At 42.9% G+C, this 123796-nt stretch overlaps 7 protein-coding genes across 11 annotated transcripts; 1 reads left to right on the top strand and 6 right to left on the bottom strand.

Annotated features, from left to right (window-relative positions):
* The first annotated feature begins 2596 nt into the window (after positions 1–2596).
* Positions 2597–8717, top strand: hmox1a (heme oxygenase 1a). Of its 2 annotated transcripts, none has more exons than XM_078268882.1 (6): positions 2597–2703; positions 2898–2956; positions 4212–4323; positions 5337–5552; positions 6211–6483; positions 8204–8717. In XM_078268882.1, exons 2-6 carry the CDS (start codon positions 2907–2909, stop codon positions 8369–8371), a joined length of 819 nt encoding a protein of 272 aa, XP_078125008.1. In that variant the 5' UTR covers positions 2597–2703; positions 2898–2906; the 3' UTR covers positions 8372–8717. The 2 variants fall into 2 exon arrangements, with proteins under 2 accessions (XP_078125008.1, XP_078125009.1); XM_078268883.1 differs by having other exon boundaries at positions 2617–2707.
* mcm5 (minichromosome maintenance complex component 5) lies at positions 8712–25506 on the bottom strand. The gene is made up of 16 exons (XM_078268880.1): positions 25176–25506; positions 23058–23184; positions 22028–22156; positions 21102–21274; positions 20379–20531; positions 20105–20274; positions 19807–19978; positions 18331–18442; positions 18092–18235; positions 17819–17884; positions 16342–16518; positions 15243–15355; positions 14995–15123; positions 13073–13215; positions 11064–11191; positions 8712–10039 (listed from the first exon to the last, which is right to left on the bottom strand). The coding sequence occupies exons 1-16, from the start codon at positions 25346–25348 to the stop codon at positions 9938–9940; spliced, it is 2211 nt and encodes a 736-aa protein (XP_078125006.1). The 5' UTR covers positions 25349–25506; the 3' UTR covers positions 8712–9937.
* A 1363-nt stretch (positions 25507–26869) lies between these two features.
* gcat (glycine C-acetyltransferase) lies at positions 26870–38120 on the bottom strand. Its single transcript, XM_078269987.1, has 9 exons — positions 37823–38120; positions 36419–36549; positions 35937–36038; positions 35676–35822; positions 34417–34571; positions 33901–33983; positions 32391–32562; positions 27952–28073; positions 26870–27228 (listed from the first exon to the last, which is right to left on the bottom strand). The coding sequence occupies exons 1-9, from the start codon at positions 38046–38048 to the stop codon at positions 27077–27079; spliced, it is 1290 nt and encodes a 429-aa protein (XP_078126113.1). The 5' UTR covers positions 38049–38120; the 3' UTR covers positions 26870–27076.
* A 2219-nt stretch (positions 38121–40339) lies between these two features.
* tom1 (target of myb1 membrane trafficking protein) lies at positions 40340–56764 on the bottom strand. Of its 2 annotated transcripts, XM_078269481.1 has the most exons (15): positions 56602–56764; positions 55497–55581; positions 55248–55326; positions 53904–54053; positions 53638–53772; positions 53064–53198; positions 52813–52929; positions 51527–51660; positions 49443–49485; positions 49196–49334; positions 49033–49090; positions 45354–45423; positions 42189–42251; positions 41194–41233; positions 40340–41059 (listed from the first exon to the last, which is right to left on the bottom strand). In XM_078269481.1, the coding sequence occupies exons 1-15, from the start codon at positions 56651–56653 to the stop codon at positions 40965–40967; spliced, it is 1395 nt and encodes a 464-aa protein (XP_078125607.1). In that variant the 5' UTR covers positions 56654–56764; the 3' UTR covers positions 40340–40964. The 2 variants fall into 2 exon arrangements, with proteins under 2 accessions (XP_078125607.1, XP_078125606.1); XM_078269480.1 differs by lacking the exon at positions 53064–53198 and having other exon boundaries at positions 56602–56737.
* An 8680-nt stretch (positions 56765–65444) lies between these two features.
* LOC144529978 (bMERB domain-containing protein 1) lies at positions 65445–78130 on the bottom strand. The gene is made up of 6 exons (XM_078269369.1): positions 77898–78130; positions 73512–73632; positions 71601–71674; positions 71336–71450; positions 70096–70157; positions 65445–68832 (listed from the first exon to the last, which is right to left on the bottom strand). The coding sequence occupies exons 1-6, from the start codon at positions 77965–77967 to the stop codon at positions 68714–68716; spliced, it is 561 nt and encodes a 186-aa protein (XP_078125495.1). The 5' UTR covers positions 77968–78130; the 3' UTR covers positions 65445–68713.
* Positions 78131–81340: 3210 nt separating this feature from the next.
* mfsd6l (major facilitator superfamily domain containing 6-like) lies at positions 81341–88419 on the bottom strand. 2 transcript variants are annotated; one of them, XM_078269748.1, is made up of 2 exons: positions 88313–88419; positions 81341–85293 (listed from the first exon to the last, which is right to left on the bottom strand). In XM_078269748.1, exon 2 carries the CDS (start codon positions 85262–85264, stop codon positions 83447–83449), a length of 1818 nt encoding a protein of 605 aa, XP_078125874.1. In that variant the 5' UTR covers positions 85265–85293; positions 88313–88419; the 3' UTR covers positions 81341–83446. The 2 variants fall into 2 exon arrangements, with proteins under 2 accessions (XP_078125874.1, XP_078125873.1); XM_078269747.1 differs by having other exon boundaries at positions 88232–88418.
* A 2257-nt stretch (positions 88420–90676) lies between these two features.
* On the bottom strand, positions 90677–108621 carry pik3r6b (phosphoinositide-3-kinase, regulatory subunit 6b). Of its 2 annotated transcripts, XM_078268851.1 has the most exons (19): positions 108441–108621; positions 107712–107804; positions 106306–106418; positions 105879–105947; positions 103796–103931; positions 103635–103704; positions 102728–102914; positions 101457–101601; positions 101272–101361; positions 99826–100192; positions 99586–99682; positions 98760–98879; positions 98162–98272; positions 96846–96942; positions 96582–96652; positions 95850–95940; positions 95707–95759; positions 93120–93220; positions 90677–92578 (listed from the first exon to the last, which is right to left on the bottom strand). In XM_078268851.1, the coding sequence occupies exons 1-19, from the start codon at positions 108454–108456 to the stop codon at positions 92440–92442; spliced, it is 2166 nt and encodes a 721-aa protein (XP_078124977.1). In that variant the 5' UTR covers positions 108457–108621; the 3' UTR covers positions 90677–92439. The 2 variants fall into 2 exon arrangements, with proteins under 2 accessions (XP_078124977.1, XP_078124976.1); XM_078268850.1 differs by lacking the exon at positions 95707–95759.
* Positions 108622–123796: the final 15175 nt, after the last annotated feature.

Below are 123796 nucleotides of genomic sequence, written 5' to 3'. Positions count from 1 at the left end.
CCTCTCCTCCTCTTCTCTCCCACTCCTCCTCCTCTCTCCCTCTCCTCCTCTTCTCTCCCTCTCCTCCTCCTCTCTCCCTCTCCTCCTCCTCTCTCCCTCTCTCTCCTCCTCTTCTTTCCCTCTCCTTCTCCTCTCTCCCTCTCCTCCTCCTCTCTCCTCATCCTCTCTTTCCTCCTCCTCCTCTCTCCTCTCTCCTCCTCTTCTCTCCCTCTCCTCCTCCTCTCTCCCTCTCCTCCTCCTCTCTCCTCCTCTTCTCTCTCTCTCCTCCTCTTCTCTCCCTCTCCTCCTCCTCTCTCCCTCTCCTCCTCCTCTCTCCTCCTCCTCTCTCCTCCTCTTCTCTCTCTCCTCCTCTTCTCTCCCTCTCCTCCTCCTCTCTCCCTCTCCTCCTCCTCTCTCCCTCTCTCTCCTCCTCTCTCCTCATCCTCTCTTTCCTCCTCCTCCTCTCTCCTCTCTCCTCCTCTTCTCTCCCTCTCCTCCTCCTCTCTCCCTCTCCTCCTCCTCTCTCCTCCTCTTCTCTCTCTCTCCTCCTCTTCTCTCCCTCTCCTCCTCCTCTCTCTCTCTCCTCTCCCTAGCAGCGCGAAGCGAACAACAAAAGCTGACAATTTTGTCGGGACAGACGAGGTGGAGTTATTGCTCCAAACAATGCACACACACAGACACACACAGACACACACACACACACACACACACACAGACACACTCTGGAAGGTGTTTTTTGTGTTTTTAAGCCCCAAAAACGCCATCGCCGTCTAAACAAAAGGCACATCTGACCAAATATTTTGTCGTTTTCACCCGCGAGCGTGTTCGTGTAAACAGGGCCTAAAACTCTTGTGTGGACGGAGATCGTGGAGATTACTTTAATAATAATAATAATAATAATAATAATTAATAAAGTATAAATTATTATTATTATTATTATTATTAACGAAGATGCTTAGGGGAAACTTAGTGAAGTAAAAGTATAGATTTGATTTAGGAAAAGTAGTGGAGTAAAAGTGAAAGTTTCCAGAAGTATAAATAAGTAAAGTACAGATATGTGAAAATTCTACTTATGTACAGTAACATAGTATTTGTACCTTGTTACATTGTGCTTAATATACTATATATATATATACACATATATATATATATATATATATATATATATATATATATATATATATATATATATATATATATATATATATATATATGGTACCTAGGGATGGGGATCGTTTCATTGAGACTGCCTAACGATCAGAGTCTTTATCGAGGTCACAGAAGGCTTGTATCATGTGGACGCGCTGACAGTGTTGTTGTCATTACTTATAATTCCTCATGAAACTACGCACTATAGCTTTAAGCTTTTTGAGTGTTATTTATTTATTATCTGCTCTAGCTTTTTCAACGTTTTAGAGACAGATATGGTAATAATAATGCTCCAAATTGATGTCAAACTGGTTCTTTTTCTTGTTCATTGAAAAACCTTTTACCCAAACACGTGCACTTAGGTCTTTTATAAAGCAAGGGGAAACAGTGAAAAAGCGTAATTTGGTGGCAGTAGCTCAGTCAGTAGGGTGTTGGGTTGGGAACCAGAAAGTTGCTGGTTCAAATCCCCATATGGTCCAAAGTATGGTGGTAGACTGCTAGCTGGAGCACTGCTGAGGTGCTCCTGAACAAGGCACATAACCCCCAACCGCTCAAGGTGCCTTTCCATGAGCAGCCCCCTCACTCTGACATCTCTCCATTAGTGCATGTGTAGGTACTGAGCATGTGTGTGTAATAACAACAGAGTGAAAACATAATATCCCCTTGTGGGATTTATAAATTATTATTATTATTATTATTATAATTAATATAGAACAGGGGTGTCAAACTCAAACTCACTAAGGGCCACACTGGAAAGTGAGACTCACATCAAGGGCCAGACATGTGTAGTTTATTCACATGCTTTAATTAATTAAACAAGTGTTTTATTGCTACTGTTTCACATATATACTTTCACATTTGGCCCTAAAAAAGCAAAAAAGTTCCTTTGCCGTCATAGAATTAAGAAAATCAAGCAAAGCAATGCATTCTGAGTCCATTTTTTAAAGTAGGGTAGCCTACGTGCATGTGGGGGGGTCTCAAAGTAGGCAAAATCGCGTCATTACAGTTTGAAAACAGTTCCCGTCTTTTTGGTTTGGCACAACTAGGCGGGCCAAAATGTATTGCGAACCTAAACTGTTATGCGGGCCGGATGAAAATGGCCTTGAGTTATAACACACACCGCTGTCGTGAGGTGCTGGTCACTGGAAGTAGAGGTGAAAGTGTCACACACTCTGGCTCCATGTGCATTTCTCCATTTATTTATTCTGACAACGGTTAAATCAACAATCCACAAAACAACTGTTGTACGTCAGAAGTGTATCTGAATTTCCCCTTTTGAGAACGAGCACAACATCTGGCTGTAAAGCACCTTGAGCTTTTGATTTCTGCCTTATCATGTTATTCAGATTTCCCCCATCATGTTCAAACATCTGCTCAGTCATGTTTAAGCCTCGGCAGCAGTGTGTTATATAACGTGAGTCAGCAGTCACACTTCCCCTTTGACTCAGCAGCTAAAGCACATGTCAGGGCTGTATAAAAGAGGCAGGAGCGAGCTGTGAGAACACAGAGCAGCGTTTACTCAGCGGACGGGGCAACTCTCACAGGAACAACCGCCGTGACTTCAGCTTACCACAGGTGTGTAAGTTATAGACATTTTATTTGCCCTCCTTCCCTTCCCCTGAGTGGCTTTGTCGCTGGTCAGGCTGCCATTGTAAATAAGAACTTGTTCTTAATGACTTGTCTGTAAAATATAAAAGGTGAAAAATTGTTAAATGCATTGTTATTCATATTGAAAGTGTTTCATTTAACCATTAAAACATTCATTACAGTCTGCGTAGATGGAGACCATGAAGAGTGCAAGGAAAAATGACACGGGGGACGTTGGCAGGTGTGACTTTTATTTAAAAAGAACATTTTAATGATACTGAACTGATTTTAAAGTGAAATGTTTGTTTTTTTAAGATGTGATTTTTATGCTTTTATACAGTAGTTCCTTCTGATATTGTGTCCTTTTTGTGTTCCATTTAAAAAAGAAAAGAAAAGAAAACTCCTGCACACACTTAGGGGAGCGTGTGGGGTGGCTTGTGGCTCGGAGGTAGCGTGGTACCCACAACCACAAGGTTGTGGGTTCAATCCCAGGCTTCTCCGGGCCAAATGTCAAAGTGTCCCTGAGCAAGACACAGAACCTTAAGTTGCTCCCCGGATGCTGTATAAAATAGCTGTCCACTGCTTTTAATACTCAGGATGGGTTAAGAATGCAGAAATAAAATGTCACTACATTGTACTGTATGTACATATGTGATTATTAAGAATTTTGTGTTGTCCTCGCGTCCAATTTGACCCGTTTTCAAAGTTTTTTATATCAGAAATATGGGTTTCTTTCATCCAAATGTTCATCATGCATATGTGCGTTGTATGGAAGCCATACAACTTTCTTCGCAGGTAAAATTAATAATTACTTCCATTGTATTTTGGGTGTTTTATTCAGTTTTATAGCATTTCAAAAAAATGTGTAAAGGGTTTTAAAATAGTATCCTAACAGAACTTTAACATAAACCAGTCTGTGATTCACTCAACACCCTCTGACTTTAACTATTAGTCAAAATAATTCATAATTTCTGCTGTTTTTTGGGGGCATTTCAACCTTTTTGGATAGGAAAGCTGAGATGTGAAAGGGGAGAGAGAGGGGGGGAAGACATGCTGGAAAACTGTCACAGTCAGATTCAAACCCTGGACCTTCTGCGTCGAGGAATAACCCTCTGCACATACCAACTGAGCTAACCAGCCACGTCATTTCTGCCTTTTTAACTAAACAATTAGGTATAATGTCATTTAAATTAGGTTTGTTGACCATAAATTAAAAAAAAGCATTGAAAAAAGTGACAACATGTTTTAAAACAGCATCAAAACATACTAAAACGTTGGAAAAAGCACCAAATAAAAATAATTTTCAATTTAGACCCGGACGGACAAAAAGTTAATGGTCGACGGGAAGACAACAGGAGGGTTAAGAATTGTGTGTGTGTGCCGGAATTTCATTCCCTTTCTTTTTGAGCTGGATCTTCTGAGGTTTTAATTCCCTGCAGTGATGTGCGTGTTGCCGTCTACTCATCTTGTCCTTTTTTTTATGTTGTGGCGCTCAGGGATCTGTCAGAGCAGCTGAAAGCCGCCACTCAGCAAATTCACGTCCGCGCTGAGAACACCCAGCTGATGCTGAGTTACCAGAGGGGACAGATCACCCTGCCACAGTACAAGGTAAACTCGTACACGTACAGGTCGCTATAACTAACTCATTATTTAACACATGTATGGGCTCTGACTTCTCTGGATATGCTTATGCTTGCTTTTTTTAAAAATTAAAGTGCTCATATTATGCTCATTTTCAGGTTCATAATTGTATTTAGAGGTTGTACCAGAATATGTTTTCATGGTTTAATTTTTAAAAAACACCATATTTTTGTTGTTCATGGCGTAGCAGGGCACTGCAGGGGTTACAGGGCGTAGCAGGACGTAGCAGGGCACTGCAAGGGTTACAGGGTGTAGCAGGACATAGCAGGGCACTGCAGGGCACTGCAGGATGTTACAGGGCGTAGCAGGGCGTTACAGGGCGTAGCAGGATGTAACAGAGCACTGCAGAGGTTACAGGGCAGAGCAGGATGTAGCAGGGCACTGCAGGGCATAGCAGGGCGTAGCAGGACGTAGCAGGGCACTGCACGGCATAGCAGGACGTTACAGGGCGTAGCAGGGCGTTACAGGGCGTAGCAGGGCATTGCAGGACGTTACAGGGCATAGCAGGACGTTACAGGGCATAGCAGGGCGTTACACGGCGTAGCAGGGCACTGCAGGGCGCAGCAGGGCGTAGCAGGACGTAGCAGGGCACTGCAGGACATAGCAGGACATTACAGGGCGTAGCAGGGCGTTACAGGGCATAGCTGGGCGTAGCAGGGTGTAGCAGAACGTAGCAGGGCACTGCAGGGCGCAGCAGGGCGTAGCAGGACGTAGCAGGGCACTGCAGGACATAGCAGGACATTACAGGGCGTAGCAGGGCGTTACAGGGCATAGCTGGGCGTAGCAGGGCATAGCAGGGCACATATGGTTTTCTTATTGTTTTATTTATCATTTCTGTTATTCTCTATATTTTATTTCTAGGGTGCTTGGGATTTTTTGTAAAATTTGAGAGAATTAAGAGATATAAAGTTGCCTGTTTAGTTTTTGAAAGCATTCAATAAACAATGAAATAATACTAATAATCTTTATGCTTCCGTCAGGCCCTGTTGTGTTCCCTCTACATGATCTACAAAGCGCTAGAAGAGGAGATGGACAGGAATTCCTCCCATCCAGCTGTTGCACCGATATACTTCCCGCAGGAACTCGCCCGTCTGGAAACGTTAGAAAAAGATCTGGAGCATTTCTTGGGTTTTGACTGGAGGAAGAAGGTCGTTGTTCCCGCAGCCACACTCCGATATGAACAGAGACTACGAAAGGTGAGTGGAGAGAGGTCTTGTATAAAGTCTTTGAAAGCAATACTTGAGTAAAAGTACAAGTATCTTACTAGAAAGTGACTTTGAGAAAGAGAAAAACAGAAACAAAATTTCATTTTTTTTTGTGAGAAAGAGTCTTTCACTCCGACGTACAACATTTCTTGCAAGTAACGAGTAAAGGAGACGTTTGGGGGAAATGTAGTGGAGTAAAAGTAAAAGTTTCCAGAAATATAAATAAAGTAAAGTAATGATGTATGTGTACAGTAAAGAAGTATTTGTACTTTGTTACATTACCACACTGGTGGTAATATTCAGGGTAGGGCTGCACGAAATGAGGAAAACATGCGACAACGTTGTTGAATGTCGCGATAATGATATAACTTGCGATAAAACTTTTATTATTATTAAACAAATTGAACATTGAATTGAATATAAAAGGCACCGCTAAAAAAAAAAAGAATTACAGCTATTTTTTCTACTGATATTTTTCAACTAACACGAGAAATCTCGGAGTGTCTTTCGCGAGTTTGCAGCCTTTCGCGATGCGTTTACTGCGCCTGTTGGTATCACGATGACGAAGGAAAAAACCCTGATGTACTGTGCGGCCCTGACTCAGGGGAAATGTTGTGAAATAACAGCCGGACATGTGTCTATTTTTCAGATTGGCGAGGAGAGCCCAGAGCTGCTGTTGCCCCACGCCTACACTCGCTACCTTGGCGACCTATCGGGCGGTCAAGTGCTAGGGAAGATTACCCAGAAATCTCTGGGGCTGAGCACCCCCGACGGGCTTTCGTTCTTCTCCTTCCCCGGAGTGAGCAGCCCCAACCGCTTCAAGCAGCTGTACAGGAGCCGCATGAACAGCGTGGAGCTGACGGAGGAGGAGCGGGCGGCGCTGCTGGAGGAGGCCGTCGCCGCCTTCGAGTTCAACATCCAGGTGAGGAGAGGGGGAGCACCGGGGCTGCGCAGTCTATCGGAGTTTGACCGCGATTTGCGGTGGAAGAAGTATTCAGATCGTTATCTTAATTGTGTTGTCTTCCTGTCAACCATGAAAACAAACCCTTTTGTTGTCCCTATCTCAAGATTTTAGCCGCTTTTTTCAAAGTTTTTTTTTTTCCAACGTTTGGGTCACTTTTTTCAAAAATCTCTTTATCTGACGTTTTGTCGCCTTTTTTTTTTACAACGTTTTGGGAGCTTTTTTGACGTTTTTTTCCCCAACTTTTTGTCCAGTTTTTCTATTTTTTTTTTTTTTTACATTTTCGGTGCTTATTTCGACATCCCATATTTTCTAATATTAAAAAACTTTGAAAACGGGTCAGATTTGACCCAAGGACAACATGAGGGTTAAGTAAAAGTACTAATACCACACTATAAAAATACTCTGTTAAGTAAAAGTCTTGCATTATAAATGTTGCTTAAGTTAAAGTATGTAAGTATCATCAGGGACATGTAGGCCTACTTGAAGTATTCAAAGTAAAAGTACTCAATGCAGAACAATCCTCCCATTGTAGAAAGTGTAAAGGATCCGACCAGCTGTGTGTTTAACGGTCTGATCATCTCAGCTGGACTAGTAGCCGTTATATTGTTGGGTAACACTTTACTTGAAGGTATCTACATAAGAGTACATGAACTCTAACCATAACCATAACCATAACTTGTCATGACAAAACCGAATGACACTCACTAAAGTGACATAATGTCATAAACGTTTATGACTTGTTTATGTTTTATGACACGTTCATGACAGTGTCATGTCACTCTTATCGAGATACCTTCAAGTAAAGTGTAACCTATTGTTGGCTAGTTTTGATTTATAATAAAACATCAGATTTTATAAACTACATGTGTTCTGTGAGCAGTAATCTTAATGTGTAAAGTAACTAGTAACTAAAGCTGGAACAGATGAATGTAGCGCAGTAACTAAAGTAACTAGTAACTAAAGCTGGAACAGATGAATGTAGAGGAGTAACTAAAGTAACTAGTAACTAAAGCTGGAACAGATGAATGTAACGGAGTAACTAAAGTAACTAAAGCTGTAACAGATGAATGTAGCGGAGTAACTAAAGTAACTAAAGCTGTAACAGATGAATGTAGTGGAGTAACTAAAGTTACTAGTTACTTTAGTTACTCCACTACATTCATCTGTTCCAGCTTTAGTTACTAGTTACTTTAGTTACTCTGCTACATTCATCTGTTACAGCTTTAGTTACTAGTTACTTTAGTTACTCGACGCAGAAAGTCCAGCGTTCAAGTCTGACCTGTGACGGTTTTCCAGCATGTCTTCCCCCCTCTCTCTCAGCTTTCCTATCCAATAACGGCAGAAATACCCCCCAAAAAAAAATGTTTTTAACAGATGGGTTAAGGGGGAATACAACCAGAAAGTATGAAGGGAAATGTCACAGTTCGAGGGGTTTTAACTAGCGATTGGTTGAACGGTTCAATAAGTGCAACATCTTTCCAAAAGTCAATGAGTACTCGTGTTAAATAAAAAGATACTAACCCTTATTAAATGATCAAGTTTAGTAACTCCTGACTGTGTACGTGTGGTGTCAGCGACCAATGAGTCCAGAATTACTGTGAAAGTGATATTAGGGAATAAAAAAAAGAGGAACCGAATCTGTCAACATGCTGATACATGCGTATGTCTTTTCCTTCAGGTTTTCGATGACTTGCAGAAAATGTTGAGCGTCGCAACAGAAACAGCGGACCAATCAGAGGGCAACGTGGTCAAAACGGGCTTGTTTCCATCAACACCCATCATGCAGTTCACCGTGGGATTATGTGTGGCACTGACCACGATTGGAATGGGCATCTACAACTTTTAGACGTTACTTTAGTCATTTATATGCACATATAGCATTTGACTTATCACTTCTCACAGTTTACGGAGATCCGTAACCTCCCTCTTTGGTGAAATGGGATAGATGTGTTGGGAGTATTTCTCTGGTTTTGTTTCTCTTTTCTTTCACAACATGCCGTCGATTGTTCGAGATCAAATCAAAACACAACACTGACATTCGTGACTCGTCTATAAACTATCAAATCACAGCTGGAACGGGATTCTCCACTGGTCGTTTTTATGAACTTCATTAAACAATCTGTAAACAGTAAAAAAAAACAAAAAAAAAACTTGACTTCTGTTGAATAAAAAGATCTGAAAACAAGTCCTAATCCAAGTGATTTCACATACTTTTATTCTTTACACATCATGCGGAAACTCAACATCTTTATGGGACAGTTTTTCATCGTTTTAGTATACATTCTGCCATAAAATCCAGATCCTACTGAGGCTACATTTACATTACCATGTTTCGTATTTCAGCAGTTTGGAGCCCAATCTCAAGTGTTTGTATCTCCTGCAGAAGAACTAATTTCTGTTTAAACTAACACACCCAAACCAAAATATCTCCTCAACATCCTGGTACACTGGGACAGGTGGCAGCATGTATACTCCGCCCAGTGCTGGTAGTTGCCACAGTAATGTTAGTAGTTCAGTCTCAGAGAACGAGACGTCGTGACCCAATCAGGAGGAGAAACGTTGGCGTCTGTGTGTCCAGGGGTCTCCGTCGGCGGCCGTCGAGACTGCAACCCGACCCCGCAGATTCCAAACCAAAACGGGTCAGAAGAGTCTCCAAAAGTCTCCGGTTGAGGGTCGGGCATCGGGAACCGATTCCTACTTTGAATCGGTTCAAAAATGACCAGTCCAGTGGAACCGTTTCTTTATTGGAATCGTTTGGAGGATCTGGTTTCAAACATGATCATGGGTTCCATAATTTAACTTGCGCAAGTTTTGGTTTCCGTAGCGGCCAGGCGCTCGTTGTGTTGCAGCCCTGGAGCTCAGTAAGCAGCGCTCTAGTCTGGCTTTATTTTACGTTGAAAAATCAGTAGAACTACAAACCACCGTTGACTAACCCGAACCCTCAAAGAACCAGAATTGTTAAAATCAAAACGATGCCCGACACTAGATGAAGGGCTCTGAAACGCCAGAGCAGGGGGAATGAGAGGGGGAAACGCCAGAGCAGGGGGAATGAGAGGGGGGAACGCCAGAGCAGGGGGAACGAGAGGGGGAACGCCAGAGCAGGGGGAACGAGAGGGGGACACGCCGGAGCAGGGGGAACGAGAGGGGGACACGCCAGAGCAGGGGGAATGAGAGGGGGACACACCAGAGCAGGGGGAATGAGAGGGGGACACCGGAGCAGGGGGAATGAGAGGGGGAACGTAGCAGAAGATATTGGTTTTTAAACCAAACCGTAGCAGTGTACTGTAAATGTAGCCTGAGTCAATCCCAACAGTTGAATGACTGAGGGACAAAACAGCCAGGACAGGCAGACCAAAACTATTTACATCAACAACAACAACAACAAGGAAAGGTATTCAGAGCGCGGTTTGCTCTACTTGACTCTGTAGAGCACTTTCCTCTGCATACGGTGCTGCAGCTCGCCGCGCCTCAACATCAGCTGGAGGACTTTGTAGATGGCGTGCTCTGGGTACTTCTGCAAAACATGGGAAAATACAGAGATTACTGGCTGTGGCTTGGGCTGGCTTTATAAAATGGCTCTCTGTTTAACCAGAAACAGCTCTGAAGTCGCTATCGCTAAACTCACCAGACTCCATTTAAAAAAACAACACTTTTAGCGTGTATAGAGCCAACATATTTTCACATGTAAATCTGTAAACTATGTGTTTATTTCAACCAAAACTAGAGTTGTGATGGTTGGAAAAGTGGAAAGACGACCCAAAACGGATTTTCATAGTGTTATTTTGTTTCTGTCGACTATGAATGAAGTGTATTTTACGATGCTAAAATTACTGTGTATTCACATGGAGTCTGGTGGGTTTAGTGAACGCAATTTCGGGGATGGTTTTTATGTTGAAAAACAGGATCTTACTCTTTAACAAAAAGGTCGACCTCCTTAGAAATCCTTTCCATAATGTTGGAAGACACTTGGAATATTAATCTGAGCCTGTCAGCGGCAAAACGAGCACTTTTGTGAAGGTAAATACAAGCTGAACAATTGCCCTATTAACTTAGATTGTAGCTCGTTTCGCCGCTGCCGAGCCGAGCCGGTACTAGCAGTGGGTAAGCGCCATTAATGTACTTCTGTGATTGTTGCTGTTCTGAGTTTGTACCATTGGAAGTCGCTTTGGATAAAAGCGTCCGCTATATTAAACGTAACGTAAAAAGCACTCCTGATTCTGTCGTCATTGAAAATAAATGTATTGTCGTCTCTGCTGCTTTGTCTTGTTTCAATACACTATGCAAATTGCCTTTGAGTGCTGTACAAATAACCCCCTTTCCTCTCGCCTGAGGCGATACACAAGACCTCGATACAAATCTACATATTTCTATGTAACACGAGTGGGAAATAGTGCCGTTTCCCCCCCCCCTTCATTCTCTGGTTGAATGACCAGACGGGTCACAAATAAACAGCAACAAAGTGACTTGCATAAAGACTAAATAAACAAGCACAGGGCTGGTTTCATCGTGAAACCCTGCTTTGACCTGATCAGACTCACCTGTTTGGTGAAGTCTTGGACGATGCTGTGCTCCGACACCTGCGAGCCGATAGCGAAGCGTCTCTTCAGCTGCTTCTCAACGCGCGAGATCATTTCCTGGTCCTCCTGGGAGGTGAAGCCCTCCACTCCTACACACAAAACGGGTTTGAAAAAGGTGTTCAAAAAAAAAAAACTTGCTCTGTGTCCCGTCAGTGTGGCCCGCATCAACACCGCCAGGTTCCAAATGTGTTCATTTTCAACTGGATGTTTTATTTAAACACAATCAACGGATATTGTTACAGTATTTCTTTGTAGTACAATTGACCCCTCGCAACGTTTAGACTCAGAAAGGGTTTTACTGCCATGTACGTTTTTTTTAACACATGCAAGGAATACGTTTTGGTGTTGTTGGTGCATGTCACACATTCTCTAGGATAGTTTGGTCAGGTTTTCATTCATACAACCACGAGGAGATGAAGCTGGAGGTTTCAACCATGTATCCACTTCCTTTAGCTAACCGTTTCAACCACTAACGTTACTTTTAGCTAACCACCATGTCAGCCATTACATGGTACCTGCTCGCCTCGACTCTACTTTTTTAGTTTTCCATTCTGATAAAAAGTCCCTGGTACCTGCTAACAGGTACTTCTTTTAGTACCACCTCAGTCGAGGTTCCCAGCGAGCTGAGGCGATACCAAAAAGGTGACGTGAAAGCGACAGACGTGTGTTTTTTATTGCTGCCTCCAGCTTCATTTGAAACTAAATATAAGCTATATAAGACAACCAGCCACGCTGAGGAGGTACTAAAATCTGCAATGGAAAACGGACGCACAGTGAGGCGAGTCGAGCAGGTATGTACCATGTAATGGAAAAACACCATGAGCCACTGACGCTACTTTTAAATGTACATGACTGTTCTTATACGGCGCTTTTCTAGTCTTAACGACTACTCAAAGCGCTTTAAAATAGTACAGGAACCATTCACACACACATTTACACTCCGATGGTGCAGCATCGGGGGCATCTTGGGGTTCAGAGTCTTGCCCAAGGACACTTCGACATGGGACTGCAGGGCCAGGGATCGAACCACCGCTCCACCACTGAGCCACAGCCGCCCTTTTAGCTAACTATTTGCATAATAATTATGCATTTTGTGAAGACATTTTTTTTTTGACACAGATGGTTTATGTGTGATAAGATTAAGATATCAGGGCGCTGCAAATTTGGCGCCTTAAACGGCGCTAAACATGCCTGTATGTTGCATAAAAAGTGGTTTCAGGACTTGCCAAGGGGCCTAACTGAACGCTAACGGAGCAGTTTCTGCCAGTATGTAAAATAACGAGTTCTGTTGCATAAGTTTTATTGCTTATTTACAGTTATTAGTACACTACATGTATGTACATATACTATGTAATCCTGACGTTTATCCAGCGTTATCTCTATCAATTGTAGCCTACTGCTAATGAAGTTTGTAAGTGACCATGCTATTTTACGTGGTTTTCACGTTTCTTTTTCCAAGTTAAAAAGCTTTTAAAAAGCGCCCTTAAAAATATAAAGAGGGAAAAACATGTCTGTAGTCTTCTGACATTAGATCTAATCTGCTTAAACACACCTTGGCAATCATCCAGAGTCATAAAATCTGTTTTATGCAACATTCAGGCATATTAAGCACCTCTTTGGCAGCCCCTTGGGCAAATGTGCAGCTCCTTGACATCTGATCTTTTCCTCACATTTAAACCTGCAGTACCAGTCAAACTGTCGGACACACTTTCTCATTGATTCCAGTGAGAAAGTGTGTCCAAACTTTTGACTGGTACTGTACATCTGCATCAAATTTCTAAGAAATGTGTTGCTTTTATCACAAAATGGTGGTGATGGTGTAGTGGATATGACTGATGCCTTTGGTGTGGGAGATCTGGGTTCAATTCCCACTGCGATACATCAACCAACGTGTCCCTGAGCAAGACACTTAACCCATAGTTGCTGGATCACTCCAGTCACAGATACTACACACCGAGACACACACACACCTGACAGGCTGCCCGACAGCGCGGCGTCCAGCGTGGAAACCTGGAAGAGTCGGAGGGACTCGTCCACCTCTTCCTCTCCTGCCACGGCCTGCAGCTTCATCTTGGCCAGGGACTCGGCGATACGCACAACGGCCTCCAGCTGCCTGGAGGAGCAGACATCAAACCAGAGAAGTTACCAGAGAAGAGCACTCCAATATCAAAAAGGTAACGTCACTGACAAGGATCTTATGGTTTTGAATTATCAATTAGTTTTCCACAAGCTTTGAGCTTTTTTAGTCTTACAAATAAACTAAAACTCAAACTGTTGAGAAAAAAAATATTCTTACACTTATTTTCCCTGTTGTCAGATACTTATTTTTTATATTTTCCCTATAAAAACAGAAATAAAAACTGTTCACCTTCTGACTTAATTTAAGTTTAAGTGACATGGTTGTATTTCAGTTAGTCTAATAGCTGTTTGATTTACATTCAGAGGTGATCTTATGGAAAGTACCCCATGCCAATCTCTAGGTATGGTGAAGGGTATGTGATGATGTGGGGGGGGTATGGTGAAGGGTATGTGATGATGTGGGGGGTATGGTGAAGGGTATGTGATGATGTGGGGGGGGGGTATGGTGAAGGGTATGTGATGATGTGGGGGGGGTATGGTGAAGGGGATGTGATGATGTGGGGGGTATGGTGAAGGGTATGTGATGATGTGGGGGGTATGGTGAAGGGTATGTGATGATGTCGGGGTATGGTGAAGGGGATGTGATGATGTGGGGGGTATGGTGAAGGGTATGTGATGATGTGGGGGGTATGGTGAAGGGTATGTGATGATGGGGGGATATGGTGAAGGGGTATGTGATGATGGGGGGGTATGGTGAAGGGGAGGTGATGATGTGGGGGTATGGTGAAGGGTATGTGATGATGTGGGGGGTATGGTGAAGGGTATGTGATGATGTGGGGGGGGGGTATGGTGAAGGGTATGTGATGATGTGGGGGGTATGGTGAAGGGTATGTGATGATGTGGGGGGTATGGTGAAGGGTATGTGATGATGTGGGGGGTATGGTGAAGGGTATGTGATGATGGGGGGGTATGGTGAAGGGTATGTGATGATGTGGGGGGGGGGTATGGTGAAGGGTATGTGATGATGTGGGGGGGGGGTATGGTGAAGGGTATGTGATGATGGGGGGGGTATGGTGAAGGGTATGAGATGATGTGGGGGTATGGTGAAGGGTATGTGATGATGGGGGGGCCAAGGGATCTTTATCAGGATCATAGTATCCTGGATCCATGAAATAACTGGCCTTTCAAAATAAAAGTCTGCCTGCCTCTATGGGGATTTAACATAGGGGTGTACTGACTTATGCCCCCTGTATTTTAAGGAAGAACATTTATTTATTTACGATACATTATTCATTCACAAAGATAATTGGTGTCCTTAAAGGCTGGATTTTTTCCTATTTTTTTTAATTAAGGCATTAAGATCAATTTCCAAAAGATGATTTTTTTTTTTATTCCTCTTTTTAGTCAACTTTAGCATGGGGGTATTCACTTATGTTGAGCACTGTACATTGTTGGAGAATAGCTGTGATGTTTAATGTTTAATCTTTGGGCTACTTCAGCGTCCGATGTGAAGAAGTTACGGCACAGCGCCATCTCATGTCAAGTCTGTCCAGTTTCTGTGGTTCACATCACAATGAGAGTCGACGGAAACTCATGCCGTCTCCTTTTTGACAGTAGTGACAAATTACAGCTAAAAAAAAAAAAAAAAACTAAAACTGAAATGATTTAGGTACATTTTTATAAAGGTGTTTTTCACCTGACAATATAGTTTCAGTTTAGTTTTTCTTGAAGGTCTTCGTTTTTTTAATTTTCCGTTTAGTGAACATATTTTTCACTGCTCGTGTAGATGTGAAATCCAGCATATAAAAGGTACCTGACAGTGATGGGGATGGAGGGCCTTTTGTCGCTCTCTCTTTCGTGCTCCCTTGCGCCGCTCCTCATCACCACGTATCTGTTCTTCAGCTTCTCCGCAGCCGCCGCAGACAGCCGCGGGCCGCACTTACTGCAGGCAAACATCCAGAACGTTAAACATTAATGAGCCCAATAAAAGTGAGAATAACTTAACCGTGAGAATGTCTAGCTTTTTGTGTAGTCAGGAATACAAGTTCAGACGAGACTCACGTTCTGGCGTAGGCAATGTATTTCTTGAAGGTGGCCAGAGGAATCTCGCCCTCGACTCCTTCGGTCTGCGTCCGAGCGCTCAGGTGAACATTCATCACGTGACGAGCCAGCGTCTGCAAACAGACCGGAGTGTTAAAGAGCATTCATGTTGCTGCAGACTATCTCTGCAGGGTAAATCCAGACAGCTAGCTAGACTATCTGTCCAATCAGAGTTTTCTGTTGCACGACTAAAACTACTTTTGAACGTCCACATGTTCCACCAAAACAAGTTCCTTTTAAAGTGCTCATATTATGCTCATTTTCAGGTTCATAATTGTATTTAGAGGTTATATCAGAATAGGTTTACATGGTTTAATTTTCAAAAAACATTTTTGTTGTACTGCTCATTGCTGCAGCTCCTCTTTTCACCCTGTGTGTTGAGCTCTCTGTTTTAGCTACAGAGTGAGACCTCTCACTTCTGTTCCATCTTTGTTGGGAGTCGCACATGCTCAGTAGCTAGGTAAGGACTACTAGCCAGTCAGAAGCAGAGTATGAGGGCGTGCCCTGACAGTACCTAGGTAAGGACTACTAGCCAGTCAGAAGCAGAGTATGAGGGCGTGCCCTGACAGTACCTAGGTAAGGACTACTAGCCAGTCAGAAGCAGAGTATGAGGGCGTGCCATGCTAGCAGCTAGGCGAGCATTATAACGTGTGTTCCAAAGTGACCACGTTTGTCTCTGAAGTAAAGGCTGGACTACACTAGAGCTGTTTGGAGCAGTTTGTGAACAGTGTTTTCTGTTGGAGATGGTAAGTCCCTTTGGGGGGGGACTTTGGGCTTTTTCACTTTGTAAACCCATAACATGCACAAAAAAGATATATAACACTATAAAGGAAAGGGGGAAAAAGCCAAAAAGCATAATATGAGCACTTGAAAGAAATGCCAATAAACCAGAGCACCTTTTTCTCCCATCCCAGAGTGCTGCGTGGACTAGCCAGACCCTCCTCCGCAGCGCTGTGGAGGAAGGTCTGGCAATGAGAGACTAACGTTGCTGCAGCTTGCAAGGATTTAAAGTAGCAAACGTTCAGCCATAACACGCCGGTCACATGTTCCAGCTTCTCACCATGTCTCTCTCATGGTCGTGGTGGTCTTTGATGATGAAGATCATGTCGAAACGGGACAAGATGGTGGGCATGAAGTCGATGTTGTCCTCCCCCTTGGTGTCGTCCCAGCGGCCAAACACGGAGTTAGCCGCGGCCAGCACCGAGCAGCGAGAGTTCAGGGTGGTGGTGATGCCGGCCTGCGGGGAGTCAAGGTGTTAGTTCGCTCCGTTTACTTCTCGGTACAGTAAAGGTCCCATGGCATAACATCGGTTTTATTATTAAGCACCTCTTTGGCAGCCCCTTGGGCAAATGTGCAGCTCCTTGACATCTGATCTTTTCCTCACATTTAAACCTGCAGTACCAGTCAAACACATTTTCCCATTGATTCCAGTGAGAAAGTGTGTCCAAACTTTTGACTGGTACTGTACATCTGCATCAAATGTAATATTAATACATTTGTAAAGCAAAACAGGAGCATAAAAAAATACCAAGTTTACAAAAACACTTTCTTAAAAAGAAAAGCTTTAGGACTTTCTAAAAATGTGTTGCTTTTATCACAACATGCACAATTGTTATGAATATTTCAACCCAGCAGTCCGACAACACCGCCACTACGCGCTTATGTAGTTTCACCTTACAGTGGACAACTTGACTCGTGGTGGCGAGGACCCTAAACACTACACAACATCACCGCTGTTACAACATCTGGTATGAAACATCTGGAAGAATACGAGCTGAGCATGAAGGAATCTACAGACAGCAGCCAGAATGCAGCAACTTCAGGTACGGCAAAGGAAGGACAGTCACTGTTTACTTCATTAATGTGTTGACTGTGTTCATGGACTGAGGACAGGGACGAGGACTCAGCAGAACCTCAACCAGGGGGTTCGGTATTCGGCCGAACCCCAAAAATCCCTATCCAGTGTTGCGCCGATGCTCTGACAAGCAGAAGCCCGGCTGTCTGTGTCCTGATAACTGTCTAGAAAACGGTTTTATATTTTAGTGAACTCACAAACCGCAAGAATCCGTCTCTTGTTCATTGCTTTGCGCTGCGCGTCACTGGCGTAGGGAAAGGTTCAACACAATTCAACTCTTGCAGCGGGCGTGTGGCGAGCACAAGCGCGACAGCGTCACAGGACGGCGCTCTCTCGTTGCTCCCCGTGTGAAAAGGCCTTGAAGCTCTGAAAATATTCTGAATATAGCATACACTTAAACTGGTATTGATGTTTTTAGATGTCTGAAATATGTTTAGCTCCCGTGTTGGTATGCCTGCCTGCTTCTCCAAACCGGGGGGCGTGCCGACCGCCACCTACTGGAGCCTCAGACAACCACACTCCAAAAGATTCCCTAACTCTCCTTAGATTAGATTCCACTTTGTCATTGTGCAGAGTACAAGTACTACAAGAATAAATATGGCTATGTAATATGAACAACATGTACAGATATGGGCAATGTAGTAGCAGTGACATAATCTTCACAAGGACATTGGGTTGTTACCTTGGCGATGGAGATGGTCTGCTGCTCCATGGCTTCATGAATGGCCACTCTGTCGTCCTCTCTCATCTGAATAACAAAGGTTTGATCTTTAATCCTGGGACACAAGTTAACCAACCAACCAAAATTGAAAAGAAATGACAAAATGTCAAAAAAACAACAACAACAACAAAAACATCGGAAAAAGTGACAAAGTGTCGACGTTGCAGGTCGACAGGAAGACAACACGAGGGTCAAGTTAAACGTCCTCCTGCTGATCTTTATTCTTTTTTTTACCTTGTCAAACTCATCGATGCATACGACCCCGCCGTCGGCCAGCACCATGGCTCCCCCCTCCATGATGAAGCCGCGGGTGTTGGGGTCCCTCAGCACGGAGGCGGTGAGACCGGCCGCACTGCTGCCTTTACCCGACGTGTAAACCTGACAGGACACGGAAACAAAAAGGGGTCAGCGGGCGAATTCGAACGCTGGCAGAACACTGTAGGATGACGTGGCGCGGGAGAACGGGTAAGTACCCCGATGGGCGAGCATCGCTCCACAAACTTGAGCAGCTGAGACTTGGCTGTGCCGGGGTCTCCCAGCATCAGCAGGTTGATGTCGCCTCTCCGAGTGAGACCGTCGGGCAGCCTGAAAGGACAGGACACAAAAGCATTACTTTTTGGGGGCATTTTTTCCCCGTTTATTAAATAGTAGCCTCTTTCCGACCAAGAAGTTACAGGAACGTAGTTCTAGGAACAGTCCACTTCTAAACAGTTCTACTACTACTCCCCCAAAACCAGTTTTCCATTTGCATTCGCACTGGCCAAGTGGCCATAGGAACTGACCTTTTTTAACCACCACTATGTGGAAAGGGGAAGAGACCCCGCCCTGAAGTAAAAGCTGAAAGAGTTACAGGAACTGTGGTCAGAGGAACTTCATAATCCCCAAATTGGTCCAGAAAAAAAGGCTTCTAGGAATGTTATGTTCTAGGAACTGCAGAAATCCCTCCGGTCGGAAAGAGGCTAGTGACAGTGGGTAGACAGGAAAGGTGGGAGAGAGATGGGGGACAACACGCAGCAAAGGGCCGCAGGTTGGACTCGAACCGGGGCCGCTGTAAAGGACTCAGCCTACATGGGGCGCACGCTCTACTGGGTGAGAGGTCGCCCCGAAACAAAAGCATTACTGAACATGTAAAGTCCAGTCAAGAACGAAGATAAGCGACAAGACGAGAGGAACCTTGCGACTACTTGCAACGCGCCAGTCTGCAGCGCTCTGAAACCTGCCAGTTCACGCCAACGCCACGAGACGATGCATCACCTCCATAGCAACGACTTTGTGTACCTCCGTTCTAACTTTGGGCTTCTCTGGCTTTTTTTTGTAGCTGGATATCATTTGTAGTGTCTTAAAACATGAATGAGGGTAGTGATAGTGAGATACTTGCTACAGCTGCATTTCTAGTAGAGATGAAGCTGTCCCGACGGCGCTCTTCAGTCACTCTCTAGCTCGCTCGACCACATACCACACTCGGGGGCCCAAAACTCTGCCATTTTGACCAGCTGACAGTTTGTAACATAGAAATAAAATGGGTTATGGATCAATTTATTTCTATAGTTTGTAGCTGACTTTACAAGCTGACATCGCTATGAGCTGATTGTATTGTTATACTGTATACTTAACAGTATTTTTTTTTATATTTCTTACCGTCCTGTTTTTATTCTGTATATGTTAAGCGAGTGTTGTACTTTGAGAGCTAAGATTAACTGGAGTCAAATTCCTTGTTTGTTCACACAAACCTGGCCAAAAAAGCTGATTCTGATTGGCTGTTGAAACAGGAAACGGGAGATGTCTTATGTTGTAAATCCAGCCTCTGGGAGACCGGACCAGCTGAGAAGAGACGAGCCGGTTCAGACCGCGAAAACTCTGCCTCGCAACGTTCTAAAACGGTTTAGTTTCATCACAAATCTTTGGTCTGAACTGGGCTTAAAAGAAGCCGATATGAACGGCAGCCCCACCTCTTCCTCGAACCCCCAAACAGCAGACAGGTGATGGCCTTTTTCAGGTCTTCGCTGCCGTAGATGGAGGGAGCGACGGAGCGTGCCAGAGAGGCGTAGACGTTGGGAGAAGCAGCCAGCGCTCGCAGTTCCTCCTCTTCCAGCGGAGAGACCGATCCAGTGGCACCGCGACCTGGAAGACCAAAAGGCTTTCATTTCTTTTCAAAGACACAGGGAGCTTCGCCGTTCTAATATCCAGAGACGGCGAGTTCCACAGTTTAGGAGCGTAAAAACTGAGTCCTGAGGAATCCCTCTTTACCTGCCCCTTCGGTGTCCACCTGGATGCCAACCACTCGCAGGTAGGATGCACGAATGCCCACGCCGGCACTTTTCTCATTGCCTTTGGCCTTCATGGACGCCATCTTTTTGATGGAGTAGATGCCCATGATGGTCACTCGGTTGCCCGGGACAACACGGTCACACAGATACCTGAAGGAGGAGGAGGAAGAGGAGGAGGAGAGGGAATCGGTTTGAGCAGACAATCCTGTAAAATAGATGAATTCAAAGCGGTGGCTTGAGCGTGTGCTCCTTACCGATCGCAGTAGAGCTGCAGGTGACGGGGCATCTCTCCGTGAGGAACGGCGTCTGGAGATTCCTGCAGGCGGAGGGTCTGGAAGTCGACGCAAACGCAGCGGTCTGGGATGATAAAGTAGGGGTCCACGGGACACTTTGCGCCGGCATTCTCACTGAGAAAATAAATAAAGATGTTGGACGGATGGTGGGAATAAAAAATGAAACCAGGAAACCAGAAATGCAAAACTACCAAGCCACGGCCGAGCGACGTTTAGTTCCATTTTTTGAGAGGCGCACGCCAGGCTACGGCGTACGTCCGTGTCTTCAAGTTCTACTTTATTTATCCTTAGAAAAGGAAGTTTAGTATGCAGCAGGATGTCTAAAAACGTCTTCACGTACCTACGCACGTAGCAACAGCGGAGAAGTATAAAACAGCCTTAAGGCTCCCGTCTTTCGTGTCATTGCTTGTGCACGCTCGAGAAGACGCCATTCTACTGCAGAGGAAAGTGAATAAAAAACGCTTTTACACTCTGCTCATAAATATATGTTTATATGTATACTGACTTGCATAACCTGTCAGCCTAGGTTGTACAGATTTTAAGAAGGAAGCATTTGAAGATGCTCAAAGAAATCTCAACAGGCGAAAACACCAAAGTAGGCCCCGAAAAGTAGGCCTGGAAAGGAGTAACGGAGGCGCGGCAGTCCTTCCCGTTGACGTCCCGGATCCCGGCGGTCGTACTCACGCGTTGCACTTGCGTGGCAGAGCGTAGCCCTGCAGGCCCGGAGGCAGAGGGATGTTGTTGATGACCCCGCGACAGCCGCGACACTGTAGACACACCTTGGTGGCCTTGGCCCTCACCGCCGTGGCCGAGATGATAATGCCGTTCACCTTCACCATCCGAGACACCTGCTCGGACTACAAATGGACAGAAGACGACAACAACAAAAAAGTGATCAGACAATGATAAAACTATGGAGAATATTGGATTAGGGTGGCACCTAAATCAAGGTTGCAGCTATCGCCGTGGTCCTGCTCCACGCTCTGCAGTGCCCTGCTACGTCTTGCAGCGCCCTGCTACGTCCTGCAGTGCCCTGCTACGTGCAATGTTCTGCTATGCCCTGCTACGTCTTGCTACGTCCTGCTACGTGCAACGTTCTGCTATGCCCTGCTACGTCCTGCTATGCCCTGCTACGTCCTGCAGTGCCCTGCTACGTGCAACGTTCTGCTATGCCCTGCTACGTCTTGCTATGCCCTGCTACGTCTTGCTACGCCCCGCTACGTGCAACGTTCTGCTATGCCCTGCTACGTCCTGCAGTGCCCTGCTACGTCCTGCAGTGCCCTGCTACGTGCAACGTTCTGCTATGCCCTGCTACGTCTTGCTATGCCCCGCTACGTCTTGCTATGTCCTGCTACGTGCAACGTTCTGCTATGCCCTGCGACGTCTTGCTGTGCCCTGCTACGTCCTGCAGTGCCCTGCTACGTCCTGCTATGTGCCACTACTGCTACGTCCTGCAACGCCCTGCTACGTCCTGCTACGCCCCGCTACGTCTTGCTACGCCCCGCTACGTCTTGCTACATCTTGCTATGCCCTGCTACGTCTTGCTATGCCCTGCTACGCCCTGCTACGTCCTGCTATGCCCTGCTACGTCGTAAGGGGTGTGTAGGTACCTTGAGGCCACGGATGGAAGCGTGATGGGCGTCGCTCTTCAGCATGACCTGGACGTCCTGGACCGTCTCCTCCCCTGCAGGCCGGGGGCGGGTCACCTCGTCGGCTACCTCCTTGGCCGCTTCCTCCAGCTGTGAATCAGACCAAATTGTCAGAGGGGAGGGGGGGGCCGTCATGGCAACTCAGGCTGCGTGAAACTGGCTCAACCGCAGGGCCCCAAAACGGGAGATTTCACAACAGGTCTGGTTAACCCTCCTGTTGTCCTCGGGTCACATTTGACCCATTTTCAAAATGTTTCTATATCAGAAAGTTCTCTTTCAACCACATTGCCACAAACCGTCGAAAAAGGCGCCCCAGGACATTGAAAAAAAAAGTTTTCATTTTACATTTTTGACCCAGAAAAACACAAAGCTGCATGGTCAACTGGGGTCGTGCAATATGTTAGTTGTGCAATATGTAGGTTATTTGGGTTGTGCATGATGTCATTTTGTGCAATACGTACAGGGTTGTTCAATTAAAAACTGCCACTAAAAGGAGGAGTGTTTTTTTTTTTCTTTTTTCGGGCATTTTAGGCCTTTATTTCCATAGGACAGATGAAGACATGAAAGGGGAGAAGGGGGGGGGGGGAATGACAAGCAGCAAAGGGCCGCAGGTCGGAGTTGGAGTTAATGTGCTTACTATATAGGGACCTGTCTAATGTATATGAGAGCATTACTATATAGGGACCTGTCTAATGTATATGAGAGTATTACTATATAGGTATGTGTCTAATGTATATGAGAGTATTACTATATAGGGTCCTGTCTAATGTATATGAGAGCATGTTTTGTGTTGCATGAGAGTATGTGTTGAGAGATGCTTATTTTCTGTATTTTGTGTCGTCTTTGTAAAGCTGCAGAACGAGTCCAAAACTAATTTCCCTTTGGGAACGATAACGTCCATCTTATCTTATCTCTGGAAGACAACACAAGTGTTCAAAGGGTTTGGTGAAGGATTGGGATCTACGGCGCGGCGTTTCCGTTTCAGACTCACCAGCGGCAGGTTCTCAGACGGCACCTTGTAGAGACAGTCGGACAGATCCTCGTCAAAGCTGGCCAGGTCCTCCATCTCCACCTCCACCCAGTACTCCCCCAGGGTGTAGTGTCTCTTCAGATCATCCCTGGTTAAAAAAAAAAAAAGAAAAAACATGAATAACGTGGTAATAAAAGGTAGCCTGACGTCACCATACTGCGAATCTAGTCAGAATATGAGTCCGATACTGCTCCACTGGGCTGTGATTATGCCATTAATATGTGACGTATGCTAGCCAACGTCAACGGTAGGTAGCTGCTAGCTAACTCTAGCTAGAAGGGTTTGTCGTGACTTTGTCTGGAACGCTACCAAGGCGTGAGCCGTGACTTGAAGTCGTAACTTACGGGCTAAAGATTGGGCCTGGAAGCAGCATCAACTGTTGTGGGCGTGGCTAAGTTCGGCTGGCGTCCAGGCTAAATAAAAGGAACTCGTGCTCTCAGAACAAATAGGCTACGTTAACACCGCAAGTCTTAATGCTTAATTCACATTTTTTTGCTCAGATTCCAGTGTGAACCGTTTGTGGTTTTGAACTGACCCGCATGACCAAAAGACCAATACCAATGACATCAGACGCAGCTGCACTAACGTTAGGGAGGTGATGGAGGAAGTCAGCATTTCTCACTTTTATTTCAAAGTGTTTGTGTAATGGCAGCCGTAACATTAATGAGCAGGTGTTGAGGAGGAGGAGAATGAAGAGAAAGAGAGCCAAGTTGGCCATTTTTGGTGTGGATGCAGAGACGAAGCCAGGAGTGGTGGGACCGCGTTGTGAATAGCTTCACAGAGACGCAGTTTATTCAAAACTTTCGGACGTCGGAGGGCAACTTTTGATCATCTCGGTCAGCGCCTCTCCTCAACACTCCTACAGCAGGACACTCAATTTAGGCTAACTCCCGCCGGCGCATAATTGTGACAAATGTCGACGTAAAAGTTGCATCAAACCCGCCTTGGTTGTTCACACCGCGGCCTAAAATTCAGGACCACATGTGGAAGTCCACATGTGGTCCTGACCTGGTCACTTGACCCCAAAAAAATACAGATTTGGGCCACTTTTGCCTGCAGTCTGAACGTAGCCATAGACAGCAGACAAGGAATCAGATCAAATACAGAAGCTGCAGAAGTTCATTGAATGTTAAACAATAAAACAAAAGATTTTGGAAGGAATAGTTAATATAAGTCAAAACAAGCCACCTTTCCGAATAAAGAAACAAACCTGCCAATGCCGTTATATAGAAGTAGCTACTTTGATTGAGCGGCTATTGTTAGTAACAGGTACACTGATTTACTGCTGCACTTACGTAAAATGGAAGACTCGTAAGACATGGAGTGAAAATATTATGACTCTTTGAGCTCCAGAAATGCCTGAATGCAACATTTTCCACATTTAAAAGTGCAACGATTAGTCGACTAATCGATTAGCCGATCGACAGAAAAATCACGGCCAATTATTTTGAATAACCCATTAATCGTTGACGTAATTTTTCACGCAAGAAAGGCAGAACATATATATTTCAGCCTCTGAATCTCTGAGTTTGGGACAAAAAAAAAACAGACATTTAAAGCCATTTTCCTACCCACAATGCAACTCAATAACTTCTCTCCTCAGATCCCTGCACTGCTTTGATACTCCACACTGTATAGCAGATGTTCTTGGGACAGGCCCAGGCTGAGAGGACTTTCAGGACATTTTTTTTCAGCTTTAAAACCGTTTTCACAGGCTGAGTAGTTACATCTCATGATGAATAACCTTCACATGTACACTTGGTTGAATGTTCCTTTAATATTGGTGTCTGCTTTATGACATTTATACACCAGTATTTCTTAGTTATCAGTGTAACGTCAGCTAACAGGATTCATCCCCCTCACAGCACTATGTTCCCACATTTCCTTTTTCATATATTTGTATCAGATTTTATCCCCCTTTCTCCCAATTTGGTAGCCAATTACACCCAACCCATTACCCAGTAGCAATGGACTACAGATGGATTGTAACCCTAACCTTAAATGTGGGAACATAGGGCTGACCCCCCTAACAACTTCAATCATTTTAACCCAGTCGCTGTCCTTTCGTTATTAACTCACCTGTATTTATATGTGAAGCCGGTTCGGTCGGTCCCCACTCGGAACTGCCGGAGGAACTCGCGGAACCGTTTCTTGATCTGGATCCTCTTATGTCCGCCTTCATCCACGCCATGTCCCTCTCCGCCTCCGAAGCTGTCGCTGTAATACACTCCCGGGTCGTCGAAGCCAGACATGCTGAATCAACCAGGTCGCTGAACAACACGGCACGAAGAAAAGATGAAACCGTGGGCTAGTTCTTTCTTAATTTCAAAGAAAAACACGCTGGACGTAAAGTGCCAGAGACAAAGCTGCTCAGAGAGTCTGTTCCGCGGCAAAAACTGAACTGCTTCCTGTCTGTTTCCCGCGACTCGCGTCTCGCAACGCCCCTCTTCTGTGCTCTGATTGGCTGGAAGCCGGTCCCGCCTGTTGCTGTTGGTCAAAGCGGCTTTGCGGAGGTGTGTCTTTAGGATGAAGGTGGAGTTTGTGAGGACTGGTGGCGCGAAAAAGACAACAGCGGGAGGAGGAGGAGGAAGCATGTGGACTATCAGCAACAATGTGCCACAAAGAAGCATGAATAAGCCATAAAAAACATGTTTAACACATAAAACTACTGCAAAAACTTTGAAAATCACCTTTTGTTTTAACTAATAGGCATTGCTTTTCAAATGTGAAATTATGTTTCATAGCATGCTTCATAGTATTATGGTGTATTTACTGTCAAAAAAATTAAAGCAATGACAGTTGAACAAATAAACACGGTTACCCCTTTTAACGCAGTTTCGTAAGAGAGCTTTCTTTCTTGTCAACATCTGTATTTACAATGGGCATAGTTTCAGTAAAAATGATATTCAACTAGGTCAGTTTTTGATGCTTGTTTGTTGTCATGTAATCTCGCATACCAGATCTATCTCCACAGCGCTGTGGAGTACCATGAAACAGCCCTGAAATCGCTGTCGCCAAACACACCAGACTCCATATAAATAAACAGTCATTTTTATCATCGTAAAACACACTTCACTCAAAGTGGACAGAAACAAAATAAAACTATCAAAAGCCGTCTTGGTTCATCTGTCCACTGTTCCAACAATCACCACTCTGGATTGGTTGAAATAAACCCTTAATTCACCCATTTACATGAGGAGATATGCTGGCTCTATACACGCTAAAAGTACTGATTATTTACATGGAGTCTGGTGGGTTTGGTGATGGTGATTTCTGGGCTGTTTCATGTTAAACAAAAAGGATCTTACTCTTTAACTAAAAGGTCTATCTCTGTAGGGATCCTTTCATAATGTTGTCAGACACTTAGAATAATAATCTGAGTCTGTCAGCGGCAACAACAGAACTTTTAGTGGACGGAAACTGACGATGACTATCTGTCCTGTAGGGTTACATTGCAACCTGGTTCACGGGTGCCGGTTACAGCGTTCCCGCTCAATACTGGACCAATATTAAAGATTTTTGTTCCCATTAGTCACTTAAGACAGCAATGCATGGAAAGTAGAGGTTTCCAGGTTGAAAAATACCATAATTACTCTTAAATATTTTTATGATTGAGATGGTTCAGATTCATTTTGCAGGTTGAAAAATACCAAAATTAACCTTAAATAAACACGTCTGTCAACAGATACAGATTCAATAGAATCTCATTCATATAATTTTTTTGTGGGATAAATGAAATGAACCCTTTTTCTTAAAATGCAAACACCTTCACATGTTGGCCAACGTGCTTTATTCAGCTAAGCAAACACAAAAACAACATTAAGCTCTGTTGACCTACAAATGTAACTAATATTTCCATCATCGATATTCATAGGTCTTGAGTAACAGGCGGCCCAATCTGTAAGAGCAAGCGCTTCATCGTCGTTCAGTAACTCGTACTGGTTGCTGGATCTTTCTGACTCCTGCTTATTTGTCCTTTTTCAGGAGACGACTCCGTGCTTTCTGCCCGTCTGGATGAAAGCGTCAACGCAGTGGTCGATGTCTTCGTTTGTGTGGGCGGCGGAAATCTGAACGCGGATCCTGGCTTTGCCCTTTGGTACGACTGGGAAGGAGAATCCAATCACATACACTCCTGTGGAGGGAAGAGACGAGAAGAGAGAAAGAACAGAGTCTGAGAAATGCTCTGTGGAAGTCAAGAAGGTTTATTCACATCTATCTATAAATCGGGATGTCTGTGCGTGTGTCCCCATGGCGCGCAGTACAGGGAGTTCTCTTAATACATCCATGGGAGTTGCTGAATCCCTACAAGGCTCATTGATTGGGGTTTCACAAGCTGCAGGTGTCTGGCCAAAAACTGATCATCCGCCAAAACTCACTGCTGTCTACCCTACATGCAAATAATTAAATAAGGGAATCGCTGAATCTCTAGATGAGCTGCAGCCGAGCCGCGACTGATTGAGCCGCGCTGCAACACGTGTTCACAGGTTGGGGCTCTCCAGCACGTTGTTTTGTTGCGCACATTTCTCCGGCCGTTCTGTGCACTGCTTTATGGAAAGAAACAGTTTAAATACCAGGGCGAATGTGAATGGGTGAATATTCCCATTATACCAGCCACTCAATAGTTTAACATTACTTTTTTGGCTGGTGACTGAAGGAAATCTACTAGCCATTTGCGTATTTTAGCATTTGGCTGGTGTTCATTTTGAGCCCCGATTACCTTCATCAGTACACAATGTAGAGTACAGCTGAATGAAAGGGCTAGGCGCAAATAATCCCCCATTTTACAACGTATTCCCAGAAGAAGCTGGTTCAGAAGTTCCCAGCCCAGTGGGTCAGGTTTCCACGGTGGTCTCACCTAGCTTCAGCATATCGTCGGCCATCAGGGAGGCCAGCCGCGCGTCGCCCAGCATCACAGGACAGATTGGGTGAGCTGAGCCTGCGATGGTGAAGCCAGCCTGCGTCATCTTGTTCCTGAACCTTAATGGATAGCAGAGAAAGAAAAATGTTTACAGTAAAAATTACAGTAATCACCACAGAAGGATAGCAATGTAAGGGCCCATTCAGACCAGAGAAAGTGACCCGGCGGCCCATTTGTGTGACGTCCTGTTGTGTTATTAAATCCCCTAACGTAGCACAAGTGCACTTTATAATTCAAAATGAATTATATTCTGTTATATCGTTTATCGATCTTGACATTTCTGACCATACTTGAAGGCAGCTTCATTTCACGGAGATAGAAAAGAGACTTTGTTGTTGCAGGAAGCCGCTTCACAAACTCCTGGGAAGTTCAGTGCTTGTGTTTGGGGTTTTAAAACTTTCTAGCGGCAGAGATAGAGGCAGTGATGTTTCCCGTTTTCTGTACGGGACTCTCACCCCCAATTTCCACTGACTGACTGCGGAACGACGTCGTTCCGCAGTCAGTCAGTGGAAATACACACATTGACTTTAATGGAAACTTAATGACTCCGCCGGCTGGACGCCGGAGAGCTCCGCAGCAATTCAGCACAGGGCAGATAATGCGGGACAGGAAGTCGAGCACAGAAACAAAAAAAACATCCGGTTAATTTTCAAAATAAAATACACCGTGCTCACGGCGGATCATGTTTCTCTGCACTACACCTTGAAAACACAGCACAGAGTTGTTCCCCCTCTACTCCTCTGGATGGAAACTAACTGGTGTTGGTTTTGTGGTTCTATTCTACGTGAATTCGTGAGATCTCGTGGGTCCTCGTGACTTCAGCTGTCAGTCATGGCCGGAGCCGTGCCGCAACAAATCCGGACCTGGTGGGTATTGACGGACGGCGGAGCACGCAGCCGTTCCGCAGCGGAGCCGGTCCGCAGACGTTCTGCATTCAGTGGAAATCCGGAGTCACACCTCCTCAAAACCGGCTGACAAGTCTGACCGCCGGTTGTGATTGGCCACCGCAGGGTGACTGGGGAGCTCACCTGGTAGAGCACACGCCCATGTACAGAGGCTCAGTCCTTGACGCAGTGGCCACAGGTTCGGTTCCGACCTGCGGCCCTTTACTGCATGTCACCCCTCCCCCCCCTTCATGACTAAGCTGTCCTGTCCAATAAAGGCCTAAAATGCTAATAAAAATGGTTGAATCGGTCTCAACTTTCCACCGCAGGGTTGTTTTTTTTGGCTCCCATCTGCGGCCCCCACCTGAACACACTACCCCCATTGATAATGAATGGACAGACGTGTGTTTTCGCCAGACCTTCCTGGGACCGCCACAGAGTGTGTGAAGGCGATCTGGCGCTGCACTGCTTTTCTCGTTCGAGCCAGCTGCATCTCTTTGTTGTTCTCGCTAGGCAACCATCGAATCCGTCCCGTCCTCAGATAATATTTTGCTGTGTTATATGGCATTATATGTTTTTTTTCCCCACTCAAAGTTACGAGTCAAGTTTTTTCAGCCTGAGCTGTTCAGGGCGCTCCTGCAAAAAATACCACAAGGCGCTCAGAGATGCAAAACTAAGATGGCGCTGTGCTAAACTGTTGCAGCAGCTCCCGATGTGTACGTGGATTTTGTGTGTTCTTTAGTCACTTTTTGGTCTTTAATGGTTGTTCTTGTATTCTATCCTATTTATTGTGTATTCTGTATGCGTGCTGCGCATGTCGTATAATACTTTGTTGCGGCAGCACTGAAATTTCCAGAGTTTGGGATCAATAAAGTCTAATCTAGTAAGGAAAACGCTTCACTTTCATTAAAACACAATTACAAGAAGCCGCCCCAGGCTGCAACAACTCGCTCTGTCTGATCGTGGCCTTAAAGGAACACACCAACTTATTGGGACTTATTCACCGTATTCCCCAGAGTTAGGTAAGTCCATACATACCCCATAGTCACAGCGTGTACAAGTAACAAGGTCACATGAGACACAGCCGTCTTCTAACCGTATATAAACTGGGAACTATATTCTCAGAAAGGTGAAGCACTGCTACTTCTGCTACTTGGGCGGAGTGATATGCTTTGCAGCACCTGAGAAGCCCTGAGCAGATCAGCAGTGCTTCGCCTTTCTGAGAATATAGTTCCCAGTTTGTATACGGTTAGAAGATGGCTGTGTCTCATGTGACCTTGTTATTTGTACACGCTGTGACTATACAAATCACAACATGGAAATAGGAACATGTTGGCGTTATTTTGTCACTTATTCGGAGCAGTAGGATAGTTGGAGTCAGTTACCTCCAGGATCTGTGCTAAGCTAGGCTAGCGGTGGGGGCGTCAGACAGAGTCACAACACGCACGGAGATGAGAAGGGTATGTATGGACTTATCTAACTCTGGGGGATACGGGGAATAAGACACGTCATATTGTTACTTTTGTGTGACAGAAAAATGTAATAGTGAACGTTTTGGAACAGTGAAAAAGGAACATCTCTAATGCATTTGTAATATTTTGGAAGATAATGTGACCTTATTCAGGAAGACTCACAACATCCTATCTAAGTCTAAGTCTATCTTCAATAACATTTGTTTAGTATAAATGTTTCGTCTAGAGTGTAGCTCACACTTGCATAATGTGGCCTGAAGGCAGCATGTGTGTGTGAACAAGGTTATGAAACAAAATGCCAGACATCTTTATTTCCCTTCACACCTGGCCTAACCGTGCCGACAGTGCAAATAATAGCTCAGTTAATAACTGAACAGACATTTCTACAGTTACTCCTCTTGGGTGTTTGCCGTGTCATTTCCATAAGCAGAATACGTTGTACATTATATTACCTAAAAAATAAAACCTAAAAAATAAAAGATAAAGGCCCATCTGTTTTGCCAGAGGGCATTAGTGCTAGTTCTGGTGCACCGATATAACAGCTGTAATGTGCAACCCTTTTACACCTCAGTTTTCCCCAAACTACTTCCAAATACGGGAGGTTCTGGCTCAGAATTATGAGCTGAATGAGCTTAAAATATCGATTCGATATGCATACAAAATGTAACTGCAGGACTCAGTCCGATATCTTTATGGCGTGTTCAAACTCAGGCGTTTTTCACATGGATTCGGTGGCAAGAACACATACAAAGTCAACGCAAAAGACGTGGATTTGCAGCGGGTGGGGCGAAATTTGCGTATTTGGTTGCGTTAAAGTACGCCTGGAAGTCTGCCGGTTTACCAGGGGCTTCAACCAAAATACTTCAACTATTTCAACTCAACCGATTTTGGGAAGGCGCACGTCATGTTTGTTTAGGAGAGAAAGTTGATGTGTTGTATGAGATGAGAGACAAACACTGCACTGTCTTAGAGGTGCACTACCACCACTGAGTTATAATCTCATTATAATGTCTCTCATCAGTCTCCATCGGGAGCGGCTGAGTCAAGTGCGACATCTAGGGGTAACATTCGGTATACCGGTTCAGTATCAAACTGGTTGGGGATGTTTACACCGGCCCAAGCTTAGTAGTTCAAACAGGAAGAGGAGTAGGGCCACATGTGGAAAAATGGATTGAGTTCTGAGTGTAAAGTCAGAATTTTAAGAAGCAAAGTCCAAATTTTGGGGTGCCTGGATAGCTCACCTGGTAGAGCGTGCGCCCCATGTACAAAGGCTCAGTCCTTCTCGCAGCAGCCGCAGGATCGAGTCCAACCTGCGGCCCTTTGCTGCATGTCATTCCCCCTCTTTCACATCTTTAGCTGTCCTATATAATAAAGGCCTAAAATGCCCCAAAAATAATCTAAAAAATATGTTTTTTTGACTTTAATCTCAGAATTCTGACTTTTTTTTCTTCCAAACTTACATTTTTTATTTTTTTTATTCTAGCTATGTCCCAATTCAGGGGCTACAGCCTTCAGAGGCCACGAAGACTGAACCAAGTGGTCTCCGAAATGAGACGGTCTGGTCTCCTGTCGCCCAGCAACCTTGACAGCTGTAGCTGATACGTGATCAAAACGTTAATTACAGCACCGAAATACAGCCAGAAGTAGTTTTTTTTGTATTTTACCATTTGGTTAAGTGTCTCAAAGAGAGAAGAAAAAACATTTGCCATACATTTTCATAACACTGCCTATATATTAGACATCAAAACAGTTAATTTCTCACCTAAAATATTCTGAGACGTGAATTTAATAATGAAATAGCAGACGGAAATTGGAAGAATCAGAATTGTTCAAATCAAAACAAACCCAACCCTAGTAATAAAATACACTGACTTTCAGAAAAGTAAGTCAGCTTTAGGTGAAAAAACAAACCGTGACGTGTTTTCTCCCTGAGAAGCTAAGTAAGCTAGTACCTGGGCTATCTTGACTCACACAAATACATGAACGCAGATAACCCCGCCCCACTTTAGATCAAACGCACCTCATGGTTTTGGCCGTCATGCTCTGTGAAATCTCATTGGAGGCGAGCAGCAGGTCCACCGCCCGCGTGGCACAGCCCACCACCGGGGGGGGGAGGGAGTTGGAGAACAGGTACGGCCGCGAGCGCTGCCTCAGCAGGTCGATGAGAGGTTTAGGGCCAACCGTGTAGCCACCTGAAAGAGAGAGTGGACCAGACGTCTGGAGGATTGGTGACATAATGGCTCTTTGTTGAAGGAAAAATACAACAGATTGGGACATTTTAGGGCGTTCCATTTGTACTCGGAAGTTGGATTTTTTTCCGAGGTCGGAACTAGGACAACCACAGAGTACCCCGAGCTAAAAATCCAACATGGCTGTCCCGGGCATCAACAGTAGTGAAAGCTGTAGTAACATACAGTTATTAGCACTTCTGTCTCGTGTCTCATTAAATCAGTCGTACACACACTGCTGTCCATCTTTTGTGGACATGTTGTTATGCTGTTTTTTGTGAAAACCAACAGCATAATGCGTTGTTATAAACTGGCATTGCTAACAATGGCTAACCTGGCTAGAGCTAATGAAAACAATGAAAATCTGACTTGTGAATGGAACGCGTTCAACTCGGGTGTGACGTCATTCTCAGCTTCGGCTTCCGAACGACTATTTGCTCGTTTGTTTTATGGCAGGAAGTTGGATGTTTTCTTCTCATCTGACGTTCTACCAGAAAACAAATATAGCATACAGTATATCTCTTAAGCTCCACTCTTTAACATTTTTATATTATCAATAAATTAACTGTTTGCAACACATTCCCCATAACAACTAGAGCTGCAACGATTAGTCGATCAACATAAAAGTTGGACGTTGGAAAAGCTAGAGCAGATTATGAATAAATAAAACGCAAAAAGTTTAAAGACAAAACTTGCTAAAGAAGTCCACAGGGGAACGATTACAACCATTAGATTGTTTGCTTTGACTGAGAAAAGTCATTTAGTTAGTTTTAGCTAAAAACTAACCCCCCCCCCCCACCCCACGCAGTTGCTAGTAGCCGAGGAGGACACGGAGGATTAAAAAAACAGGATGGACTCTTCAGAAGAGGTCATTATCTTCACTCGAGCTTCTGCGCGGGAAAGTCACCGGACGCCACAATCTTCTGAACATAGTCACACTGAGAGATCCAGAGAGAGTCGTGTGGAGCTGATAGTCTTAATTAGCTTTGTAGCAACTCATTTGGCAACGGCTTGAATGTAACGGACGTTCATTAATGTCAAAAAGTTACACACTAAAGCTTTAAGGTTTTTATAGACCGGTCGATTCATTGAGAAACTAATCGGCAGATTAATAATAAAATGAATTGTTAGTTGCAGCCCTAATAACAATGTTATAAGACAATAATATGCCAGGTGGTGTGTTTTCATCTTGTAGGACCTTGTATCTCTGGAGTTTCTCACCCCCAAGTGGCCAAAAAACATCAGTGCAGCTTTAAAGCTCAGTTTGAGGAGCAGCAACAAACAGGCCAGACGGGGACATACCAGCGGCTCCTCCCAGAGCTTTCCCCAGGGTGGAGTTTACAATGTGAACTCTGTTCATCACTCCCAGGAGCTCGTCCGTTCCTCTGAAAATCACAGCGAGAAGCACCATTAGTTACTCCCCTCATAATACAATCAAACTAAATTGCCTGTTATTACAATACGTTGACAGTTGTAATTACCAGCGTTGTAGTCAAGACCACCTAAAACGAGAACGCGTCAAGACCAGACCAGTGTGAATCCCACACTGCATTACACGATATAAGGTGGAAATGATAACCAAAGGCACTCCTCAAATTGACCTGAAAGATCCACGTTCCCATAAAAAACACCCACAGGTTTCTCCCTAAAAAGGGAGTTCTTCCTCGCCACTGTCGCACTAAATGTTTGCTCTTGGGGGAATTACTGGAATTGTTGGGTCTTTGTAAATTATACTTACTCCATCTGTAAAGTGTCTTCTTATGATTTCATACTATGAATACAATTGAATTGAATTGCGTTAATCGGGATCTTACCCACCTGCCCCGGGGCCCCAGGAAACCGGTGGCGTGGCATTCGTCTATAAACACCATGGCTCCGTACTGTTCCGCCAGGTCACAGATCCCCGTTAGGGGAGCCACGTCTCCGTCCATCGAGAAGACTCCATCTGTCACCACCAGGCGCATACGAGACGACTGAGGAGGACCAAACAGAGTCCTGAAGGTCAGTGGAGCGCACGCAGTCTGATCAATACGGTCACCCTAATCTGACCGCGTCACCACGGCGATAAGGGTTTAATGAACAGTGAAACGGAAACGAACATGCTGCGAGACTGCCAAGGCACGTTGTTTTTCATTGCTGTGGTACTCTGAAGGGCACACACCACAGACTGTAAAAAGAATGGACGTAGCATCCGTGACATTTGGGGTTTGTGGACTGCTGTCCCTTTGCGTCGAAAGGAGCCAGTTGAGGTGGTTCGGGCATCTGGTAAGGATGCCCCCTGGGCGCCTCCCTAGGGAGGTGTTCCAGGCACGTCCAGCTGGGAGGAGGCCTCTGGGGAGACCCAGGACTAGGTGGAGGGATTATATCTCTAACCTGGCCTGGGAACGCCTCGGGATCCCCCAGTTGGAGCTGGTTAATGTGGCCTGGGAAAGGGAAGTTTGGGGTCCCCGCGACCCGACCCCGGATAAGCGGATGAAGATGGATGGATGGATGGATGGATGGACTGCTGTTTTGAAGTATCGCGTTTGGCGAGACGGGGGTCGCCGTCTTGGTTTTTTGCAACCGTGCGTGGCGATTTTTGACGAGAGGGTGGAGCTGGGGTGGGTGAGGCGGCCAAGCCAGCGTTGTTTATGGTTGCAATGGCACTGGGCTAAGCTAAACGCTACAGAGGGAAAGTTGTGATTTTCAACCCCTTCTGAAGCGAGTCATCGAGTGGAAATTGACCGAAGGGTAAACGCGGACCTCCGGGTACCGGCAACATTCACTGGCATTATAAAAGGGTCCTAAATATGAACTTGATGGCTACATACATGATGTAATGCTAAAAGACTGAGGCTAAAGCTAACACTTACCAGGCAAAAGTCAGTCGAGGTTACGCAAAGAACCCACTGTCAACAGTTTTATGAAGGAAATAGTCAATGCAAACTGTACATTTGAATATTTGATCATCACTCATTTATCATATGTTCAACTATTAAGACATTTTATCCGTGGCATAAATATTAATTCAATGTATTAATTAAATGCACAGACATAACGTTTGTTTCCATGCTGTCCTGGAAAACGTCCCCACACACCTGAGACTCTTTGAGCTTGTTCTCCAGATCACTGAGGTCCATGTGTTTGTAGCGAAGCCTCTTAGCTCGACACAGTCGGATCCCGTCGATGATGGAGGCGTGGTTTAGCTCATCAGACAGCACCGCATCATCCGGGCCCAACAGAACCTGTGTGTAAGAGTAATAGGATACTTCACTGCTCCCAGCAGGGGGGGATCTTTCTGTTCTGGTCCCAGGCTTTCCCCGGCTGGAGATTGTAGATTGTAAAACGTGACGACGTACCTCAAACAGTCCAGCGTTAGCATCAAAACAGCTAGCATAGAGGATGCAGTCCTCCCTCTCATGGAACTCTGCTAGCTTCTGCTCCAGATTTTTGTGTAGATCCTATGTACACAGAGTGAGATTTAGCTGCAATTCAGCATTTATTATGTTGTTTTCAAAATTAGCCTCAACACCAGAACTAAACAGAGCTGAATTAGCACAACTTTTATGCCTTTCTGTCACATCTCCTGCAGTCAGATTCACTGTGTTCACTCAGAAGGAATCACTGCACATGGGGAGGCACTTGTAATGACATTTTGAACATGTTAAGAGGCTAGAAGCACGTTTAAAACCCTGCCCTGTTTCAGCCTCCTGGGTGCTAACGCTAGCAGGAGGATAACACGGTGTAGGCAGCACCGATTGTTTTTCATTTTTCTCGCTACTGACAGCACTCCAAATGTACAGACAACAGAGCTACCGAAGTGCTGATATAGCCGTCATACCTGTGTGCCACAGATGAATCTGACAGAGCTCAACCCAGCACCATATGACTTCAGGGCGTCTATCCCCGCCTGCACCACCTCTGGGTGGCTGGACAGTCCCAGGTAGTTGTTGGCACAGAAATTCAAAATGCCTGAGAGAGACAAAGACAGCGTTTAGATGGAAAGCTGGAAACAAAAAGGTAAAAAAAAAGGTCATAGTACAATTCAAATCAGTAGGGCTGGGCGATATGGAGAAAATCAAATATCACGATATTCTTGACCAAATACCTTGATGTTGATATTGCGACGACAATTGGTGCTTTCACAAAATATTATTTACACAATGAGATTTTTGATAAATAATCATCAGAAATGTCGATTTAATGACAAAGTGTGTAAAGGCAAATAATAGAACAGCTAGAACGGTCTGTTGAGTTCAGAAAACCACATCACCTTACTTACACTTAAACCAGGAAAAGACCACACTTAATGTATTATGATTTTACGATATCCAGAATTTAAGACGATAGCCAGTCTCATACCACGATATCGATATAATATTGGTTTGCCCAGTCCTACAAATAAAAAAAACAAAAACAATAACCTCTGTGACCAACTCAAATTGTGTCCGTCTTTTTGTTTTTTTTGTCAAAAAGGCGAGTGACAATAAAGCCAACATATCAGGACAAAAGAGTCAGAGAAAACAAAGCATGGGACTGAGGCGTTGCCATTCAGATGGATTGAACAGAGCTAGTTTCACACATGAGGGGCCACTGCCTAAAGTCAATGGACCATTCATAAATCAGCAGAGTCCATTTTTGGGAAAGGTTTACCCTGAACAGATTAGCTGCTGCAATTTGACAATTTATGATTACTTTTGCTAATGAAAGCTTCTGAAGTACATTCAGCTCACTGTTGATGTTATAAACCATTTTAAGACCTTTTAAGACCAACATTGTTCTGACCTATTTGAGATTAGCTTGAATCATACGTTTAAAAAAAAGGTTGTGTTGTATTTCTGTACAGGTTTGTAAGAGTGAGCCCTGTAAATCAACTCAGTGGTGTGAAACATGAAATGAGCAGGTGTGTCCATCAGTCATTTAAACCGTTACATGACTAAAGTTAACTATAGTTGGACTCAAGTTCATCAAGATAACACTGGGGCAGCGTGCCAACTGCAACAGTCAAGAACATTAACATAAAATAGAAATATTGCAGTAAAAATACGTAAAAGACCCTATAAAACATATCTACAATATAACAGTTTTGGAAAAGAAAAGAAGGCTTTGGTTTTGTGCAGGTTGTGAAAAACCTACTAGCAAGTAGAAACTATATTTCTATCCAGAATTTGTACCCCATGGTGCGTTTAAGGGCAATTGGGTCTTATGGAAGCCACTACTGTAAACTACTGACGTTACCACTCACTGCTACGGCTGCCGTCCACGTTGATATGAGGTCCCTGCTTTGACGTAATGATCCTCTCCGCTTTCCACGTCCCCGCTGCTCGGATACCGTCGAGCTCGCTCTCCAGCACCGCTCTGGCTTCCGCGACAGCGGCGTAGCTCCGGTTCAACGCCGAGGCCGAGGCCGAGGACCGCAGGACACCCCGGGCTGGTTTCACCAAACTCCGGGCAACTTTTCCGAGAGACATGACGGTGTGGAGTAGCGTGTGTTTGAGCTGTCAAACCAAACGTGAAAGAAGGCAGACCGAAGGCGTAGCTGCGTCACGTAACAAAGCAGGTAGGCGTATGTGCGGTGAGCCAATCAGAGGCCAGGGCACTTGCGAGGTGGAATGTTTTTATCCAATCAGACTTCAGAGTGTTTACTATAGCTAAATGACTCCGATTTACTGATAGGGTCTTAAAATACAAATGATGTTTGATACATTGATATATTCGGCTGTGTAATAAATAAACCTAATAGAGCACTGCTGTATTATGTACTCTTGTTTTATTTTTATATGTATTTTTAATGTATTATCAATATAGCCTTGCTGTTTTGGATGTTTATATTGTTTTTGAGGAATGAAAAATCAATATACAAGAACTTGTATTGTTCTTAATAAAGTTTCGGAGGAAATATGTTGAATGTGACCTTCTACAATGTTAGGCTTCCTTTCAGTCTCTTTCTTTTATCAAAACAACTTCACCTTCATCTAATAGTATTAAAAAACACATTGTGTTCCAACTAGATTACAAAAGCACATTTCTTGTGCTTGATGTCATAACCTTACCACACACACACACACACACACACTAACCCTGGTTAACCTCTGTGAAATGAACTGCCTTGCTTTGTCTATATATATATATATATATATATATATATATATATATATATATATATATGTGTATATATATATGTGTATATATATATATATATGTATATATATATATATATATATGTATATATATATATATATATATGTGTATATATATATATATATATGTATATATATATATATATATATATGTGAATACAGGTGTTGTGAACATGTTACATTCCATTCTGTAAAAACTCTGAACAAAGCCTCTCTTATCGGTTTTAATTGATCATAAATTGTAACAGAACCTACCTTGAACCAATCCTGCTGTACTCTCTGATCTTTCTACTCTCACGTAGTCTACGTAAACGGAGGGATTGTTTGATAAATATCCTTGTGTGTCTCATTAAACCTTTACAACATTGGGAACGTATCCCTGCTTCGCGTCGCTTTCTTCTCCGAGCTCGCCACTGCTTTCAGAATCAACTAAAAGAGGACAGAGCCAGCAGATAGGACACGAACCGCAAAACAATCAAGTTTGGACTGTTTCCTAACAACAGGATAAAACAAGATGTATACATATGTTTGAACCTTTTTGTCTAGACCTGCAGGTAATGTATTTTACCTAGGCCTGTAGGTAATGTATGTTACCTAGGACTGCCTTTTGTCTTTTATACTGATGGGTGTCTGAATAAAAAAACATGGAACTGTACTCCACATATGGATAATTTGATCTTAAATTGATTGGTAACAACAATTCTTGTGTTTCAGCGCAATAACATACATATATGGGAAAGTAAGGCCTCTTTCACACTGGCTGCGTGGCGTGAGCGTGGCGTTTATGTTGCGTGTCAGCTGTGTGGCATTTTCTGTGTCTTTGCACACCAGAAAGGTGTCTGACGCTGCTGCTGCTGCTGCTAGCCTTGTCTGGACACGTGGATGTTTCCCATTGATAAAATGAAATAATAGTATACTTCATGTGAAACAAATATAAACTGATCTGATTACAGCAAAGACCACGTCGGCAGTATTGACGGCAAAATGGGCTCCAGAATATTTGGTTCTGTATCGACAGGTGGTGCAATATTTGAAAATCGATAATTATTTATTATTATTTCTTTTAAATGACATTTATATCCGCATTTATGTCAAAACCTAGAGACTTTCAAACATGAAAATGTCATTTATTAAATGTATTTGTGTCAAAATGACATTTAACATCTTTTTGTATTCTATGTTGCCTGGAAACGCTTCCAATACGCTTGCGTGTCGCGTGAAAAATAGGCGTCGGTTCTATTTCTAGCATGCACGCGTTTTCGGCGCGGCTCAAGACCTGCCTGAGACGTGCGTGTCACGCAGGCCGTGTGCAAGCTCTAACCTGTTACCATGGGAGCCGAAATGTAAACGGACACGCCACGCAGCGGACACGCTCACGCCACGCAGCCGGTGTGCAGGAGGCCTAAGTATGTACAAAATGTGACTGTATGTCTCCCCGGCTGTCATTAAGTAAACCCTGCACAGCAACATGTTTCCAGTACAGTGACATGTTCAGGACCAAAGCTACAAGTCAACCTTAATCAACAACAGACAGGAAATCAAAAAGATTTGCAGAGGCCCCAAACCTGCAAAGCCATGAATTAGATTATAGAGTAAGAAAGCTTAACACACAACAGCAGGGCTTCCAGTTAATAGTTTCAGTTTATTATATGACAGCGGTCTGTCATGACTTCCTGTTAAACAAACATCTTCACACGGAAATGTTGGATGTAAAAACCATCGTTCAGTGATGTGAGGCATCAAACTATTTTGTTACGTAACAGCCGAGCTTCTCTTACATACAACTAAACAGTGTTTGCTTCTTTGACAGGGACGTTCCTTTTGTAACCCATCGTCATGTTTTACAATATATATTTATATCACAGCAATATAATACATAACCTATGTTGTAAAAGTGTTTTTTCTGTAACAATATCTTCTCTCTTTCTTTTTTTCTAACAGCAGGAATGTAACCATATAAAATGTGCAAATGTTTGCATTCCACACATGGACAAACCCTCATAACAACGGGACGTAAAAACCTCTGCCCTTCATCGAATAGCATTATTATCAGTAAAAAAAAGAAGAAGTTTGCTCCGCAGTAAAGAGCAGTATACACAACTAAGACGTCCTTCCCCAGATGTGGGATGTAATTCCCACGTCAAACGTGCCAATCACCCGTTGGTCTAAAAGAAATCCCTACATTTGTCAGCCGATGGCGCCGGAGCTTCGGGGAGTGCTGTTAGTTTGGCAGGTTTCAGGTGTAGCTTAAGACTCGGAGTGGTTGGCGTCCTGCAGGGAAGCTCTCACCGATGGCAGACGCTCGGCTGCTTTCGCTCTTTCTGCCAAAAACCTGTCAAACTCTGCACAGGGAGAGAAGCAGGATTAGGTGGGATAACACTGTGATTATCTATCTATCACAATAACTCCTCCGATGCCGCAGGTGTACGTGAATGGTTGGTAAATGGGTCTCATTTTGAAGCGTGGAGGGCCTCACCTTCACTGGTCACGCCGTCTGAATCCTCAACGTCATCATACTGTGTCACAGACAGAAGAGACATACATGGACAAACATGCAGGCCGGTGAGTTTGGTGATGGTGATTTCGGGGCTGTTTCTGGTCTGTCTCTGTAGGGATCCTTTCATAATGCTTTCAGACACTTAGAATAATAATCTGAGTCTGTCAGCGGCAACAACACAACTTTTAGTGGACGGAAATTGGCGGCGCACAAATGCCCTATAGCAGGGGTGTCAAACTCAACTCCACTACGGGCCACACTGGAAATGACGATCACAGTAAGGTCCAGACATGTTGACTTTATTGACATTCTTTTATTTAGCAAAAAAGTCAGTTAACTTGGTATTACTGCATGTCTCATATAGCTTTCTCCCATACAGTTTGGTCGACATAAAACCCTAAAAAAGTCGGCAGAAAAGTTTGTTAGCCATCGTAGAATTTAGCAAGTCATGAAAAGCAAACATTACATCTTTAAAAGCATCTCCCACCCAGCCGACTCACCACGGCCCGTTTCACAGCCTGAATATTAAAAAACTCGCTGCTTCTGGGGGGAATTCTGAGTCTCAAAGTCAGCAAATCCGTCAAATCCTGCACGGCAGTGTCGCATAATTACAGTATGAAAAACAGTTGGTTTTTTTGGTGTGGTGCACAACTAGTCGGGCCAACATTTGGCCGGATTTGGCCCCCGGGCCTTGAGTTTGACACGTGACCTATAGGGTTATTTTGCAGCTCGTTTAGCCACTGCCAACTGCAGCGGTCTTGCTTAATACTGGACTAATTTCATAAAACATTGTTCCCATAAGTCACGTAGACTCACAAACATGGGAAAACAGGGTCCAGAAAAATACTGAAGTTACCCTTTAAGTGTTGAAAAGAACCAGAATAGTCGTTCAGGGTAATAGAAATAAACAGGGGGAAATAACTGCAGTAAAACCAAATCAATTTTGAATAAAATGTAGGAATTCAGCCATTTACCTCGTCATCCAACTCCAGCCATTTCTCAATATCATCCATTACAGTGGACTGGTTGATAGGGATCTATGAAAGGAAAAATATGAAGTGCTGGTTAAACTTTATATAACATGAAGATGTAACAGAACTACCAAACCATAAGGAAAAAAAAACACACACACAAACACACACACACACACACACACACACACACACACACAAAGTAACAACCACGTAGGGAAGCATAGCATGACAGGTATGACAACGATGGAGCATATCAGGACAGTGCAACCCAAACATTGTCATGCTCCAAAAACATCATATTGTCCTCACTGCAAATAAAAACATGCAAACCACTGCGTTTTATCTCAATACCTGAAGCCAAAAAGTGACCCAAACACAAGCAATCCAGACCACAGCAAAAGTATATTGCAACCGCACGACAAAAGTGAGAGACAGAGGGTGTGGGGGAGATGATTCAATGTCAAACCAGGACACACTGTGGACACAGACGCACCATTCCCCTTTTAATCATCCAATCTAACTTTGGTGAGGAGCTGCGGGTGGAGGCTGGGCTGTCGTCCTTCACGCACAGACAGAGAGTTCATTTAAGAGGAAAACAGTTGCGGAGACAAAAGCAACAAACACATTTACTCAATCACGATTCTCCAAATCCTCGATTTAAAACATTTGATGCCACAGTCGGAGCCACCAGGTGGCAGAAGGGTACTTTGCAACAACAGTACGAGTTTGAAAAGGTTGAAGGAAACTGAGGCACTCGAGAGGGTAAAGTTTAAGAAGCCTTTGATATCTTCTTGGCTATAAAGTCAATAGAACATGCCCACACGTTTCAGCCAATAAAGGCCTTCATCAAGGCAAGTACAAAATGGTCGCTTTTGGGCTGTCTCTTATAACTCATTGGCAAGTGATCACATGGTCAATATGCACAGGTAAGAAGTCACATGATTAGTATGAACATTGGGCTGCACAAAATATCGTTTTTTTAACGTCATCGCGACATCGACTGGCGCAATAACCACAGACACTGGCGAAAGACACTCAGAGAGTTTTTGTGTTAGTTGAAAGAAAAATATCAGTAGAAAACTGCACTTTAAAATGTAACTGTCATTCTTTTTTTTAATTGTTGCCTTTTATATTCAAATCAATGTTCAATTGTTTCAATACAATCATGTTGGAAAGTATTTCCTTTCATTTAACAAGCCATACGTTGTATTTTAGCAGAATTCTGAAAGCAGCAGAAAGGCAGAACTGAGTACACTTTAATATCTGTGTATTTACCGCAAGTAATATCATTATCGCCATATTCAACGTTATCGCACATTGCATATTTTCCTCAAATCGTGCAGCCCTAATAAACCGGGGCACGTTCAATCTCAATCTCTTGCTACGGTTTCCTGGTTGAATGACATGTTTCCTCGTAACGGTGGGAAACGGCGGCAACGACTTTGAGAATTGGTGGTAATAAAAAGGCAGAGCGCTTTCTCACACAACAGGGTGTTCAACGCATCCCCGTTTCAGTTTAAAAAAAAAAAACGTGCTGCTACGTTTTATCGGGGCTGAACGTGGGCCAGGTAAAGTCACATGACAGACCATGTTACGCAGAGGAAATCTCACGTCAAAAAAGCAGACACAATATAAGGACAACATAGCAATAAACAAGTAGAAAAATACATGCAGAACATCTTTAAAACTTCTTAATCTCTAGGCAAAGCAGCCAGTTTCCAGTTCTGTTGTTTCTCCGTTATCTCAGACTCCTACAGTAACCATGGTGTCTGGAAAACTGCAGCTGCAGGCTACCGCTAAGCTAATGCTATCCTGTGTCTTTAGCTGCATGCTACCAGCCGGTAAGCTACGCTGTGTCTGGTGTTGATGTTTTTCTTCGGACATGCGCAAGTAGGCGGTGGTGGAGAGAGAAAAATACTCTGGGAAATCGCCGATCCCGCTTCTGATTTCGAAATTGAAAGCTTATTTTGATTTAAATCGTGACACCCCTAATATCTACACAGTGAGCTTGTTTGACTTGAGGTTGGTGTGACAAGTGAGCAGTGACGGACTGGGATAAAAAAAAACTGCCCTGGTATTTGCGACACACCGGCCCTATTTTTGTCAATAACCTAGCTTGGAAATTAGGAACTCTGCCTTCCTTTCCACGCACCTCGCCGCAGCACAATCTTGAATATCTGTGGCTGCAAGGGGGGCGGCCCTTCTAGCATTTGCCCAAATAGAGAGGAGAAGTCCCTCCCCTTCCGGTGGACCGCCATGGGAACTTAACTTGGAAAAACATATGAACGGTAGTGAACGGGGGAAAGACCAATTATTTTTTTATCCCGTTTGAATTGAGCCATGAATTACACATATGATGTTCATCAGTTTGATAGATAAACAAATATATAAATCTTTAAAAAAAATAAAGAGAAAGTCTCAGTTTATTGTTAAACTGTTGAAGTATAAGACTGTGAAAATACATAATTAGAAAGACTACACACTTCAAAGTTGCGTGGATGACGTCTCGCTGAAGCTACGACGTCTGTGTGTATCGTACCGGGGATGTAACGTTACTCAGATGAACAGAGGAGCTTGCTCGTTCTTCTGCTGATCTGCTGAAAACACTTCACTGGATAAAACACATCAGGTGAGACAACGTTACATGTGTTGTGGAACAGAGCTAAGCTAGCTAGCTAGCTAGCGAGCAAGTTGAGCATCAAGCTAGGTGACGTAAATAGTGTGAGACGAGAGATGTAATTCACTGAGCGCTTTCACACTAAACTAAGTGGTCATGTGACAAACCTAGGGCTAACTGAGACAAACATCATATTTGTAATTCGTGGCTCAATTCAAACGGGATCAAAAAATAATTTGCCTACCGTTCATATTGTTTCCGAATTAAGGTCCCATGAGGTCCGCCGGAAGGGGAGGGACTTTGCCTCTTTATTCCAGATGGCCAGTCCGTCACCGCATGCGAGGCATACAGCACGATACAAAGCTTTGGGGTTTTCACTGCAAAAGCTAGAACAGTTTCCTGAGCCAAATTGGCAATTTCCACACTGAATTTCTCCAGAGGTCCCGAAGGTCACATCACAGACAAGAAAAAGCTCATCTCAGACGATACATCTTGTGACTAAACCTGCTCCAGTGTGTAAAACCTCATTATACGGAGTCTCTGCTCACCGTTAGAGCGCTGTGTAGCCTGCTGTGCTGAGCCTGAGCCAGGCCGTCCACTGTATCTTCACTCTGCTCGCTGGAACACAACATTTGTACATTGGTTAACTGCCATGTAAGCCAATAATTTCAGTTTAACACAATGAAATACTGGCATGTGTCTTGAAAAGGAATTAGAGGGAATGAGCGATCAAACTTCAAAAACAAAGATCAACGTATTTGCAAATGCCATTCCTGAGAATATGCTCAAGAAAAAGCTGCATAAGTGCTCTGTGTGAGATTGTTTTTGTAACGTTGTGATGCAACAAATCAGCAGAATATGCTCCATTATTCACACAGGCTTCTCTTTAGTTCGGTGGTTCCCAACCTTTTTTATCTGATGTTCCCCCAACACATACACTGGACATTTCAACCATTTATTTATTACTTTTATCCAACTATTTCAACTGTTTATTAATTAACTTTAACCAAAGATTCTCTACAACTAAAGATAGCACATTACGGCGATGATATGAACCGGTCCACACTTCCTGTCTCCTAAAAGGGCGCGGCCTCGTTTGTAAGTGAGTGAACATCGTGTAGATGGATGAAAAGTTCTATTTTGTATAATGTATTTATATTTGAGATATTTACACAGCTAAAAACCATATTTAGCATGACAAAAATGAGTTTTGTTAGGGCGTTCACGAGAGTTAGCTTCTCTGTGTTGCCAGATCTCGCGAGAGTTCGGTCCTGAGACAGAAGCGGGTCTCAAACTAAGTTAATTTTCTCCTGATGTGTCCGTCTAAAAGAAAAATGCCATTTTAGTGTCAGAATGTTCTGGAGATATGTGGCTTGTGAAAAAATGGCTCCAATATTTACTTTGGTGACTATAGGGCGAAAGAATCACTCATAATCTGTGTTCACGTTCACTTCTCCAATTGGACCTGCCGCTAGTCTCCTAAAGTGGCGACACGGGTGACACAGATACAGGAAGTTACTCTAATTTGAGTCTCGCATTGCCAGACCTTCCTCCACAGCGCTGCGGAGGAGGGTCTGGCTAGTCCACACTAGAGCCCTTTATTTAGAGTGTGGCCAACTAGGGAATCGAATGTTCTGAGCTATCCCGTTATGCGATTGTTTCCGAGGGGGTCACGTGTTTCGTGGACTCCATGTTGGATACCAACATTCATCTGATTCCCATTGACACAGTGCAGTGGAAAAATGTAATAAATTATTTTAAAAATGACATAAATCACTGAAGAAATGCCCAACTGTTGCACGTTTGGCTGCAATGAAAGACAGGGAAGCGGAAAAAGATTTCACAAGTCCCCCCATGAACCAAAACGACGAAAAGTATGGGAGCCGTTCATTATTGTGTGAGGTAAATGTCAATTTCTCTCTTTAATATGATAACAAATTACATAGGACAGATATAGTAATACCATTGTTAATGTGTACCATGCTGTCAAAAATGTTGTAACACTGCTTAAGAAAATGAATGAAGTTTGAAGTTAGCCTTATGCTAGCGTTAGCTTTTTCGCTAGCACTCCATGTACCTAAATGCTTGTGATCTTGTCATATGGCTTTTGGTCTCGACTGAGCCCAGTTGTCGTTATTATGTTCATAACAATGTTGGAGGTAAAGTAAAACACAGCTTGAACGGGGATGTTGTTCGGCTTTTCACAAGTTTAGACAGCTAGCTAGCTACGCCGACGTTTGCTAACATTAGCACAACAGCGTTAGCTTAGCCTGCTAGGTAAATATTATGACTGCCTTCGGAGTTTCCACGTTGTCAACATAAGACCTGTGGCGTTAGTGCACCTTTTGTACCATCATAGCTTTGCTCTTCTGAGATGGGTGGGGTTTTGTTACGTTACACACAAAGCTAACTGGCTATAGTTAGCCTGTACGTATGCTAGCAGACATTAGAATGGTAAACACTGCTCAGAGACTGGTCACTCACTACATGGGCCTTTTTTAGAGGCCCATTTATGACATAGAAGGTAAATATATACTGGAATATTTCCGTAAGGGCCTTTTACATATTGACAAACGTTGATAATAACATGTACATGCCCGTTTATGGTGAAAATAAGCGATTTATTTCAAGATAGCATATTCGCCCCATAGGGTTACACTGTAGAGTCATCTGACGTTGGTATCCAATATGGCGCCCATGATTTGAGTTGGCCACACTTAGGCCTGTCGTGATAGTCAATAAATCAATTAATCGCAGATAATAGATAATTGCGCTCTCTCTCTCTCTCTCTCTCTCTCTCTCTACCAAAGAGACTGGAGGACCACTCTCGGTTCCTTAGCGTAATGAGGAGTGAACCCTCTTGTCAGTCGCATGGTTTTTGTGTTGGGAGGCGCGACTCCAGGCGGAGAGAGAGAGACAGAAAACGCTAGTTGAGAGTTGGAGCAGGGTTAAGGCGCTGTCACCGCAGTCTCGCAAACGGTTTCAGGAAAGTGGCTGCATGTGTCCGACAATGCACGGAACATTAACGGTACAAGCCTCCAGCTGTCCGCTGACACACAGTGCTGAAAGTGTGTCAGAGTTGCACCAGTGTTTGTGCGTGTGTGTGTGTGTGTGTGTGTGTGTGTGTGTGTATATGTGTGTGTGTGTGTGTGTGTGTGTGTGTGTGTGTGTGTGTGTGTGTGTGTGTGTGTGTGTGTGTGTGTGTGTGTGTGTGTATATATGTGTGTGTGTGTGTGTGTGTGTGTGTGTGTGTGTGTGTGTGTGTGTGTGTGTGTGTGTGTGTGTGTGTGTATATGTGTGTGTGTGTGTGTGTGTGTGTGTGTATATGTGTGTGTGTGTGTGTGTGTGTGTGTATATGTGTGTGTGTGTGTGTCGGCCCACCCCCGCGAAGCTCCGACCTGCAGACAGCACAATAAAATAGCTGCATCTTCGCCAAAATGAAGACTGACTATTTTGGCACATTTACTCGCCATGTGGCAGATAGCCACATAGATATAGATAGATTTAATTGATTAATTATATATTTATATATTATATATATGTTTAATAAATAATTGTTAGCTGTAATACAGAGTCTGTAGTCTATCGCACAAACACTCGTTTATTGATCTTTGAAAAGGTGTACCTGCATTATTTTACCATTATCATATTATATGAAAATGGTCTCGGAACGACAATATTATCGTTTACCGCAATAATTTCTGGGACAATTTATCGTAAATTTCTTAATGTGACAGGCCTAGCCACACTCTCTAAATAAAGGGCTCTAGTCCACACAGCATCCCAGGATGGGAGAACAACGTGCTCTGGTTTATTGGCATTTCTTTAAACCAATCACGATCGTCTTGGACGGCGCTAAGCGCCCAGAAAAGCTGCGGTGCCGCGGCAAAATAGTCTCAGGAAGGAACTTGTTTTGGTGGAACGTGTGTACGTTTAAAAGAAGTTTTAGTCGTGCAACAGAAAACTCAGATTGGACAGATAGTCTAGCTAGCTGTCTCCCCCGGAGTTTAGAACGCCAACACAAAGAAAGAGGAAGGGGACGCACACTGGGACGAAAAATAGGGACATCCGGCAGCATTTCCAGCGGCACCTGAACAATACCGGAAGTGGAACATCGTCGATATAGACTACTCTAAGTATGAGTACTAATGTAACCTACTCTCTAGTTGATACCAAAAATACAATACAATACTTTTTCAAATGAAAGATCAGAAGGTCTTTCTGTACCTTGGTCTTTGTTGAGTTGAGACGTTTTGTGACAATGGGTCGTCTGATTCACTTGTACCTGCGAGAAGAACAGCGTTAAGCTAACAGTGCATAGGATACGTAGACGCATACGTACACTGAACATGTGCAGTCTGTAGGTATGTATGAAGACTGAGGCACTCACTAAGTCTCGCCATCTGACTGGACAAACTGTCAGCCTTTGAGAGGCTGTACGCGCTGTCGTTGGTAACTGACGCGATCCCTGATTGGCTGACGGACTCTGGTGTCAAGTCGAGGTCTGCTAGGTTGACGTATGTGTGATTCTGAGGGACGAAAAGTCAAAGTCCACGACTCAATTATATCATAGCATTAGGAGTGTTGAGTTACGTAGGAATAACAACCAATTCAAATAATACTGCCATGTTTTTTACCTTCTCTGCGGAGTTTTGACCATTTGGTATTCGTCTTTCAAACCTATAAACACCAGAACAAAATAATATCATCAAACGGCAAAATACAACCGGTTAAAATATTACAATCCTTTTAATTTTCTCATTAATAATAATAATAATACATTGATTTATATAGCACTTTATAAGCATTTAGCAAAAAGTGCTTTCCAGATTAAAAGATTTACGAAATACAATTAAAGAATCAGAAACCCATGTAAGCCCCCCCCCACAGCATGACGTACAAAAATTAGGAACATGAGAGTACATATTTCAACTGAGCCCATACATTAAACGAGGAAATTCAAGATTAAGATGTCAATAAAAAAAACAAATGTATGAAAATGCAACAAAAAATACCAAAATGATGATACTAATCTAGCATAATTTAAATATGTAATGACCATAAAATAGTAATATGAAGAGGAAATGTGAAGTGAGGCGATAATGGAAAAGAAAACCTGGTTAAGCGTAGGCCATCTTGTAAAGGGGGGGTTTTAAGGAGGCACGTTAAAGCGGCAGTGGAGCGGGACGCGGTTCCATAAAACAGGGTTTCTGCAGGTTTCACCAAGTCAAATGTAAGACTTTTTAAGAGCACCATGTAGGGCTGCACAATTAATCACAATTTCATCGACATCGCAATACGGACTAGTGCAATATCCAAATCGCACGGGGGCCCAATATTTGTTAAAGGCAAAATATGTGTCAAACCATTTTGGATGAAATATTGTGGAGCTGTAGAGACGTCCCGGCCTACAAATCCTATCCTACAGACTAAAGAAAACATCTTCTTTTGGTACAGATCCTCGCAAAAATCACCAAAATGATCATTTCCTCCAATATCGTGCATCATATCGCAATATCAGCCAAAATAATCGCAATTAGATATTTTCCTCACATCGTGCAGCCCTACCACTATGAATGAATAATACGAAAGCTGATTGGCTGCAATATAAGTTGCATGTTGGGTCTCATTTGTAGTCGTAATACAGGAAATTATATTTGGACTAGCGACAGAAAGAACTACAAACACCACGTGATAAAAAAACAAACATTCTAAGGCGCTGTGGGAGCATTTCAATGAGCATTAAGGCCGTTACAGACCAACCAGATGGCCGACCATCGGCAGAAAAGCCAGTGTGACTGATCAGTCTCCCCGAGTTGGTCAAAAAAGTTTCTCAGAACACACCGGAGAGATGAGACGTAATACGTCTCCATAACAGCAGGCGGCGCTAATCTGGATTGTCGCCCAAAAAATGAAAACCGGCAGCTGATTGGACAAACGCGTCACGTGGGTCTTCAACCGGCCATTACTGGCGACTCATTCAAAATACGATCTCATATTGGACTAAAATAGTTCACCGAAACATGTTTCTGAAAACATTTGAAGAGAGAAATAGGCCGTGCAGATCGACAAAGGTCAGTTTAAAAGATTTGTCAGATTTTGAGAGGCTCTAGTCACGCTCATCCCGCTCGTCATTTCCGGGTGAGTCCCGACTGCCCCGTCTCCGACTGAGCACGTCAGGTCGGCCAAAGTGAAGGCCGACGGCTCCTCCAACGGACGACGGCAGGGAGCACACCGAACAGACTCGAGTCACCGACCTCGCCAGACTGTCCGACGGCCGATTATCAGCCCGGTGTGTAGCTGCCTTTAGAGGTGGCGTTACATGGACGTAGGAAAATTAAGACCTGTTTAAAATGATTTAAGACCTAGAACATAATACTTTTTAAGACACCCTGACAGACCTTTTTCACGGCAGACATGTTGACATGTCATAGTAGGAAAAGCACAGGTGTGTTCAAAACCATTAATGATGGCTGCGTTCCACTTAGAGGTCCTGGTGTTGTTCATGCTGACTCACTGAACTAGCTCACTGGGACACTTGATGGAACTGAGCCATCGTTAAGGTGATCAATCTCAGATGTGCTTTTCCTACTATGACAAGTCAACATGTCTGCTGTGAAAAAGGTCCATTAAAAAGGTCAGTGGAACAGCTAACAGGTTTTGATTAGCTGATGAAATGAAGATGAAATAAGACAGTATAAGAAGAATAAATATTGTTAACCTGTGGTAGCGCGTAAAGGCGGTGTTCATCTCGTCGTTCGCTGCCAGCAACTCTTCGATCAGCCTCTCCTCACTGAGCCTGGGGACGATCTTCACTATCCTGTCTTGCATTTCCTTACATACTGTGTATAACTGCTAATGACACAATCAGACAAAGAATGCGTGGGCGGGGGATTGAGGGGGCGGATGTAACACAAAATAAATAAAGTACTAGATCAGGTAGGGGCAACGTAAGTGTTACTCAACATGACTGGAAGAGAATGAGATACTTCACATTAATAAAGCTCAACAGTGTGGTTCCAAAAGAGAAGAATCCCATTCATTTTCTCCGTAAGGATTTTGATAATTAACCATAATGTCTAAACCATCTGAGGTAGACTGACCACGAGCTACAAGACTGGGAACAGATGGTGTATGTTCCGGTAGAAGCCACAAGTCCGTATGAAATCAACCTTGTTTTAAAGTGCTCATATTATGCTTTTTGGCTTTTCCCTTTTCCTTTATTGTGTTATATATCGTTTTTGTGTGCATGTTATAGGTTTCCAAAGTGAAAAAGCCCAAAGTCCCCCCCAAAGGGACTTACCATCTCCAACAGAAAACACTGTTCACAAACTGCTCCAAACAGCTCTAATGTAGTCCAGCCTTTTTTGTGATTGTTGCGGGCAAAAATCCTTGATTATGCGGCACGTTTTCTTAAAAAATGCGATGGATATTTATATTTAATATTTAAAAAATGCGATGTTATAACCTCTAAATACAATTATGAACCTGAAATGAGCATAATATGAGCACTTTAACAAAAACAGTGTACTCTTCTGCATGTGTGTGTGCTGCTGTGCGTCCCTGTGTGTGTAACAAGCATAGTGTGCGCGCTGTGCACGAGTCTAGGCACTTTTTACTAATGCTCTGTTAAAATAACAATGAAATGCTGCGTTACTGACTTCAGACCAGGTTTTTGTTGGTCAATGGTGCGATCACTTCCCACTGCCTCAAGATAGCAATACGCCCAGAATGCACCTGAACACACCTCCCTGTAAGACCAGCACGCCCATGGGCCACAGATGGGAGCAGGTGCATTTGCTATTTAAAAGACGCGGGTGCTGGATGGGAAACTGACAACCGTGTCGGTCTTAAACCAGCAAAGACACTTGGGTCGAGCTTTAGGCTGCACCAGGTGCAAGATAGGGCCCATTGAATGAGGAAAATCACTTCCGAAACCAGAGCCGTTCCAAAAGTGGGCGGTCACTGTTGAGCTCTATAAAACCAGTTTCTGTTGTTGTTTTATACCTCCAGCAGCTCCATGTCGGCTTGTTTTACCGTGACGGGATCCAGCTGACTCATCATGTCTGACATCATAGTCAGGTTGGTTCGCACCACTCCCAGCTCTGTCTTCAGCTTTTTTATCTGAAAGAAAAAATCAATGTCCTGAATAAATACAGTCATAGTAACTCCTTGCAAAGGCGAAGGGATGTTGGAGGCAAACAGGAGTTGTGAAACAGCATTTTGCTAAAACATCTGTCTTGTAACAAGGCCATCACCTGGCTGGGAGTGAAGGCATTGTTTCCCTCTAGGGCCAGTTTTAGCTCAGAGGTCTGTGGTGGGATGAGCGGAGGTTTGGAAGAGAGGAGCACAGCAGGGAGAGTAGTGACAGCAGGCCCGTTCCCAGGCAAAGTCTGCCAAGCAAAGGCACAGAAATGACCCGAAAGAAGAATGACCAAAAGATGATAGCACCCACATTAGGGCTGCAACTAACGATTATTTTATTTATATTGTGGATTTATCTGTCCATTATTTTCTCGATTAATCGATTAGTTGTTTGGTCTATAAAATGTGGATGAGTGTTTCCCAAAAAGCCCGAGATGACGTCCTCAAATGTCTCGTTTTGTCCCCAACTCAAAGATATTCAGTTTACTGTCACAGAGGAGAGAAGAAACTAGAAGATAGTCACATTTAACACGCTGACATCAGAGAATGTTTTCTTAAAAAACCACTCAAACGGTTTAATCGATTATCAAAATAGCTGGCGATTAATTTAATAGTTCACAACTAATCGATTAATCTTTGCAGCTCTAACCCAAATATCAGCAGTGAGAGCACCAGCAAAGCTTGTACCTTTTGGGGGGCTTGGACGGGTGAGTAACCGTCCAGCTCTGTCATGGGGAACTCAAGTCCCTTCCTTCGCAGGTCTTCGTACACGGACACCACGCCCGTCAGGTCGGGGGAGCTACGGAATGCATCGGCCCACGCCTTGACGAGAGAAAACCACAAATTACAACCAGACATTTGAGCAACGTGACCACGCCAAGACTGACATGACAACAACTCTATTTTTATCCCATGCTGCCTCTGTGTTGCCAAACATGTAATACGGCTTTCACCTGTACGATGCTGAGCACTCTGTCATGCAGCACTAATGGAGGGTTGTTTCTCGGGATGATCGCCCGGACCAGAACCCCTTCTACAAAATCCCGTGTCGTCACCAGGATGTGAAACCTGTAGCCGCAGTTCTTCACACACGTCTCCAGCACCTAACGTGAGAAGCAGACGTGGAGAATCAGCAGGAAAAAGGCTAAATATACTATATGACAAGAAAGTATACCGTGTCAACAGAATGGTGGCGGAGCATGAAGGTGATGAAGGGTTGTGGCTAGAAGGGATACAGCTACGACCGGAAGTTACGCAAATTGTCGCCAAATCTAATCTAGTAATATCATTTTGATACTTTAACCAATGGAAACATGAATTCAAGTATTTTTAGAGGTTAACTTAGCCTAGAAATCTAGACCACCCTATCTGCAGCAAATGTAATGTGCTGCCAGGGTCGTCTAGCAACTCTCCGTTGGCTTGCGAGCTGGAAAAACCAAACTCTGGTCAGGCCAATCACGTCGTGTATAGAGTCGGTGGGCGGGGCTTAACATAATGACGGAGTTGCGACGGTTCCGCGTGAATTCCCTGCTACTTGAAAACAAAGAAGATGGCTGCTGCTGCTGGTGAACAGCGGTCTTTGGAATCTCTGGAAGACTTGGAGTTCAGCTTTTCTTTGAGAAAAGAACAAAGAACGGCACTGAAGTCATTCTTAAAAAAGGAAGATGTCACCTTCTTCGTTGCTCTGATTGGTTGTAGCGCTATCCTATTGCGTGCAGAGGGAATTTGAAAGACAACCATTTGTCCCGCCCCTCGGATTGAGCCCTGCCAACGGTGAATTCCCAGACCCAACATCTGGATGTGGGTCTGGCTGTCAGGCTAAGGTTAACTGGCAACAAGTAGTCACTGTATATTCCTAATATGAAAATGCTGTATGTAGTAATGCAATGTGTGTTTATGGAGAGATACTCCCACACCTGGGGACTCAGAATGGGAGGGGCAAAATGTATTTAAGCCCAGTTGTGTTTGTTGTTTAAAATACTCTAGATGAATGTCTGGAGGGACCAAAATGTTATACTGTAAAGAAACTGTGATGCTATAGCAAGAGCAAAGTACGGGATCTTTCCCAAGTTGAGTATATTTTCCAACACACCTGCACAGGGGAATTTTTGGATGTGTGAACTGTTTCTTTAAAAAAAGGATCCTTAAACCCAGGAAATGCGTGTTCGTTCCTCGGGAATGTTTTAATCCAAACCACGACCTTTTTCCTAAATTCAACTAGTCGTTTTGGTGCCTAACCCTAACTGTCGTAGCTGTATCCCTTCTAGCCTTAACCGTGACGCGGGAATGAGACTCACAGTGAGCGCCAGCATAACCTCCTTGAAGTTCTTGTTCCCCATAATCCTTTTCTTTAAGGCTCTGACTGCGTCTCTGGGTCTGTAATCAGAGGATTTTCAACAGTCAGAGAGGCATGTAACCTCCAGAGGACTGATTTGTTCCTGATGCTGACAGATAACACACACACACACACACACGCGCACACACACACACACACACACACACACACACACACACACACACACACACACACACACACACACACACACCCTTCCTCTGAGCTGTTGATCATGTCGCAGATCTCCATGTTGAGTGCCCAGTCTTCTGCCGGCAGGCTGGAGCCAGTCGCATTCTCTGTGGAAAATGAATTAATATAATAATTAGTAGTATAATAGTATAAATCTGCAGACTTGAGTAGAATGAATGGTGCAGTAATTACAGTTTACTTTGGTATACATCTTATAGCTTGCCTTTATGATCATTAATAACATGATTGTGTTAATGCTTAGCACATGTACACATGCACATGCCAATATAATAATTTCTTCTTAGCATAACAAACAAAACACTTCACAGTTGCTACAGTAACGTTACGCTGTCTTGTTCAGCATTCTAACAACAAAGCTAGCTAGCTAGCTAGCTAACGCTAGCGTTAGCTGGTAACTAACGTTTATTCAGGGATACATCTTATAGCTTGCTTACAGTACACTTTGTCTGAACTGTGTAATAAGCACATATGTGTATTTATCATCTATGTAAATATGTACAGCTTGTATAATAAGTAGGCTAATGCAGTATCTACTAGCTATATTTTAATGTGCTTATCTATTTATTTTAATGACTAACGTTAGCTCTATTCAAATCAGCCACCGAACACACAGGTGCAGTGAGTCATTAAGCTACAGTTGAACCAACGTGCATCTAATTTGGGTCAGTAGGATCTGGCCCACTTTTCGGTCCCGATTAGCTATTGGTAGGTTTAACAGAACAGACACAATAACAACCAATCAGTTTGAGCTTCACAGCACCTAAACCCCGCCCCTGTCCAGTCATTGTTCAGCGGACGCGTCAATCAAACTATATATATATATATATATATATATATATATATATATATATATATATATATATATATATATCGCTCCTCTGTCAGTCTTAATAAATTCACCTTAGATTTAATATTTTAAGTTATTGACATGGTATACCTATTCGCTCGTGCATTTAAACTATTTATAATAAAAATAGCCTAATAGAAGCAGCTCGACAGAGATGTGAATGTCGGAGGCGTAATTACTCCAGCAAAGGTGACTGAGCCTGACTGAAGCATTTGGTTATTACAATGTATCGATTTGTGGCGGTTGTAAAACAGCTCACCGATACGCTGCCCCACCGGCGTGCTAAACGGATTCCCCATTAAAAACTCCATGTTGAGAGCGGAGAGATGGGCCCAGCGAAGCACCGACGTCCCCGGGCCGAGCCGTAAGCAGCGACAAGCCCCGCTCCCTGCTCCTGAGTGCACACTGCCGCTGCTCACACAACGAAGTGGGGCACTAGTCGAATTGCGTCATGTTTTAAAGTGACAGCAGCCTGCAATTATCAGACTGTCGGTGTGTACTTTTGTCTACGTTCAGACTGCAGGCAAAAGTGGCCCAAATCAGATTTATTTGGGGTCAAGTGACCAAGGTCAGACTTCTTCAGAAGTAGTACTCAAATCTTGCCCAGATCTGATTTTTTCAAATCAGATTTAGACCACTTCCATATGTGGTCCTGAATCAGACCCAGGTCTGATTTTTTTCAATGCTGCCGCAGTGTGAACAACCAAACCCAGATTTGATGTTACTTTTACGTCAATCTATCGACATTTGTCACAGTTATGCGCCAGTGGGAGTCAGCCCTAGACACAGACAGTAACATTAAAAACTTGACTAGGCCTACACAATGGAGAAGAGTGATGGAGCAAGTCAGTGGAGGGAGAGGGAGGTGTTAGACCTCATTAGTGTATACTTCAATTCAATCAAAACTAGAAGGATCATACCGTAACCGTCTCCTCCTCAACACCTGCTCATTAATGTTACGGCTGCCATTACACAAGCACTTTGAAATAAAAGTGAGAAATGCTGACTTCCTCCATCACCTGCCTAACTGTAGTGCAGCAGCGTGCTGCGTCTGATGTCATTGGTATTGGTCTTTTGCGCATGCGGGTCAGTTCAAAACCACAAACAGTTCACACTGGAATCTGATATAGGCCACGTTTTAAAAGGTAACGTGAAACAGCCAAACAAAAAATCAGATCTGAGCAAAAAAATCCCAATTAAGCATTAAGACTTGCGGTGTGAACGTAGCCTATGTAAACGTTGGTATCACATTATAACTGCAACCAACGGTGTAGGTTTTATTTCAACATTGTCGGGGGGGGGGGTATTATAACTTTGGGGGCATTCTGGTGAAACTCTATGCATCAATTTATGGTGCAAATGTCTTTATTTATGTAAAGGAAATAGTTATTTTCCTGTATTGTTCAAAGCTTTCTGCATAGGCTTACTCCAAACATCACGTGTTTTGGGATGTTTTTTTTTGGTATCATGTACATCTCAACAACAAATCTGTTAGAGAATAAGACCTTGTTAAAGCCAGAAGCTCCAACGTTTAAATGTACATGAATCTATCTTTATTTTTCACCCTCCTGTCTCGTTATTTAACCCCTCGATGTACTGAGTCCCCTGAATGTTTCTTTTGACCTCTTTTGGAGAGTGGGTTGTCTTTAATATAGTTGTTGAAGGGGACAAATCTACAGTACCTCTTCTAAATATTGGGGGGGGGGGGGGACAAATCCTCTGCATCGCCCCTGAAATCTATTCCTATGACTGCAAAATAAACTGCCCCTAGGAAGTGATTTCTGTCTTTATGAGACAATAATAATACTGCTACCTTCCTGGAGGAAGGTCTGGCAATGCGAGACTATTAAATAGTGAACTATGTAGGGAACGACCAAACGAGATTTCGGACACTCACTGAAAATATAAGCATCATGTAAACAAACGGAAACAAAAATACTTCTAATACGTCCCTGAAACAAACCGAGCACTCAGGAGGATATTAAAGGTTGTATAGTATATATGTTGCATGTTACATTTCCACTGTTTAGAAACGAAAGCCTGCTCCATTTTTCCTTTTCAGTTGTAGTGGGGGCAGCTGCTTCTTCTTCTCCTCCGGGAAACCACGACCACGTTGCATTGTGGGATAAGGGAGTGAAATGTAGGGTACATCGTATGCACACTCAAATTAGCTGTGCATTGTGGGTATTTTATAGTGGACTATATAGGGAATGAAATTAACAAAATGGCAAACACACCATACAGTGCATTATTTCGTAGATAGGGAACGGTTTCCAACACAGCTTGAGAGGGGGAGTGAGAGTGACTCAGAGTGATCAGATTGCCACCTTGTCCAAAAAAGTCACATTTAATAAAAAGCAGTGTGTGTGCTAAAGGCAGTCAATCTTTGTCATGGTTTTCATTTTTTTGTTTTATAGTCCGTAGCAATCTATAACAAAATGACATGCCTAATCTACAAACAAAAAACCTATTTCATTAAATGCAGGGGTGCATACTCATCAAGGGTGAACAAGGTGACAAAGATGCACCGGGAAGAAATGTTTTTATAGCTTTAAAATGTGGATTTTACAGGCGATTGAGGATATAGGGAAAAAAACAACAACTCACCCTTAAAATCTCCATGCTTGTGTTGTGTTCTGCCACATGGGTGCACTGTTTGACGTCAGGTAATACTGCCCGCTGCTTTCTGTTGACCTCCCGTCAGCTCTCGGCTTTCTTTGTGTCAACTGCTTTGAGCTTTTGTAACTGAAACCTTGCCTTTGAACATGCAAAATGAAATGACAAACGGACACTGATGACCTTAAGGTGGGGCCTGAGCTATTACCTGATCTTGAAGTGGGTTTCTGGGTGTCAAAAATCTTGTTTTCAAACCTTCATTATTTCAGTTTTGTGCCTTTATGTTGCATATTCCTAAATCAATTGGTGTTTAACCGTTGTCTTCCCTTCGACCATGAACTTATTGTCCATCCAGGTCAAAAGTGAAATAGAATTTTTGGTGCTTTTGTTTCAGCATTTTTGGCTCTTTTGTTACGCTTTTAACGTTTTTGTCACTTTTTTCAACGTTTTGTTTTAAATTCATGGTCAATAAACCTAATTTATATGACATTATACCTCATTTTTGAGTTAAAAAGGCAGAAATTATGAATTATTCTGACTAATAGTTAAGATCTGAGGATGTTGAGTGGATCACAGACTGGTTTATGTCAAAGTTTAGTCAGAATAAAACAAATGTTATGACATTTTTTTTTAAAAAACACCCCAAATTCAATGAATGTAATCATTAATATTACCTGCAAAGAACGTTGTATGGGTTCCTACAACGTACATCCATGCATCCATGTTATATGTGCGCATTTTGGTTAAAAAAACAAACAATATGTCTGATATAGAAAGCACAAGGGTTAACCCTCTGAGGTCTAAGGGCATTTTTCTCAATTTTTACATAACTTCTTGAATTCTCCTTTTAAGGGTATTTCCATAAAACCTGATCCCCGTGTGTTTTATATCAAAATGTTTAGAACAAACTCAGCTTTCTGTATAGTGGGAAATAATTTGTATTTCTGGAATTCCTCAAATCTCATGAAGATGAAAACAAACCTTTATTCATGTGGACACATTATTTTGTTACTTGAAATGAGTTAAACCTACATTGTGTAATTTTTGGAGTTGATTCTTAGCAACAACAAAAAAAAACTTATATATAAATATTAAATATGTGCTCATTCATGTGTGATTACTTCCACCAACTAATCAAAGTATTCTCGTAAGCGTAGAATCTGACATTCAGAATCATTCAGAATACATACGGGTGAGTCGCTCGAATGACATCCACCATGTAGCGCCTCCATCTCTAAAATACATTAGCCAAAGAGGGACATACCTCTGCATTTCCCCCCATTACACCTATTGGCACCGTGACGAATGCCAGGGGGAGATTACCCACCAGGGAAGCGAAAAAGAGAATTAAAACGACAACGCGACAGGCAAAGTAAGACCAACGTTAATATTGGAGTGGCTCGATGGTGTTTGTTGCCCCCATCGGCTCCTTCCAGGCAGCGCTGCGACCGCTGCCTCCAAGGCACCTAACCCTAACATTAACCCTAACCCTAACCCTAACCCTAACCATTGCCTAATCCTAGTGCCTTCCAGGCAGCGCTGCCTGGAAGGAGCCATTGGGGGCAAAAAACACCGATAAACATTGGAGTGGCTAGAACAGCTGCGTGTAAACGATGGAGATGCTAAGAGATCATTTCGGGTTCGGCCACCGTAAGAGGAAGGGCTAGAAAGTAATATTCAGCTGGTTGTCATATACAATTTCACCGCTAGATGGGAGAAATTCTTACACAATGTAGCTTTAACCAAAGTCTTAAGTTACTCAAAAGTAGTGTAATATATGAATCACCACACATTAAACTATGGGGTCAGGGAATATGTACAGCATTGAAAAACTGTACACATCGTACAGATAGTGGCAACGGAAGGTTGTTGATAGGGTTTAACCTACTTGCAGTTAGCAAACACTCCCGTGTGCATATGTATGTCCATGTCACACATTAATTGTAACCTTCCAGACTATTTATAACAAAATACAAAGATTGGTGTGCTGATTTCTAAGAAATGTGACACTGGGGAGGCACATCTGTTGTGTTTGATCACGGCCATGCTGAGAATGTGTGACTCAGACACAGTGACTCACAGCCCAGTAAGCGACAGAGATTAAAGTTTTTTTATGCACAACCCACTCCTCTGTTTACACCAGCAGAAATGATCCAGTTCTGCCCATTAAAAAAGAACCACGTGTGGCTTATGTGGGTGATCACAGAGCAGATAACAATCCAGGCGGCTTCTAATCGCAGAAACTTTCCTTCAAGAAAAGTGTACAGATTTCCTCAAGGCCTCATCTAACATCTGATAGAGTTGATTGTTTGATCTTTATGCAGAAACAGCGGTGACAGCATGGCTTTTGCACTGTATGAAACATTCAAATTGATTGAGGTATAACTGCAATTAAATCTCTTCTGAGCGATGGGTTCATACAGTATATGTGTGTGTGTGTGTGTGTGGGTAGATGTACGATACTCTCTGTGCAGTAATGCTGCTGCGTATGAAGACAATCAGGGTACCCGCAGGACAGGGGCGATGCTAGGATCCGACCTTTAGGGGGGCTCAGCCCCTAATGAGAATGTGACACGGCTAAAGTGCCATGCAAAAGTGTTTACCCCCCTGCTAAATCAGTAATTTCACTGGATAACAATGAATATATGTTTATTATTATTATAACAGATATGAACATATGAAAAAAAAACTACAAAAGTCCCTTTATGGACTACCAGAATGAAATGAAATGATAATGAGGTGTAAACAATAAATAAATCAAAAATAACAGGTTACAGGTAGGGTTGGGTACCTGAACGCGGTGCCAATAGCGCACCGAATCCGATGTAAACGGTAGTAACGAGACCAAATAAGAACGAAAATTCCGGCTGTCCTGTCAAATAAAGGCAGAAAAGCCCAAAAAATTATAATAAAAAAAGAAAAAAACCACTTCAGCATCTAAAAGACAGTAATGTAGGCCGAAAAGATTCAGAGCTCGGTCCCAACCGGGAAAGGTCTTGAATTTTTCCTTGTCCTTTTGTAGGATTATATAAATGCCGTAGCGTCATTAATACATATTTTGTGTGGGTAACGTTTACATTTACTTTATTTTGTACTTTTAGTTTCATAGCATAAGAACTCTACATGCGACAAATATTTCACGTTACATGTCATTTAGCTGTCGCTTTTATCCAAAGTGACTTACAATGGCTATATATGACAGAGGCCACACGCCTCTGGAGCAACTAGGTGGTTAAGTGCCTTGCTCAGGGACACGTTGGTTGATGTATCGCAGTGGGAATCAAACCCAGACCTCCCACACCAAAGGCATGTGTCATATCCACTACGCCATCACCACTCACGTCACCCACATCACGATTCATTTGAGTACAAACCCACTTCACAATGTTTTATTAGGTATAAATAAGATTACTCACAGTCATGTTAGACGCTTCTGTCAATACTACCCGACATGCCACACATAAGAAACTGCAAAATGTCGGTGTGGCGTTCATCCAATAGGTTTTAAATGTCATAGACATCGCATCATCACTGTCAGTTTAGTAAATATCAAACGGAAACATTAACTGATTCTGTGCAACTCAGAAGTTGGTCATTGTCTGTCTGCCAAGTCGCATTTCTTCTGCAAAAACTGAGCCGAATGAGCCACAGTCCTTTGCTTTGAGACACATGCTGGATATCTAACTTTAATACCACTCATATATGTTTTCAGTCCTATGTAAAATAAGTTTGGGTTAGAGCAATTTACACAAAGCTTCATGGAAAAAAAAACCTCACTCTTTATTTCTCACTGTTATACCCCAGCAGCTTCCTTTTTTTTTATTGTTGGGGCATTTCAGCCTTTATTGGATAGGAAAGCTGAGACATGAAAGGGGAGAGAGAGGAGTGAAGACATGCAGGAAATCGTCACAGGTTGGACTCAAACCCTGGACTTTCTACGTCGAGGAACAAACCTCCACATATGTGGGCCCTCTCTACCAACTGAGCCAACCGGCCTCCCCCAGCAGCTTTCTAAGTCCTATTTTAGACATCTCCTCAGTGTGAAACACAGGGGCGATTTCAGCCCTTTTTTAGGAACTTGATATCAGCACCACTAAAAATAATAATAAAAAAAAATAAAATGTGTTATTCTATTTTGAGCTAAGGAGTTCTGCTCTGGGACTACCTCAGCATCTTGAAACTAATCCCAGAATGTAGACTATTGATACTGCATTTGGGAAATGTCTGCTTTTCCATGGATAAATATCGCATTATATATATATATTGTAATATCACCTCACCTTTGTAGTAATGGCCCTGTGGCTCAGCATTAAAGTATTTTTTATTTATTAATGTTGGTGTCTTTCCAAGACTTTCTTCTTAAAATGCACATAAGAACAATAGAATAACATTTAAAGCAACCCTAGAAACCCGATCCTAGAATCCCCGGTGGAACGAGTTCACTCATGGTATCAGATGTGTGAACATTTTTGGAGTTTGATATCTTTCTGTGCATTCCTCCCCGCCACCTTTCACCTTCTTTGCTATTTCTCTCCCTTCACCCCTCCATTTCAACCTTGTATCACTCTCTGCTTTTGTTCCCTCTCAAAGCTCTCAGTGGCGCGATATTATGGAGCCCACGCAACTTCTAGGCAAGGCCCACCCTTCAAGCGCATTCACACGCTACTATTGGCCAGGCGTCCCTGTACGCTAGGTAACCTAACCCTATTTGTTCAGGTAAGTATCCCCTGACCAATCGGCTATCCTAACCTTAACCACTCGAGGTCAATGCCTAACCCCAACCAATCGGCCTGCTTCCTAGGGCGGAACTTGCCTAGAAGTTACGTGGGATCCCTAACAACGCCTCAGTGGCTGAAATGTCACACAAAGCTCTCTCATTTACATTCCCTGGTCTTAGAGACAACTGCCAGAGGGACAATACATAAACAGTGGGAGGGCTATGCAGCTCCTAACATACATAAAGTAGCATAAAGTGTATGCCCCAAAGACTGAGTCTGGGATTATGAAATGCTTTCGGAAGAGAGTCAAAGCTGGAAAAAAGAAAGAAAGCAAAAAGTCCCTAATTGGCAGAGCATGATATCGCCTTTCCAGGGACTTGTAAACGTCTAGCCAACACTGCATAAAAGAGCAAGCATCCAATTAGAGTGGGTTGGCAGTAACTTGTCTATATTCACAGTATGGAGCCCTCTGATTAGACTTTTCAACCTGCAAATTAAATACAGCGGAGAGCGTTGCAGGTCTGTTAATCTGCAGCCAGCTGTAGCGGCCGTTGTCGTCACAGCTGGCAACGTGAGGATGGAACCAAAGAGACCACATTACTGCAGGTAAAGAGGCTCAGGAAGAAGCTATGTGAACAATATAATATATTTTGAACGTGAAAGGTAAAAGCAACAACTGCATGCTGGTGGTTGCCATGACAACACGCTGCTGTAGCGCTGTGTTGGAATGGATGCATATATTGTGTACAAACATATATATATATATATATATATATATATATATATATATATATATATATTTGCCTTATGTCCTCTCTGCACCTTATTTACTATTTGCAGTCCCACTGTAGTTGTATTTGTATCCCTCCTTTTTAAGTGCATTGTATCGTGACTGTACTGTATTGTATTTTAATGTATTGTACTGTATTAATAGTAGTGTTTTATGTTGTAACTGTATTTAAGTACCTGGCTGCGAAAACACCTTAATTTCCCCGCGGGGATAAATAAAGTTAACTATCTATCTAAAATATTGGATGTTGAAGAAAGGGAAAACATGCATACCAATCATGTCAACCAGAATATGAAGTGGAAGTCACAATGTATTGTTGTATGTTGTTGTTGTATGACTTGCATTTTTGTACGCAGTGTTTGCATATCTATTTGTTTCTTTGGTAATAATATGATTACTCATTCTTCATTTGTTCTTTGATGAAATCGGATCGATGTATCTATCTTCATCAGATGTTTTTTCTTCTTTTACAGTCTGTTGATTGTTCGAGATAAATACAAAATCAAATCATGTCCATAATTTCTACTAAAACTGAGTATTCTTCGGACAAAATGTTCCATCAGACAAATAAAAGATAGTGGTCTCGCTGCGCTGTATAACTCATCTGTGGCTGCAGTGTGTATTATTGTGTGTGTGTGTGTGTGTGTGTGTGTGTGTGTGTGTGTGTGTGAGAGAGAGAGAGAGGTGAAGGCAGGCAGCTGAGGTAAGGTATGTGGAACTGAAACCATCTGGTTTTCTCCTCACCACAACAATAACCACACACACACACACACACACACACACACACACACACACACACACACACACACACACACACACACACACACACACACACACACACACACACACACACATGGCCTTTCTCTGAAATGCAAATATTTCTTACTCGTCTTTTAAAATGTGTTGAAAAAGGAAGATCCCGCACTCTGCTTTTGCTACAGCAACACCATTTATTGAAGAAACTAACGTTTCGGCCCCTCTGGACCTTCGTTAAGAGTATTCAAATACTCCAGATTTTTAAATACTCTTGATGAAGCTCCAAAGGGGCCGAAACAAAACAGCATTGCAAAAGATGATACATTGTACAGTCACAGAAAATAATATTAGAGTACACATTTTCTCTTTTAAGGCATATTACTTAATGACTAAATACATCCGGATCAGACATCAGACTTTGGTTTAAGTTGTGGCCTGCTGAGTAACTGAGTAGCAAACACAAATGAACAATATTTGCGAGACAGCCTTCTGCATAAATCTCCTCAACTCTTTCTACATCGGATGACCAACAGAAAGTACAAAGGTCTGCATTTTTATTTTCTTCATATTTTCATATACGGCATCTCCCTTCCTCCGCTGCTAATGCTAACTGTAACATTTTCATGGCCCCCAACGATTAACTGAATAAGGAAAAAAAGATGAGACCACTCCCAATAATCAAAAACAAAAGTAATCACAAGCCTAACCATAATACTCAATACAGAACTACAGCAAGTGTAGTTTGTTCCCTCAGTGACTCTTTAACAGCTAATACATCACAAACAGAAGGTCAGAGCAACTATAATAATATCTTATTACATTAATTGGATAGAAAGCATTAGTATTAGCCAGTCAGCTTCCTCTCTGCAAGACTTTAAACACAGTATTTCACAGCAGTAAATCACATAATATATCATCGCTGTCGGGCAAAAACCTTGTAACTGTTGCTTTTCAGAAAATGGAAAAAGGATGGGTTAATCCTCAGTAAAAGGTGCGCACTTAGGGAATTCTTTATCCACGAAACTTAAATCCCAACCAGAACTGAAAGTGTTTAGCACAAAAGCCAAATTATGGCTTAAACACACTGTAAACCCGAATATTAAGCAGTACTCCAAAAAAATGGAGGCTATCAGTTGCCGCACATTTGTTGAGTTTATAAACTTAAAAGTCTGAGGTTGTTAAGCTTAAATATGTGGAGTAACATTTTTTGATTACCGTTAAATTAAAGTACCAATTAAGCCAACTCAAAAATCAGTAAAATGCAACTCGAAAGTATTAAATTAACATAACTGTATTTCAGTTCATGTTCACTAAACTCAATATTTATTAGTTTCTTGTTCAATCGTTTTAATTAAGTGTAACTCAACAATACGTTTTAAGTAAGTAGAACTTCTTAACAAACTGTAAGTTTACAGTACTTCTTCCATTTAATTCATTAGAGCATTCAGGTTTACAGTGCAACAACAGAGATGTGTACGGTGGCCCTGAAGTGCAAATCACAACAGCAAATAGAAAAACACGACGGCAAATATGAAAACACTACGTCATTAACTTCTACAGGAAAAGGTAGGGCCTATCTAGCAGAGGACGGACCCTCCTGATTGGACAGACGGACTGTCTGTCTTTTAACAGGAAGGAGAGGTGAAAAACACGGAAAAGCGCCTACTTTTAACAGAGAGACAGTCCGTCTGTCCAATCAGGAGGGTCCGTCCTCTGCTAGATAGGCCCTACCTTTTCCGGTAGAAGTTAATGCCGTTTTGTTTTCGTATTTGCCGTCGTGTTTTCATATTTGCTGTCGTGTTTTCATATTTGCTGTCGTGTTTTCATATTTGCCGTCGTGTTTTCATATTTGCCGTCGTGTTTTCATATTTGCCGTCGTGTTTTCATATTTGCCGTCGTGTTTTCCTATTTGCCGTCGTGTTTTCATATTTGCTGTCGTGTTTTCCTATTTGCCGTCGTGTTTTCCTATTTGCCGTCGTGTTTTCCTATTTGCCGTCGTGTTTTCATATTTGCCGTCGTGTTTTCCTATTTGCCGTCGCGTTTTTCTATTTGCTGTTGTAATTTGCACTTCAGGGCCACCGTAGATGTGAGCAAAAAATGTAAAAATAAATCTTTTTATTTTTCCTTTCTTTCTGTTTTTTTCTGAGAATTTTGTGGACTGTTGATGTTGTTTTTGTAAAAGCCTGACCAGGGACAAGGACTGCAAATTAGCGGAGGCTAGACGTCCTAACCACCACGCATCTTTCACATCTAGGTTGTGATAATGTTATAGGTATTGTCTCTGATAAATAAACAATAAAATAAAAAATCATTTGAAAACATTTTAGTGAGCTTTTTTTCTCAGACAAAGTCAGACATAATGACCTCGTCCATACTCGTCACTGTTTAAGTATTTGTAAAACCCACAGACAGTCGTAAAGGGTGACCAAAAGCATTGATTTATGGGAAAAAAATGAAATGATGAAATATGGTTTATGCCTGACAGCAACAATATTCTAATACACATCTCTTACATATATGTATGTACATACAAGCATATGTAGATGAATGCAGGTGCTACAGAGAAACAGGGAAAAGAAGAGAGATTTACAAACAGCGAGTGCAGCAATAAGCAGGTACAGAAAATGAGATTCAGTGGAAGTTAAGTAGGGGAGAAGATGAGCTACAGTAGGAGACAGAGACGGTGACTTGGCAGGGGTGGAGGGGGGGGGAGGGGGGGCTTCTGGGGCTCCAGCCCTGAATGTTTTCTCAAAAGCCCTGGTTCTTATAGGGTTTTAAAGCAACACTAGAGAACTTTTTGTAACTTAAAATAATGTTTCCAAAATCGTTTCAGTGGTTCATCAACTCGTAACAGGGTGAACGGCACTTCTGCATTCACTTTGCGGCCCTCTATCGGCCATAACCGCACTGTGCAAGTTTGCCAGATCGGGTAGCGGATCTGTAGTTCCAATGAGACATAATGGGACAATTCTGCTTCCAACCTGTAGGGGGACCGAAGTGGAAACATTTCTCAATAGTGTTGCTTTAAATGTCTTCAACTTTGTGTCATTTCCCCTCAGTCTCTCATACTGGACCGGCAAATCGGAGGAGCAAAAGTTGTGTTACTGGGGAAATATCAAGATCAGTAATGCTGTTTATGCCAAATTCCTACTCTACCTTTGCAACACATTCTCATAAACGGGTTTGTATGATGGAGTATGTACGTAAAATGTATGCACACCAAATGGTATGATATCCTACGAAAACTAGGCGCCCACCGGCTGGTCACGTGATGCCAACTACAGAGCTTTGCTTGCCGGCTACAGAGCTCCGTCGTATTAGCGGCAGTTGGTAGTTGTGTTTAACCGCCAATAGGTGACTGTGAGCCGGTACAGGCAGTGACAGGCCAGATGGCGGCCCATTCCGCCAAAAGGTGACTGCTATTATGGCAGACACACACACACACACACACACACACACACACACACACACACACATACACACACACAGTATTACATGATGGAGCAGGAGAAGCCGCAGCAGTCTTTCAGCAGTGTGAGTCCAGTTTTACTGATAAACGGCGCTGACGTCTGCTGGGATTTGGACGCCATGTTTTGATCTTGCGAAGCACCTGATTAAAAATGAGACTTGAAAGTAAAGTCATGTTCACACTCTCATCCTCTACATCTTCACTTAAACTTATATTCCTTAAAAGAAAAGTGCAATGTTTTCAGGGAAATGCTTCTTCAATTTCTTGCCACTCTCATATCTGTATGCAGCTGTTAGCTTAGCTTAGCCCAAATACTGGAAACAGGGGGAAACGGCTACCCTGGCTCTGTCTGAAGGTAACAAAACGCACTACCAACAGGAGCGTTTCATAAATAAGCGCCCCCTAGTGGTGGCAGGAAATACGACCTCATATCTAAACCACAGAACATAGCCATTGCAGTTGAAAAACATATTAACATTGTGAAATGGTCGCGGTATGGTTAGGTTTAGGCACCAAAACTACTAAGTTAAGTCTAGAAAAAGATCGTGGTTTGGGTTAAAATCAGATGTTACTTTGGCGTCATATTTAGACGCGCTTGGTCTGGACTCTTGGCGTCACTATTTGACGCTCTGGGTCAAGACGTATGTTTAACTGACATGTCGCACAAGAACGGGACAGTTAGGTTAAGGAAAAGATCGCGGGTGGGGTTACAAAATGTACGTTTGGGACACGAACCCTGGTCTCTTGGGTGAAAGCCCTGGCAGATTTTCCATTACTACTTCGCTACCTCTGTCTCACTTAATACTGTTTCCCAAGATGGCGCCTGCATGTACAGTATACGTCTTTATAATCTATCTTTTTAATAAACTGTCTGTACACTTACAAAGTTCTCAATGCTTGGATTAACATTTAGGGACCCTCATTATGCTACCGTTGAAGTGTGGTGATATTTTGAGCCTTGTTAGTGGTGTAGAAATAGAGATGTCTTTTTACTTTACCCTCTGACGACTAGCGTTATAAGCTAATTAGCGGTTTGGGCTAAAACTGGTCACATTCGATTAGCATGAAAACAAATCCCAGAGAACGGTCGGCTCCGTAATCATGTGTTATTAACCCTTAGGTTCATTTTGTGCTGGATTTGTCCTTTAATACTACGTCATCTAACAGCGCCTGAAGGGTGATTTTTGCGTCGGTATCTGACGCTGAGAGCCACTGACCAAGTGTCAGTATTTAACGAGATCGGAGTGAGAACGGATTGCTACTTTCCGTTTTGCTCCCTTCATATTTACTACGGACACTAGTGGGAGCCGCCACTATTAACGTAAATATGAGTTGTAATTGCTGCTCGAACAAACGACTTATGTGGCCGTTTTTCGAGTGAAGAAAAGTCTTGGTTGGACTCACCTTTTGCCTTGGGAAATTTGGACTGTAAGAAGACTGCCATTTCTCTGTCTTCCTCTCTTTCCCTGCGGAGGAGAATATATCCTTGTTTTTAATTTCTCGAGTTTTTCAATCATGTTAAATGTCACTGGGCTGCAAGTAAAGGAGAAACCAAGGCTACAGGCTGGACTGACAAATCCTCAGGAGAGGGTTTTAATCCTCAGTACATGGTGTGAATTCACTGCTGCACCGCACACAATCTCACAAACACGTTGAATAATGAAAGAAGATGGCCTCTCGCATCCCTGCAATCTGTCTGAGGCCCATCATAATGTCACTCAAAGATATTCTACTGCCTGCTTATCAGTCATGACAGCTAATTTAACACCACAAACAAACCATCTGAGCGACAGTGGACTTGCTCTCAATAAATTGTTAAAGTTAAGCTTCAATCAACATAATCAACATAAAAAGATCCAAACCTTTAGAATTGCACATCTTTGTCTTTGCCTGTCTTGTAAAAAGCACTGTAATGGCTGTTTACCGACTCTTGTATGTACAGAAGATGCAGAGGAGACCTGATTGAAGTGTATACGCTTGTACATGGAATATATGAAGTATGTATGAATAACAGTAAAGACATCAACATGCTAAAAGCTATACTTGTAAAGTTAAATTGTTAAAGTTAAGGTTCAAGCAACATAATCTGGAGATCCAGACCTTTATCTTTGCCCGTTATCTTGTAAAAAGCACTGTAATGGCTGCTGTGTGTGTGTGCGTGTGTGTGTGTGAGCGTGTGTGTCCGGGCATGTGTGTGTGTGTGTGTGTGTGTGTGTGTGTGTGTGTGTGTGTGTGTGTGTGTGTGTGCGTGAGTGTGTGTGTTCTTGTTTAACTACATTCGTGGGGACCAAAAACCGGGAGTCCAGTATACTTGTGGGGTCCGGACAGCTTTGTGGGGCCAAAATGCTGGACCCCACAAGTTTAAAGGTCTGTTTGAGGGTTAAGACTTGGTTTTAGGATTAGGGTTAGAATGAGGTTCTGGTTAGGGTGAGGGTAAGGGTTAAAGTTAGGCATTTAGTTGTGATGGTTAAGGTTAGGGTAAGGGGCTAGGGAATGCATTATGTCAATGACGGGTCCCCACAAAGATAGTGAAATGTGGTGTGTGTGTGTGCGCGTGCGTGTGTGCATGCGTGTGTGTGCGTGCGTGTGTGTGTGTGCGTGTGTGCATGTCTGTCTTTTCAGTCGATTGATTTAATAACCCCACCTGAGCCTCTCAAACTCCACGTCATCCACCAGGAAGTCTCTGGTCTCCACCAGCTTGTTGACCTGCTGCAGCAGCTCTTCCTCCCTCTCTCTGTCCGCCTTGGACTTATCATCGTCTGCAATCAACAGTCACATCCCAAGCCCCAGAGGGTTAACGTCATAAACTTTCAAATCTCATTTCTTTCCATTTTCAGACGGCAGAAGACAGGTGAAATAAGAGCGTGACAAACAGCACACAGTTTGACGGTGACTGCTTTTTAATTTACCTGGAGTCGAGACAAGTTTCTGCAGCTCCGTCTTCAGCCTCGTGATTTCTCGGCAGAGCTGGATGTCATCCATCCTGAGTGTAAAACAAACACATCGGGAATAGATGTTTTGCAGGAAATCAGCTAATGCCAGTGTAAAAAAAAAAAAAAAAAAGTATAATTAAACGAATCAAAGATCGGTTGGTTAAATAAGCTCCACTCTCAATATAAAATATAAAGAGAAATTCTAAGAACCAATAGAAATAAGAACTAATATAAGAAGCAATTCATATCATGGCAGCAAAGCAATCCACCTCCTAACGTTACATGCAAACTGTCATGGCCGTGGTTTTTCCTGTTTATTGTTGTTATGTCATTCCCTGTTTGTATGTTCACCCTGTTGTCTGTTTTGTTTTTTTACTTGTTCTATCTGTGTGTATGTTTTACACTTCAGTTTCACTTTTCTGCAATTTGGGTCCAAATCTGCACACCCCTGACACAAACATCCATGTGAAATTGTCGGAGCTTATCAAAAAAAGAAACTAAACACCGATGGTGTGGAGGTGTGAGTTTATTATCTGGAATAACACGGCCACGCTGCCCTCTGTGAATGACTCACAGCTGAAAGTATCAGATCTCATTTCACTGTCTGACTCTGATGCAGATTTGAAAACATCAGGGGCCGTGTGTGCATGCGTGAGTGTGTTTGTAAGTGCTATTACGGTGTAAAGAGGGAAATGGCTCTAACAGAAATGTGTACTCTGAGCTGTTGGTTTAAAGGAACACTCAAGCTTATTGGGACTTTATCTTATTCCCCGTATCTTAGAGTTAGATAAGTCCAGACATACCCTTCTCATCTCCGTGCGTGTTGTAACTCTGTCTGACGCACCCACCGCTAGCCTAGCTTAGCACAGATCCTGGAGGTAACCGGCTCCATCTAGCCTAGCTTAGCACAGATCCTGGAGGTAACCGGCTCCATCTAGCCTAGCTTAGCACAGATCCTGGAGGTAACCGGCTCCATCTAGCCTAGCTTAGCACAGATCCTGGAGGTAACCGGCTCCATCTAGCCTAGCTTAGCACAGATCCTGGAGGTAACCGGCTCCATCTAGCCTAGCTTAGCACAGATCCTTTGTATAGTCACAGCGTATAGTCACACGTGTACAAATAACAAGGTCACATGACACACAGCCGTCTTCTAACCGTATACATACTGGGAACTATATTCTCAGAAGGCGAAGCACTGCTACTTCTGCTACTTGGGCGGAGTGATTAGCGCAACACCTGAGAAGCACCGTTGTTACTCTCTGCTCCTCACCACGGGACTTCTCAGGTGCTGCGAGCAAATCACTCCGCCCAAGTAGCAGAAGTAGGCTCGCATAGTCAAAAACAAACAAGTCAAAGTCGCTATTCTCTGTTTTCTCTGATTCATCATATGGCCACATTATGCAGTGCTGGTCTGCACACTGGTTTTTCAAGGACGATACTGATTATTAGTAGTTAATGAAACCGATAACTGATATTTGGGACTGAGAACAGAGACCAGCACTGCATAATGTGGCCATATGATGAATCAGAGAAAACAGAGAATAACGACTTTGACTTGTTTGTGCTGTGCGAGCCTTCGAAATAAAATCAGATAAGTGTTGGTGGTTCATGATGTCACATATCACACGTTGTTCTCATTTCCATCCGCGTTCATCCGCATCCACAGGATGAATAGTGATGCACATTCCCATTTTCAACCCCGCAAAAGAAATATAATATATATTAAGTTAACTGTTCCAAAACTGTGGGACATAACGTGAAAGAAGAAAAGTGTTATCATCTTGGCTCTAATGTCATTATGCCATTACTGTCCGTCAGTGTCCTTTTTGTGTCTATGTCATTTTAAATACTGAACACGAGAGCTGGTGTTGAAGAAGCAGATCTTACATGTATCTCAGCTCCGATTCCCTCCGTACAAGGATGTCTCTTATGCGGTCTATTTTGCACAGCTCTCCTTCAATGTCCTCGATGGTAATCGTGGAGTCAGCCATTGAAATGACATCCTCTGCTGAAAGACAGGCGAGACCAAAACACATTTGTTTGATTCTGATCATGGCAACAGGAGTTAGATGCTTTCTTCTTTTAGATAAAAATACTGTTCGACTGCTATAACTATTGTGATTTTTTAAAGAAATACATGATGGACAGCAGACCCTATAACAAGACATCTTTCAGTTGATTTCCGGTGAAATTGAGGCTGGCAATTCCTTGCACATTTAAGTGCAAAATTGCTTAATTGGAGTAATGTATTGCACTCATTATATCTAATAAACCACCTGTCTTGGTTATAGAATAGAATAAAATAGAACTTTTTTGTCATTGTCACTTGCACAACGACATTTTCAAAAGTACTGACCCTGCAGTGCGTCATTAAAAAAAGAATAAAAAGATACATAGTATCCAAAAACAGCATGAACAGACATTAATACACAGCATCCTTACATACACACTCACACTTGTTGCGCAATCCCTCAATGGACTATTAGTTCAGTTCAATTCAGCAGCATTGATTTCAGTTATTGCAGTCGGGTGAAAACTGGTTTTGAATCTGTTTGTATTTGCTCTGATGGATTTGTACCGTCTGCTAGGCAAGGCAAGGCAGCTTTATTTGTAGAGCACATTTCAGCAACAGGGCAATAATGCTTTACATGAAAACAGATAAAATACGAGAAAAAAAGTTACAGTGCAGTATAAGAAATTAAACATTACAGAGCAGTTAAAACAGTTAAATATATAAAAGCAGATAAAATAGGAATTTCTCTTTATATACTTATATAGATTGTTATACAGTGTCAACAATGCAGCGTCGGTATAAGAAATGAACTGTTATTTAAAGAAAGGCAACATCAAAAAGATAGGTCTTCAGCCTTGATTTAAAAGAACTGAGAGTTGTGGCAGACGTGCTGGTTTCTGGGAGTTTGTTCCAGATTTAGTTCTGACTCTGGGGACAGAGAGCAGGCCTGTCCCAGACGACCTGAGAGGTCTGGGTGGGTCATAGTGTAGCAGGCCTGTCCCAGACGACCTGAGAGGTCTGGGTGGGTCATAGTGTAGCAGGCCTGTCCCAGACGACCTGAGAGGTCTGGGTGGGTCATAGTGTAGCAGGCCTGTCCCAGACGACCTGAGAGGTCTGGGTGGTTCATAGTGTAGCAGACCTGTCCCAGACGACCTGAGAGGTCTTGGTGGGTCATAGTGTAGTAGCAGATCAGAAATGTATTTTGGCCCTAAACCATTTAGTGATTTATAAACCAGCAAAAGTATTTTGAAATCTATTCTTTGTGGTACAGGAAGCCAGTGTAGAGACTTCAGAACTGGAGTGATGTGATCCACTCTCTTGGTCTTAGTGAGGACTCGAGCAGCAGCGTTCTGAATCAGCTGCAGCTGTCTGATTGATTTTTTAGGGAGACCTGTAAAGACACCGTTACAGTAGTCAAGTCTACTGAAGATAAAAGCATGGACAAGTTTTTCCAAATCCTGCTGAGACATAAGTCCTTTAACCCTTGATATATTTTAAGGTGGGGTTAGGACTAGGGTCGGGCATCGTTTGGATTTGAACAATTCTGATTCCAATTCCGATTCTTCCTTCCGATTCCGGTTCTCATCGATTCTTGATTCTGACTCTTTGAGGGGTGGAGTTGAAACGGGTCAGATGCCTGTTTTCACAAATAAGAGGAGAGTTTTATTTTGATTCAATGGTGGTTTGTAGTTCTACAGGGATTTTTCTATGTAAAATAAAGCCACACTAGAGCGCTGCTTACTGAGCTCCAAGGCTGCAACACAACAAGAGCCTGGCCGCTTCGGAAACCAAAAGTTGCGCATGTTAAACTGGGAAGTGATGATCAGATTTGAAACCAAAGAAACGATTCTACTGGTATCGTAATATTTGACACGATTCCAAGTAGGAATCGGTTCTCGATGCCCAATCCTACCGTCTGCCTGACGGTAACAGTTCGAGCAGGGGGTGGCCTGGGTGGGACGTGTCCTTTAGACTGTTCTGGAGGACACCTCCCATCCAGGCGAACTGTCAAGGTTATCAAGCTCAGGGGACTCTCGAGACTCATGATGAAAAACCTAATGTGGGACTATTTAAATATCCAGGCACAAACAACACAACAAGCACACACATTTATGAATGAGTTTAGTGAAACCTGTTCAGCTGTAAACATTAAAAACTTCCCTGGATCAAATTCTGCCGTCCTGCTATGATCTGATCAGAGCTCTGTGAATACTTCCCTCACCCCCAGTCATTCTTCAAGCATCACTGAATATCTGCACTGCCTGCCTCCTGCAGCCTCCTACTCCTCTCCAGGGGCAACGATGAGTCATCCAGCAGAGCTCGGATCCGCTCTTAATTACCTGGCCTTGTGTGAAAAGACATTACAGTCATACTCGCAGTTACTGTGTGATCTTACTTCTTACTACAACTAAAGTAATACCGTCACACCCTTAAGACACATTTAAAGTCAACCATGTGGACAATAGAAAGCAATCAAATAAAAATGAATGTGTGCCATTTATAGTAAAATGTTGCACACGTGGTATTGCAGAGGAGATAGTTGTATAAAATGGGAAAAACCAAGAAGTGAGCCTTGAGGAACGCCAAAATTAAAATCGTACTCAAGCTTAAATGGGCGCTATGCAGTTTTGGCCATTTCTTTGCTGTTTTTTCGCTTTTTGCTGGCAGGTTTCTCTATAGAGCTCCCCCTTCAGGTTTCTCTATAGAGCCCCCCTACAGGTTTCTCTATAGAGCCCCCCCTACAGGTTTCTCTATAGAGCCCCCCCTACAGCTCCTATGTTTCCTCGTGTCTGACCCCTCTCTCGGTCAGTCTGCTGTTTCCTCTTTCTCTGTTCCTCCTCCAGTGCTTTTCTAGCTTTCTGCTTCTTTTTTCCCGGCTCAGCCATGACGATAGTGTGAAAAACTCCATCTCTACCTTGTTAGCCGGTTCCTGGATGTGTGTATGTGTGCAATGCCGTGAAGCAATTCATTACATGGCGAGACCTGATATCACGCCATACTTCCTGACGCTGAGGCCGGGCGGCAAGGGTGGTTTTTCAGGTCACAGGTGCTAGCGGGGAGCGAGACGATCACCACTCAACCCGAAAAAAGTCATATAACCATTCCAATGACTCCGAAGCTGTTTAGTTAAGAAAAACTGCAAGCTAAAAAAAACTGCAGTTCCCCTTTAAGATATAAGGGTTTCTCCATTAAAGGGACATTTTCAATGCAGGACTTTACAGCGTGCTACTACTACTTGCTACTTTTACTTAGGTAAATGATACTGTATGAATACTATTTTTAAAGACTCAAATATTTTGGCCTTATTATGACCAAACTTTAGCCAATTGTATCAGTATGACTTGACATTGTTCCTATTTCTCTCTCTGTGTGGATGCAAATAAACTCTTGTCTCTGTAGTTTCCTAATAATTTCCGAGGAATTTTCCTGGAAAGAAATATGTAATTTGTTAGTAATTATGGGGGGAAATAATGTTATCCTAAAACAAAAACTCAAGTAAATACATTTTTTCATTCATTACTGTAATATGTATTGTATATGTTGAATGTCCTGCTGTGCACTGACATTACGACCCTCTAGATCTAGAAATTAAAGCTATGAAAAGATTTGTATTGATATACTGATTTGTTGAGCGTCCGAAAAATGATCTGCAACTATTTCGACAATCAATTTATCGTTTATTTTCATGCAAAAAAGTGAAACGTTCTCTAATTCCAGCTGCCACATGGGCCTTAATGTGGCAGTAAACTGAATATATGTGTATGTTGGACTATTAGTTGGACAAAAACAAGCTATTTTAAAGATATTGTGACGTACCTTTTTTTACAGTATCTTTAAATGTGACTATTGTGAAGCAAGAAAAACTAAAAGATGAAATAACTAGAGGCTCTTCGAGAACTAAATTTAGACCACTTTTAGAAAACTCTTGGACAAACATATGGCCTTTAAGAAATAAAATAATACAACTGTCAAATGAATACATTTAACATGTTCTCCTGCAGAGAAATCTCACCTCCACAACATCTCCTCTGTTGGTCCTTTTCAGGATGTCTAAAATCCTGCAGGCAGACAACTTGAACATGCTCACTGTGAGGATCTGCAGGCACCTGAAGCTTTCATTCCCTCTGCTTCAAAAGTTGGGGCAACGAAAACATCCCTTTTCCTTCGCTGATTACTTAATACAGAAACACAATTCAAGCGCGCATCCTGTTCAATTCACACACAAACGGACCGTAGTGCACGTTATACTCAAAACTCACTCGATTCCTCCGTCGCTGTGTCCACCTGCGTCTTCTCCAGAGAGCCGTACTGTTTAGACGATCTTTCCATATCGTTCAAAAATACTGCCCCTTGTTTTTAGACACTGCGCAGAAAAATTCAAGTCAATATTTGTGCAGCTCGAGAATTGATATTAAAAAGGTAGGCCTATAGACTAAGTCCGTGCAGAACTGCTGTAACGTGTGAGGGAATCTAACGGGAGGAAGGCTGCCGAACAGATGCTGAACCGACTCCTACAGAGCACGATGTCGGCACGGAGGAGCGGAGGCTGCAGGGCGCCACCTGCTGGCAGACCGGCTCTATGACATCCAGCCATAGGTGTCATTTAGGGGGGGGCGGGAAGACGATACACCCCCCATAATCAAAACGGGGCTCTTTTTCAAAGTTGTTGTTTTTTTTCTCGCATTTTCAATGTTTTAGTAGCTTTAGTTTTTGTCGCCTTTTTCGATTTTTTTTTAACAATCATTTCAACGTTTTTGTCGCCTTTTCCAAGTTTGTTTTGTGTGTGTATAGGTTTTGTCGCTTTTTCCAAAGTTTTTCCGACAAATCCGACAATTTTTTGTGTTTTTATCGATCATTCTTTTGACGCTTTTTCCCAAAAAAAAATACATGCTTTTTAAATACATGCATACACGTCCTTGCACCCAGCAGCAGCCCAATGAGAACAGGAGAATGACATTTGAAGGGACATTTCGGTAGCCTATTTTTCAACCTGCTTTGTCCCATGTTTTGTGTTTAAGGGCGAATGGGAGCAAAAATCTGTGAAATTAGTCCAGTATTGAGCGAGCTAGACGGCTGTAACCGCCGGAAGTTACGCAAAATTTTGAAAAAAATAGTCTAATAATATCTAATAGGCTATACAATTTTCATACTTTCAGCCAGGAAACGCGTGTTCCTTCCTCGGGAGTGTTTTAATCCAAACGACGATCTTTTTCCTAAACTAAGGCTAACTTGTCGTTTTGGTGCTGAAACAGACACTTTTTCTCAGCTAAATGCCGTAGCTGTATCCCTTCTAGCCTCAAATGTGATTTCTGTCCACTAAAAGTTCTGTTGTTGCTGCTGACAGACTCAGATTATTATTCGAAGTGTCTGACAACATTATGAAAGGATCCCTACAGAGACAGACCTTCATGTTCAAGAGGAAGATCCTTTTAGTTTAACATGAAACAGCCCCGAAATCACCATCACCAAACTCCACCAGACTCCATGTAAATAATCAGGACTTTTAGCGTGTATAGAGCCAGCATATCTCCACCAGACTCCATGTAAATAATCAGGACTTTTAGCGTGTATAGAGCCAGCATATCTCCACATGTAAATGGGTGAATTAAGGGTTTATTTCAACCAAACCAGAGTGGTGATTGTTGGAACAGTGGAAAGATGAACCAAGACGGCTTTTGATAGTTTTACTTAGTTTCTGTCCACTTTGAATGAAGTGTGTTTTATGATAAAATTACTGTTTATTTAAATGGAGTTTGGTGGGTTTGGAGATGGCGATTTTGGGGCTGTTTAAAAGACTTTATTTAGCTTAAGAAGTAGAAGCATTTCTCAACACATAAAGGAACACTTCATCCTTCAGTTTGTCACAAACATTCAACATCAACACATGTGGAGATACAGGACAGGAAGCCGAAAGGGGATTCTGAAAAGTAACTAAGCTGTCAGACAAATGTAGTGGAGTAAAAAGTACAATATTTATCTCTGAGATGTAGAAAGTAAAAGTATAAAGGGTTAGGAAAATGCAGAAAATGGAAATACTCAAGTAAAGTACAACCTGAAATTTGTACTTAAGCAGTTTGTGAACAGCGTTTTCTGTTGGAGATGGTAAGTCCCTTTGGGGGGGACTTTGGGCTTTTTCACTTTGTAAAACTATAACGTGCACAAAAAAGATATACAACACAATAAAGGAAAGGGAAAAGAGAAAAAGCCAAAAAGCATAATTTGAGCACTTAAAAATAACAAACATCTGCCATTTTAATGGTCCACTGTGCTCTAATCACACCATCGCTCTCCACAGGAGAATCGAGCTGTCTATCATCGTGGACTTGATTTCATGTAGTCGGGCCCTTGAGGGCTGAGCCAGATGTGCGGGGAGAGCAACATGTGCGAGCCGGTGTAAACAGGAAGCAGATTGTCTGACGTTAGTCTGCGGTTAAAAATCATAAATGTATACGTTTAGAATACAGAAAATAATATGGAGAAAGAACAACAATGGTGAAAAGTAAGAGCGGGGAGTTATTTGCTTGGACCGACGCGGGTGCAAACACAGCAAAAGAAATTTTTTAAACTAAAAACGTAGTAGTGTAGATGTAGCTTCACCCCTAATTTCCACCAGGCGCGTCTGCGCTGCGTTCTGGGCGCGTCACGTGCCCCGCACGCAAATTTACGAATCCTATTATGCCCACGCCAAGACCCGCCCTATGAAGCGGCTCGATTGGTTGGGGTTAGGCTAGGTTAGGTTAAGGTTAGGATAGCCGATTGGTCAGGGGATAGGACCTGTACAAATGGGGTTACGTTACCTTGCGTAAGCATGGACGCCTGGCCAATAAATGCTGTTGAAGGGCGGGTCTTGGCGTAGACATAGTAGTATTCGTAAATCCGCGCCCTGGGAGCAATCGTGGCCATTCCAGTCAATGTTTGATAATCCACCAGCTGTCCCAGAAGCGTGCGCGAAGCGGCGCTCTGCTAAAGATAGGCGCCAGGTCTATTTTCACGCGAGCCGTTAAGACAGCCGGGCAGGCAGCGAAACGGCGAGACAACCCAGTCAATTTACCAAAAGACACCCCCGCAATCATGCAACAGCACCACTTTAAATCTTGGGTTTACCAGACAATATAATCTGCGAGTCGGGCAGCAAGACGCTCCACTTCTGAGACGCACCTGGTGTGGTATTGGGGAGCGTGCCTATGTTCCCACATTTCTAAGATTTATTTTCCAAAATTAGGCCCCATGTTCCCACATTTCCTTTTTCATATATTTGTATCAGATTTGATCCCCCTTTCTCCCAATTTGGTAGCCAAACACCCAACCTATTATCCAGTAGCAATGGACTACTAATTTTAAGAAAAATCTTAGAAATGTGGGAACATAGAGCTGTGGGAACATAGAGCTGTGGGAACATAGAGCTGTGGGAACATAGAGCTGACCCCTGGTATTGTGCGTGGCGGAGGACGGAAATAAAACAGCGGCACAGCTGGAGCGCAGTACAGACGTGCCCAGTCTCTCCTCAGCTGTAGAAAGAAAATGTGTGTCATTTAATATTAAAAGACATACACTACAGAGTCAATAATGTTCCCAAAACTTGTCAGCAAGCAGTCTGAATGCATTTCTCTGGAATTACATGATTTGGCTCTAAAGCAAACTTTTATTTTTGGCTGCTGATTGCACTTCATATATTTATTTATTACACACCAGATGCATCTGCTACTGTATACAAAGGTGATTTTTTATTTATTTAGCAGGAATAGTTTCCTCTTCACAGTACTCAGGTCTGTAACATGGTGAAGACTTTTAAATACAACATAGACATACAACAACTTTCTGGACGAAAGAATATTACATCAGGAAGCCTTTTATACTGGTATTCAATTTGACCTCACGCCATAAAAGTGCAGTATGTGTAATCCACATTTGGCATTTTGAACCCAAGGCAACGCTTTCTCTTCAAACTAATGCCTGAAGTGTTTCCTGACGGGTTACGATGGACTGTTTGACACGAGGCATGTTCAGAAAAAAAAAAACGATTGGACAAACATTTTCTGACAAACACGTCTGCTCACGCCGACACAACGAGAATCTTAGGCTATGTTCACGCTTGGCGTCTTTTCAAGCTGCCAGCGTCTTGTTTTACATTATTATAATCCTACGGAGTAAACCGTGTTTTCCAAAAAAAAACAAAACTCCTGATCGCTTTTTTAAACGACACCGCCGACTTCTTTTTCTGCAGCTCGGAGCGTCTTTTTGAAGTTGAAAAAAGTTCAACTTTTCTGAAAAAATAAATAACCGCCCTACGTCAAGGGCTTTTTTTGACGGCCGACCAATGACAAGCGGAGTAGCCAGACCTGTCGTTTCCATAACAACAAGAAAAAATGGAGTCGGAGCACAGCGAGTTATACGGTATGACCGGGTGCTCCGTGTACAGGGAACGTTTTTATGAAACGTTTCTCTAGCTCGCTCCACCCCTTTGTTTTATCTAACGTTAGCACCGCTCCACATAGCGCTCTAGCTAGGATACTGTAGCAGTAGCTGCTGTTATAGCAACAAAAGACGCTCTCAGCTGCTTTTTGGAATAATAAAAAAAAAGTCAACCTGTTCTTGTCAACAAAAAAAAAAGACACCAAGTGTGAACATAGCCTTAGTTTGAATGTGCAGTCAAATACACAAAACTGAGCTGGTTTAACCATTTTATCAGTTCACACAACCCAAAATAAGGCGCAAACAATGAATGACTTTAGCCGTAGATAAACGGACTGTTTGGGGTGTGGTGAAACAGGAAGAAAGTCTACTTTAGCCTCACCTTGTGCACACGGCTTGTGTTTACATACCTACTAAGAGGTGACTGAGCCGAGTCCGTCTTCTACCCGCCCATAATCCTGCTACCTTGTTTGCTTTAAAAAAAAGCATGACTGCTTAAGCTGAAGTACATCTGTGAAGGCTCAGGTGGCACAGAGATGGATCCCCGAGTCCATCAGGATGGGGAGGGCTGCCCCTTCTTAGTTGATTAGTCGACTAATCGGCCACTTTGGTCGACAAAGATTCCTTTAGGTCGATTAGTCATTTTAAAAGAAACTTCTAGGAACATCTCTGGTAAACACAAGATTTAAAGTGGTGCTGTTGCCTGATTCTTTGTGGAGAAACTCAGTTTCACAGATCTGACGATTAAATCAACTAATCGACAAAATCTAGTGTTAGTCGACTAAGATGTTTTTTTTTAGTTGCCCTAAAAATGGGATGTCACAACATTTAACTCTGATGAAAGAGCTATGAGCAATCAGGAGTTAAAGTCAACACTAGAGCTGCAACGCTTAATCGATTAGTTGTCAACTATTACATTAATCGGCAACTATTGAGTTATTTTTTATGAAAAAAGTAAAAAGAACTTGTGACTCCAGCTTGTTAAATGGGAATATTGTTCTAGTGTCTTCTCTCCTCTGTGACAGTAAACTGAAGATATTTGAGTTGGGGACAAAACAAGACATTTGAGGACGTCATCTTGGGCTTTTTGGGGAACGCTGATCAACATTTTCTGAAATTTCATAGACCAAACAATTAATCGATTAATCAACAATGAAAATAATCATTTTTTTTGCAGCACTAGTCAACACTTTGATTTGAATTAAACCTGTCAGGAAATAAATGATCTGGCTTTGAGCTGTGCTACCTGACGATAAAGAGACATGTCTGTAACTGACCTGGTGGGGGACATTATTATTATTTTCATACTGATAGAAATGATTTGGTTTTGTGAAGATAAATGCCTTTCATCTACTGCACTCTTTAAAGCGTCTTTTTGTACTCTCCCGCTGTGGTTTCAGTGGTTTATTCTCCGTCCATAGTTGTTATTGCTTCTGTCGTCCTCCATTGCTTTTTCAAGCCAGTCTCTCTCCTGCTCAGACTCCGAGTCGCTGGCTTCACTTGCACCAGCCGCCAGCAGGCGAGAATAGTTAATCCGGCGCTGGCGAGGGACTTTCCACTGGAGCAGCGGCAGACACACGCACCACGCCATCACGCACACCGCCGCTCCTCTGAACAGCCAGGTCAGCCCGAACCTCTGGACCACGAAGCCTCCGGCGAAGCTCCCGAGCACGCTCCCTAGGTGGAGAGAAAGTGCGCTGTAGAGCTTGCTCACGCTCCTCTCGGCCCCCGGCGTGGCGACTTCCGCACACTGGACCTTCACGGCCCACCAGAGGGCGCCGCCGCTGAAACAGCTCAACACCTGGGCGGGCAGCGCGGCCCACGGCGCCCACAGGAAGGAGTAGTAGAAGCACTGCAACCCGAGACTCGCAGCCCCGACAACGAGCACCCTCTCTGGGCTGAGGAGCTTGGAAACTCGGCCAGCGAGCAGCGGGAAGGCGGCCTGTGAGAGCACGGCGAGGGCTAGAGACAGCCCCATGTGCAGCTCACTGCTCCCGTGATCCTGCATCTGCCATAGCAGGAAGTTATCCACGGCCGAGGCTGCGACGCCGACCAGCAGCGTGGTGACGGCGCAGAGCGCAGCGCGGGGGGAGCCACGCACCAGCTGCACGGCTTTGAAAAGCCCGTTGGCCCTGTCGCGCTTCTTGTTCAGGTAGAGAGGGAGGCAGGCGGCTGCGGGCAGAGCCAGGGCTACCAGAGCAGCGTAGCAGAGGAAATGCACGGCGCTCCTGGGCGTCTGATAAGCCACGAGACAGCGTAACTGGCTCACCAGCAAACCCGCTCCTCCGACCCCACACGCCGCTCCGAGTAAACCCCACACCCGGGTGCTGCTGTAGCGGTCCGAGGCATACGCAAAGTCCAGATACTCGTACAGGCCGTCGTCTGCCGTCCACTCCAGAGGCGCTGACGCACACTCCCACACCGACACGATGAGGAGTGTCAAAAAGAAGAGCTGGTGTTGAGGGTCCATCACTTTTAGGCTGCCCAGAAAACCCAAACGGCTTTCTTGTTTTTCCTCCTGCGTCGTCTTTTCTTCTGACCCTGAGAAGAATCTAAAGCTGGACCTTTTACTCCTCACTGCAGCTGCGGAAGAGCTGACGGTATGGGGCGCAACGTTTGGCTCTCCAGCGCTGTCGTTAGCCACCACCGATGCGTTCTTTAGCGACAGCCGAGGATGGGAGTCATCGTCGTCATAATGCCGATTAAGTGCCGTTTGGCTCGTCAGAACGGGAGCAGATTTAGTGGCGATGAGAGTCGTTGCAGGAAGATTGACACCAGACGTGGAAACAGGAGCGATGTCGTTTTCAGGGCGAGTTCTAGTCGATGTTGTCGCCGGTGCAACGCTGCTCCTGAGCAGGTCGGCGCCCAGACTCAGATCAGACGCGTTACAGCTGGCGGTCTGTGTGTGCACGTCTGCGGGCGGGACGAGCAGCAGAACCACGGCGACTGCCGCCGAACACACCAGGGAGCCGTTTATCACCGCTCGCCTCTTGTCGTAGTGTTTGGAGAGCTGGCTCGCCGCGGGGCTCCAGACCAGCGATATGAGGTGCTTGGTGCCCATGACGATGCCCGTCATGGCGGGGGTCAGACCCAGCTGTCTGAAGTACAGCGTGAGGAAGGGGAGCAGGCAGGCGCGAGCGCAGCCGCACAGGAAGTTGAAGGTCCCGGCCAGAGCGAGGGCGCGCTTGACGTCAATCTGCTTGTTCTTCTTCATGATTGGCAGCTCACGGTGTCACATTCAAACTGGCAGAGACAGACAGACAGAGAGACAGACAGAGAGACAGACAGAGAGATGGAAATTAGGGCTGGGAATTGGAAGCGAGTACATTTATAGACACACCAATATTCCACTATTAATCCGAATATGACAATATTCGGAATTTCATACGGGTCACGTAAACAGGATATTCCGAATAAGGCCTTTTTCCGAATATAGCATTTTCCGATTAAGACGTGGGATATTCCGTTATTATTTGGGTTATAGAGCAGAGATCTTAAAATGGGGGTCTGGGGCCCCTAGGGAGTCCTTAGAGTTACTGCAGGGGGGGGCACCAACTTTTTGTTCTCTCTCAGTTAAGGGGCCCTTGGCCCAAAAAACGTTGAAGACCGCTGTTTTAGAGGCATTCTTCGGAAATGTCAAAAATCAATCAATCAATCAATCAATCAATCTATCACACACACAGTGAAACGAGATGACAGACAAAAGTAATGTTTAGAGTCTGTCTGGGCCGCCTCGGGTCATTACAACATCACACCGGAGGACACGACTTGAGCAAAACTGACACACACACACACACACACACACACACACACACACACACACACACACACACACACACACACACACACACACACACACACACACACACACACACACACACACACACACGAAAGAGGGAGGCTGTGTTCGCACGCCTCCAAGTCCACCACCGCTGGTGAACTTTGATAAAAATCATATTTTGCACGGCTTCATGTTAACGGGAATATTAGAGGAATATTCACTTTCATTAGCTATGTCAACAGCTTAGTTGGAATATCGTCTTTTTTCGGAATAAGGGCAAATACCGGAATATTATGTGCATGTAAACGTATTCACTGATTCCCGGAATCGCTTCCGATTCAATACATTTAGGGATATTTCAGTTATAATTCAAATTTTGCTTGGCTGTGAAAGACGTTCTCAGAGAACTTATGATGTAAATTGTACAAGCAATTATGAAAAATATTAATGTGTACAATAATGAACTTTTTATTTAACATGAACACAGTAAAGTGACTCTACAGTCAGAGAGTATTGAGTGAAATGCTTTCTTTAGTGCGGAGACTGTAGAATACTGAAGCATCCTGAAAATGCTCATGCTAGTTTTCACCTTCGCCATAACAGCAGGTGGCGCTAATCTGGATTGTCGCCCAAAAAAAAAAAAGAAAAACCGGCAGCTGATTGGACGAACGCGTCACGTGGGTCTGGCTGCTCCTGGATTTTACAACCGGGCATGATGGCGGCTCGTTCAGAATACGATCTCATATTTTACGAAGATAGTTCACCGAAACGTGTTTCTGAAAACATTTGAAGAGAGAAAGAGGCCGTGCAGTTGCTGAATCTTCATTTCAGATCAACAAAAAGGTCAAATGAAAGATTTTCGTCAGATTTTGAGAGGCTGTTCGTCACGCTAACATTAGTGCACCGAATCGCTAGTCAAGGGGTAGCACTCCACCAATCAGATTGGTCATTGAGTCCAACTGCCCGCCCTTTGAACCAGCAAGTCAGGTCGGCCCAAATGAAGGCCGACGGCCCCTTCGACAGACGACGGCACGGAACACACCGGACAGACTCGAGTCACCGACCTCGCCAGACGGTCCGACGGCCGATTATCGGGTTGGAGCGTCAGCGCCTTAAAACAAGCGTTTCAGAAACAGTAATGTCGACAGAGATCACCAGCGGTCCCGCGGGTCTCTTAGAGTCAAAAGATTGATTTTGAGATGTTATGAATCGATGTTGGATCATTCAAATGAAGATCGATTTTAATCAAAAAATATATTTTTTTTTAACCGAGCCACAGAACAACAGCTGGATCAGAGTGATCAATACATCTGTCCGCAAATGCAAAAAAGGTATCAATGCTTTTTGTTTGCGGCTGCAAGCTTCTTCCTTCTGCGATTATTTTAATTATCAATCAACCTGCTCATTATTTTTTCATTAATCGATCAGTTCTTCTTTAAAATGTTTTCAGTTTAAAAACCCAAAAGATATTCAATTAACAACTGGGGCTGCAAACGATTATTTTCATTGTCGCTTACGATCTGCTGATTATTTTCTTGATTAATCGATTAGTTGTTTGTATCGTTAGTTGTTCTATAAAAAGGTCAGAAAATGGTGAAAAATGTGGATCAGTGTTTCCAAAAAAGCCCGAGATGACGTCCTCAAATGTCTCGTTTTGTCCACAACTCAAAAATATTCAGTTTACGGTCACAGAGGAGAGAAGAAACTAGAAGATATTCACATTTAACAAGCTGACATCAGAGGATATTTAATAGTTGACAACTAATCGATGAATCTCGGCAGCTCTATTCACAACGCTGTGTGAGAAAGAGACGCCTCATATTTCAGACGCTAAAACCAGAGGATGGTTTACACTTTTTTACAATTTTTACTTTGAAAAGTATCAATGATCAAAGTAGTTGCAGTAACACGATGCTTTGCGCACTTAAAAAAGTGAAAGCATGCTTGACCAGACCCTGCAGGATCTTTCAGCAAACCACAAAGACCACACCAAAGACCCCTCTGTAGTCTGTATTTTTAAACCTAAAAGATGAATACATCTTTAGAATTGCACGAATTTACTTTTATTTTGGTGGGATTTGTTTTTAAATAACGTGTCATTGATAGAATACAGTATACGGTATATACAGCCTACACAATACACTTGTGGTAAAAAAATAAACTCTCTTTTTGTGCGACGGCTACTCTGCTTAATTATTTCTTTGAACGTGTGGTGCATTCACTGGAAGAGTTTAACTTTTAAAACGAGAGTCCCAAAACAAAAGTCATCAACCAGCAGATGAAGCAGGAAACATGATCCAGGAGCACCTGTTCCCTGCAGGATGTGGAGCTGTGGAGCGCTAGTCCACGTCATGTCATGTTTGTAAGATAATTAAATAAAAGTCAACGTTACACATTTACCTTTTGAACTCTCTCTGTCTCTCTCTCTCTCTCTCTCTCTCTCTCTTTGTGTCCGCACAAAGTTCTTTAAACTTTTTTTACCGGCCACCTTCCTCCTCGAACTCCCGCATCGCGTCCACGGTGAACGGTCTCTGTTGTGTTCTGAGCTAGTTTATAGCCTAGCGGCCTAGCCTACAGGCTATGATAGAGAGAGAGAGAGAAGGGAGAGAGAGGGAGAGGGAAAGGGAGAGAGAGAGGGAGAGGGAGAGCACCTGTGGAAGGCGAGGAACACTCGTTTACACCTGGAGAGCTTTTCCCCATGACTACAGCGCCCCCTGGCGGTGTGGGTGCCTCTGCAATAATACTTGACACTACCAGCTTAAAGTGCAGTACCGCCACACCGGACTGGATTGCGAAACAGTAGAGTAGCAGGAAATAAATGAAATAAAACAAAATAAAAAAAAAAAAAAAAAAAAAAAAAATAAAAAATAAAAAATAAAAAATAAAAAATAAAAAAAAAAATAAAAAAAAAAAAATAAAAAATTAAAAATAAAAAAAAAAAATAAAAAATAAAAAAAAAAAAAATAAAAATAATAAATAAAAATTAAAAATAATAAAAATAAAAAAATAAAAAATAAAAATAAAACAAAAAATAAAAAAAAAAAAATAAAAATAAAAATAAAAAATAAAAAATAACAAATAAAAAATAAAAAATAAAAAATAAAAAATTATGACAATAGATATATATATATATATATACTATGGAAAAGGTTACTTTATCTCTCAACCTAAAGTTAGACGTATTCATGAAACACTGGGAAAAATGGGTACAATTCATCAGACCTTTAAGACCAGATTTCGTCAAGGTAACGAGCTGAAGGAACGTCTTTTTATCTGATTTCTTTTTTTTGGGGGGTTTCCTAATGTACCTCAGTGATGTGAACACAACTGAACGATGCCACACTGCTAGAGACATTTCTATTTTTTTTTTTTCATTTTATGTATTTATTTTTTGCTTCTATACCCCTCTAGAAGTTAAATTGTATGTTTTTCTTTTCTATACATATACATATACATATACATATATACATATACATATACATATACATATATACATATACATATTATCGAAAGGGAATGGACATTAGACATACTATTATACAAACTATTGATACAAAACCTTTGGCTCTGTGCAATTCTGATGTTAACAACTGTAGTTCCATTTGTACTTGTCAATTGATGTGAAATTTCCTAATAAAAAGATAATAAAAAATAAAAAACTAAAACCCCTAGCAAAATCAACCAAACTACATTAGGACAGACTAAACTAAATTCTCTCTAACCACCCTGTTTCCTTCAAAAATGCTGCATCCCCAAGTAAGTTTTCTACTGTAAAGCTTAGCTTCTTTGAATGCTAATCTCGGTTTCTTCCTTTCCTTTTCATAGTCCCTACCCTCCAGCAGCACATGCAGCACAGACCCATGCTGATCACAATGCATACACCTACCAGTTGGCTGTTTATCTACTCCATGACACCCATTTCTTCAGTTCTTTTGGAGAATATCTATTAGATCACACTGCACTTTTGAATCTTTGTGACGTTTTGAATCAATTGCCTTCTTTCATTCTCATATTTCTGACAATAAAGTAGAATATGCTCGACTGTTTCTTCTTGCCCACAGTAATCACATCTTCCTGTATTGTGCTTCCCTTTTTTAAACAGTGAGGGGATCATCGCACTGCAATACCATCTAAAAAATGTTTTCTTGCCCTTTAAACTATTTTGGACAAATATTCATGAATAGATGTGTATTATAATATAATAAATTGAACACGTCTCACAACACATATCACATGTCCATTCACACACACTGGGCAACTGTAAACAGGAAGCAGATTGTCTGACGTTACTGTTACAATACCTTGCATTCCATATTCAATGTATTGGATGTCTTATTTTATCTCGAAAAAACTCAACAACCACATATCTTCTGTAATTAAAGGTGCCGTAGGTAGGATTGTGAAGATCTTAGCCAAAAAATTGGAACAACTTCTCAGTCCCTGCACCCCTTTCTGCTAAAGCCCAAAACGGTCTCCTAAGCCCCTCCCCCCACAAGGGAGAATGAATGCGTGTGCATGAGCAGTGATTGACACGCAGTTAGACACCCCCCCCTGGCCCTGATTGGTGCATCTGAACAGTTAGACACCCCCCCTGGCCCTGATTGGTACATCTGAACAGGGAGCGGTGGATTTTTGTAAATCTCTCTCCAGGCTGTAGGTGGAGCCAGAGGAGCTGGATTTCTTTTTAAATGACCTGCTTCCTGTAGTTCTACTGGAACATAGGGTCAGTTTCAGCAGATATGACAGAAAGGGAGTTTTATAAGACTTACCTACTGCACCTTTAACACAGTAATTCTAACTGGAAAGCATAATGTATTCATATATGTAAGTGGAAAAACAGAAAGCCTAATTCAATTGGGTTTATTAATGGAATTAAACACTTTGTTAAAAGCATTGAAATTTGTAAAACAAAACATGAAAGTCATAAAACTATACTGCAAAACCTGGAAGATACGTTTTTGCCATAACTATGAAAAGTCATTGCCCATGATGTGCCGTGGTACAAATCCTTTCATAGTATATGTACAAACTACAGAAGTCACCTGGTAGTTTGTTTATTTTATTTCTTTTTTGGGCATTTGACGCCTTTAATTGATAGGACAGCTTAGATATGAAAGGGGAGGGGGAGGGGGGGGGAGACATGCAGACATACATTCCTGTTATGTTTTTATATTAGGTATGTTATGTGTGAGGATTTCATTGCGCCAATCTTTTGCTTAAGATCATTTTTGGGCATTTTAGGCCTTTATTTATATAGGACAGCTGAAGACATGAGAGGGGGGAGAGAGGGGGGGGAATGACATGCAGCAATGGGCCGCAGGTCGGAGTCGAACCCGCGGCCGCTGCGTCGAGGAGTAAACCTCACATGGGCGCCTGCTCTACCATCTTTTTTGAAATATATTTTTTAGGGCTTTTATTCCTTTTTTTTTAATTAGAGCAGCTGAAGAATGACAGGATGAGAGAGAGAGTGGATGACATGTGATAAGACAAGATATTTAGTTTTATGTAGCGAAGGAAATTTGTCTTGGACAAACAAACAATATTTGCAGCAAAGGCCCTCTGGTCGGATTCAAACCCTTTCACTTAAACCAGCAGGGGGCAACAAGACGCGGGAACTTGGGTCTTAAGAAGTTGTAGCATTTATTCACAGACAGATTAACTGTATAAACACTACGCTACGTTCACAGCTACCGATCGTGCATCCCTGACAACAAACACAACTTCTGTGTCCACAGGAGGACTTCTGTTGACAAATGAGGCTTTATCTGGGAAACGGGTGTTCGTTTCCTGGGAGTGTTTAAATCCAAACCATGATCGTTTTTTTCTAATCTTAGAATACTCGTTGTTTTAGTGTTTCAAATTAACTGCGATCGCCGCATGACGCTCACTTGTTGATGTTGTTGTTGTTGTCGGCACCCAGTAACCTTTTGTCAGCTAAATTTAAGTGTCACATAGTCTATATCACCGGTTACATTACTGGTGCCGCCGATAATTCCGCCCGGATGTCCCGTCCCCTTCCTCTCTCTCTCTGTGTTGGCGTTCTAACCTCCGGCTGATTTGTGAGGACTATGGTTAACTGCTCCTCAGATCTCTGCAGGGTAAATCCAGACAGCTAGCTAGACTATCTGTCCAATCTGAGTTTTCTGTTGTACGACTAAAACTACTTTTGAACGTCCACATGTTCCACCAAAACAAGTTCCTTCCTGAGACTATTTAGCAGAGGCACCGTGGCTCCGTCTGGAGCTTAGAGCCACCCAAGATGATTGTGATTGGTTTAAAGAAATGCCAATAAACAAGAGCGTGTTTTTCTCCCAACCCAGAATGCTGTGTGGACTAGCCAGACCCTCCTCTGCAGCGCTGTGGAGGAAGGTCTGGCAATGCGAGACTAACTGTCACATGAACGACTGTTGCGGATAAGTTTTCGTACAATATCATCGTACGTTCATGGGAATGCGTTGCAGGACAAATGCATAATAAACACTTATATCTGCTTACAAATACATTATAGTGTGTTATAAACTATTCATCAAATGCTTATATACTTCTTATAACCAAATTGTCTAACACTATGTAACACTCAATCTGGTGTCGGTACAGCAGTGGACGGCTCACACACCGGTGAAGGTGTTGATCGGCAGCGACAGGACTTTGTCCACATACTTGCTGAACAGCTGCTCTCGCTCCTGGCTCACACTGAACCGGGACCAGACGCTGCATCCTGGGTCCAGGCACGGAGAGATTTCTACCCTGTAAAGAAACGACATCACATTGTTTCACACTTTTAACCCTCCTCTTGTCCTCAGGTCAAATTTGACCCATTTTCATATATTATATCAGAAATTTGGGTTTCTTTCAGCCAAATTGTCAAAATAAATAACGTTGATGGTTCCATACAACGCTCTTCACAAGTAAAGATAAATGATCAGTTCACTACTTTCATTGGATTTGGGTGTTTTGTTCAATTTTATAGCATTTGTAAAAAAATAAATAAATAAATAGATAAAAGAACGTTGAAAAAAGTGACAAAAATGTCAGGAAAAGTGACAAAAACGTTGGGAAAAAAAACAACAAAAATGTCAAAAAAAAGGCAGAAAAAATCGACAAAAAAATCAGAAAAAGTAACAAAAACGTTGGGAAAAGCTCCAAAAACTTAATGTTTTAGTGACAAAAAAACTTTTTTGACCCAGAAAAAGAAAAAGTTGCATGATCGATGAGAAGACAACACAAGTGTTAATTTGCTCAAGGTGTAGAGAAAATGTCGAAACAAAAAGGTAGAGTCGTACAAGACCTTTGAACATCGTTGTATGTCCTGCGGGAGTCCCTGTCCACACACACGGAGAGAGTTCGATGCTCCATCGTCCTGAAGCTGATGTTCTGGGTTTGGATCGCCTAAAATCAAAACAGAAAAGGTTTAGCAATAACTTAACTTAGCTTAACAGTTTGCATTAAAGGTTCAGTTACAACACAAGCTACAAACTTAATAATAATGATTAAAGAGCCCCTATTATGCTTCTTTATTTGGATTTTTCCTATCTTTTAGTGTGTTATATCGTTTTTTGTGTGTATGTAATAGATGTATAAAGTACAAAAAAACACATTTCACTCGAAACATAGAGCCCGAGCTTTCTCTCCAACAGACACTTTTTCTCAACTGCCTATAAACGGCTCGCCCACATTCCTGTTTGGAATTCCTCAATTAGTGATGTCACTGATTGAGAACGCCAGCCCAGTTTTTCACATGTGCTGCCCATTGGTGCTGCCTGAGGAAACACAGCCTGCCCAGTGGCTTGTTTGAATTTGGTTCACCAATCACAACAGAGTGGGCCAGCTGACCAATCAGAGCAGACTGGGCTTTTCAGGAAGGCGGGCCAAAAGCTCTAACAGAAGCTGTGTTGGAAACCGGTCCCTATTTTGGAAATAGTGCACTATATAGTGTGTTCGCCATTTTGTAGTGGTGTTCGAATTCTCTGCGGTTAATCTCATTTACTGTATAGTCCACTATAAAATACCCACAATGCACAGCTAATTTGAGTGTACATAGGATGTACCCTACATTTCACTCCCTTATCCCACAATGCAACGTGGTCGTGGTTTCCCGGAGGAGAAGAAGAAGCAGCTGCCCCCACTAAAACTGAAAAGGAAAAATGGAGCGGGCTTTCGTTTCTAAACAGTGGAAATGTAACATGCAACATATATACTATACAACCTTTAATATCCTCCTGAGTGCTCGGTTTGTTTCAGCGACGTATTAGAAGCATTTTTGTTTCCGTTTGTTTACATGATGCTGGGCGCGCCCGCCTCCGTCACACAAATAACCAGCGCATATACTGACGCAACGATAGTGACGCAAAATCTCATTTGGTCGTTCCCTACATAGTTCACTATTTAAAAGGTGCTCTAAGCATTTTTTTGTCACATACAGCAAATCTCCTCACTATCCGCTAGCTGCCTGTCCCCTGAACACACTGTAAAAAACATCTCCTCACTATCCGCTAGCTGCCTGTCCCCTGAACACACTGTAAAAAACATCTCCTCACTATCTGCTAGCTGCCTGTCCCCTGAACACACTGTAAAAAACATCTCCTCACTATCTGCTAGCTGCCTGTCCCCTGAACACACTGTAAAAACATCTCACTATCTGCTAGCTGCCTGTCCCCTGAACACACTGTAAAAAACATCTCCTCACTATCTGCTAGCTGCCTGTCCCCTGAACACACTGTAAAAAACATCTCCTCACTATCTGCTAGCTGCCTGTCCCCTGAACACACTGTAAAAAACACAGTCTCTGTAGACAGCCCAGGCTCCACAAACGGCAACAAAAACAAACTGCGCCAACCTGCACCACCAAACATAACAAACAGTGTTCCAGCCAATAACCGACAAGAAGGATTTGGGGATTGGGGTTGGGGGGGGGTTAGTACGCGGAAGGGACGGGGAGGGGACGGGATGAGGAGGAGGGAGGGGCGAGCTAGCCTCCGTTTTGTTTGACAATACTTCGAACGTCAACAAGAAGTGACGTCACCCAACATCGCTTAGAGCAGCTTTAATAAACACTATATAGGGAATAGTGAGTGAGTGAATGAGGGGAACGGTTTCAAACACAGCTAGAGTGTTTCAGACAGAGGAGCTGCAGCAATGGGCAGTATGAGAAACATAGTGGCTCAATCCCAAAGTGAGCCCTGAGGACTAAGGACTAAAGACTCACAGACTTAATTGATCTCAGTTGCTAAGTGAGTGAGTGTGTGAGGCCACATGGGCTCAGATAGGTAGAAATGGGATTGGGACAGCACTTCACGAGATCACATGTTACCTTGGCGACGTTTAATAACAAAGATGTTGCTGACACTTCCCGGTTTGGGAATTTTCATTTTAAGTTTGTTGCTTTCCACGCGGCCAAGGCCCAGGAGACGGCTGCCTGATTCCACGTCTTTTCAACCTCTTGTTTTACGAGCTGGACAAAAGGCTGGTCTGTTCCATGGTTGTGTGTCGTGCTGTTGTTTACCTTTGTAATTTCCGGATTTCCTTATGGTCTCTGCGGTAAACGTCACAACACTTTGAACTGTGGGTAATTCCCTTTGGTGAAGTCTGCATCGATGCAGACTCACGGAAAGGGCTCGGTAAGTGTGTCCTCAAACCCTCACGCCCTTTGACATTCGACATTGGGACATTGGCCCTTACGGATTTCGCAAGAACATGCACCAAAGTCCGTGAGTTTGTGAGTCCGGACTTTGGGATGTGTTTTTTGAATGTCAAAACATGTAAACCTATTCTAGTAGACCCCGAGAGTACAAATATGATGCCGAAAAGGAGTATGATAGGGGCTCTTTAAAACTAATTTGCCTATATTCCTGAGCAGTAAGTAAATAACTTCTTACTGTGTTGTGTACTGGGTTCACACTGTCAAACCTGACAGTAAGGTGATCCTCGCCTACACAAAGTGACAACGGCGATTCATTAAAATCCTTGCATCGTTGCATTCATTGCATCTGTCAACTAAATATAAATGCAAAAGGTTAACCTGATGTTACAGCGGCCGGCTCTGATGTAATCGCCACGGCACACGTCATGGGCGCCTTTCCCTTTACAACTTCTCGTTTGCTTAAAGACATCTGTTGAGGATACAATAGTTAGTCCTGCTGATGCTAATGATAAATATAAAGCGTAAATAATTACCTAATGCAAGGCAGCTTTTCTTATATAGCACATTTCAGCAACAAGTCAAAGGGCTTTACATAAAGCATTAAAAATCTGTTCAAAACAATCAAAAACATTTGAAAAGTGAAGAAAAGGTAGCACGTCTCAAGTTCCCAAGTCAAGGACGACAAAATACCGCCTTTCACTTCTTTCATTAGGCTAACATCACATGAAATCAACGCTTTATTGTTGGAAGGAGAAGGCTTTGTGCCAAAACGCATCAGCGTTTATTTATTGTTATGTGAGCCTAATTAAATAAGTGAAATGACAGTATTTTGTCCAGTGGTGGACAGGAACTAAGTACTCAAGTACTGTACTTAAAATGTTGAGGTACTTGTACTTTACTTGATTCGTTTCTTTTCATGCTACTTTCTACTTCTTCTCCGCTACATCTCAAGAGAATCTAAAAACGGCTAAAATAGAACAAGAACAGATATGAAATACAAGAATAAAAGTCACTGTTACTTGTAAGAAATGAACAGTTATGCTACTTTAAAAAAAAGGCAGCAAAAAGAAGAAAAGTCTTCAGCCTTGATTTCAATAATAAGAACTGTACCTTTGTGTAACTGACTGAGATGAACGCCCCAAAGACCACTGTTGACTTCTTTCGGCGTGCTGACCGCTCCTCTGTCAAAGACAACACCTCACTTTAAGTAACTATAATGTTAGCACGGTCATAGTCTATATCCACGATGTTCCACTTCTGGGATTGTAGTATCCACACACACACACACACACACACACACACACACACACACACACACACACACACACACACACACACACACACACACACACAGAAAGAGATTCAGAAACATACTTGAGAACCTTTCTTTAAGGTGTCTGAACTCTGGGATGTCGGCCTCCAGATGGGACACAAACACCTCCTCCACCACATCACAGCTGGAGCGGGTCATCTAAAAACACAAACTGTAGTCAGTCAAACCAGGAAGTGCATGTCTAGCATCAACACATACAGAAACACATTTAAATATATGTATGACCCTTGCAGAATTAAGATAAACTGCAGAGTCGGGTGATAATTCTCTGCTGATTCCTCAGAACTACAAGTGATCCTTTTTACACTACTCATGCTCATTTAAAGGTATAGTAAGTGATGCTAATCCAATACACTTCTTTGTCACATTCAGTGAATAACCCCTTGACGGTCATCTAGCTCTTTATTTTCTGTGTGCGCTAAATGCCTGTCGGGCTAGGGCCGGGTTCGGTTACTGCTCTGCTTACACACCAACCAGACGGCCGACCGTCGGCAGAAAAGGCAGTCGGACTGATCAGTCGGGTCCCCGAGGTCCAAAACGTGCCTCAGAGCACACCGAAGAGACGCCGACTTGAGTATACGCTCTGCGCGTGCGCGAAATGTAATACGTCTCTATAGCAGCAGGCGGCGCTGCTCTGTATTGTTTCCATTAACAGTCCGATTGTCTCCCAGAAAATGAAAACCGGCAGCTGATTGGACGAACGCGTCACGTGGTTCTTTTTTCTCCGGAAATTCACAGCCAGACTGTCATGGCGGCTCGTTCAGAAAACGATCTCATATTGGACTAAAATAGTTCACCGTAACGTGTTTCTGAAAACATTTGAAGAGAGAAATAGGTCGTGCAGTTGCTGAATCTGTCTTCATTTCAGATCGACAAAGGTCAGTTTAAAAGATTTTCGTCAGATTTTGAGAGGCTCATCCGCTCCCCGTTTCCGGTTGAGTCCCGACTGCCCTGTCTCCGACTGAACATGTCGGGTCGGCCAAAATGAAGGCCGACGGCTCCTCGGACAGACGACGGCAGGGAACACACCGAACAGACTTGAGTCACCGACCTCGCCAGACGGTCCGAGATGTGAATGTGCTGGCAGCCAGTATTTATCTGTCCGTGAATCTGGGGGGGGCGGAGCTTCAACAATCTTTGCGCAGCATCGCTTACTGCACCTTTAATCAATTGTTAATATAAAGAATATGTCATCAGTGCAGTTTTAAGTAAAAGAGCACAATATATAAATACTGCATTATATGTGATAATTTGATATTTCTGCTGCCTATGTTGACATATGAAAACCCAACCTTACTCGGTGTCTTCGATATTTGCATGCATGTAATGTAATGTAATAATATCTGTACCACTGTACCTTAACTGAATAGAGCGGCAGGTTAACTAGCTGCGTCCCACAGCGAAGGTAGTAACACAGGCTGTCCAGCAGGAAGAGATTTTGCTCCGCTGGCTCGCTGTGATTCGATTGCTGCAGTAGAGAGACGTCACGGAAGGAAGAAGGTATGGACATGAACACGGTTAACATTATGTCGCTATGCGGATCAGCTGAGAATCCCGACTACACTGATGGGCTACCATCTGCAGTGGAGAACTAAAAGAGAAAAGTACTGGAACCAAAAAAGTGAGTCGAGTTGAGCAGAGCTGTAGCATGCAGTGGAACAGGGTTTCTGCAGGATTTACCAAGTCCAATTTAAGACTTTTTAAGACCTTTATGAGTGGGATTTAAGACCTACTGTACGAGCTGACGAGTCAATGAGCATTAAAGATAGTGTTACATTGACGTAGGAAAATTAAGACCTGTTTAAAAGTATTTAAGAACCTAAAACACAATACTTCAGCGAATTTAAGACTTTTTAAGGCCTAACATTTAGAAATTGTGGACTTTTTTAGACTTTTTAAGACCCAGCAAAAACCCTGTGGAAACACGGCATTAGTCTTGTTTAATCTACAGTTACCGTTTCAGCCAGTTGGGAGATTGCAGGTCCCAGACTGTTGATGTTGCTGTTGTACCATGGATCCACTCTTCCCAATAAGGAGGCGAGAGCCAGTCTGCCTTCATCCTGACATGGTCTATCCTATGGGGAAAAACAGCTGTTGCAGGGTCATATAGTCTTCTACATTCATACCAATCAGTCAGTATCGCTTTGAGTGTAGTCTGGATGAACAGAAGCACATTTTCCAGGATAATTGCCTGACATGTGGCATCTGATGTCCCTCACTTTCCGCTCTAGTTGTGTCGCCGTTCTCAAAATCCGTTCCACTTCGGTAAACAACAAACTTCGAAGCTAGCGAACTACACGCTGAAAATGGCAAGTTTTAAAGTAAATTTGGATCTTGCAACAAGGCAGGTCTGCTTGGTTCTTTCGGGGAATGATAGTAAAGATTAACAAAGAGTATGTTTACGGCATTACTCTCTAACTGGGACGTTTTGGGACCGATTGGTGGGATTGCTGGGGACGTACACATGGTGATACACTGGTAAGAGCTAATGACGTTTAACCATGTATCCACCTAATTTAAATCGCTCACATTACTGTGTTGTGGGAACAGTTAACAGGCATTTTTTTTGCGGGGTGCAAATGTTCTTTCCTGATTTTGCACAGCCACCGTCGCTGCGTCCGGAGCTTAGCGCTGCCCAGATAGATTGTGATTGGTTTAAAGAAAGAGCATTTTTTCCTCCTATCCCAGAATGAATCTGTGGTGTAGCCAGACTTTACTCCACAACGCTGTGCAGATAGATCTGGCAATGTCAGACTACCTATGTGAATCAGTGTAACTTACAGCTGAACTGAGCGAAGGCTGCACATCAGTGACGGGGATGTAGTATAATCGTAGGTTCAGTTTCTTGGTCAAAATAAGATGTTTTGACTCTCTTTCTCTGTTGGGAAATACATGGACAACGAGTTTATTCATTCACAAGTACACACACACAATGCAAATGCAGAAAAGGTTTGAGGAACATACACCACTTTGCTGTAACATCCATTGAAAAAAGATATCCATTACAAACCAGCTGCTCACCGAATCGAGCAATACGCCCTGGCAAGTCTTCCCATCGCACGATCGTCTCCCAGTACCACGACCCGTGCTGTGTGATGCCTTGTGTCTTCGTTAATGACGGTAGAGCTTCCATGAAATTTGTTTATCTTCTCCCTCAGTAGGCTAATTTGATCTGATGACTTCATGGACGCCTTAAAAGCATTTCTCCGTGTGAATGGCGGCACAGGGTTTTTGACTGGAGACTTCACTGTGTCATCAAAGTCACTGTCCTTCAGATCTCTCTGGATCCCACTGTCGTCAGAGAGAACTGAATCTCTTTTGTCCTTCTCTTCGTCATCAACACTGGCTGAGTTACAGGAACTCATGACAAAGTTTGCCAGCAGAGTCCCTTTAAGGTAAGGTATTCTTTATTATCCCCAAGGGGCAATTTGTGATACAGACAGCAACCAACACATACAAAGATTACAAAAGACAACAATTAAATAAAGATGAACTATTAAGCATGTATGGATATGTTTTTAAATCTGTTAGTTCTGCATTTTGGAAGACCGGAGCAACTGAAATGCCTGTGACAGAGCAACGCATTCTCATGAAGGGGTTCGTATGAGGTATCGTATGAAAACTTATGCACACCCATTCATATAATATTGTACAAAATTAGGCGACTGCTGGCTGGTCACATGACACTCGTCAGGGGACGATCACTCACAATGACGGTTACGTTTAGCGGTGTTTAGAGTTAAATTTAGCACACAAAAGGTGGCTGTGAGAGGGCTACAGAGCACCACGAGCTGCTGGTCATTTCAGCGCACATTACAGTTAAGTTTAGCCGTCAAAAAGTGAGCGTCGTGCGGCGCCGACAGTTAAGTGTAGGCACCAAAACGACTAGTTAAGATTAGTAAAAAGGTCGTGGTTTGATCAAAACACTCCTGTTTCCTGGGTCAAAGTATTTTGTTTTCCCGGGGACTCGAACTCCACTCTAGGGTTGACAGTGCTGTGTTTTATGATCCACCCGTCAACCTTGACCTCCTGTGCATTGCTTTTCTTAGCTATATGTACGAATGGTTCATGAGAACAGCCTGAACAGAGCGTGGTTGTTGTCTGCTGAAATTGACTCCGCCTTCTGAAAAACTCTCGCTACATCTTTCAGAGTAGTGCCTGCAATTTTCCTGCACACTTTCACTATCCCCTGAAGTCGTTTTTTTGTCTTTTTGTTTGAGTAAACCATACCGACTTACAGTATGAAGGTAAAAGTAAGAAGCAATTCAATGAAACAACACTTAAACATTCTCATTAGAGTCGCATCCACGTTAAAACTTCTAAGCTTACAAAATACAGGCGCTGGTTGGCTTTCTCACACACCGGGTCAACATGATACACAAAGGTCAATTTTAATCCAAAACTTTGAGGAAACATTTAGTGTACGTGTAAGTGTAGTGGCAGCTTTTGTTTGGCTGTTTGACTCACATAGATCCTCTTCGTCTTTCCACAAGAGGAAGTTGATCTCTGGAAAGGGCATTGAAGTGCTGCACGCAGAACCGTGATCTAGCTTGGTTGCTTTTGAGAAATCAAGGTAAAGGTAACATATCAATCTTGTCACAATCTCGGCTGCCACCAATCTGTGCTACAACAGCATTGTGCAGAACACACACCTTCTTTAGAGACAGTCAGGATGTCTCTGTATATGTGTTGTAGTTTGTTCAGATAGTTTGCACGACCGCTTGCACCATGCTTCAAACTCTTCTCCACGGCTAGAACCACTTCCTGGAAATATTTCTCTACCATATGTTCCTGAGCCTGAAATACAGAAAAGACACATGGTCTGATTTAAAAAAAAAAACAACAAGGAAAAATACTGAATACAGATAAAAGTACAAAGTACAGCAGTTATTTGGGCATCAGCCCAAAATGTTAAGGGATCAGCCAAAAATGTTAAGGGATCACCAAAGCTATCATTATTCCAAAGTTGTTGAGACATTTCACAAGACCAAAAATGTCCCCCTCATTGGGCGCTAGAGGAAAAATCAGGGGAGCACCAAACCAAAAGGATCCCTCTTCTGGGAACCATGAATGTCTGTAAAAAAATGTTAAGATAAGTTAAAAAATGTACATACTGGTTGTGTTAGATGTAAGGTTAGGGAATCACTGAAGTTATTAGGACTCATCCTCTCTGGGGACCATGAATATATGTTCTAAATTGTAATGACAGTTTGTCCAATAGTTGTTAAGACATTTTAGTCTGGAAGAGATCAACCGACAGTGGCCATCAGCACCAGATACGCACAAATCACCCTTTAGTGTCTGTATGGAACACACTGGGCATAGCAGCAGCTTGACCGCGGCTCTGTAAGATGATGTAATATGAAGAGTGACAGTGGTAGGGAGTAGTATTAAAGATTGAAACTCTGCATAAGGATGGTTATCTGGTATATCTGATTATATGGTTGGTTGGGGTGGTGGATGGGTCAAACAACACAGGACTTTCACCCAGGAGACCAGGGTTTGTGTCCCGTTCTTGTCCTGTGTGTCACTTAAACATACATTTTGTAACCCCACCCACAATCTTTTCCTAAACCTTACTAGGACACTTTTTGTGTCGATAACTAACACCAAAAGGCACGGACCAAGGGTCTGTTTTTGACACGCTGGGAGTGAGACTGTGTTGACCCAGGAGACCAGGGTTAGTGTCTCTTTCGTGTCCCATTTGTGTCCCGTGTGTCAATTAAACGTACACCTTTGACCCCACCAACGATCCTCCCAACCCTAACTACTTTTACCCTGCACGTTGAAAAATGACACCAAGGGGTCCTGATCAAGTACACTGCAAATGAAGCCAAAGGGATACCTACAGCGTTAAAACGTGAAGCCAAGGGGGTCTCTTAACAAGCACGTTGAAAAATGAAGCCAAGGTAAATTTGCTTGCCTCCAGAGCCTGAGCCAGTCTGGTGCTATGGCAGGTCGTCCCCAGGCCCATCTGCAGCACACGTAGCACCACATTTTTCTCCACGGTTGATGTGTCCCTGGTAAAGCTGCTGGACGCCTCCAAGTGTGCTCTTACTGCTGCTTCCAGTGGAGCAGAAAACACAGCAGGGTCGGCAAGCACAAACACCCTGGAGGAAATGAGCAAACAGGGAAGGAATAATAGTTTTATTGAAATAGTTTATTAAGTGTTAAACTCCCCAGTTTAATTACAAGTTGGTTGTTGTGATATCAGACTTTAGTGATTAGTGGTTGGCTGATGGACAGGGTCGGACTAACACGTCGCATGAGGGGCCCAGCCTTGCCGGTGTGTGGAGATGGATTGTGGAATTGATTGAGGAAGCAGAGGTGGAAAGCCTCAAGAGGACGGACGCTACAGTCCACACACGCTGACGACAAACATTTTGCTTTTTTTAATGAAGAGGCGTTTTCTTGTTTCCCACAACACGACTTTTAGTAAATACATCTTTTACAACCTGAACTACAACGTGGAGAGCAGGCTCGCGGAGCACTGACGGCGACAAAGGACGCTGGAAAGCAGACCCTGAGCGGAGGTCACTCAAGTAGGCATGGTCACCAAAGCAAGCGGGCCCGGCTCCGGAGCGTGAATTAAAACAGTGGCTGGGTGAGTCAGTTTAACACAGCACAACCCCTCGTAGGTAGGAAAGTATACACTCATTTAGGCCAGTTTTGGTGTTACTCTCATATTAAATGCATCACACATGGAAAAGAAGAAAATACCATTAATGTTACGTACTAGGTTAGCCTTTAGTACCTGTTTTTCTTATTTATTTAACGAGCCCAGGTTAGCTTTAGCCTTGTAACTATTGTCATTCAAATTATTTACTCACTTTTCCTTCAAGGTGAAAGGCTCTTTCTTCAAGTTTTGCTCCGCAGTGACTGTCCTCTGATATAGAGAGCCTGTTAAAGGAAGAATTAGTCTGTAAAAAGTGTTTATTTTACAGCATCATTGTGTGCAGCTTCTGTAAATGTGTGCATTGATGGATGATACCTGGTGTGGTCATTTCCATCTTGATGCTCCTCAGAGTGCTCAGGGCCACAGCGGAGTAAGGACACGGTAATATCAGCAGCTTCATCAAACACTCGTACACCGTCTGGTAAACACTAGTAGGAATCATGACACCTGACTGGAAAGATACAGAAACAGCGGATTAAATTACGTTTACCTTTTATATTTTCATCTTCTTTCCTCATCGTCCGATTTTCTTCCCACATAACGTCATTTTTAGAAAAAGGATTTATTGCAAAGTAAGTTGAAACTGTCGTCCCCCAAAAAATGTTCAAATAGGTCGTTTGTTCAAGCAGTAACTACGACTCATACTTACGTTAGTGGCGGCGCCCTCTAGGGGCCGTAGTAATTATGACGGGAGCAAAGCACAAAGTAAGGTGACGAAGTAGAAGAGCACGAAAATGTCAACATAAAGAGGCAGGTTGGGGTGAAGGATGGGTCAAACAACCACAAGACTTTCACCAAGGAGAGCAGAGTTCGAGTACAGTTAGAAAGTAAAAGTAAATGGCAAGTTGTTTTTTTTTACTTTACGAACGTCACATTCGGCTTCACATGCGTAACAGGAAGTGAAGTAACGTTTTCACGATTTAAACCCAAACCACAATCCTTTTCTAAACTTAACTTTGTAGTTTTTGTGCCTAAACATAACCAAGCTGTGAGGGGTTCACGATGTTAAAGACAAATCACGACTTTTACGTTTAGAATGAGCATCAGATGTTGAGGAATGTGCAAAAGTTTAGAATATCCAGTTTTTTCAATGAGCGGGTAAATAGTCCAGGATGTATGTTAAAGTGCTCATATTATGCTTTTTGGCTTTTTTCCTTTTCCTTTATTGTGTTATATATCTTTTTGTGCATGTTATAGGTTTACAAAGTGAAAAAGCCCAAAGTCCCCCCCAAAGGGACTTACCATCTCCAACAGAAAACACTGTTCACAAACTGCTCCAAACAGCTCTATTGTAGTCCAGCCTTTACTTCAGAGACAAACGTGGTCACTTTGGAACACACGTTATAATGCTCGCCTAGCTGCTAGCATGGCACGCCCTCATACTCTGCTTCTGACTGGCTAGTAGTCCTTACCTAGGTACTGTCAGGGCACGCCCTCATACTCTGCTTCTGACTGGCTAGTAGTCCTTACCTAGGTACTGTCAGGGCACGCCCTCATACTCTGCTTCTGACTGGCTAGTAGTCCTTACCTAGGTACTGTCAGGGACACGCCCTCATACTCTGCTTCTGACTGGCTAGTAGTCCTTACCTAGGTACTGTCAGGGCACGCCCTCATACTCTGCTTCTGACTGGCTAGTAGTCCTTACCTAGGTACTGTCAGGGCATGCCCTCATACTCTGCTTCTGACTGGCTAGTAGTCCTTACCTAGGTACTGTCAGGGACACGCCCTCATACTCTGCTTCTGACTGGCTAGTAGTCCTTACCTAGGTACTGTCAGGGCACGCCCTCATACTCTGCTTCTGACTGGCTAGTAGTCCTTACCTAGGTACTGTCAGGGCACGCCCTCATACTCTGCTTCTGACTGGCTAGTAGTCCTTACCTAGGTACTGTCAGGACACGCCCTCATACTCTGCTTCTGACTGGCTAGTAGTCCTTACCTAGGTACTGTCAGGGCACGCCCTCATACTCTGCTTCTGACTGGCTAGTAGTCCTTACCTAGCTACTGCACATGTGCGACTCCCAACAAAGATGGAACAGAAGTGAGATGTCTCACTCTGTAGCTAAAACAAAGAGCTCAACACACAGGGTGAAAAGAGGAGCTGCAGCAATGTGCAGTACAACAAATATATGGTGTTTTTTTGAAAATTAAACCATGTAAACCTATTCTGATATAACCTCTAAATACAATTATGAACCTGAAAATGAGCATAATATGAGCACTTTAATATAACGTGTTGTGTGTAGGGGGGAGGTTAAGAGTCTGTCAGTGGGAATCCCGACGCGTGTTAATGATGCTTCTTCTGCATCTATTTACAACTGTAAAAAGCTTTCCACTGTTATAAAGTTTACATAAACAACATGTTGTCAATTAGAGTCACACAGGTGTGTGTTTGTCTTACCTGAATAACTGCATAGTAGAGAGTGTGCAGCACTGGGATGATATGCGTGTAGGATCTTTTTGTATGATTCTGTATTACAAAGTAGTTGTCAAACAAAAGGTTACAGTTAATCAATCAACATTTATTTATATATCACTCTACAGAAACCAGCTTGTATCCAAAGTGCTTCACATCAGAAAACAAGAATAAAACATATCATACAACAAAAGAATGAAACATAGAGAACAGTAAAATCAGAAAAGGTTACAGGAAGAGGAGAGGGAAATTGTCACACCACTACTACGTATTAAATGTAGTTAAGTTGATTAGGTTTTGCATTCTGAAATAAAAAAAACTCTTTGTCTAAAAGAGAGAAACACACTTTTGGGAATCTACATTTACACAGTTTTAAATTCAGCTTTGAAATGTGAAACAATTTCTAGCAAACCTTGCTAGCCCTCTTCCGCTTCTGGTCCAGCTCTTTGACCAGAATTTGGATCAAGGAAGCGCTGCAGGATGGATGGGCCTCCAGCTTCTTCTGAAGACTCCATCGAAGCACTCCTGTAGAGCGGGCAGAGCTTTATATTCGACTGTGCACATTACACAGTGTGTTTGCTGAATCAATCTTGGGGCATGCAGTCCAGTGTTGATCATTTCATTTTTTTTCTCCAAATAATTTTAAATAAAGCTGCAGTGGGTAGAAAATGGAAGTAGAGTGAGACCTCTTCCTGCAGCTCTCCCTCTCCCCTCTCTGTCGCACAGCAATGCATGCACAGAACAGCCAATAGGAACGCTCTCTCTCTCTGAAATGGCCTGTGATTGGCTAAAGTCTCCCGTCACGGGCTAGATTATCTAAAGCCTAAAAACAGATCCAAGTCTAGTTTTCTCTCAGACCACGAATTACAATATGCTGAAAGATTATTACGGAATTTTTGCCTACCACAGCTTTAATCAAAAACAAATGCAGTGAGGTCGTGAAGCCACACAAGCTTTTGAAGGAAAACATAATTCATTTTACATTTACATTATGTGCTAAACAAAATGATGCAGATTTTCTGTTTTACTCTGTAAAATATTAAAGGAATTGTTTGAAATTTTGGGGAAATAAGCTTATTTGCGTTCTTGTTGAGAGAGATGAAGTACTACTCTCATGTCTGCCCATTGAGTATCACGCTAAAGCCAGCAGATTGTTAGCTTAGCTTAGCATAAAGACTTAAAACAGGGGGCAACAGTTAGCCAAACTCTGTCCAAGGGTGACAAAATCCACAGATTAATAGTGAGCTTTAGTTTTTTAACTTCCGTTTCCCCTTGTTTCCTTTCTTTATGCCATGCTAATATAACCCTTATATTAACTGTAAAGACATGATAATCTAAATAATGATTAATAATTACTACATTTTGGTTTCATTTAAACTCATTTGCCTTTAAAGCTATAGTGCGTAGTTTCTGCCACCCCCATGAGGAATTCTAAGTAATGACAACAAAACTGTCGGCGCGTCCACATGATACAAGCCTTCTGTGATCGCGCACCGTGCACCGCCCCTCCTCCCTCCCTCCTCCTCCCCGCAGTTGCTAGTAGCCAAGGAGGACACGGAGGATTATAAAAACATGATGGACTCTTCAGAAGAGGTCATTATCTTCACTCGAGCTTCTGCGCGGGAAAGTCACCGGACGCCACAATCTTCTGAACATAGTCACACTGAGAGATCCAGAGAGAGCTGTGTGGAGCTGATAGTCTTAATTAGCTTTGTAGCAACTCATTTGGCAACGGCTTGAATGTAACGGACGTTCATCAATATCAAAAAGTTACACACTAAAGCTAACTGAAAGTGTTTTATACTCCCTCAGTTGTACCATTCTGTGAATTTCTTCGGCTGCTCATGTCTTTGAGAAGAGCCTTGACGTTGTTGTGCAGGCTGAACTCCACCGTCGAGAGCTCCACATCAGCTAAAAAAGAAGATCATGCATGTTGTTATTGTTATTGTACAACCACAGTCAAGTTTACATTCTGCTACTCCAGGCTTCAACCGGCTAAACAAGTTTGTGTCGCACAGTCATTTCGGTAACACTTTGTCAAGTTCTCGAAATCAGGGCAACATGGAATCTGCAGGGTTTTCCGCAGAATTTAAAATGAAATTAAAAGGCAGGCCCATATATAGAGGCTCAGTCCGTGGGTTCAATTCCGACCTGCAGCACTTTCCGGCATGTCATTCCTCCTCTCTCTCTCCTCTTTCATGTCGAAGCTGTCACAAAACTAAAGGCCTACATGCCAAAAAAACTATCTTTAAGAAAGTAAATAAAAAAAACTCTGAATGTTAACACATCTCCAGCCCAAGCAGAAAAACCCAAAACATTCTGCAGATATTCATTCTGTATCGCAGCTAAAAACTGTTGGGTTCTGGTCATAAGACATCTCAAACAATGCTTACTTTGTAATAAAAGTGTTAGAATTTAGCGAAAGACACTTAATGACAACAGTCATAAACATTCATAAAGACTCCTTTGTGTTCCTGAAAGGTGGTATGTCATCATGGTTATGGCTGTGGCATGTCAGTCCCACACACACTCCTCGTAAACACTCACCAACAGAATCAACCATCTCTTCTGCTTTTCAGACTCTCAGAACACGAGCTCCCAACCAGAGCAAACCAGGAAAGCTGAAAGAAAATCTGCCATAGTCACGCCATGACAGGATTGCATCTGTCCCTTCATAAATGTCCTCCACTGCTGCTACCTTTAAGGGAAATGAAATACAGTAATAATGGCATGTAAAATGTGAGTGAGACGGAGGTATGACTCATAGGAGGAAGTTCAGGAGAGCCAGTCACTGTTTAGACTGTGAGAACAAAAAACAACAACAAAACTGACTGAAGAAGGATTTTATCACAATTGTGTGACACATTAAAACACAATGAAACATACAGTACGATTTCATAGCTATCGCTTCAAACATAAATAGCTTATTTTACAACATATTTCTAAAAGGAACAAAAAAGTTTTGTTCTCCGTCAACAGATGGATCAACAGAACATACACAGTAGTCATAATTAAGTATTCCGTGTCATACTGCTGATAGCAGATAATTGACTTAAGCCGATAGATAGAGCATTTATCTTTTGAACTGTCAATCAAAGATGTGATCAGGGGAAAGGAAAACATTCCTCTAAACACACAGACACACACTCTTTCCTTCCCATCACAATGTGACATACCTTGACATCAGCTACAGGACAAACCTGAAATACAGTATATGATTTCAATAACTGTTGCCCTTAGAAGGAGCACTGTGCTACTTGTCTGTTATGGCATGTGTCTACTGGGGAATTGTTTTGTTTTTTTTGACGGAAGGGATTGTCACGCTTCCCAGCATTCAATGCTTTCCATGAGCAGTTATCAATTTATCCTCAGTGACCACTGACTGACAAGCAAAGAAAACAGGCTCAACTGTGCTACAACCGTGATAACTGAACCTGATTGGACGAATGCTTCACTCACGGGGCTGGGCTGTCTGCTCCCGGATTTCAAAACAGACCAATATGGTGGCTCATTTGGAAACTGTCGCTTATTTTACGGAAATACTTCACCGAAATGTGTTTCTGAAAACATTTTATGTGGGGAATTTAGCCTAATCTGAACCTACAGGCCACCAATTAATTGTTAAAGTGACTGGTTCTTCTTGCAGTTAAGCCTATAGTTTTCACACACTTTTTATTTTGACACGTTAATGTTACTTCTGGTCCAGCGCCGCATTGATATCATAGGCTGTTAATATTAATGGACAACGCATCTGGTTCGGCGAAGTGCTGCAAATGCGAGGAGCATCTTGCATTTTTTTGCCTACGTCACTCCCCATACACTCGAACGGACCAAGACGGTATTGAAGCTGATATAGCCTCTTGTTTCACATTAAGTGATAGAAACTGATGTAGGCTAAACACAAACGACATTTCATGCAACAACAGTGAACTGTAATTGGGGCCGTGTACTTTTTTGTTCATTTGATTTCCGATTTTAAAACGAAAAGAGTGGTTCGGGAATAACGTAAGACTGCTCCGGTGAAAGCCTTGTTTTCATGAACTTCTGTGGCTAACTGCTAACTAGCTCGGAAGCTAACATCTAATGGCAGGCAGGTTGCTAATTAGCCAATGCTAACAAGTATGGAAGTACTAGTTTCCCCTGCTTTCTTTCAATATTCCTCGGTATTTGTCTCTTGGTGTAGTTTGCGAACATGCTCGTAAACATGTAAATTAACTGCTAAGTCAACGGTCAACACCTTTTATATTGCAACGTGAAAGCTCAGGCTGCGTTAGCTTCAGCTAAGCCACAGCAGAAACTTGCACTACCCCGTTAAAATGCAACGTCAACCCTCGGATATAACGGTAATCACGTAGCCATTTTACTGTCTAGACATCTGTATGTGTGTTCGACCTTTTGAAGTACTTACATTAGGTGTGTTACTGTGTAGGTCACTGAGTGAAGCCGAATATCTGAGGAGCAGGAACCCTTCGCAGGTGTTTTGGATTAATTAACTGATTAGAGTGGGACACTTTGAGCCTACAATATTGGACCTTTTCACGATATAAACATTTTCTGAGGGTTTTCATAAACTGTAAGCCATAATCATCAAAATTATAACAAATAAAGGCTTGAAATATCTCGCTTTGCATGTAATGAGTCTATATAATATATTAGTTTTACATTTTATAAAAAGTACACTGGACCAATTACATTAACTACATGAAAACTTCACTGTTGCATGAAATGTCGTTTGTGTTTAGCCTACATCATCAGTTTCTATCTAATGTGAAACAAGAGGCTATATCAGCTTTGCGACCAGGCAAGCTTATTCAAGTACAGATACATAAACACATTGAAAACATTAATTCATACATACACGAAAAAGGGGCGCATGAAATTTACATTAAAGAGGTGTTAATTGTAAATGTTCAGAGTCCAGATGGTCGTTTTAAAGTTTCAAAATATAAGTTTCAAAACTGGTGAATATTTGGTTTTCTTTCAGATCATTTGGCTTTCAGTATTTGCAGCATGACTCCTTAAACCTGCTTTCTAGGGGGAGACTCCTTAAACCTGCTTTCTATCTGAAGTCCAGCAGGGGGAGACTCCTTAAACCTGCTTTCTACCTGAAGTCCAGCAGGGGGAGACTCCTTAAACCTGCTTTCTATCTGAAGTCCAGCAGGGGGAGACTCCTTAAACCTGCTTTCTACCTGAATTCCAGCAGGGGGAGACACGTGCAGTTTCAAAAGGAGTTTGGTTTCTGTAGAAGTCTATGAGAAAGTAACCCACTTCTCACTTGATTTATTACCTCAGTAAACATTTTCATAATGAGTTTATGGTCTCAATCGCTAGTTTTAAGTCTTCTGCAACACAGAATGATGTTCATTTTTTGAATTATGGTCTAGCAGGGGGTGTTTTAGGGCGTGGCTATGATGGGATTGCCAGTGAAAGTGTGTAACGTAACGTAGAGTGTAAGGGCTCCTCCCTCTCTCCTCCCTCTCGTCTAAAATCGTCACATCCTCAACCAGGATGGCAGCGCCCGTAACGGAAAACTCGACGACCAATAGCAGATCTCCACAAACCAATGGGTGACATCACACATGCTCTGTCCACTAATTTACAGTTTATGATTGATATGAGCCACTTTTGATCTTCAACACGTAAGCCCATTAGGACATTATACAAAACAAAAACGAGACCTTTGTTCCATCGGATTTTTCAATGATTATCCACATTAGAAAAATGAGCCCGTATTCTCGCTGTTGGGTTAAAACGGAAACATGAATAACAAAAAAACAACAGATGAAAAACGAGTAGTTTTCCAGAATATTTTAATTTGTATGGACCTTGGAAAAACGGGAAAACGGAGTTCTCATAGTTTAGTTTTTTGGTTTGAAACAAAAAATGGATTATACTTTAGTAGCCTACCCTGACCGAAAGGGCTCTCAGCTATTCAGCTAGCACTAGGCTACGGCAAGACGGTCGGTCCAAAGGTCGCGAAGCAAGTGAAACATACGAGCAAGTTGATTTTTGGATTCATAATTATTTATTTATGTTACAAAGACACTGTAATTCCACGTTGATTTAAAAAAGCTTCTGGATGGGCTACAATTGTTACAGGATCTCGTTAAAACAACAGATTTCTCTGCTTCTAAACAAAAAAAAGTAAGTCTCTACACTGTATTGATCTGGAGATATTAAACAAGTCATCTAATGTTCGTGGTTTCGTGTCATATGCGAATCATACCCTCATATCACATACCCTTCACCATACCTAGAGATTGGCATGGGGTACTTTCCATAAAATCATCTCTCAATGCAAATCAAACCAGCTATTAGACTAACTGAAATAAAACCATGCCAATCTCTAGGTATGGTGAAGGGTATGTGATGATGTGGGGGTATGGTGAAGGGTATGTGATGATGTGGGGGTATGGTGAAGGGTATGTGATGATGTGGGGGTATGGTGAAGGGGATGTGATGATGTGGGGGTATGGTGAAGGGTATGTGATGATGTGGGGGTATGGTGAAGGGTATGTGATGATGTGGGGGTATGGTGAAGGGCTATGTGATGATGTCGGGGGTATGGTGAAGGGTATGTGATGATGTGGGGGGTATGGTGAAGGGTATGTGATGATGTGGGGGGTATGGTGAAGGGTATGTGATGATGGGGGGGTATGGTGAAGGGTATGTGATGATGTGGGGGTATGGTGAAGGGTATGTGATGATGTGGGGGTATGGTGAAGGCATGTGATGATGTGGGGGTATGGTGAAGGGTATGTGATGATGGGGGGGTATGGTGAAGGGTATGTGATGATGTGGGGGTATGGTGAAGGGTATGTGATGATGGGGGGGGGGGTATGGTGAAGGGTATGTGATGATGTGGGGGCCAAGGGAACTTAATCAGGATGCATAGTATCCTGGATCCATGAAATAACTGGCCTTTCAAAATAAAAGTCTGCCTGCCTCTATGAGGATTTAACATAGGGGTGTACTGACTTATGCCCTCTGTATTTTAAGGAAGAACATTTATTTTTTTACGATACGTTATTCATTCACAAAGAAAATTGGTGTCCTTAAAGGTTGGATTTTTCCTCATTTTTTTAATTAAGGCATTAAGTTAATTTTCAAATCAATTTCCAAAAGATTATTTTTTTTATTCCTCTTTTTAGTCAACATTAGCATGGGTTCATAAACTTCTGAGTGCCACTGTATATACTTCAACAATCAAACAATATTTCTAACCTTCATATTATTGCAATTACATGTGTATACTGACATTTATTGACCTAAATTATTAATTACACTCATGTCTCTTAAAATGGTTGCCCAGTAGGAAAAATATGATGTATGCCTGACTCCATGTCATGTCTAGCAGTAATACTTTAAAGTAGCCTGGTCTGTTATTACGTCTTTCAATGACAAATACTACTGTTAATCATCAATTATCATTATCCTTCCCACTGGCACTTGTAATCAGCTCCGATATGGCTGCGAAACGACCAGAAGTCATTCATTTCCTATAGACCGCATGCGAATGGGAAAAGAATCGTGTGCTTTGATAAGTTCAATGTATGTTACTCAATATGACCTTTTAAAATCAAAGTATGAACCAGAATCGCCATTAATCTATCTGAAACTGTCAACATAAGTTCTTTTTTAGTATTTGATAGCTCATCACTGACATTCATTTGCTTTGATGGATGTGACCCATCCAAATGTCCAAATGGTTGTAAGCCACGAAGACTTGAATACTAATGAGAGATTGTTGTGTAAAAGTTATGTAACTCTTCAAAATAACCTCTCGGAAAGTGCTCAAACTGGCGTCATTCATCATTAGGGTGTTAAAATTCCTTTTATTTCTACATACATTTCAAATGACCAGGCATTATTGTTTATCCTTGAAAAAATATGTTGTCAGTGCTTTTATACTAGCTTTCTTTCTCCATTTTCGCAGAACCAGAGGGTTGAACGGGTGTGGCCAGAAGTAAACAACCGGGTCACCTATCCGTTAAAGGCAGCCTTGGTCAACCTACAAGACCAAGAGGCCATTAATATGGAGGACCCATCAGTAAAATACTGTGTCTCAAACCTGACCTGTCGGGTTGCCAGTATTGGTCTGCAGCAATTTGTGGATGCTTGGAACTCCCACACAGTTCAAGGTATTTGATGCAGTTTTGCAGAAAATTGATTTCACTCAGCCAGTTTTGGCAGTAGGAGCTGACTCCTATTAAGCTCTCCCTGCCTTTACTCGCACAGCTCCCGATGAGCATTTTTAATGTCACACTTGTTATAGACTTAATTTAAAATGGATTACATTTATATATTCTTTATCATTTTGCACACAATATACCAAAGCAAAAGTTGTTTTATTTTGAAAATGTAGGGAAATTGAAATACCAAATTGTCTAATTGACATAAGTAATCATACTCTTTGTTATGACAAGCCAAAATTAGTTCATGCTTACTATTTAGGTGCATAACCTTTGCATGTCATGACTTCTTGGTGTCTGGGAACCTTCAACATCGATTGGATGTTAAATAACACGTGCTGGCTGCCAACAATACTCTAACTGTGACATTATGGTAGTCTGACGGCAAATAGTATCACAGACACATGCAGGAATGAGGAGAGAGTACTTTCTCAGGCCAAGTAGATAGGCAGTACAATAGACAAACATTTACACTACAACAGAATTTGGTCTGTAGGATATATTTTGTGTGAAGAAGCTCTAAGATCATGACTGACCAATTGTTCCCTGTCCTTCCTGATCTTCATTGAAGCCATCTGGCTTGATAACATTTGAAAGGGAGTACCAGGATATTAGGAAGATAATTTAAGCTGAATAAAAGAACTCATATGGCGTTTTTCCATTACATGGTACCTGCTCGACTCGCCTCGACTCTACTCGCCTCACTGTGCGTCCGTTTTCCATTGCAGATTTTAGTACCGCCTCAGCGTGGCTGGTCATCATAACGGCGCTGCAGTAAACTGCCGTGACCTAACGTGACACACACACACAGAACGTCGAAGGTGTGTTGTTGTTGCTGCCAGAAGACACATTTAGGGAGGCAGCAAAAAAAAACACAGCTGCCTAAACTATTTAAAAATGGTGGGTTTGTTCAGGACACCCCCGTCTGTCTCTTTCACGTCACTTTTTGGTATCGGCTCAGCTCGCTGGGAACCTCGACTGAGGTGGTATTAAAAGAAGTACCTGTTAGCAGGTACCAGGGACTTTCTTTTCATAATGGAAAATCAAAAAAGGCCAGTAGAGTCGAGGGGAGCAGGTACCATGTAATGGAAAAGCGCCATTAGATCAGGAAGAACAGTGAACAATGGAGCTGTGTTTTGCAATCAGTAGGAAGTGTGATACAGGTTGTGGAATGGCCTTGGCTCTCACCACTCCTAGGTCTGCAGAAGATAATGAAATACACAGGTGTCTCAGTAATATGAACATCGTAAAACATTTTGTAACCAGTGTATCCATTTGATAAATAGAATGCAAACATAAAATATCCCAAAAGTAACAAACTGTCTGTTTTGGCCTGGGAGCAGGGAAAGCCAGGGTATATTTCATGCATGGTGCGGCATCGTGGAAGGGGCCGAGAGGATCGGACAGCAGAGCCGAGAGGACCTGGACCACATCCAACTGATAACAATACCACCAAGGATGGGCAAGGAGAATGGGCAAAAATGTATGAAAGTACGAGGTTTTGAGTTAGCGGGCATCAGCTGCCGGACGGGACTATGTCTGTTTGCTAGGGAGAGAAACAGGCTTGTCTTGAAGGAGTCTGATTCTTGTGCACAAGTTTGTATTCTGCAATATCATTTCACTAAAGCTTGTTATATTTTAACTGAGCGAATCCTGAGTTTTATTTCTGGTCTACCAGTCAACAAGCACTTAAAAGTAAAGGGAGTGGGGTGAAGTGACCTTAAAGAATTGGAGTCAGATTATGTCTGGCCATTGCAGCCAGACCAAAACCGGTCAACGGTCACTTTAAAACCTTCAGGTCCAAATATCAGATCATATGTGATTACAATAGTAGGTGTTATATTATAGTGTGCTAATATACTGTACTATATATTTTTTTTAATCATTTTTTATACGTAAAAACGGGCCTGCCTTTTCAAAAGTTTGATGACTTACCCATGTTATAGCAAGTGTGGCTAATTTGAATATTTTGTGTGTTGGTAGGTAGTTAGGTAGGTAGGTAGGTGGGTAGGTAGGTAGGTAGGCAGGTAGTTAGGTAGGTAGGTAGGTAGGTAGGCAGTTAGGTAGGTAGGTAGGCAGTTAGGTAGGTAGGCAGGTAGGTAGGTAGGTAGGTAGGTAGGTAGGTAGGCAGTTAGGTAGGTAGGTTAGGTAGGTAGGTAGGTAGGCAGGTAGGTAGTCAGGTAGTTAGGTAGTTAGGTAGGTAGGCAGTTAGGTAGGTAGGTAGGCAGTTAGGTAGGTAGGCAGTTAGGTAGGTAGGTAGGTGGGTAGGTGGGTGGGCGGGTGGGTGAGCGGGTCAGGTAGTTGGGTAGTTGATGGTGGGTGGGCAGTTAGGTGGGTGGGTGGCAGTTAGGTGGGTGGGTAGGTGGTAGGTGGGTGAGTGAGGTGGGCAGTTAGGTAGGTAGGCAGTTAGGTAGGTAGGTAGGTGGTGAGCAGTTGGGTGGGTAGGTGGGTAGGTAGGTAGTGCGTTAGGTGGGTAGGGCGGGTAGTTGGCGGGTAGTTGGGTAGGTAGGTAGGTAGGCAGTTGGGTAGGTAGTTAGGTAGGTGGGTGGGCAGTTGGGTAGGTAGGTGGGTGGGTGGTGGGGCAGTTGGGTAGGTGGGTGGGCAGTTGGGTGGGTAGGTAGGTGGGTAGGCAGGTGAGGTGGTGGGTAGTTAGGTGGGTAGGTGGGAGGTGGGCAGTTGGGTAGGTGGGTAGGTGGTTGGGTGGTGGGTAGGTAGGTGGGTGGGCAGGGCGGGTAGTTAGGTGGTGGGTGGGCAGTTAGGTAGGGTGGGTAGGTGGTGGGTAGGTAGGTAGGTAGGTGTCATGGTCGGAGTAAAGAATCTGACCTGTTTTCTTTCGAAGTTTGTGATTGTCATATTTGTCAGAGTTCTATCTTCAGAATCGGTTTTGAATCAAAACAAAAAAGCAAAACAGACAGAGTGCTGAGCTATAGAATAACATGTTTAGCTGACTGTTTAGTCCTAAATATTAGCTAGCTGATGTGAGTTTGCCTATTTTTAGCTAACTCGGCTACATGACAATAAGGAACGACATTACTGAGGAGGAAATCACTTCTGGCACCACAAGATGGAGAGATTTCATGAATATATATGCTGGCTTTACATTCTGTGGACTAAGTTTCTGTTTTCAAATGAAGCGGCTGTTATTCTGGGTAAGTGATAACTACATAGGCATACTTGAGTTTGATAGCAACTGTTGCCAAAAATGGTGCCTGCAAAGTATTAAGAAAATTCCTGGTAGATACAGAGAGGCTCTCAAATGTTGGGACATAGACAGCCTATTAACGTTATAGGCTACAGACTACTCCGGTCTCAGCAGGTTAAACAGCTTCATCTAGTGGATAATTGAAATCATTAGTTTTATTTTAGAGTGGCCACAATAATAACCCACTGTAAATTGTTTATTATTGCAACATCAATTTCTATGATGATCATTGATTGAGTGTATCTACAGACATGAGGCACAATGCAGACATGACAGTTAAGCTTCATCCTGAGCTTCATCAGAGCTGGGGAATCAACTGCTGATCTCTTTCGCCACTTGTTTTACTGACTTTCTAGTAAATGCATTCTGCCTGACTGTAAACGTAGTGCTGTTGCTTCCTGTTATGAAAGATAAAACAGGTGGCATTATTAGTAATGTTTGTAGGTCTGCAGAAAGTGTCCTTTCTAAGGTGAATGGGAGGATTCCGATAGACAGACTTATTTATTTACTTACTAAGTAATAAATAAGTGAGTGATTACAAATTTGGTTTGAAAAGCAGCATGGCACGGATACAGAATGTACATATTTTTATCAAAATGTTGCTAGTTACTGTTGCAGTTCCACTTTGTCCATGGTTTTCTTGGATACGTCTATAAAAATAAAAATGTAATCAATAAAGATTGATCAGATTCATAAAATGAGTGTTAGAATAGCACCTACAGTTAGCCGGGATGCCAGCCGAACTTAGCCCCGCCCACAACAATCGAGGTCGGGAAGTTCGGTCTGGACTCGATCCGTTGAGGAGCAATTATGCTCGAACAACATCTGTTCGGACCAATCAAACTGTCGGACAGATGACCAACTAGTGGATAATTGAAATCATTAGTTTTATTTTTAGAGTGGCCACAATAATAACCCACTGTAAATTGTTTATTATTGCAACATCAATTTCTATGATGATCATTGATTGAGTGTATCTACAGACATGAGGCACAATGCAGACATGACAGTTAAGCTTCATCCTGAATCTTTTCAGAGCTGGGGAATCAACTGCTGATCTCTTTCGCCACTTGTTTTACTGACTTTCTAGTAAATGCATTCTGCCTGACTGTAAACGTAGTGCTGTTGCTTCCTGTTATGAAAGATAAAACAGGTGGCATTATTAGTAATGTTTGTAGGTCTGCAGAAAGTGTCCTTTCTAAGGTGAATGGGAGGATTCCGATAGACAGACTTATTTATTTACTTACTAAGTAATAAATAAGTGAGTGATTACAAATTTGGTTTGAAAAGCAGCATGGCACGGATACAGAATGTACATATTTTTATCAAAATGTTGCTAGTTACTGTTGCAGTTCCACTTTGTCCATGGTTTTCTTGGATACGTCTATAAAAATAAAAATGTAATCAATAAAGATTGATCAGATTCATAAAATGAGTGTTAGAATAGCACCTACAGTTAGCCGGGATGCCAGCCGAACTTAGCCCCGCCCACAACAATCGAGGTCGGGAAGTTCGGTCTGGACTCGATCCGTTGAGGAGCAATTATGCTCGAACAACATCTGTTCGGACCAATCAAACTGTCGGACAGATGACCAACAGTAACAGAATCAACCACGTCACCAAAGAGGCTTGGGTTGAATTTGTTTACAACAGGTGGCTGCCACGGGAGAAATGAGATGTTTAGATTCCACCATCGCGTCTGTTACAGAAGATATCGACAGCGCATTCATTTTAAAATCCTCAAACTAGCTGATGGCTGCGACTCAGCTGTTCAAGTGGCAGAGGCTGGTTTTAGAACGTAAGAGGTAGAGAAGTCAGCTGGTAAAGTCAGTATAAACTATATGAATAAAATGATCATTAATCCATTTTATTTCTGCATTACAAACAGCTTTAGGAAATGACAGAGTTTTAGACGGAGTGGAGCCTCAAGAACCTGAAAGCACGGTAGCGTTATATGGTGGAGAGAGATAGAGAGAGACTGAAGAGAGAGGGAGCGCCCAGCTGGCGTTAGAGCAAAGCACGGTAGCGTTAGCTATATGGTGGAGAGGGATAGAGAGAGACTGAAGAGAGAGAGCGCCCAGCGGCGTTAGAATAAAGCACGGTAGCGTTATATGGTGGAGAGAGATAGAGAGAGACTGAAGAGAGGGTACAAGCGGCCGAAATGGGTTTCCTCAGGAGGGTGGCTGGCGTCTCCCTTAGAGATAGGGTGAGAAGCTCAGTTATCCGTGAGGAGCTCGGAGTAGAGCCGCTGCTCCTTTGCGTCGAAAGGAGCCAGTTGAGGTGGTTCAGGCATCTGGTAAGGATGCCCCCTGGGCGCCTCCCTAGGGAGGTGTTCCAGGCACGTCCAGCTGGGAGGAGGTCTCGGGGGAGACCCAGGACTAGGTGGAGGGATTATATCTCTAACCTGGCCTGGGAACGCATCGGGATCCCCCAGTCGGAGCTGATTAATGTGGCTCGGGAAAGGGAAGTTTGGGGTCCCCTGCTGGAGCTGCTACCCCCGCGACCCGACCCCGGATAAGCGGATGAAGATGGATGGATGGATGGATGAAGAGAGGGAGCGCCCAGCGGCGTTAGAACCAAAGCACGGTAGCGTTATATGGTGGAGAGAGATAGAGAGAGACTGAAGAGAGAGAGCGTCCAGCGGCGTTAGAACAAAGCCGTGAATCAGAGAAATAAAACGTGTTTTCGCCGATTCATCTCTAGAAATGCAACTGTATCACTAACGTTCTCCACATTCATATTTACACGCAACAAATGATATATCCCGCTTCAAAAAAGTCTGAAAGTCGGAAGTTTGAACGAATGCATTGTGCAAAGAGTGGTTGCTATGGAGACGATACACGGTGTTGAGTTCTGTTGACGGTTGAGTTGAGTTCCGTTGCTCTGATTGGTTGTAGATCTAGCCAATGAGTGCAGAGGCATTCTCTTTCCCTGTTCGGTTGGAACACGCCCCATAATCACAGCCCAATGGAGCGGTTTCAGACTCCCATTCTGACTAGAATATGCTCTTTTTATCTTAATTCTTACTCTCTTATTTTTAATACATTCTGTGTGTGTGTATATATATATATATTTATATTGTTTGTTCTGTTTAACTTGTTTGTTTAACTTATTTTAGAGAATGTGTGACATGCACCTACAACACCAAAACAAATTCCTTGTATGTGTAAAAAACGTAGTTGGCAATAAAGCTTTTCTGATTCTGAGTATGACCTCGTCAGGCTAACCTACAGTAAATATCTGCTCAAAATCCAGCTGACAATCAGACAGCAATGCACTCCATTAGGTGTTAAAAATAAAAAGCCCAATAAGGGGCGGTATCTAGCTCACCCAGTAAGAGCGTGTGCCCCATGTAGGCTGAGTCCTTTGCGGCAGCATGGGTTCAAATCCAACCTGCTGCCCTTTGCTGTGTGTCATCCCTTATCTCTCTCCCCCTTTTCTATCTATCCACTGTCACTATCTAATAAATGGAAAAGCCCCAAAAAAACAATATTTTATTATTATTATTTTTTTAATTACCAATCAGTCTAAATATGTTTAAAGCATATAGGGATATGCAAAAAGCCTAAGTACGACATAGGTTTTTATTGGTCAATGTGTATTTGCTAACACATTTGATGTTCTTTATGGCTTTCCACCTATGATTTATGGTTGACTGAATAGAAACCCCCCTTTTAGTAAAAAAGTTTGGGTTTTGTTTTACCTCTATTATTCCCAGCTATTTAAACCCTTGAAACCTGAATTTCAAAGACTTCTTTGTTATTGTGTCACAGGCGTTGCCCTGGGCTTGACTCTCGAGTCCTGTGGCCAGGTGGCCATCCTCTACATGGGCTCTCCAGGAGAAATACTCATGTGGATGCTTCAGGTGGATACCGTTCCTCTCATTGTTATGAGTGTGATAATGGGTAAGCCACAGGAGTATTGCTCACACTGTTAACTGTTACATTTGGTTATACATGTTGCACACACAGCATTTAAAGAGAACATACTGATGGTTTGACAAGTTTAAACTTATTAAACCTATATAGAGTGTTAAACCTTCAAGCGAGTCTTTGTAACATTTGTAACACCAGCCACTATGGCCACAAGTCACAATTACAGGATAATGGTAAATGCTAAAAGGTTGCAAGTATAGATGATGTATGAAGTCAACAAACTGACGTAGTAATGTCACTTACACAGACATATCTACCTAAAGTTAGCTAACATTAGCCACCATGAGCTACTGGTTATACCAGACCAAGTAAAGGCAGTTTTATGGTCTTGCGGAGGCTCCACGCAGAGCTTTCCTACGTAAGTGGCCTGATGTTTATACTTGTGCGCTGGTGTGTGCGTCGAGCCGGCATGTGTGTGTGTGTGGGGAGTGTGTGGTAGAGCGAGGGAGAAGTGAGAGAGTGACAGCAATTATCTTCAGAGCAAGTACCGACTCTAGAGTCATAGTGAGAGAAACAAAGAGTCTCCCCTGTTCTTTCTGACCACGGTGGGACATCTGGAGCAGGAGAAGTTAACCCTCTCCTTGATTTCATGTTTATGGAGAAGGAGAACCAGGAAATGAGTCGGGGGAAATGCAACGCTACCAAGCCACGGCCGATTGACGTGCGTCGCTGCGACGTGAAGTTACATTTTTCGAGAGGTGCACGACAGGATACGGCGTAGGGTCCGGCGTAGACGCAGAGGGGTCTGCGGGGGTACGTCGTCGATTCGACGCAAAAGCATAAAACGGCCTTAAGGCTGCAGCAGCAAAACTTGTGAATGTACTGGAGAGAAAAAAAACGAAATCTTTCTGAAAAACTGAAAGTAAACTAGGAAACACACTCTAAAAACTCACTAAATCCAGAAGTCAAAACTAAAATAAAACAAACATTTATTTAAATGTGAAACTTTTATAACCTTGGTCTCCTCACAGAGGTCTCAAACAACACACCTGAGCTCACTTGTTATCACTGAGATGTAACTGTGCTCCCCTCACTCTCCATTAGCTACCCTTATGTAAGACTAATATATTGACCCTCCATACCGTAGTCTGCAGATTGTCGCTCATGTTGTTGTTTTTCCTAGGTGTTTCTGGTCTAAGCATTACATTTTCCAGGAAAATCGCTCTGATAGCTGGGATTATAGGTAAGAGAAATATTGGTCATTGGTTTTATTAGGAAAGATGCCCTTTTTATTGACGAACAACAAGTTTCCTCTTTCACTTGAGCGTGTAAATGTGCTATTCAAAACTCACTCACTGGCCTTTGTCACCATTGTAATTGCAGTTTTTTTTGTAATGTGCCACACCCTCTGATTTAAAGCGTTAGAACCAAAAACCATGAAAATCTGGAATTATTAAAAACAAAACAAATTGAAGCTGCAAGTGCAATAATCAAACAGTGCTTCCTGTTTCATGGCTAAACACACAAAATGGCCACCACACTGACAATACATACTGATCATGCATTATGTTGCTAAATCAAATTTAGACAATACAATGCAAATTTCATGTAAATTGGATGATGTTTGTCACATGAGGCTGACATCTTGTTAACAGCAGGTGGGGCTATAACTGTGAGTCAGTATTGGAATGTAGATGTAGCCTGGTCCTACCAGACTGGTCCATTAGCCTGGTCCTACCAGACTCTGGTACACTAGCCTGGTCCTACCAGACTGGTCCATTAGCCTGGTCCTACCAGACTCTGGTCCATTAGCCTGGTCCTACCAGACTCTGGTCCATTAGCCTGGTCCTACCAGACTCTGGTACATTAGCCTGGTCCTACCAGACTCTGGTACACTAGCCTGGTCCTACCAGACTCTGGTACATTTCATTAGTACAGAGAGTCTGGCCTCTCTCCATTGACAAGTGTTAGCTTCCTTGAAGGCGGGTACTCTGTTGAAGTTTAAAACTATTGGATCTGCCCAGAGCCACTCTGGATCCACCATAACCGATCGCTAACTTTTGGTCGTGACTTTGGCTTAGCATCACTAGCGTTCACCACTAACAGAGCGAACTTCTCCTGAACCCCGTGGGGAGGAGGGCCACAACATCATGGCCACCAACACAACTCAGCAAAGATTGTTCTTGCTCAGGCTTTAACTTCTGGATATTCGGCAGCGTTGCCACAACGGACCGAATGCTTTGCTCGCATCTTTCTCCACCACCATTACGGAACTCACCAAAGGTTACCGAACCTCAATGTCATTGTTCTCAGCCACTCCACATCTGTTCACTGATTGGACCGCCAAAAATTTGGCCGGAGAAAACCTGCTAATATACCGCAAACCCAGACGTAGTACTGAAGGAAAATGAAAATTAAGCAGAAGTACGTTGGAGGGCGGAGCCAGGCTAATGTAGATGTCCTCAGGACTGAACTCTTATCATGCATGAGAAATTCTGGGCAGATTGAACAATGTACATTTGAGTTACAACAACTTCCTGTTTCATGACGTAACATCGAAATTCGCCATGCTGCCGCGCCCACACCCTTCAACGCAGAGTCACAATATTCAAACCTCATCAAGGTCTCCACTGC

Source organism: Sander vitreus, chromosome 15 (assembly GCF_031162955.1).
Source record: "Sander vitreus isolate 19-12246 chromosome 15, sanVit1, whole genome shotgun sequence".
NCBI classification, from domain to species: domain Eukaryota; kingdom Metazoa; phylum Chordata; class Actinopteri; order Perciformes; family Percidae; genus Sander; species Sander vitreus.
The sequence above is the reverse complement of the archived record's forward strand: the minus strand, read 5'-3'. Positions and strand labels throughout refer to the sequence as shown.

What these genes read in the sequence shown, in the direction of transcription:
- hmox1a (XM_078268882.1), top strand. Translation starts at nt 2,907, where the DNA reads ATGGAGACCATGAAGAGTGCAAGGAAAAATGACACGGGGGACGTTGGC. An exon ending in TCACCCTGCCACAGTACAAG is followed by an intron (nt 4,324 to 5,336) that starts GTAAACTCGTAC and finishes TGCTTCCGTCAG; the next exon opens with GCCCTGTTGTGTTCCCTCTA. An exon ending in ATGAACAGAGACTACGAAAG is followed by an intron (nt 5,553 to 6,210) that starts GTGAGTGGAGAG and finishes TCTATTTTTCAG; the next exon opens with ATTGGCGAGGAGAGCCCAGA.
- mcm5 (XM_078268880.1), bottom strand. Translation starts at nt 25,348, where the DNA reads ATGTCTGGCTTCGACGACCCGGGAGTGTATTACAGCGACAGCTTCGGA. An exon ending in GGTGGACACCGAAGGGGCAG is followed by an intron (nt 19,979 to 20,104) that starts GTAAAGAGGGAT and finishes TTGGTCTTCCAG; the next exon opens with GTCGCGGTGCCACTGGATCG. An exon ending in GCTGTCGGGCAGCCTGTCAG is followed by an intron (nt 11,192 to 13,072) that starts GTGTGTGTGTGT and finishes TTTTGTGTGTAG; the next exon opens with GAGTGGAGGGCTTCACCTCC.
- gcat (XM_078269987.1), bottom strand. Translation starts at nt 38,048, where the DNA reads ATGTCTCTCGGAAAAGTTGCCCGGAGTTTGGTGAAACCAGCCCGGGGT. An exon ending in GATTCATCTGTGGCACACAG is followed by an intron (nt 36,039 to 36,418) that starts GTATGACGGCTA and finishes CTGTGTACATAG; the next exon opens with GATCTACACAAAAATCTGGA. An exon ending in AGCTCTGGGAGGAGCCGCTG is followed by an intron (nt 32,563 to 33,900) that starts GTATGTCCCCGT and finishes TCTCTCTTTCAG; the next exon opens with GTGGCTACACGGTTGGCCCT.
- tom1 (XM_078269481.1), bottom strand. Translation starts at nt 56,653, where the DNA reads ATGGAGTTTTTAATGGGGAATCCGTTTAGCACGCCGGTGGGGCAGCGT. An exon ending in CCGTCCAAGCCCCCCAAAAG is followed by an intron (nt 53,199 to 53,637) that starts GTACAAGCTTTG and finishes TTTGCTTGGCAG; the next exon opens with ACTTTGCCTGGGAACGGGCC. An exon ending in CAGTCAGATGGCGAGACTTA is followed by an intron (nt 49,091 to 49,195) that starts GTGAGTGCCTCA and finishes TTCTTCTCGCAG; the next exon opens with GTACAAGTGAATCAGACGAC.
- LOC144529978 (XM_078269369.1), bottom strand. Translation starts at nt 77,967, where the DNA reads ATGGAAAGATCGTCTAAACAGTACGGCTCTCTGGAGAAGACGCAGGTG. An exon ending in CACAGCGACGGAGGAATCGA is followed by an intron (nt 73,633 to 77,897) that starts GTGAGTTTTGAG and finishes CCTGTCTTTCAG; the next exon opens with CAGAGGATGTCATTTCAATG. An exon ending in GAATCGGAGCTGAGATACAT is followed by an intron (nt 71,675 to 73,511) that starts GTAAGATCTGCT and finishes TTTTACACTCAG; the next exon opens with GATGGATGACATCCAGCTCT.
- mfsd6l (XM_078269748.1), bottom strand. Translation starts at nt 85,264, where the DNA reads ATGAAGAAGAACAAGCAGATTGACGTCAAGCGCGCCCTCGCTCTGGCC.
- pik3r6b (XM_078268850.1), bottom strand. An exon ending in CCTTTCACCTTGAAGGAAAA is followed by an intron (nt 102,915 to 103,634) that starts GTGAGTAAATAA and finishes CATTTCCTCCAG; the next exon opens with GGTGTTTGTGCTTGCCGACC. An exon ending in AGGGCGTATTGCTCGATTCG is followed by an intron (nt 99,683 to 99,825) that starts GTGAGCAGCTGG and finishes ATTTCCCAACAG; the next exon opens with AGAAAGAGAGTCAAAACATC.